This window comes from Cupressus sempervirens, chromosome 1 (genome assembly GCF_028749045.1).
Source record: "Cupressus sempervirens isolate cs-2001-9-10 chromosome 1, ASM2874904v1, whole genome shotgun sequence".
NCBI lineage: Eukaryota > Viridiplantae > Streptophyta > Pinopsida > Cupressales > Cupressaceae > Cupressus > Cupressus sempervirens.
In genome coordinates this window covers 12,159,083-12,303,261 of record NC_143118.1, presented here as the reverse complement: position 1 = coordinate 12,303,261, position 144,179 = coordinate 12,159,083, and the positions used below count along the sequence as shown (strand labels likewise).

General features: G+C 35.8%; 2 protein-coding genes across 2 annotated transcripts; both read left to right on the top strand.

Annotated features, from left to right (window-relative positions):
- Window positions 1–37,102: 37,102 nt before the first annotated feature.
- On the top strand, window positions 37,103–97,325 carry LOC149575913 (uncharacterized). The gene is made up of 5 exons (XM_089815959.1): window positions 37,103–37,252; window positions 60,604–60,625; window positions 96,430–96,507; window positions 96,638–96,742; window positions 96,866–97,325. Exons 1-5 carry the CDS (start codon window positions 37,248–37,250, stop codon window positions 96,980–96,982), a joined length of 327 nt encoding a protein of 108 aa, XP_089672085.1. The 5' UTR covers window positions 37,103–37,247; the 3' UTR covers window positions 96,983–97,325.
- On the top strand, window positions 70,456–72,225 carry LOC149575914 (uncharacterized). Its single transcript, XM_089814709.1, has 4 exons — window positions 70,456–70,736; window positions 70,827–70,923; window positions 71,032–71,731; window positions 71,849–72,225. The coding sequence occupies exons 1-4, from the start codon at window positions 70,456–70,458 to the stop codon at window positions 72,223–72,225; spliced, it is 1,455 nt and encodes a 484-aa protein (XP_089670835.1).
- Window positions 97,326–144,179: the final 46,854 nt, after the last annotated feature.

The window sequence follows — 144,179 nt, the reverse complement described above, 5'->3', positions numbered from 1 at the left end:
AACAACTGAAGAAGGATCATCCTCAATAAAAAGAGAAGATGTATATCATCAATAGGGTCTCCCATATCCTCAGTGTAGGACTCCACAAACAAACCTGCAATGTCTATCAAGAAGTCATCCCAAGGAACTAAATCTGGAAGACAAAGAATATCTTGTTGCAATGAATCATGTGAATCCATGAATGTGTGAATACAAGCATCATCGAGAGCAACAATTGATGTAGTGATCTCAACTAGAGAGGATGTAGATATAATTGGAGGTAAAAGATCTTTTGGGAATGGAGGAACATGTGGATCTCCATACATCTCCCAAAGATAGATCCAAATATCATAAAAATCAATTGACTTCATGTCATCAAGTGAATCCATAACCTTCATATCCATATGTAGAAAGAGTGCATGACAAATGATTGTAACAATGCCACCATTGTATGAAACTCCTTTCACATATGGCAATGCATTATGCTCACTAAGATAAATGAGAAATAATTAACTCCATTGCTTATAGTTTTGTGTTGTCAAGGTAATTAAATCTTCCTCATCCATGATATACTAATCAATGCAACCCCTAAATAGATTTTTGGCACTTTTTACTAAGTGCGTGTACAATTGGCACTTGTCTAAATGAACCAAAGTGGACTTTTGATTTGATGTTTACAAGTGAAAATATGAAGCTATATATGACTCAACAAGATAAGACACATGACCTATCAAGGATCTAATTAATTACAAGTGCCAAAATAGGCCAAAAATGACCAGATGTTGAAAGTACTATGTCTACTTACAATTACTCCAAGTTGATGCCAAATTTGGAAAGTAGACAAGAAATTATGCACTTTCAAAAAAAATGGCACCTAAATATGTGTCCATATGAGCCCAAACAAAGCCTTTGAAGTTGTAAAAATTGAGATCAATAATTTTCAAAAACATTCAGGAATAGAGATCACAAACAACCTGCACCAATGTGTAGATCATGAAATTCTACCCCAAAACAAACAAACAAAATATTGCTCGAAAAAAGGAGTCTATATGAGGGAGATATTATTGTTTGAAAATCACCTCTGTGATTAATTTTCTTGAATCACCGCTATTGCACTTCTAGAAATAAAATGACTCTAGATTTTACCTCAAATGTCCAATTTTGATGAAACAAAAGTCAATTTGGGGGTTTTTTTGACCTTCTGAATGTGATACCAACATCTAATTTGCACCAGCAAGCTCTAATCTTGACTTACAAAAAAAAAAATCTCTCTAATGGCTATGCAATGAAGCTCCTATGGTTCTAATACCGTGTAAGAATTTGGTAGAGCTTTGATACCATGTAAGAATTTTCCTAAGGAAATAATTCAACACCAAGATTAAGAAGCTCGATAGATAGCACAAGAGAGACTAATGATGATCAAATGAGAATGGATAGCAGATGATTGGATATTAGGTAATTGGATGAATACATCAAAGAAGTGCCTTGTATATAAAGGCAATTGATATGACTAGGAGTCAACAAAGAGATAAGAATAACAACTAAGCACATGTCCACCAAGAGTGGATTATCCTCCATTGTGCATGAATGTACATGCAACAATGAGAGGATAAGAATACAAAGGTGTATCTCATAAAAAGATGTAGTAGACAACATGTGCTCAATTGGAGTCCAAACTACTATGTTGTCTAAATGACAACTCATATGAAAATCTAAACTCCTAGGTGTCTACATCACAACGAATATGAATATGCATTATCCTAAGTAAACTTAAGTAAAGTGTAAATAGTAAACACTTATTTACACCAACAAAAGGAAATGTTAATCCAAAATTGCCTCCTGTCAAAAAATCAAATTCAAATAATGATTAGTTTTAATGGTCACCTAGGATGCTTATGAAATGATGTAACATTAAGTCATTTTCTCCATTTCATGTCATGCCTTAATATTTTAAGTTGCGACCATGCAATTCACATGGCCATGGGTGGTTGATCACTGACTAAGGTTAAGGCTGCGAAAATGCACTCACTTTGATTTCACCCAATCACATGGTCATGTTGACATGCTATGGTTTGAGTTGTGACAATGCGACAAAGCAAGATTTTGGGTGTCTGAAAGTATATCCTGCATTGTTAGATCATTCAGATCTATGGCTAGCGCATGTTCACCATGGATTAAGAGGCGAGTAAACCTTGAGTTGCAATTGAGTGATTCCTTTTGTTTCACTTGATCACAAGGTCAGGCAGTAATACTAGTTCAAGGTGGCAAGGCGAAAATGACCAATAAATCGTGGTTTCGCAAGCAAGGATAGTTATTCGGGAAAAGTGGTGGCGAGGATGTGATCATGGATAATTGAACACAAGGCATAAGGATTGAGTGCTAACATGATGGTATAATGATGAGAAATTTCTGGTCTATGCAGTAGGACTTAATGGTTAAATCTCTATTGACCAAAGATCACGATCAAGTTGGATGTTAGTAGCAGGAGGAGCAGTTCCTTGAATGATCTTTTTGATTCCCTGCAACCACTTTCATTGATTCTTAGGCTTGATAAGTGCAAATAAATACTCCACCATCATTTGTTGATCCATTCATTCAGTCAGAGATCAAATAACCATCATTCCTAACCTCTCAGAGATTTGTTTCATAAAGAAATGATCCTTTCAAGCATAGATTTACGTAAAAGTTAGATCTTTCCAATTTTTGCAGTGATTTTTTCTCTGGAGATTTGATTGTAGTAGTTGAGTTTTGTCTTATGAGGGAAGTCATCCAAGTCATACTAGCACTATAAAGGAAAACATTGCACTCTTTCTCAAGGTCGAATTTTCTCTATTTCTTTAGTAATGCTTTGGCATGCTACTGTAAATTCTTTGTTGCCTTTGAGTTATATTACTTTTTGCCTTATCTCTTTCAACTATTGTTGTATAGTGTAAATATGTTTGCCTCACTTTGACATATTGTAAACATCTGTAATCTGCACTCTCTATATCTTTTTGACTCATGAATGATAAAATGTGGAGTATCTTCCTTGTATCGCTCATATGGTTGTCTGATCTGTGTGTAGTTTATAGATTAAAGTAGGGTTTGAATCTGTATATCTTTAGACTGTCATAATAATAGTACTATGCATGTATGGGCAAATACTAATCTAGACACCCTATTTTTGGTGCATCGCCTCTTTAGAATAGATTTGTTAATTGCTTTTATGTATTCCTTCTCCTTTTTCTCTTCAAGAATAGTTTAGGTGCATCCTAATAGTAGAGGAAGCCAACCTTCTCCGAAGACTCAACCTCATAGTTCAAGTCCCACAGATTGGAGGTTGTTTCCATGTTTCATGAGGCTATCCTTAGGTAAGACTTTGGGAAAGGGTGCAAGCTTTTGTGACAACAGTTTTTGGCACGCCTGATGGGATAATGATTTTTTTTAATATTCCAAAGTTTACTAGTGTCAAGAAAGATTCCTTGTTCATGTTGAAGAAATAATAATGCCTTTAGTTTAAAGCCTTAAAGAGGCTCATTGTTCAAAAGTACTTGGCAACTCTAAGCTTTGAAGTGCATCCAGTTTCCAAACCAAATTTGTTGTAATTCATGCCCAAGAGACACACAAGGGAATCTTCCAGAAGTAAGTTCCAGTATCAAGAGCTTTCCTTTTCTAATACAAGAAGAAAACTTAGAGTATCCTTGTCACTAATTAGGAGAAGAATAGTACAACACACCCCTGCGAGATCCATTTCCATTCCTCTGATTATTAGATCTTAGCCTATGACACCATCCTCTCATATCAAGAGAACACCTGCTTATATAACTAGAGCTCATGCTTTCACCACCTTTAATGGTGGGATCTCCCTCCTATTAGCCCAAAGGCATGATATACCAGTATCAACTCTCAAAAATATACCTAAGTCTACTAGTGAAACCTTCACATCTCCTATTGAATATATTCAAGAAGTGTCTAATGTCTGTAATATCCATGACATCTTCAAGGACGATGTAGAGGTCAGACTCTTGGCTTCATCCTTGAAAGGAAAGGCATGACAATGGTATAGAGGCTTGCCTCACAACTCTATTACTAATTAGGACAAGTTAGGGGTAGCCCTATGTAAGCATTTTGAGGACAAAAGTGACCATATATTGCTTTTAGAGCAATTGACAACTGTCAAGAGGGCCCCTCATGAATGTATGATTGATTTCAATTACAAATTTCAGGAAACATGGGATAGAATACCTACCACAGTGAAGTCCTCTCCCAATAATGTATTCTTGTACTACCTCAAAGCCTTTAATAGTGATATCACTACCACCTTGTAATCTATGGGGGCGATACCTTACCAAATGCTTATGAGGTTTCTATGAGAACTAAAAACATTTTGATATAGGGAGGGAAGTTATCTCTAAGACCCCCAATGCCTTTCTTCCTTGACATGCCTAACCATCGGCCCATTGTAGCCCCTATTCATGTCTCCTCTGTAAGTCAGCCTCTTGTCGTGCTTCCAATAGCCACTACATCCTCTAGTGGAGTTGATAGGATTGAGGCTATGATGTAGAAATTAATGTAGAATGTAGATAGAAGAATGTTGGATTGGGAAAGAAAGATGGAAGAGAATACTGCAATAGTGCAAAAAATGGGAAATGATTTGGTGACTATGAAGAGACAACAAGCTCAAAACAATAAGCCTCTCCAACTCTAGAGTCAAGGTCTCATTTATAATAGACCTCCAATCCAAAGTCATACCCCCTACAATCAAAATAGACCTATTGACCATTCTCACAATCAGAATAGACATATCGACCGCCCCTAGTTTTTGAGCACCAACCTGAACAGAGCCTTAGTCCCTCAAAACAACCTAGCCCAAGATCAAGATTTCTACCCCTCTTGTAACTACTCCTATGGATACTGCATGTGCTAGAAGGAAATTTTTTATTTGGCCTTAACTATACCAGAGTGAGCAGTTGCTGATCAACACAATGCTAATAAGCTTGTTGATACCTTTCAATAGGATGATTGTTCTTTTATGAATTGCCTAGTAGAAGACATGGTAATGTAAACCAAGATTCTCGTACTTACAATACCAGGAGCAAGAAAAGAACTATGGAGGAGATGACACCTCAACCTCCTAATCATTCTTTTGCATCAAGTGTAGTGCCATATATACAAGCAATCACCAAGCAACACAATGCAAATCAACCTCTTGATGTTCTCTGTAGTAGAGATAGGATGAAAGTAGAAATGATGTGAACAACCTATAGACTATCCCATCTCATATTTCTACTTCCAAGGCTCTTACTAGAACATCTAATGCTTCTTTTAGTGTGGTGGAGAAAATGACGAAGACCAATGTGAACATCTCTATGTGGGATGTTGTAACTACTATACTATCACAAAGGAGGCTACTGCGACAAGAATTGGAAAGCATTAAACTCAAAGATCAGCCACCTAGCACGGATAATGCTATAAGCTTGGTGCAACCATCATGGGAGGTAGAAGTAAGTAAAAATTTTAAACCTTCTCCATTCTATGTTTCTCTACTCATAGGAGATAAGCTAGTCCATAATTGTAAGATTGACTCAGGGGCCAATAGTTCAGTAATGTCCAAGTGTGTTTGTTGATACCTTAGAAATGAAATATGAACCCACTGTTAAAGATGTGTTGCAACTTGATGGTAGTACCGTCAAGACCATGGGAATTCTTAAGAAAGTTGAAATGGCCCCTTACATGCCTGTCCAGGTTATACTGTAGTTCAGGATATATCAATTATTGAAGTCAAGCTACATTTTACCATTTGTCTGTCAAGGGATTTCACTACTCAAATAGGTGGCTACATATCTTTTGATTGGTCATATATGTTTTTTAGAACTAGATATGGAACCAAGGCTTCAATTAAAGTAGAGCCATCAGTCCTCCGTCATATTGAGCCCTATACTCCTAACCTCATCAATATGAGTTGCACCATCCTAGAAGCAGATGAGAATGATACAACAAATGAGCCTACCACTTCCTTATCTAATACGCCTGATTTCCTCTTGGACGAATGGGATAGTGCTTATCAGTTTGATCTTGTATCGAAGACCTTAGATACCAGCTTGGGCACATATTGTATATTAGAAAAGGATACTCTCATCCCTGACTTAATGAAAGCCAAAGAAGATACAAATGGAATATGGAGCATGTACTTCGATGGATCAAGAAATAAGAATGGGTTAGAGGGTGGTGTAATGTTGGTTTCTTCTGCATTAGAAAAATACTATTTCTCATTTAGGTTGCAATTCAGTTGTACTAATAATGTGGCTGAATATGAGGCTTTGATTCAGGGTCTCTTAATTGCTCAGAAAAAGAGGAATCCAGGCATTGAGTTTGTATGGGGATAGTGAGTTGGTGATTAATCAAGTGAGGAATCAAAATGTCATTAAGAATGATTTTCTCAAGTCTTACAAACATAGGGCATGAGATTTTCTTGAAGATTTTAGTGCATTCAATATTCAAAGCATTCCTAGGAAAGAAAACAAACATGCTGATAGACTTGCAGCAGTGGGTGCATCTCATGATGTCCCAAGAAGCCTCGAAGATGAAAAGAGATAGAGAATTAAGATGGTAATTAGACTCACTATCCCTGATAATGATATCAATTGGCAGGTCTTTGAATCTGATGCACAAATTGTGACTTTCTTACAGAATGAAACAGAATTTTCAAATAGAAATTAGGTGAAGTTGCGTGACCAATATGGAGAGAAAATCATCAAGCTTAGCTCTAACAAATTAGCTAAGGGTCTTATTACATTAGAGAGTATCTTCAACGCTGATGATAAAGCAAGCGAAAGAAGCATGAATCTTGCTACAAACAAAGGAGACCATGATCAATCACAATCACTAATGAAAAATGCTAAACTTGGGAAAGGTATTTTTTGAAACTGAACAAGAAAATTGTGTTCATCTATCTCAAGAATTCAATGATATATTTTCCTAGACATACAATGATTTGAAAGGATTTGATCCTAGCTTGTTTCAACATACTATAGATCTGGTAGATAATGTCAAGCCTATTAGGCAAAAATAGAGGCCAGTAAACCCCAAGATTGAGCCCCTAATGACAAATGAGCTATCCAAATCAATTGAGGCCAATATCATTTTTCCTATCAAGCATTCCTCTTGGGTGGCAAACCTTGTCCTTACTAGGAAAAATAATGGAGAGATTAAACTGTGCATAGATTTTAGGGATCTTAATCAAACCTCCCTTAAAGATCACCATCCCCTCCCTTCTATGGAACAAATATTGTCTAAGGTCAGTGGTTCAGAAAGATTCTCCTTCTTGGATGGATTCTTAGATTATAATCAGGTGTTGGTCAACTAGACTGACAGATATAAAAATGCTTTCACTACTAAATGGGATACCTATGCCTACAGTAAAATGCCATTTGGACTAACAAATATAGGTGCCATAGTTCAAAAACTAATTGAGATGGCCTTCAAAAATATGATTGAAAAATTTGTGTTAGTCTATCTTGACGATATCATAGTATGATCAAGGAATGTAGCATAGCATTTTGGTCACTTTAGGTAGGTATTTGTAAAATGTAGAGAGTACGGGGTGTCCTTGAATCCAAGTAACTCTGTCTTCGCCAGTAATCAAGGAATATTATTAGGGCATATTGTATCTAAAGAGGGTCTAACTATCAATCCAAAAATAATAAAGGCAATACTTGCCCTCACTCTCCCTAGCCACAAGAAGAGTCTACAAACTTTCCTTGGTAGGATTAATTTTGTAAGAAGATTTATTCCTAACCTAGCTACTACGGAGAAACTTCTTACAACTATGCTAAAAAAGAATATGGCCTTCTCATGGACTAGGGAAGGGAAAGTAAGTTTTGAGGAGATCAAGGTAGCCATAGCTACAACTCCCACTCTCATCAATCCAAATTTAGATAAGGATTTCATCATTTATACCTTGGGATGTGAATCGAGTATTTCCACTATCTTGACACAGTTAAATGAAAAAAATGAATAGTAGCCCATTGCTTTTTTAGTGAAGGACTCAAAGAATATGAAAAAAAATGTATCTATTTGGAAAAGTAGGCTCTTGCAGTCATAAGAGCCCTGAAGAAATTTGGACACCTTCTGTCTCATAACAAAATCCACTTATTGGTTCCTCATGCTAGTGTAAAAGATTTCTTATCGAGCAGAGATATTAGTGAAAAGAGAGCTGGCTAGATCACCAAGGTAATGGAATATGACATGGATATTCTGATCACCAAGCTAATAAGGGGAAGGGGATTATGCAAATAAATGATCTCATCTCATGAGATTGAAAAAGAGGTTGTCTTGGCATTAACAGAACAATAGGAGACAAGAAATGACCATCCTAAGGGTTGGATGGATGATATGAAAGCCTTCTTGGTTGGGAATGGGTATCCTCGGGGGTTGGATAAAGCTAGGAGAAGACAATTCAAGCTGCAGTCTATTCCTTACGCTATAATTGATGCTGTTCTTTTTAGGAAAGACTTCAATGGAGCCTTGCTAAGATGTGTTGATACAAATCAAATAAAGAGAATAGTCAAAGAACATCATGATGGTCCTGATGGTGGCCATTTTTCAGCAAGGACTACTACAATGAAAATTATGAGAGCTAGTTACTATTGGCGCTCCCTATTCCATGATTGCTACAAACATGTGAGGAGGTGTGAGAAGTGTGTTTTCTTCTTAGGTAAGCATAGACTAGTAGCTCTTCCACTTCATCCCATCCAAGTAGATCAACCTTTTGCCTAGTCAGGACTAGATTTTATTGGTCCCATCCTCTTTCCATCTCTAGTCATAAATGGATTTTAGCTACTATAGACTATTTTACAAGATGGATAGAGGCAATAGCACTAAGATATGCCGCAAAACCTTCAGTCTTTGAATTCCTTGATGAGATTGTAATCAAGTTTAGCACCCATTCAACTATTTTTTCAAATAATGCTAAACCATTCATAGGAGCTCACATTTGTACATGGGCACTTGATTATGGTATTTACTTGAGCACATCCTCTAACTATTACCCTCAGGGTAATGGCTTGGTCGAGTCATCTAATAAGAATTTGATCAGAATCATTAAGAGGACGGTGGGGGATAACCAAAGGTGCTAGCATTATAAGTTGAGGACTACCCTTTGCGATGACATAATCACACCCAAGAGGGCCATAGAAAATTCTCCCTTCATGTTAGTTTATGGTAGGGAAGCTAGGCTTCTTGTCTCATTGGAGTTTCCTACTCTTGAGTTGGCTCATTAGTTGGAATTGATTGAAGATGATGCTATGTCTATAAGAATGATAGACCTAATGGAGTTAGAGGAGAAAAGAGATCAAGCATTCCAGACCTTAGAGATACATAAGCAACAGATGAAGAGGAGCTTTGATTAAAAGGCTAAAGTTACAAATTTTAGGGATAGTGGCCTTGTGTTGAAATGGGATGCAAACAGAGAAAAGGTTGGGACACACTCAAAGTTTGATGCCTTATGGTTATGTGATTGTCAGTTGTAAACAATCTAATGCCTTTTAGTTGAGCAAGCCTAATGGAAAAGTCTTGCTCATCCTTGTTAATGGGATATACCTTAAACCATGTTTTTGATGGTTGTCATTATCTCATGTACAAAAGTCAGAGTAGTTTCGCTTTCTTGTTCTTTATTGTTTTCAAGAAGTCCATGAGCACATGTTTTGTTTTGTAAAAGAAGGATCTGGTTCTACAAGTTATTTTTCAAGTTGTAGAGGGAGATGATTTGTTATGGCACTAAGTGTAATAGAGGTGGTAAACTAATGAGTTTATGGTTTTAGAGACTCTTTAGCCCAATGGATTTTTTTGAATGGTCATTGGTCATATGCTAAGCACACTTGCATCCCCCCTTAGCCGCTAGAAATGTTAATCCAAAATTGTCTCCTGCCAAAAAATCAAATTCAAATAATGATCAGTTTTACTAGTCACTTAGGATGCTCATGCAATGATGTAACATTAAGTCATTTTCTCTGTTTCATGTTATGCCTTAATATTTTAAGTCACGACTATGTAATTTGCATGGTTGCTAGTGGTTGAGCACTAACTAAGGTGAAGGCTGCAAAAGTGTGCTTACTTTGATTTAACCCAATCGCATGGTCATTTTGACATGCTACAATTTGAGTTGCGACGACATGGCAAAGAAAGATTTCCAATGTCCAAAAATATATCCTACACCATTAGACCATTCAGATCTATGACCAGTGCATGTTAGTCGCAGATTGAGAGGCGATTAAGCCTTGAGTTGTGATCGAGTGATTCCCTTTGTTTTGCTTGATCAAAAAGGGCAGACAATAATACTAGTTCAAGGTGGCGAGGCAACGATGACCACAAAATCATAGTTTCACAAGTAGGGATAATTATTTAGGGAAGGTGGTGGGGAGGATGTGATTGTGGATAATTGAATGTAAGGCATAAGGATTGGGTGCTGACAAGATGGCATAATGATGAGAAATGTTTGGTCCACATAGAAGAACTTAATGGTTAAATCTCTATTGACCAAAGATCATGATCGAGTTGGATGTTAATAACAGTGGGAGTAGTTCCTTGAATGATCTTTCTAATTCCCTGCAACCACTTTCATTGATCGATAGGCTTGATAAGTGCAAAGAAATACTCGACCACCATTTGTTGATCCATTCATCCTGTCAGAGATTAAATAATTGTCATTCTTGACCTCTTAGAGATTTGTTTGGTAAAGAAGTGATCCTTTCATGCATAGATTTATGCAAAAGTCATATCTTTTCGATTTTTACTGTGATTTTTCTCTAGAGATTTGATTGTAGTAGTTGAGTTTTTTCTTATGAGGGAAGTCATCCAAATCATACTAGCACTATAAAGGCAAACATTTTACTCTTTCTCAAGGTCAAATTTTCTCTGTTTCTTTAGTACTGCTTAGGCATACTATTTTAAATTCCCTATTGCCTTTGAGTTATATGACTTCCTGCCTTATCTCTTTCAGCCATCATTGTGCTATGTAAATTTGTTTACATCTCTTTGACATATTGCAAATATCCATAATCTACACTCTCTATATCTTTTTGACCCATGAACGATAAAAAGTGAAGTATCTTCCTTGTGTCGCTCATGTAGTTTTCTGATTTGTGTGTAGTTTATAGATTAAAGCAGGGTTTGAATCTGTATATCTTAGATTGTCGTAATAACAGAACTGTGCATGTATGGATAGAGACTGATTTGGACACCCTATTTTTGGTTTATCACCTCTTTCGAATAGATTAGGTAGTCACTTTTATGGATTCCTTTACCTTTTTTTCTTCAAGAATAGTTTAGATGCATCCTAATAGAAGAGGAAGTCGGCCTTCTCTAGAGATTCAATCTCATAGTTCAAGTTCCACAACTTGGAGGTTGTTTCCATGTTTCATGAGGTTGTCCTTAGGCAAGACTTTGGGAAAAGGTGCAAGCTTTTGTGACAATAGGAAGTATTTGGGAAGGTTTACCAAAGGATCGAGGATAGAGTGTCGGTTGTCTAATGTACAAGGCATTCTCAAACTTATACTCTCCCATTCCTTGATTAGTAAAGGTGATCTCCTTCTTTGTAGTTCTAACCTTGAAATTTTCAACCTTCTCTTTTCCTTTTCTAGAACTTGGATCAACATTAGGTACCTTTGTAATTGTAGTGAAAGGTGTTTCTCTTATTTTGAGAGGTTTAGGCACCACCTTCACAAATTCACTGACTAGGCAAAACTTTGTTTAGAAACTTTCTAAAGGCAAAAGGTAAAGGATCTTTTGGAATCATGACCTCTCTTCCTTGGCGGGGAAACTTCAAGCATTGATAATAAGTAGACGAAACAACTTTGAGTGTATGTATCCAGGGTCTACTGAGCAAGATATTACATGGCAAGTACATGTCAAGGGCATGGCATTCAAAATTGATTACAACATGTCCTACTTGCAATGGTAGCATGATAACCCCCTTTGATTCTTGCTATCACTCATCATATTCTTTTATGGTTATTCTTTTATTGATATCAAGGAGATCATTTGGAAGTCCCAAGAAATGGATCATCTCCAATGTACATAGGTTTAAAATAGATCCATTATCTATACGAACATGTTTTATTTTCTATCACTGTTACAGGACTTTAATATGGAGTGATAAATTATAGTGGGAATTAGGACCTTTGAAATCTTTTTCAGTGAAGACAAGGTGTTGTTTGCGGTGAGAATTCTAATCATGGCGATGAATTGGGATGCATTGATGATTTCAGGAACATGAGACTCTAAGAGAGTAGTCTCAGTATCTCTTTATGGATGGGTGATGGGGTGAGGAGCTCAAGAATGGATATGTGTGAAATAGTCTTCCCTAATTGTGAGAGGGCATCATAGCAAAAAACTGATCTCTGTGAAGTGGATGATGCAGTAGACGCATTTGGAACTAATGGATTAGCGAGACTGGAAGTGGAATCTTGCAAAGTAACTCTTCCCCATTGTGTAGTTGCACCACAATCAACTATTTTTAATGTGAGCATATTTACATGGGTGTCAACTTATTTAATGTAGCCACACATGGAGTCAAAGCCACAATATATTTTGTTTCTATTTTTCCATACAAGGAGTCAAGGCTTGATATGTGGTTAGTAGAATAGTCATTGTGTTGCACATTACATGTGGAGACTTGATTGACATTGTTGGTGTTGTTGTTTCTAGTGTTATGATCGGGAAATGATTTCAAAAAGATCTTTATTTTAGCATTTCTAGAGGATGCTCCTCCTTCAAGTTCAATTTCTTTGTCATCGACAAGATTGTGAATGTAATGTTTAAGCTTGATGTGTTTCCTAGTGCCAAATCCTTTGGTAAAATGATAATTACTGTATTCATTATATTTTACCATGGTGGTTTAGGCTCATTTTCATCAAAGGGTCTCATATTTGGGAAGAACACTAAGTTTTGATCTATTAGCTTCTTGAGTATGACATCTAAAGTATCTTGGAAGCTATTGAGTTTCTTGTTTTAATCATTGTTGCGATTGTAGTAGTTGTTGTTGTTGTTATTGTTTTTGTTGTGAGGAAATAATTGTGTTTGATTATGGGATTTTTTATTGTGATAGTTGTTGTTTTTATTGTTACCACCTTGGAGATTATTCACACTCTTTACATATGTGACACTATCATGCATAACACCCTTGTTTTTAGACCAAAACATAGGCTTTCCATTGTTGTTGGTGTTAATGTTTGGTGATTAATAGGTTTAATGTTTAATGGAAGCTTGTTCTAAGTGTCCATTTTCAATGTTCTTTCCTTTCTAGACCAAGGTTGCAAAATCCTCAGGAGCAACCATTTTCATTTGGAAAGACATCTCAAGAATCATGTTTTTGATGAATACGTCTACTAGGTGTGAGTCTTCAATTTTGTATGGCGTGTGATTCACAAGGTGTTTCCACATCTATAGAAAATGAGCAAATGCCTCATCATTTATTTTTTTAGTGTTGCACAAGTCACTCGAGGATGTATGATGTTCAATGTTATACGTGTATTGTGCCACAAATTTTCCTGTTAAGTCATTAAAGGATGTAATAGGTCCTCATTGTAAGTTCATAAACCATTCAAGTGGAAGACCTCCATGACTTTGTGTAAAAAGTCTCTTAAGGAAATCCTCACTATATGTGACTTCTTGACATAGGACAAAAAACTCTTAGAGATGTGTGATGGGGCACTTTTCACCCATGTATTTGTCAAATTTAGGAATCTCAAAGTTTGGTATAAATGATATCACATTAATAGACTTGTTAAAGGAGAAAGGAAAATTCTCCTCAAAAGAGAAGACCTCTATCCCTTTGTTACTCAAATTGTGGACTAAATTCCAGAGTTCATGTAACTACTGGGCCAAATCTTGATTTTATCATATTTGCAATGAATGCGGATTGATATTGTATCGTTACCCAATCTTGAACATATTTTGAGGTGGAGGTGGAGGGGAGGTGGAGGTGGTGGTGCTCCACCATGACCAATGTATTGATACATTAATGTGACGATTATGACAATTATTTTAAACATGCTTGATGACATGTGTAGATACGAGGAATACATTGGTAGGGCCGTGACTATCACTTGGTGGATAGATACTTTTCGAATGTTAAAGCATCCCACAAGTGGACATGTTGAGGTTGACTACGAGATAGTAGTATGTGTGGTCATGTTGGGCATAACACTAATGATTTGTTGAATATGTTCTACACTTAATTGGAAGATAGGTTGCTTTGGAGCTGATATAAGTGCATAATTTGTTTCTACTGTGGGTTCTTTTCATTTGTTGGACGTTTGTGATTTAGTGAGATTTTGAAACACTTGAGCGACATCTTTGGTGATTTATCTAAACATAATACTCTCATCAAAGTTTGTAGGAACATTAACAACATATTTGACAAGGTTTAGGAAGATATAAGTCTTATTTTCCCTAATAGACTTTTCTAACATCTCCAAGTTATGTGAGTCTACAAGAAACTCTATAACTTCATCACGAGGGTTACCATCTTGAGTGGGCTCTTCCTCTTGATAAGGTTCTTCCTAATTTTGTATGTCAATGCCTATAGTGGTGTTGATCTAGGCATGTTGATGTTTAGACTAGGAGGGGATGGGTCCCTCAATGGTGTTTATCTAGGAGGGAATGGGTTCTCCAACTCCTATTGTCTTTGTCCTGCCAATAATTGAGACATGGGATTAAAAGTGAATTTGTCAGATTGATTGTGAATTTTTTGTTTGTGTGGAAGAAGGGGAAAACGTGAAAGAGCAAATGAACCTTGTGGAAAAAAGGGCAAACACTTCAAGGATTGACTAATTCTAATTAATGACCAAGGACTTGATTGATTGGATCATTTGATTTGATTTGATGTTGAAAAATGACTAAGGTATAAGACAACATATATGTGAACAAGAGACTTAATGGATTTGCAAACCCAATGTGATATAGGATAATGGTATCTTTCTCCTTCTAGAGATGGACAAACCCAATGTGATATAGGATAATGGTATCTTTCTCCTTTTAGAGACGAACAAATGATCTCAAACAAAATAAGAAACCAAATAGAGGATTCGATATTTAGAGATGGACTTGTGAACCCAAATGAGAGAGTGCAACTATGATAAAAGTTTTCTAAGTGTGAAGGTTTAATGTTGTAGGTTTGGAAGTCTTACTGTCTAGGATTGGATTTGAAAATGTTGATTAATGTTTGATTTTAGATAAACAATTGTGATCAAGCCGCTCTTTAAATCAAAGATTAAGATTCAAATGATAATTCTCTCTAGAGGAAAGTTGGAAAATAGAATACTAGAAGGTTTGAAAAGATATTTTAGAAATAGACTATTTTGAAAGTGTGGATGGTATGGCCACTATGTAGGTATCTAATCAACTACCCCTAGAAAGAGAAATATTTGGTTTACTCCTGGGACAAAGGACCATTGTAGGATTTTGGCATTGTACTCAATTTTATCATAACATTATAGTGTGTCGTCTTCAACTTTGGCACCTTTAATAGCGTATCAAAAATTGTTTATTACTATGTGCTAGCTATTTTTTTTCCTTGCACGTAAATGGCTATGATAGTTTCACCTTCTTATGTTTAACCACTTTGGACATGTAAAGAAAAAAACCTCAAATGTTGGACTAAGCACAAGGACTCGAGAAAATGTTATTGATATCAAAAGAACCCACTCACAAACTAGTTTGCTCACTAATGTTCAAGCCACCATTTTACTCACTTTGACTTGTTTGATGTTTGGTTTTGAAAACACAATGTATACAATAGTAAAAAATAATTCTACTAGGGACAAAACAACCTAGATGGAAAATGTGAGGCAAGTGATAGTTATTTTTAGTGCAAGTAATCAAAAGTTAGACACTCATATCCTAGCCTCATTGATTTCAATATGTTATTCACAGGTCTATAATTTGATGTCTCCTAATTCTAGTGTGATATTTCCCTTTCAATCTAAGAGATGAGTTGATACAAGAGTCAATTGACAAATTAGGCATGTCAAGGAACCTTCAAGGCATGGAAAATATAAGCCCCCATTCTATGGGATCGACAACTCTTGGTGATGAAATCCAAGTAGCCTTATACCTCTACTAAGGGAGCATAATGGTGAGTAACTTCAAAGATTTATACCTTATCTTGCACTATTTAAACTAATTTTCAATATGAGTAAGCCCATACTACACTCGTAAAATAACATACAATGAATAAAAGGGTGGCTAGTAGTTGGTTTGTAATAAGATATGTGGCATCCCCCAAGTCATTTTGTACCATTTAAGAGCCTAGTTGACTATACCAAATGTTGGAATTACAAGTGGGAAGAGTAAACTTCTGAGGGGAGTTGGGGGGGGTGGTTGGGGGGTGAATTAGGAGTTTAAATTTGGACCCATAAAACTTTCACCATTCATTCATCGCATGCATTAATATACTAAAATAACATGTAAAGCATATGAAACTAAATTATGTAAACATGTCAATCACACACATAACACCAAATATGATTACCCAAAAACCCTCCAAGTGAGAAGGTAAAATTGAGGTGGGAATGACACCCACAAATCTTCACTATTGCAGCAATAAAGTGTATCCAATGAAGGTTACAATGATTTGACCATGAATCATGATCTACCTTGTGAAAGGCTTGCCCTGTTAAAGGCTTACAAAGACTGTTAAGTCCCACCTTGTTAGAGGATTTCAACACCCTATTAGAAGTGTGCCTGGTTAGAGGACCTCAACTTACAATTAAGTAAGCACCTCATTATTAAAGGATTTCATACAACCTGTTAAGACTACTCTGTTAAAAGATTTAACTGAAATCACCTATTAAAATGTCTCAGCATAGATCCTATGATTGGCACTTGCTTGCCTAATAACAAATCAACTCTACACAATGTCCTTTTTGATCCTTCATGATCTGATGTAACAATGTTGTATCCTTCTCTCTATCCTCTGTTCTTCTCTAACAAATTCTGCAATTCACTCTTACTTCTAAGTCACCTTGAATGCTCTGCAAACTATCTTGTTTGCTCTTCCAATTCAATTGTTCACCCTTCTATCCATTATTAAGAGTTTAGGGCTTTGTCCTCCTTAAGAAGACTCTGGTGGCTTAGGGTTAGGTATGAATCTATGGCTCAAATTCATCCATTTTTTTGCTTAAACCTTCCCATTTTCTGATTGGCTGCATGTAATTGCATAGGGAATCCAAATATAGATTTGTCCTTATCTCCAAAAGATCGTAATCTATCCTTAAGTCAGCTTAAAAATGGTTTACATAGTTGTTTGTGCCATTACAAATAAGTATGTCAAAATTGTGTTACTCGATCTATGAAGTCTTTGATGCTCGGTATGCATTGTATTTTTGCTTCAGACTCAACACCTACATTACTCGGCATCTACTGTTTACCTGACACTTGAATCACTCAACATGGTTTATCTACTCAGAACTTGAGTGACTTGACACTTGAGTGACTCGACACATGAGTGACTCAACATTCATTGCAACTCGGCATGGTCTATTATTTAAACGTCGTGCTCAACATGTATTACTAGTTTGGCATGAACTAAGTAAATGACTTAAGTGTGTTGACACTCGTCAAAACCAATCTAAGATCAACACCAAAATAGTAGGAAAGTTTTCCTACCTTAGGCTACCATCAATACACCTCACTTGAGCTCAGGGGGATGAGCAAAAGTTTACCTTACTGCTCATTTATATATCAATCAAAGGGATTTACTAGTTTGAGCTCGCTCTCCTAAGGAGATGCACATTTCCCAAAGGATAGAACTCTTTAGAAATGAACCCAAAAGCGACTATATCTTTCTCATTCACCCAAGATCTAGGAAGGAAAGGGGAGAGGGTACAAAAAATAGCCACAAAAAATAAAATTATTTCACCTAATTAATGGATTACAACAAAGAAAATGAGCTCAAGGTAGTGTTGAGAAACACTCCTTAAACACACAAGACACTTGTTAATTCCAAATTGAATCTTTTAAGTTCACTGGCTACGCTTGAAGACACTTGTGTTTAACATGTAAGGTTATTTCCAACTAAGAATGCACACATGCTTGAAAATAAATTCCCAACACTTTGAAATAGGAGGGAATAAGAACAAATTCCTTTAGATCATTCAAGATTGAGTGTGCTCGTTTTGAGCACCAAGTCCAAATGTTTTGTTTACAATGTTATTTGTCTCTTGAGCACTCAAGATTTGATGAAATTATTTTAAACCCATCTCAAAATATTTCTAGGATTTTTGTTTGATCTTTAAGCATTCAAGAGTGTGTTTTGATTAAGTCATAAACATACATTCCAAGAAAGTTTGTCATTTCCTCAAGGCATGCAAGATCGGATGAATTTTTTTAACCCTGATTCATTCAAGAGTTTGTTTGGATTACAAGATTATTTGAAACATTCATTCCATGACAACTGTATAAGCATAAATGTTCATTTGTTTTCCTAAGTCTAAGGTCCTCCAAAATTGCTATTTATAAGAAAATTGATCGGTAACCTCTGTAGATAAAATATTAAAATCAAACAAATCAATTGAAAATGTGATTAAATTAGGTCAAATGAAGAAACTGTGTAGGCACCAAAATCCAAACATAGATGCCAAACTTTAGAGACAACAATATGTGAAAAATCACAGATGAAAAAAGGACCAAAATAAACTGGCAATACTTGACACTTAACCTAAGATGTGCATATGACATAATAGATTCACAAACGCCAAACTATGCAGCTAATAGAGAACACACCAAACTTTGAAAATGCCATAGCTCAACATGGGTGGATGGAAGAGTCAGAAATAACACGACAATAATGATTGAAAGCAACAAAAAACCTATATTTTATAGATTTTAATATAAATGTTAATTCTTACTAAAAACCCAAAGGAAAATACCATTGAAAACAATGGAAAAGAAAAGAAAAATAGTAAACCCCTTGTGTTTTGTTATGCCAGTTAGAGACGATAGTTTCAAAGTACATACGACACTTCGAAGATGCCAAACTATGCAGATGATAAAATAGGTTAAATGATCACTCATACAGAGTCAAGGTGTAGACGCCAAACTATACATATGCCAAAATGCACAGACGATAGTGCATATAACAGAGATGATAATGCACAATTTTTCCATAAAGTGATAAGTTTTAAGATCAAATTTTTAATGGGAAAATGGATTTGGGTCCCATCAGGCATACCAAAATGTATACATAAAAAACCTACATGTTGGGAGCATGTGCAAAAAGGTAAACATTAGTAGCACATGTATATTGTTGGTAAATAGATTTGTCTTCACACAAAACTTCCAAAATAACCCTTATTTTCCCAGCAACAAAGACACAAAAAGCTACCAACAGTTGGGTAACTTTACCATTGGATTGTGTAAGTGCTCTCTGAATTTTACAGGTTACAACTCCCCAATTAGATATGTAAAGAATGAGATTTAAGAAATGTTTTAAACCTGAAAGTGAAGGCTACCCTTGTTATTCTTGGATAGGGGGCGAATAACCATTATCTACTTCACATAAACACCTCATAGTCAAGATAAAGACATACAATCCTTTACTCTGTCATGAGTTAAGAGCATAAAAGAGACCACGAATACATAATAATGATACACTTGCAGCTTCTAAACAAAATCAACACACAAGGAAACAAAGATCTTGAAATACTCTATGATTCACACCATAACCATGAAATGAAGAATAGAATACACAGTCTCAATATCCTTCAAGATATCATTTCATTTCAAAAATAAACACATCTTAGAAAATCATGTACAACTTCATTATTTAGAAAAATACAAGCAACAAAGACTACTATTTATCTTTCCATTCCTTTCTCCTTCCAACATACAATCTAGTAAGATAAGAAAAAGAAAAAAAGACTCCCCTTGTCATGCAGCAATCCTGTTTACAGAAAAGTGGAACCCTTGACTATTCGATGCCTTCCCAATATATAATTGATGGGTACATGGCATGGTTAGCATAACTAGTTTTTTCCCTCGTTGATCATTATCTCCTTCGATAAGCTTATTTTTCAGGGCCACCCTTAAACATCACACACTAAGGGAAGAATTAAGCTTGGGAAAAAAAGTCAACTTTGACTATTTAACACTTTTGGTCGAGGAATTAAGCTTAGTGTGTGATGTTTAAGCAGTTCCCTTTTTCAGTTATTAAAACTGAACCTTTAAAATCTCTAATATGAATAATCAAAAAACTTTTCAAGTTTATTTAATATTTAGTTACATGAACTAAATATTAAAACTGTGGTCATGCTTTACAACTTTATATCTCAAATACTAATTAGAGTATTCAAATGCTTTGAGAAGGATATGTTTGGATCTCTGTGTGAAAATTTGAATAAGTTTTAAAAAGATGACACCCCAAAGCCAAATGTCGCTGCTAATGACTTGATGTTATGGATGCTTGCCACAATATTTTTCACACACACGAGGACCCAACTTCACAGTTTGATGGAGGAGTCATTATATTCTATTAAATGATCTTTCGAGGTGTCCAACAGTTGATCCCCATTATCCATGCTTTGAAAATTTATTCTTTGATTATCACAGAGAGGGAATTTGGAGGCTCGATCTGACCATTGTTGACCGCAGATATCCATTGGGATCACTATTCAAATACACCTATGGAGCTCGTGCCTATCTTCCAATTTGCATGTACCCTTTGTGCCATGATGCTAACATTAGTTGTGTCTATTTTTTATTTATGGAGATCTTCACGGAGTGAAGGGGCCCAAAACTTGTCATTTTAATGTCCACACATGAATACCACTTTCTTAAATTATGCATTAGATTCATATCACATCACTGTCGCTACCATAGCAGGAGAAAGAGTAAGAGTCTCCTCTATTCAAGGATAACATATTTTGCATTAGGAAGAGTAGATCTTAAACCAATGAGCTACAAATCACCATCATGGACTTTTCGTGTGTCCATAAGATGTGGGATGATTCTCCATTTGCAACCCAATGGCTATGAATGTGATCTCTACATGTCAAACATGATTTGATCTTTGCATTTGAACTGACACCCATGGACCTTGTCTCTGCAGTAGAGATGACAAATACACGTATCTTACTTGTGATCAACCTCTTTTTCATACTTACGTCTTCTGCAGAGAGGCCCGAGATCACACTTGCCTTTTGTTAAATCTAAAAGATAAATTGCAAACCACAAAATAGAGAAAGAGAGACATGATTTATTGTGGTTCACCACAACTGTGGCTACGTCCACACCGAGAGCAGAGAAAATATATTATTTAGTCATTGCAGCTTACAACTTACATACATAGGGCTTTGCCCTTATATTTATGCAACAGTCTTCAACAGAAGACAAAGAGACAAATAAGAGGAATATGAAATGAACAGTCATGATAGTTGGACTTCACATCCAACAATCTCCCACTTGAAGTTCAACTCATGCGACAACCTCATATTTGAATATCCTCCCATTTAAACTCTTCTTTCCCTTACCAAATCCCATTGTAAGCGATTGCCCAAAGATAATCATCGTAGCCAGAATAGAAACCATAGCTAATCGCTAATCACATCCAATTATCCATACAACATCAGTAGATTTATAACTACATAACCAGCTCATACAATAACTCACCAAATATACCATCTTCCAACAAAACACACCAAAAGGTTATTGATGTGCAAAAAACTAGAAGACCATTATAAGGATATTAAATTGCATGAGCAATGTCAACTATAAGTTGACTCAATCTACCAATCAGCACATAAAAGGCATGGCATTAACTTGATATGATCTACGAACTAAAACCAACATGCTACAAAAATGACATCTTCCAAGTCCTCATGAAAAGACCATGTATTGTTGTTAAAAACCAATGAAGTATAACAACAATAGATGACCTCCAAAACTCTTGGAAGGAACACTAACACAAATCATAACTCATCCTTCTACCAACACCATCAAGTGCCTAGCTGTGTCAAGTATGATCTCCTTTACCTCCCCATATGAGAGCATTTACAACACCTAAACACCATGAATGAAAGCTCCTATAAACAAGAAGATCAAACTCCAAACATTCCAAAATTAGGAACAATATCAACCATCTCCTAAATGCATAAGGAGATAAATCTACCAAATAGACCAAGCAAGGGGAGTGAGAATGCTCCTCTGGGATACACCAAGTCTCAATGACTCTTCTCCAAGAGCAATCTCCACTAGGTCTATAATGAACTCACGTCCATCCATAGGTGTAGGCTATTCGGACTTCATGCTAAAACCTCCAAAGAGAAACCATCTCAACAAATATTCTCTAAACCAAGAGAACTGTAGCCTCACCCAAGCCTCTTAGTTTTCAAGAGCACCTCCATGGTCAATCCACTAAAGTACCCGATACCAAGAGCACTAACCAAGATCAATTGTCAAAACTTCCACTGCATGCCTGCATAACTTGAGAACACAATATGACAACTTGATCTCCACAATTTAGAACCTCATGCTCTAAAGAGCATAACCTACCACAAGAAACTGTATCTTGTCAACGCTCTAATCTAGAATCAAGAGCTCACCATGACAATACATCTCCAATCACGTGCAGGAAAACATCTCATGACAACAATTTTTATTTTTTATTTTTAAAAACTCCCACTGCACTATGACAGTGAATTTTCCATGGTATAAAAAATAAATCTAAAACATGATACTAAACATCACACTAAACAGTAATATTGAAACTGCAATTTCTCCACAATGAGCCAAATCAAACAACATTATCAATATTGCTAACAGTAAAACTTCTACTGACAAAAAAAAACAACACAGACCCAAAAACTAACTCTATGTCCATCATCAGAATCAAAAAAACATGGCTTCAAATCTGAGAGTGCATCTTTATGGTTCAATTTCAAACTCTTCAATGAAGTACACCTTGCAACTAATCTCTCAAGTGCATCAAAGTTGACCTCGTTATTAAGGAATGCAAAGTTTAAAGAAACCAATGATGTGCATGAATTTGGAAAGCAACTTAGCCAATGGCCACCACGTTCTTCAATATCATTCTCCTGTAAATCTAATTCTATAAGGTGCCTGTAGTGAGTGGCAATGGTGGCAAGGTCGTTAGTGCTAAAGCCCTCGCAACTGGTGAACACCAAGACCTTGAAATTGGGGAACGAGTGGGCCAACAGCTCAAGCATCTCATCAATAACAACTATCCTCTTGAGTCGGAGCTCCTGTAGCCATGGGTAAGCCTTGGCCAGGGCATAAGGGCATAGCAATTTCCAATAAAAACACTTTGTCGATTCCACGCCTCCACCCGAAACTATGACTTGCAGATGAGGGACACAGAGTTCCTGTCTCTGTGCGATGACAAGAATGCTAATACATGTTCCATGATTTTGTCAGAGAACATCGTACCCATCATCCTCTTCTCCACCATACTCTTTTACTCTCACTACAAATACATAGATTAAACAGACGGACTCTCAGATTTCCTTGGCCCCGGCTCTGATAGACTGGTCTGCTCTCTATGATCTTACATGCTCTAATACCAATTGTTAATTTAGAAGATAAATTACAAACCTCAAAATAGAGAAAGAGAGACACAATTTATCGTGGTTCGCCACAATTGTGGCTACGTCCACACCGAGAGCAGAGAAAATATATTATTCAGTCATTGCAGCTTACAACTTACATACAAAGGGCTTTGCCCTTATATTTATGCAACAGTCTTCAACAGAAGATGAAGAGACAAATAAGAGGAATATGAAATGAACAGTCATGACAGTTGGAATTCACATCCAACACCTTTTAGGCACTTGTACATTTGTGCTTCTTGAATGCTACAAACTATAATGTGGATTTGTGAGTAATCCGATAATAAAGATCATTCCTGCCTTCATCCATCTGATGTAATCGTAGATGTTGGTTGCCACCATCTGTATCAAGGAGTTCCTGAGGTTACTGATCGAGCTCGGGTCTTAATGAATTATTGCTGCATTTCTTATTCAAGGAGTAGGTAAATCGTGCACATGTATCGGTTGTACACAGAGAATGATGCTCGATTACTTACCTTGGGTTCTGAAAACACTTCACTTTTATCTTTTCTCACCTCATGGTGTTATAAGCCTTGAGACTTTATCATGTGACATAACTTTTGCAAAATCCATCACAAATTCCTAGGCTACTGCTTCTATGGGATCCTCCTTTGAAAGCTCAGGTTGTGACATTGATACTTTCCTCTTGCTCAAACAAATCATCAAGTATGTGGAGGCCCGACTGAAGCAGTGGTGACAAGGCACCCATTTTCTCCTAGCTAATATATGAATGGTCCATTTTGCGATAGTTCATGCCATTCATACATTTTCACAATTATATGCATATCTCTCAAAGGGCATAGACAAATTGGGAAAGTATGTTGTCACTGATTTGCCAATTCTTCTTGCACTCGGGCTCATATTTATTAAGATCTCAAATGAGAACTACTCCTCTATTAGGCCATTAGAATGAGTGAACTAGAGAAAACAAAGGTTCTTTTTTGTATGGGAGATTCATTCGCTACATCGGATCTAAAAATTTTGGTAGTTAGGAACTTTTTCCCTCGAGTTGAGTTGATTTCTCAATTGAGAATGTTGCTATTATGTGGAAAATCAGGCTATGGCGAATGAGCCTTGTACCTTTATTTATAAGTCACTAGAATGGAATGACCTTATGTACAGAGGCTTTCATATTGTATAATAAGAATGATGTATTGACTTCGAAGTTTGGGGTGAAGAGTTGTCACTTCTCTTAGCAACTAAAAGATGTAACATGGAAAATGCTTTGAATCTGAGCCATGGGTTCTTATGCAATTTGAATTGTGAATTTGAATATGAACCTACACTTTTGTATAGTGAACCATGAAACTACACTTCTACACTTTTGAATTATTACACACAGTCTTTCACAATCTAGAAACATTCCTTTGAACACACATGTTGTGTCACATCAAACCAATGAACCCGTCTGAAATGCAAATTAAGCCTCTGTACCTACCGAACCATTTGAACCTTTGAACCTTGTTCCTTGTTCAATTGGTTCCAAATTTACAAAGGTAAGTCTTGAACATGCGTGTTTGAGCATTTTGATTCATTATCATAAAAATTCATCTAAAATCTGCTTTGCACAACATTTTCAACATAGACTAGAGGAGATTTCAAGAGAACCAAGGAAAAGATCATTAGGAGGATGAGATTTTCAAGTTTATAATTGGGGTTCAGAATGCCAACTAACATATATCAAGATTCAAATGAAACTAAAAACTACCAACTAACTTGAGTTTTACAACACAAATTCAACCAAGAGAAAGAGTCCCCACACAACCTCAGAGAAGCTCAATAAGGGTACCCAAATGGAACATTTTGATGTGCTCAAGATTGAGGGACATGAATGGTGCATGAGCACCTAAAGTACAAGAACACAAGGAGGTTAAGAGTCCTTGTATCTGATTTTAAAATTTATTTGAGCCATTTTTTTATGTATTTGTGTCCTTTGAATTAGATGTAAGGGCTAGAGAAGCCATTTGTAATAAGTTGTTAAATTTATGCAAGGAGGTCTCAATGTGTTCAATAAATGTCAAAATGGTCATTTTATATGTGAATGGACCTATTTTTATCCATCTAAAGTCATTTGAGTCATAAGTTTTGTCTAGGTAGGGTTTATGCAAATATTATAATGCAAAAATGCATGAAGTACATAAAACATAGTAAAAAATGCATAATGGTTAAAAGAATGTAAGGAGATGGTTTCAAAGGTGGCTTGGAAGTTATAAACAACCAAAATCACTATAAAAACTAATGTATGGTCAAACGAAAGCAGGAATGGAAGGAAAGAGATAGATTTGAAATCAATTTGGAGTAATTTTAAGTTCTTATTTTTGATTAATTTTTTCAGTTTTTGTGGTGGTTCTAGGTCTTGTATGACCATGTACAGCCTAGAAACCATGTATACTTTGTCTATTTTGATTTTTAGTAAACAACCTTTATTTTGGGTTTATTTCATGGAGAAACGAATAAGTTATGAGCATTTTGGTAAAAGTTATTATTTGCAGATTTGAGGATATCTGACTATAATTAGATTGAAACAGTTGGAACAAACACATTTGGATGAATTAGAACATCTAATTATACTCAATGCAAATATATGTGAACTAAATTTATTCTCCCATTGGTTTGAGTTGTTTTTATGAAAATTTGTGAAAGTTATGATAAGTTTGGTGAAAACTGTCTTTTAAAGATATTCATTGAAGTTACAGTCAGAGATTTATTCTTGTAGAATGCTTTATGCATTAGAAAAATTTATGGCTTATATATTTGGAAACTAGACTCACAAATGGTCAATTTGAAATTAGTTTGGTTTCATTTGGATTTTTTTTGAGAAAACTATCAGATGCCCTGGGTAGGGTTTCATGTTTTCTTTATGATTTATGACAATAGAAATGACTCTTGGTGTGGAGATCATAAATCCTAATTGTATAGCTTTATTGCTATCATCTTTGGATATATTTTTTAAGGACTAATTTTAAACATTTTCACCAAATATTTTTTCAAGAAGATTAGTAAAATAGAATTAATGAATAATGTAATCAGAAATAAAAATTAGACTGTGTGAATGGAGGAATATCAAACTTGTGTTGAAACACATTGTGTTTAACTTGATGAGATGTCTCTATACAATGAAATAGTTTCATGGATATTTAATAGATCTCTCTCTCTCTCTCTCTCTCTCTCTCTATATATATATATATATATATATATATATATATATATATATATATATATATATATATATATATATATATATATATATATATATATATATATATATATATATATATATATATATATATATATATATATATATATATATATATATATATAGTGAATTTGAGTTTGCCTCTATGTTGAATGTTTAATAATGTTAGTGATGTGTAGATTTGGGTTTGTTCTAAATCCTATTTACATCAGTGAATGTTCTCTCCCCAAACACAACTATGTTGAATCTTAAGATTGATTTCAATGCCAAAAAATGTGCAATCTAAGCTAAATGAGTGAGGAACACTTCAAGAAGTGGCCATGGAAGCAACCAATCCTGAGAGCATCCAAAGGAGGTGAATATGGATGCAAGTAAAAAAGCTAGTGATGAAAATTTAGGTCCCAGCAACAAAGCCTGGTGAGGTACCCAAGCACAACTAAATCTCTAAGAAGATAAGAAATAAAGAAAACCACATGGGAAAAACTCTACTCCAAAAAGAGATGGAAATTATGCTAAAAAAACTAGTGAAGGACTCAAGAAGCCTCCAAACTAAGGAATGTCCCAGAAGATAGGAACAAAAGATGATCATGAAGAACACCACTAAATACGAATCTGCAAGAACTGCCAAACTATTGATTTGAAGAACCTCCATTATATAGAACATGACCAGGTAGAGAATATCAAGTCTAAAGAGCCAATCAATTGAAGATGAAAGGTATCTTTATGGCCTCCAAAAATAGGAATGAAAGAATGTTTATATGGTAAATGATCCATCTCACCAAAATTCATAGGTATCCAACCACTGCAATCGCCTAGTACATAGGATCAAATACTAAATACATAGCTCACTCCATCGAACCAAGAAATCAATAGGACCAAAATAACCCCCTATAATGTTGAGAGGTAAGACATGAACACTAAAACTGGATGCAATATCTCATGTAGAAAGAAGAACCAGGAACATTGAGAGTGCAGAATAAGTACAAACACCTATAATGACACATGTCATCAACACATCATGAGGCTAATGTCATGGAAGGAACATTCACTTGAGAAAGGAAGATGATGAACATGACTAACATGAAACCTCCCAAGGCACTTTATAATGTAATGCAAGTACAATAAAACACAAAGATGTGCAAGATCTCAAAATGCAATAGAGTGACACTTTATCTCAATGTGTTTGCAAAAAATATTATAAAAGGATGCCAAAAAACATCAAAAGAGACATAAGGTTGATACAAGAGATAATACAACCCATGAAAAATCATCTGAAGCAACAAAATCAATCCCTAGACCTAAAACAACCAATATATCCACCATAATGCAAAAAAACAAAAAATTGAATCAGATGTGCCTGAAGCAAAATCTAGGAAATAGAATGTATCAAGATATGTCTCTTAGAGTGAAAAATAGAAGCTCTAAACTTGATTGCATAAACTATCAACCAAACAATATCAAGTCCAAATAAATAACACCGTTACAATGAGCTCGAAATTAATTTTTTTACTATATCTTGTTTGTGAAAAACAGAGTCTGGATGAGCAAGTTACAACCAAAAAACCATAGGTAGGTCAACAAAAAACTAGAAGGGCAAAATAATAAATCACCACATTGGGATCTATGCCAAAGTGCATAGGATTCATGCTTGTTAGAACATAAATTACCTTGGGAAGCATGCTAATTTTATACAAAATTACATCGAGAAACATGTCAATTTCATACCAAAAAATGCCTTAATTTTTGTGCAAATGTGCCTTGATTTTTATGCCAACATGCACAAAGTGTCTCGATTTTCGTTCCAAAAATCTCAATTTACACACCAAAAATCACTATTTTGTGCTTAAAAATCTCAATTTTTGTACTGAGAACCTCGATTTTAATGCTGAAAACTTGATCTCCATGAAAAAAATCTTAAAATATTTGCCTAAGAAAACATGCCCAATCTGGGACCAATATTTTTTTGCCTCATATTCAAACTGTGTCCAAATTGAACAAATTTTATATAAAAGTAGTAGTTTTTGGGCGCTTTGAGCTCAACGGTGAGGTTCGTTTGGGCTCAAAGTGCGCAAAAAATTAGTGAGCCCCCTAGATCCAATACAAAAAACCTTTGAAAAATGAAAATCTTCAAAAGAAGAAAATAGAGATTTGAAAGCCAAGCCAAACCTCTCATAAATAGAGTAGGGGCATCAAGATCTAGAGCTCTAATACCATGTTGAAGTTGATGAAAGCTCAACCCCACAACTCCCAATAATCACCTGCATGTAAATACTTGTCATAGAAAGAGAGAAGCAAAAGCTATGTAGGCTGAAATTCCCAGATCCATAGATAAGACATTCTTGATGAGCTAAAAGAGAGATTGCTATTATCAAAAGTGAATCAATAAATTACAAAGAGATCAATCCTTATAAAAAGGAGATCAAAATCCTAACAGGTAGCTAACCTAGGTTGCATGATAATAATTAATAAAGGAATTAATTATTGTATGCCCAAAGCTTAGCTTAAGTAAACTAGAGATAATAAGTGACTTAATAATTAAATCAATATGATTTAATTAATAAGTAAATACTTTATTACTCTAATACAAACTAATGATGTAAAATTGTGACGAACATGTAATAACTATGCAAGGAATGAAATGACTACCAAAGGGTTAGTGCTAAACATGAAAATATCTAAAATCTCTAGAACGATACTAGCATGATAACAATGAAAATTAGTGAGATGAGAAATTCTTGAGACAAGGGTCATATTTATAGGCTCGAGGGAGACCTTGAGGAGGTGGTATCTACATGGTATTCATATAGGTACCACAAGGGATACACATGGGATAAATGACAAGCCATGCAAAAGTCAAAAAAGGCCTTTAAGGTTTGAGTGGCTCAAGGTTTGCTCACACATATGTGAGAAACCTTAGGGAAAGTGTGAACAACTCATGCATGTGTGAACAACTCATTGGGATTAAGAGGTGGCTAAAGTATGATGAGGGGTTTTTAAATCTTGATTACAAGTGGGTAGACGTAGGTGGGTGAAAGTGATGGCTAGTAGACTAGGATTTAGGATTAAATTAAATATGACTTAATTTAATAGTGATTTTAAATCAATTTAATACATTAAAGGGATGTATTTGAATTTAATTTGAATACCTTAGAGAAATGAACATATTTAATTAAATGAGTAGATGAATATGACACAAATAATTAATTAATAAATAATCAATAAAGTTATAAAGGAAATATTAAATAAATTAATATAGTGTTCGGGATGATTTTAAGCGTCTACAATTCTTAAAGCTAAATTTAATTATAACCCTATCCATAGTTCTATATGTAACAAAAAGTATGTATACTTCTACTCTTATCCCGAACCATGACCCATAATTGTGATCCTTTCCATAACTCTTATAACACACCTAACTATAATAATAACTCTATTTCTAATCCTAACCCTAATTGCACTCCTTAAACTAACCCTGATTGTAAGCCTGACTCCTTCCTTATTGTAACTTTGTCACTATCTCTAACTCTGAATCTAACCCTAACTGCAAAGATATACTTAATCGTAATCCTAACTATAACTCTATACCTAACCCTTAAGCTAACCTTGTATATAACCTTAAATCTAACTCTAAAGATAATCATACTCCTATCCCTAACCTTATCCATAATCCTAAGCCTATTGCTAACTCTTATAGCACACCTAACTATAACAATAAATCTAAGACAAAACCCTAACCCTAATTTTACTCGTGACCATAACCCTAATTATAATCCTAACACCTATCTTATTATAAGTGTGCCCCTAACCCTAACTTTATAGCTAACCCTAATTTAATGAATAATCCTATGCCTAGCCCTTCTATTGGTGTAATTAAATATTCACTAATTACACTTACTTAAGCTTACTTAAGATAATGCATTGCATAGTAGTTTGTGATTGAGACACTTAGGAGTTTGCACCTCAATTAAACACATGGTGTAGGAATTCCACTCTAGGTGGTCATAGTTGTTATCTCATTCCACCTTCGGTGTACTTATCACATTATCATCCTCATCATCGCACATACTTCATTGCATAATGGAGGATAATCCACCTTTGGTGGACATGTGATTCCACCTTATGTGGGTGATAGCTTATCTTCTACTTATCATTGTCTCTTATTGCCTCTCCTATAAAAGGAGGCCTATTATGTACATTTCAAATAAATCCATTGGATGTTAATCAAGTCCATCATCAATAATAGCATTCTTGCATCTTCATGCAATTGTCTTGCCAATCTCTTGTGGAAGTTATTTTGGTCTTTCATTTGATCCTGGGGGTGTTGTAGAGTCACCTAAAACTCTAACATGGTATCAAAGCTCTCATGGTGTGAGGACCTCTTCTCAGGAAGTGCAATCTTGGCTTGACTTATTGTTGGTGCAACATTGGCAATTTGGACATCACAATTTGGAGGAGATTTCAGGAGTCCTATTTTGTGACCTTCTATTGCAGGTGAAAATTGGAGCTTGTTGGTGCAAATTAGAGGTTGGCATCAAATAGAGGAGGTCCAAAAACCCCTAAATCAAATTTTATTTCATCCAAATTAGACATCTGAGGCCAAATTTAGAGCCATTTGATTTTTGAAGGTGCGACGACGACAATTCAAAAAAATAAAATTCAGAGGCAATTTTCAAATAATGATATCTCCCTCAAATGGACTCCTTTTTTGGAGCAATTTTTTTTTGTTTTGGGGTAGAATTTCACAATCTACACAGTGGTGTAGGTGATTTTGGATATCTATCTCTGATTTTTTTTTGAAAATTGTAAATCCCCTTTTTTTTGCAACTTTCAAGGCTCTATTTGGGCACATTCAGTAACTTTTTCAACTGTAGTTTTTTAAAAAAGTGTGTGATTTTTCCTCTACTTTCCAGATCTGTAATTAGATTTTAGTGATTTGGAGTGGGCATATCACTTTTAGAAATAGGTCTTTTGGCTATATTTGCACTTGGTGAATACTTGGATTTCAATTTTCTTAATTGAGTTAGTAATTTGAAGGAGTTATCAATTGATTTCAGTCATCATTTGATTTCATTATGGACTTTTCAAAAGTTTCATTACTCACTCCATATAACTATCACGAATGGAAACAAGCAGTTTCTAATCAGTTGATGAGTATTGGATTGCTTAGAATGATTCTTGGATAGGATCTAGAACCAGCTACAGGTGTTGCAGAAAGAAGGAAATGGTTTGATAGAAGAGATAAAGCACTTGAATCTCTTAGATCTACCATCTCTCATGATTTTCTATATCGTATTGCATCTTGCGCACATCCTCATGATGCCTAGACTACATTGGAATGAATCTTTGGTAAACCTGATAGAATAAGAAAATTCAAATTGGAGAATGAGCTTATAGATCTAAGTCCGTGTGATTTTGACAATATTCAAGAGTTTTTCTCCAAGTTTAATTCCATTAGATTGGAGCTTTCTAATTGTGGCATTACTAAAGATGATGAGCAATTGATATTATCTATTATTTCCAAGCTAGGTCTTGAATATTCAATCTTTGTTTCCACATTCTATACTACTATGGATGCTCTTGGTAGTGCATACAAAATGCCTTCTCTTGATGAATTTGTAGCTCATCTCACAAGGGAACAAGCAAAGTTAGCACACATGGGTCAATTGAAGCCTTTAAAGCATCAAGCATTGGTTGCAAATGACTCCACTCCAAAGGCTCCCAAAGGAAAGGGAAACAAACAACACAAGGATCCTAAGCAACATGACAAAGGTGATGACTCTCCTTCACAACATAATATTGAATCCAAGTCCTCTTCAAGAGAGGAAACAAAAGAAAGAGAGATAAATGTGCTTATTGCAAAAAGCTAGGACATGATGAGCATAAATATTTCCATAAGAAGATTGATGAACTCACTCACATTCTTCAAAAGAACAATATCCAATTGCCCTCATCAGTGTCTACTCATTCTTTTCAATATCAGGTAGCTGCTACATCCACATCATCATCTAGAGGCAAAGGACAAACACTCATTGCTTCCACACATCCTGAGCAAGGTAAATGACTTCCTGATTCAGGTGCATCACATCATATGACATCTTCTATGGATATGTTTTCTTCTATTGAGCCTTGTACTTCTCCACCTATATTGATGGGCAATAATAGATACATGAAGGTTGTGGGAAAGGTTCTATTCCTACAGGAGAGGGTACATTTAATGGTGTCCTTTGTGTACCATCCTTGACACTAATCTTCTTTCCATTTACCAAATTATTCATGGGGCACAAGGTAAAATTGTTGAGTTCACTCTTGATTATGTCTATATTAAGGACATGGAGACTAGAGATGTCATAGCTATTGGAGTTGTTGATCATACATCACACTTGTATTCTTTTGCACATATTGTTGATAATGATGATGATATTCATGATGTACCTAACCCTTTATCAAGGGTGAATAATATAAAGGGTGAAAAATTCATGCAAGGAGAACATTGGACACTTGAATCATTTTGTTCTTGAGATAAGTGTTGAACTTCCTACTCCTCCACCTCTTGCTTCTTTAGACATGAGCTCTACTATTCAACAAGATGATCTTTATGCTTCAGATCTTGTAGTGTGGGATGAATTTTTGGATGCTCTTTTAGACGAGTCTCATAATGCATATTTGGTTAATACATTTGAGGAGGTTTCTCTTTGAGATACTTCTTCACCTTCTTTGGAGATTGAATTTCCCAACTTTTCATGTTCTCTTATTTTTTCACATCTCATAGGTCAGCTTGACGGTTTGACATAATCTTTGAGCTTGGAGACACATATTCAGTCTTCAGATGCATACATGGAGACCTTCTTCCTTCTTCCTCACTTTTTACATGGAGTGGCTTATTCATCATTTGATGTATTCATCTACATTGGAGCTTCTTCATTATGGGGGGATATCATATCTCCTTGTTTTATTCCTATGGGGCGATCATTCTTTGTATATACATGATGTATGTAATTTTTGGGGGGTCTTGAGTACTCCATCCATCCATGCATCTTGTTCTCATCTCTCTTTTTGAAGGAGGTTTTTTCCCATCAAGTTTCCTCTCTTTCTCCACTTTATGAGAGATTACATTTCATGTATTACATTGCATATTGTACATGGGTACCAAAAATGGCCTAGTTGCTGAGACCCATCTTGCATTGTGAGTTTAAGTGCATTCCCCTAAGTTGCACTTAAGGGGGGGTATTGGTGTAATTAAATATTCACTAATTACACTTACTTAAGCTTACTTAGGATAATGCATTGCATAGTAGTTTGTGATTGAGACACTTAGGAGTTTGCACATCAATTAAACACATGGTGTAGGAGAATTCCACTCTAGGTGGTCATAGTTGTTATCTCATTCCACCTAGTGTACTTATCACATTATCATCCTCATCACTACACATACTTCATTGTATAATGAAGGATAATCCACCTTTGGTGGACATGTGATTCCACCTTGTATGGGTGATAGCTTATTTTATCCTTATCATTGTCTCTTATCGCCTCTCCTATATCATTTCAAATAAATCCATTGGATATCAATCAAGTCCATTATTAATAATAGCATTCTTGCATCTTCATGCAATTGTCTTGCCAATCTCTTGTGGAAGTTTATCTTGGTCTTCAATTTGATCCTGGGGGTGTTGTAGAGTCACCTAAAACTCTAACACCTTCACTTATCCTAAGTTTGACCCTAACCTTAATCCTAACCCTAACCCTAATCATAAGACGAACTCTAACCCTAACCCTACTGCTAAATGTAACCCTTTCTTTAATCATAATTCCTAAGCCTAAGTCTACTATCAAGTCTAAACCCTAATCACAAGCCTAATGCTTACCTTATCATAACTTTGACTCTAATCATAACTCTATTCATAACTTTATTTGTTGTAACTCTAAATAGAAGCATTACTCTAACCATAACCATAACCTAAACTCTAACACTAATAGTAACCATATCCATAACCCTAATCATAAGCTTAATACTAATCTTGATTGTAAACCTAACCCTAGCCCTAACCATATTCCTAACACTAAGTCTAACTGTAATCCTATTTGTAACTGTAAGCTAAACTTCAAACCTAAATACAAGCATAACTATCACCTTAATATTTACCTTATTGTATGCCTAACTCCAATTCTAACCCTAACCCTATCCCTATCCCTAAACCTAAGTCTAACTATAACCCTGACCATATTTTTAATGTTATGTCTAATTGCAACCCTTTCCCTAACCCTATTCCTTATTGTAACCCTATTTGTGACCCTAACCCTATTCCTAACTATAACCTTCAAATAGTAACAACTCTTAAAGTTACACTTTTTATTCAACTAAATAAAATATAACATATAAAATAAAGATTGAAAAATATAAAATTAAAGAAAATTGATTATGTCTTCATTTATAAAGCACTACATATAAAAAAGAAGAAGAAGAAGTTAAATAACAATTTTATGCTAATCTTAACAAAATATAGAACTAATTTTTTCTTTTTAAATAATAATAATTAGATATTAACCTTAACTAAATAAAATAATAATTTTCTTGTAGCACCACGGAGAGAGAGAGAGAGAGAGAGAGAGAGAGAGAGAGAGAGAGAGAGAGAGAGAGAGAGAGAGAGAGAGAGAGAGAGAGAGAGAGAGAGATCCTTCTCAAGGGGCCAATTTTCATCAATCCTAATCGACAACAAAAAAACTTTAGGATTTGATGAAAATAGGCACCTCAAGAAGAACTACTCTCGATGTATTAAATATATAGGTATATACAAGCTTATTTGATTACACAAGGTATACATTAGACAAGTTAGATTAACTAAATTATTTAAATATTTAGTTAACTTCAAGCAAGGTTGTACGAGAATAGTTTTTTGTGTCTAAACCTAATATGTTGATTTAGTAAATGAAAACTCTACTAAAATATGTGGCCAGGGAGACAATTTTCAGCTATTCCCTCTTTTAGAAAAAAGTTAATCCACATCAACATACCAATATCAACAGGGCTAAATTGATATGTGTAATGACATTAACATTAATGAAATAAAATCATGTAAAATATATATGATGATGAAATTGAATGATGAGGATACAACAAATCAACTAGAGTGGGAGAAAGATTATAAAAGAAGGTAACACCACCATAAATTTATATTTTAGGTCTTTAAAGTGCACTAGTATGACACATACAATCACTAGTCTAAAACATTGTTGTAAGAGTTTTGATATGAAAATTCCTAACAACATTTGACTAGGTGGATACACAACAAAATTGTAAAAGAACATAATACATGCTTAATGGAAATGAGAGAGATGGAATTAGGTTTGGAAATTAGAAAAAATGAAGTAATTTGATGAAGTTATTAAGATAAATAAATAGGAAATGGAGACAAGAGGTGACAACTTCCAAAATAAGAGATGGAGAGGGTGGGTATAGAAAAATGATTTAATTGGTGAGGACATTAACTAAATAGATTAGATGAGTATAAGGGGAGAGGTATGAAGGCGATCCTACAAAAAATAAAATAAAAGAATAAATAAATTGTATAAAAAAATACAAATGAAGATAGCTTGGCCAATGAAACCCTTTTGAAATATATAATATGTTCTTAAAATTTTTGTTGAAAATTTGTTAAATGACCAATTCTAAATTATTTGAAAAATTTGAAATTTTTTTTTCTTCTTATTTTTAATTTTTTAAAAATTGATTATCTATAGATAAAAACAATCACATTTTTAAATTTTACCCTTAATCATGACTAACAAAATTACACCCCTCAAAATAAGAATTTTTGCACAATAACTTAAAAACAAGACCAAAAAAACATAAAAATTTAGAAAAAGGAACAATAGTCATAAAGATCTAATTGTTATGCTTCAACTTATACTTATAATATAGACTTACCACATATTAGAGGCGTCGGCTAACTCCAAACAAAATGCACCAAAGACAAAAAAAAGTCAAACATGATTCTTTTTCAGATTCACGAAAGTACAATGAAAGTTTCTCAAAATTTTTGGAGGCGTTGACTAATCTCCAAACAAAATGCACCAAAGACAAAAAAAAAAGTCAAACACGATTCTTTTTCAGATTCATGAAAACACAATGAAAGTTTCTCAAAATTTTTATTTTTTTGATTACAAAATATACAGATCGTAAAGATCAAATACTGAAAATTTCAAAAAAATGAAACTTCATTGTGTTTTCATTTTTTCGAAATTTAGTCAATCATGCAATTTGTAGGGAGGATAGCCAGGTCACGTTAGAAGCCATACAAAAATAAAATATATTAAAAAAAAAAAAAAGAAGGAAGAAGAAAAAAGGGAAAAAGAAAGGCCTCCTAGGGGTTATAAGCATTTAGTCTTTTTACTACAGTTGTTTTAGAGCAACTGGAGATCAAAGGACTGGAAAGAGCGTTCAATCGAAGACGCTTGTTCAGCCTCCGTTCAAAATGAGGTTAGTTTTTTTCAGTTTCTTCTCAATGCCATCTGTTCTGAAGCGTTTTGTCTGTTAAAATGTCGCTCTTAGCTTGAAATAGAGGAAGAAATCAGAGAATAAGCAAACATTGGCTTGCCATGAGAAAAACCCTAATAACATGTTTTCTATGTGCTTCTCTTCGTCCTTTCTGCATTTAAGTTTCGGTTCCTTTTGATATGCATTGAAAATCTTACTTTGAAGCGGGTTTTCTTCCCAACGCCTTTTTTGTGGAAAACAAGGTAGTTTAAAATCTTAGAGTTTGCTTCCACGGTCGATAATGTTAAAAACATCTGCGTACAAAAGAATTGTTTGGAGTCGCTTAAAGGGGTTGTCTGGAAGCTGTATTCTTAAGAGAACGTATTTTCAACTTCATCTGTTTAAACTCATTGTACTACAAAGATGACGGATATTCTAAGGACGTTCTCCCTGGTTTCTTACTTACCGAGTTAGCTCTTCTTGTCCCGCATACCATTTAGGCTTACGGGTCGAGTGTAGTAGACAAGTTTGGGGTTGGATTTCAGCTTAGCTCGTGTCTCAGTTGGATGCATGAAACAATCCAGTTTTTTTTTTAACTTGTTTTTTTAGTTGGTTGGGCAGGTGCTTCTTCCGGGCTTTTTACGCAGTGGTACAACAGTACAACTGATGTATAAAGGGTCAATTTAGTCAAGTGATTGCTCACATTCAGCTCATTTATTTATTGAGCCGTTATGTTATACCAAAGTTTCGCAGCATTTGGATGCATAGAAGATCCAGTTTCCAGATTTTTTGTTCTTGGGTTGGCTCAGCAGGCTCTTCCTCCTTTCACTTTACTCAGTGGTAGAGCCGACATTCAAAGGGCCAATTTAATTAAACGATGTCACATGCTAATTTCTTATAGAAGAAGAATAAGAAGAAACCATCGGCATTCTGGGTTAATTAATAACAAATATTAGTGAAAACAAAAAAATAATTGAAGCCAATTGGAAAAAGACTAATACAAATACAGATATACCTAGGGAACCCTAGTGTGGGGAAAAACTTGCAAATGTTGGATCTTCTATTTAGTCGAACAACAAGCTTTCTCTTCAAAAATACAAGTTTGTTACAATAATCTTACATATATAGAGCCTAACTGCTTTACTTACCTTGCAAAAAAAAGAACCTTTCCTTGCCTTCTTTGGTTTTAAATTATTTATAAAATTACTCTTGTTTATACTCAACCTCACAAACTTAGAAATATTTTTTTGAAGAAAAATATCCAACTCAAGTTGCTATAGAGCAACTCTACTCTGCCTTTTGAGATAAACAAAAATCAACATTTCCTCTTAGTGCGGAAGGAATTCTACACAATACCTAGCTTATCCCTAAAGAATATAAAGTTATTCTTCATCAAAGCCTTTGTCTGGATGTCCTTTATCTGTTTGTCTGTAGAAATGTGCCAGAGTTTCATTGCCCCCTTCTCTATGCAATCTCTGATGAAAGGGTTTGTGATCTCAATGTACTAACTTTTCACGAAACTCTAGATTCTTATAGAGTTTGATGCAATTCCTATTATCATGGTAAATGATTGTAGGATCTAACTTCTGATCAAAGAGTCCAACTAGAAGTTTTTGAAGCCAAATAGCCTCACACGTAGCCATATTGCTCCCATATACTTAGCCTCTGAGGAACACAGTGCAACTGACTTCTGTTTTGTACTATACCAAGAAACTACTTGTAATCCCAAATTGAAGTTGCACCGTGAAGTGCTCTTCCTAACAGTTGTATTGCCTGCTAAATCAGCATTTGTAATCTTGTTCTATCAGTTTTTTGGGAATGATTGTGTAAGTTTTTTGTCATCAACGTTTCAAATCACACTACATGATCCATCATCAGGATGCAAGAGAGTCATGATCCATTTTTCATTTTCTCCTTGACTCTCTTGCATCCTGATGATGGATCATGTAGTGTGATCCGAAACGTTGATGACCAAAAAACTTACACAATCATTCCCAAAAAATTGATAGAACATTTTACATGGATTGTGGAAATTTGATAGCTTTGATCTATAAACCTTTTAAGCTTCACTCCATCTCGTTGAACATACTTTAGCCCATTATCAATCGTGTCGCAGAGATTTCTGAAAACATGCTTTGCAATGATTTGTGCACATGTTTAGATCTCACAATAAACTGACAGAGAGAGTTTACTGCAAAACAAATGTTTGGCCTATTATTGACCAGATACATAAGAGAGCCTGTCAATTCTTTGTATAAAGTCGGGTTCAATGCTTTTGATTCAGAAGTGTCAATCTTCTTCTAATTGGTCACAAGCGGTGTGGACATTTATAGTTCTCTACCTTGAATTACTTCAAGATATCAATTAAGTATTTCCCTTGTCTAAGTAAATCACTCCCTCTCTCTACCACAACTCTATGTTAGCATGAATGCTGATGGAATTCCTTTGGGGGAGTATCCTAAGCATTGGAGAGATGGTTAACATGTTGCATTCGTGACTGTGTTTGTCATTGATGTCAACGTTTCTGTGAAGACTGACAAAGTAGTAGACAGAAAACAAGGTCGTATGGATTGTGTATTAATGATGAGGTTGAGCGCAATTGAGGATGTGTTCTACATTTGTCCTGATGAAGTGGACAAGTGCACGTACAGAGAGTCAAATACATGCAAGTTATTCAAGAATTATAGAGGACAGTGTGCATAGAGTACCTGATAAGTTGTTTCTAATGTTTGGATTGTATCTCTTAACAAGGATAGAAATGTGATGAGCGAAGTTAGATAGTGACAGTAGACAACTTGATGATGATGTCAGCGAGTGCGCATGGTTAGAGGTTGCATATATGAGAAGTTGTGAAGATTGTGAGCTGACAATGTTGTATAATTGTAAAGGAAAGCCTCAAGGCCAACTCAAGAAATTTTTGATGCTTATTTAAGTTCGAAAAATGGAGCAAGACTAAATAAGATATGGCCCTCGAGGTGCACAAACTCGTCTAATTTTGACTAGCTAAAAGTGCAACCAAACGATAAAATTTGTTAGAATAACTTGCACCATTGCAACAAGCTTGGAACTAGCTTTCTGATGATATCACGTTTTTAGATTTTTGGATTTGATTGTGTATAGTTTTTTTACATCAACGTTTTGGATCATACTACATGATCCATCATCAGGATGCTAGAGAGAACAAAACATAAGATATCATGTTTGCGAAAAACAAAGTCTATATGAGCAAGATATGGCCAAAAAATTGAGAGGTGCTCTAGAAGGGGCTTGAAGGTTGCTAATGTGGTGTACATGTCAGCAGACAACATGCTTGAAATTGACCACCATATGGCTCTCACGACCAATTAAAGGTCTGCCTGAAAATTCTTGTTAGAAAAATAATATGGCGTCCGAAATTTTTTTTGCCACCTGAAAGAGTGGCAACCCGGTGTTGGTTGGTGGGTGACATGGTAGTGCCAAAACACTTAATCATTTGGTTGGTTACATTCTCATCAATTGAGCATGAAGTGTTAACTGAGCAAGAGTAGAATATAGTGTCAACTGAGCATGAAGTGTTAACTGAGCAAGAGCATAAGACAATGTCAACCGAGCTAGCCGCGGTAACCGAGCAGAGGGAATAGTAGTGTTGACCGAGCTTGAATTCTAACCAAGTTGTTGCAGTGTCAATCAAGCTCTTTAATGTTTGGCGAGTCATCAGTGTTAACCGAGTTCACACCTACTCCTGAGTGATCAATGTGGACTGAGCACCAGTGTCAACCGAGTGCCAGAGTTTGCTGAGTTCATTGTGTTGCCGAGTATCAGAAGATCACCCGAGTGGACTTCTGAACCCGAGTGTTAACATTGAGCTGACTAGGTGAAGATTGTTTAATATGGTATTGTAGCCAACTTCAGAAGGTAATTATTTGGATTGGTATAAATAAGAGATATCTTGTCATATCCAAAATAAGTATGAAATATGAAGAATATGCGAGTTTAAAGGCTATAAGCAGTATAAGGAAAAATAGAGTCTCATCCATCACATTAAGGTGATCATTCTACATCAAAGGAATCTCATTCAGCAACCGAGTTGCAAGTAGAGATCAGCTATTGGTTCATCCTAATAGGTGCATCGGTTCCTCTAACAAGGTGGACTTAATAGTCTTATGCAAAATCTCCTAACCAAGTACATACTTTATTGTATTGTATAAATCTTTTGACAAGGTGGACCTAACAGTCCTTATTGCTCCTAACATGACAGATCATCAGAAGTGATCATTTGTAAGCCTTGACAAGCCAACTTTATACTGCAGTACTAAAGCTTGTGGGTATCATCCCCACTCCAGTTTTTCTTTCTATTTGGAAGGTTTCTAGGTTACAAAATATTGTGTCAATTGTTATGAATGTTTTATTACTTTCTGTCTTTCATGCATGCAATTAGATCAGATTAGTTTATGAAGGATTAATTGGTGAATTGAAGTTAAAGTTTTAGTGGTTCTTGATTCACCCCCCCTTTTAGTCACCTAGCCTTCTCTACATTTCCAACAATTGGTATTAGGGTAGTTGGTTCTCATATCAGAAGTTTAGCAACTTGAGAAAAGATTAGAGGCAATGGAAGTGTATATATTAGATAAAGCCATTGAAAATGAAAAGTTAGATCTGCAGATGGCCATGGATCAATTCAAGAAACTAAAGGAGCAATGCTCTAAATCCCTGCAAAGAAGGGACGAACTAGCAACATAGATGAATGACAATCTTTACATAGAAGAAAGAATTGAAGATATTTGTCAAGACAAATTAAGATGAAGCTGATGTAGCAATTAATGATCTACTTGGAAAGAATCTTACTCTACATGAAGAACTTAGAAAGTTGAAAAGAGAACAAGAAATTCAATCAGTTAGAGTGTGTGAAGATATGGAACAAACAGACATAGCAAAAGAAGAGAAAAGATTGCTAACTGAAAAGATAGAAGAAAATGATTATGAAATTCAACACCTATCTCTTCAGCTAGCAGATTTGATAAATCAACTCAATTGTACAAATCATGAGCTTATCAACTTGAGGACATATAATACAAGATTACAGAATGATCTCAACATAGAAAGGCAAACCAATGAAAGAATGATGAAATCTCAAGAAAGCATGAATCAATTGGACAAGCAAACTCAATTCAGACACAAAGGCAAAGCTGGATTAGGCTATATAGATGAAGGTGAATCATCACAACAAGGAGCTCAGAAGAACAAAAGGCCTACATGTAATCATCGTGGGAAGATAGGATACATCAAACAAGTGTTGGAGCAATGTTAAATCAAAATTCAGTGGAAAATGTTATAGTTGTAACAAACAAACAGAGCAAGTGAATGCACAAAGAAAACCAAGTTTGAAGGAAAATGTTTCAATTGCAACAAACAAGGGCACAAATCTTCAGAATGCAAAACCGAGAAATGGAACCCAACAGAACAAATTGTGAAAGCTATCTTTGGTTGGGATAATAACACATGTTGCAGCTGTTACTTATGTGGTGGGCATGGACACATTGGAGCAAATTGCATGAGAAGTCACATGAGGAAGAGAGACCCTGCAATGAGATGTTTTGTATGCAAAGAAACTGGTCATCTAGCCAAGAACTGTATGAACCGAGCTATAGCTGAAGATGAAAAGAAAGCAAAGACTGACAATATCAAAAGTCAAATGAGGCAACAATGGGTAAAGAAATCTTCAGAGAATGCAAGTCAAAGTCATGAGAGTGTTGACACCCAAGTCAATGAATTGGGTGATTCAACCATTTTAAACTAATTATCCATGGAGATCACTAGAACTATGATTTAAAGAAACATGTTATATTAGTTCCAGTCAGCAAGCAAGAAGATCCAAATCAACATTTCATATGCATTGGGGATCATCGAGTTGGTGTCAATATCTTAGACCTTACTGAGCGAAGTTAGTCCTAACCGAGCTTCACTGAGTTTGGAGACCTAATCGAGCACGGATGTAGTTGAAGATCTGAGTTGAAGACAAGGGTAATAGCCAAGCTTCTTACGCATGCCGAGTTAACAGGCTCTCATTGAGCTGTCTATAGTACGATGTATTTATGGCGACCTAAAGACAAATTTTGATAAAAAAGGAGGAATCAAAAGTTTTATTTTTCACTGTGATTTCCATAGCAAATAAAGCAGAGCGATCTTGAGCCACTGAGCGATTTAAAGCAATTCAGAGCGAATTTGTTGAAGATTATTCATTCGTCATCGAGCATAATGGCATCCTCATCGAGCAACAAAGTCAAGAAGATTCGAGATGTAAGGAATGTTGTGCCTGTAGGCTCGAAGTTCAAGCTCAGTCTTGCTAATCCAGAGGAATTGGACCCAGTCGGTGCACACTTGCAGATTCCACTGAAGGTACTGTTAATACATGATATTAGGTCCTTCTATCATTGTTCAATTCAAAAATTGGGAACTTTAGAGATGAATCAAGCATATAAAGCATTGTGTGTGGATGGAAACTTGAAACTCGAGCACAAACACTTGGAAGTGAAGGGTTTGACCCATGTATTGCACATGCCGAGGAATTTTCAAATTAAGTGGATTAGGTTTATCTTGAGTCGTGTTCACGATATGTAATTCCGACTCGATCAACCCATCAAGATCACGAAGAAAATGATTCATAGGGTTACCAAATTTCCCATGCTTGAAAAATCCAAGACAACCAAAACCCTAGGTCGGGTTGAGCTGGCAAAGAAGACTCTCTCCGAGTGGGATGGCAGAGGAATGAAGCTAAATGGAGTCACTGACATGGAAATTAAGTTTGGTATTCATGTGATTGTGCATAAGATATATAGTTCTAGCCGACCAAACAGTGTTGCATGTGAAGTTATGGACTTGGCCTTCATGGTAGTGAATAACAATCTTTGTTTTGATCTCACCGAGTTGTAGCTGAACTAGTTGAGCAAGAACATCGAAAGCATCCAGGCATCAAAGACCAATCCGTGTCAATTTGGTTCACTTTTAGTGTGCTTATTCTTTTATGTTTAGGTTTTTTTTCCTTCCAAGGGTAGTGTAGTATGGAAGAAGGATAGACCCATTGTATATCAGATAAATGAATTCATATCTGAAATGGAAGACAATTTTGAGGGCATCATTGATGCATATTTTGAAACCTTCAAAGAAAAAATGCAAAGTAGATTGAGAATTCCTAAGCAACTAGTGGATGACTATGAACAAGACATGTTTCCTTGTGGACTATGATAAGGTATATATTCAGGCAATCAGGCCTAGAGTTACATGGGTAAGACCTCTTGGATATGAGGTGAACATTTATGATACTAAGGACATCATAGAGGCTCTTGTTAATGAGCCCCTAGACCCCAAAGCACCTTATTTTGGAACCTTTGAAGAAGCAAAAACTAGGATCTCACTTGAGATCAAGATTCCTCAAATTATCAAGAGAGGAAGGAAGATGGTAGAAAAGATTAAGAAGGAGAATGTGAAATGTTGTTCCCCTTTTCTACTCACAAAAGGTAAGCGTGATGGCATTGCAGAGGAAGAAGACGAGGATTATGAGGAGGAAGAAGAAGAACCACCTAAGAAAAAGGGCAAACTTGCATCAAGGAGAGTTACAAGATCAATTCCCGCCTTTACCACCAACAAACACACTAGATCAAGGAAGAAGCTCAGACTTCAAGATGAAGATGAAGAAGAAGAGCAACAAATATCATTCAAAAGGTTTACTCTAACCTTTGAGGAAAGACCAAAGCGATTCAAAGGAGGTATGGCAGATTTTAAATTTCTTAAGTATGAAACTAGAATTAAAGAAGAACATAAGCAAATAGAAGAAGCCTTAGTGGCAAAGATGGCAAAGTGGAAATACTTTCCGAGTGAACTAAGCAGTCAAGTTCCTGATATTCTACTTAAGGCAGTATCACATTATTGGGATAACGCAGTAATGGTTGCCAAGGACATCCATGATCAAACCTTGAGAAAGGTAATGCTAGACCCATCAGACAGAAGTGATGGAGGCATTGAAAAAGCATGAACAAGCATTAACCCCTAAGTTCAATGCACTCCTAATTTTGTCAAATGATATTGAATCTGTTGTGCAATCGCATACAAATGCATGGAAGAACATTTATGGATTGAATGTTCCAAAGCCCATTGAAGAAGTTATTCAGATTGATGATGTGAATGATGATGAAGGGAATAGGGAAGATGAAATAATCAGTGAGGATCTACTTGAAATTCAGAATATTGAAGATTCAGATCCAATAAAGATTGTAGCAAAGGTTATGGCCTCCCTCCCTAACTCTTTGAGTAAAGCATTGGTAACATCAAGCTTAGAGGAGAGAACATCTGAGTCACAGGCTATTGGGTTAAACATTGTTCAACCAAGCACTCAATTGGTTGTTGGATCTGTCTTATTGAGTTCAGAGATGAGTACTGCTATCACTGTTTCATCTACTGAGCTACAAGCTCCACTCATCCTCGAACAAGTCAGACTGAGTTACAACAAGGCACTGTAAGTACTACTACAATTGTTGTTGTTTCTCCAGTCAGTCATAGTACTGCTATTGCAAATAATTCCATAGTAAGTGCAATGACAGTGGAAGTCAAGCCTCAACCGAGTACTAAAGATGTAAGTAAAGGTAAGGAAACCATTCCATTACCTATTCCAAAGGGAAAAGGAAAAGAGACAGAAGTTTCCATTGATGAAGTTGATCTAGAGGAAGACATAGTAATTCCATATTGGGATCTCTCCAATCTTACTCCTGATTAGATGGACACTCTTGGAGAACTTTGGAAGAAAAGGGCTAGATAGCAGAAGCTACGAGCAAAGAAGAAGAAAAGAAATCAAGTGCTTGAAGATATCAAAGGTATATTTATTGATACATTAAGTATTGAAGTTGATGAGAAGAAATCTATCTTGGACCAACTTGTTGACATAGTTCACAAGTTTAATGAAGATTTGAACGGTCAAGAGAAACTACTGTAGAGGGTAGAGAGAAAATTTGAGAATAAAGTTTTGGATAATGTGGCACAAAAGATTGCCATAGACCAAGTGGAACTGTCCACTATTCTTATTTCTTTTGGAAGCACTGTAAATAATGTTGTTTCCTTGTTTATAAAGTTAAGTGATACCACAAATTTTACCAAGGAAATCAGAGACAAGTTGTCAAAGATTGATACTAATCTGAAGGCAAGTGCAAACCAGTTGTCACTTGACCCGAGTACTAGCTCAACACATTTTGTCAAGATCAGGTATCTGGTCGACTTGCAGGCAGAGTTATTAAGAGAAGAAGCAAGAATTAGGGCTATGCTGTTAGAAATTCAGAGTCTGAAAATTCTAAACATGGATGTAATGCAGAAACACATTGTTCATGCAAAGACATTAATCCATGATAACAACTTTTCTATTGTTGATCATATGATGATATTATCAGCTGAAGTTCAGATAGCTTTGCATACTTCAAAAGTTTTACAAGAAATTTGGGACAAAACCATGTCTCTAATTTTGAAGGTACATAGTGATTTCCTCCTACATTTTGGTATTACCTTGTAGATATGGATTTTTTTGGCATTTGTGTCAAAAACAAAGGGGAAATATAGAATATAGCATATACATATGTATATAAGGGAGAATACAGCTTGTAAAGAATAAAAAGGGGGAAATTTAATTATTCAACAAGAATCTATGTATACAACAAAGCTACAAAAACAATTTTTGAAAAATAAAAAATAGAGTCAGTGTCAATTGAGTATCAACACAGTGGTCAAAACCGAGCTACAAACCCAAGTACACTGATAGGGGGAGTTTTGAGTCATCATTTTGAGTATTCAGATTTTTGGTATGATAAGTGTTTTTGTCACTAATGCCAAAGGGGGAGATTGTTGACCTTATGGTCAAGACTATTTTCTAATCAGTGCCAAAACACTTAATCATTTGGTTGGTTACATTGTCATTGAGCACCACTAAGTAAACTTTGCAGATAGTGTCAAGCGAGCATGAAGTGTTAACCGAGCAAGAGTAGAAGACAGTGTCAACCGAGCTAGCCGTGTTAACCAAGCAGAGGAAATAGTAGTGTTGATTGAGCTTTAGTTCCAACCAAGTTGTTGTAGTGTCAACCGAGCTCTTCAGTGTTTGCCGAGTCATCATTGTTAACCAAGTTCACACCTACTCCTGAGTGATCAATGTGGATTGAACACCAGTGTCAACCGAGTGCCAGAGTTTGCCGAGTTCACTGTGTTGCTTAGTATTAGAATATCACCTGAGTGTACTTTTGAACCCGAGTGTCAGCATTGAGCCAATTAGGTGAAGATTGTTTAATATGGTATTCTAGCCGACTTCAGAAGGTAATTATTTGGATTGGTATAAATAAGAGATATCTTGTCATATCGAAATAAGCATGAAATATGAAGAATATGTGAGTTTAAAGGCGACAAGCAATATAAGGAAAAATAGAGTCTCATCCATCATAGTAAGGTGATCATTGTATATCAAATGAATCTCATTCAACAAACTGAGTTGCAGAGTAGAGATCATCTACTGGTTCATCCTAATAGGTGCATTAGTCAAATCCTCTAACCAGGTGGACTTAACAGTCTTATGTAGAATCTCCTAATTGAGTGATCATTCTTCATCAAAGGAATCTCTTTCAACAAACCGAGTTGCAAAGCAAAGGTCAACTATTGGTTCATCCTAACAGGTGCATCAGTCAAATCCTCTAACAAGGTGGACTTAACAGTCTTATGTAGAATCTCCTAATCGAGTACATACTTCATTGTATTGTATAAGTCCTTTTAGAAGGTGGACCTAAAAGTCCTTATTGCTCCTAACAGGGTAGATCATCAAAAGTGATCATTTGTAAGCCTTAACAAGCCAACTTTATACTGCAGTACTAAAGCTTGTGGGTATCATCCCCACCTTGGTTTTACTTTCTATTTGGAAGGTTGCTGGGTTACCAAATATTGTGTCAACTATTATGAATGTTTTATTACTTTCAATCTTTCATGCATGCAATTAGATCAGATTAGTTTATGAAGGATTAATTGGTGAACTAAAGTTAAAGTTTTATTGGTTCCTGATCCCCCCCCCTCCCCCTCAGTCACCTAGCCTTCTCTACATTTCCAACAGGTGGGGCTCCGCACACTAGCAACAGTGGGATGTCCTGCAATTGGCACGCCTTTTATAACACTGATTGTGCTTTTTATTTTTTATTTTTTTGTGATTTTTTAAATTTTTGCCTTGAAAATCATGCCCAATGTTGTATGAGTCATGTTGAGGGGTCATGAGAACCTGCTAGCGACTACATGGCCTGCAACCAACTTAAACTCGGATGACTTAACGCGAGTTATGGAACATTGGTATTCTTTTCTGATCGGTAATCACTTTTGACTAGAGCTTTGAACGAGTGGGGACACATCTGGGGGTGCCCATCCCCTAGGCGAATCATACAATCATCCATTTATTTCAATAACTAGACATTAACACCTATTCATCTCCTAATTTTAGCACATTAATTTACATCCAGAACACACTGCTCTTAATTCACACCTTACCGAGAGACTTTTCCATATCAAGACAAAGACAACCTTTATCTCTCCAAGATCACGTCCTTATCTCTCCAATCCTTATCTCTTCATAACATCTCCTTATCCCTCCGAGGAAATTAATTGCCAACACCTTATATCTCCCAATCGCCAAAGACTATGTACTCTATACCTTGGCAAGGAGCATGTATGCATGTGTATTTGTGAGTTGAGGAGGTGCGAAACTCGGGCAGATGACAATTATGCTGATCATGCACTTGGGCGATCAAATCACAACAGGGTGTGGGGTAGGGTTGGCCGCGGGGGGAACGAACCATCAGTCACATGGGGGCATATTAACCAGCAACACCATTTATTGTGCACGCAGGGGCAGGTAATCAAACACACAGCTTGTATCAACATAGACTTGCAGCACTACCGTTGCACTATGAGGTCAGCCCCTATGGAACGCTAGTATTAACACATGAATAAAAAATGAAATATTAAATACATTATGAGTTCAATTTCCATCAACCATCTTGAGGAGACATTATTTTTTTAAAATTTTGGTAAATAAACTGTACTAAAATAAGAAAGTGGAACCCTAAGATCGAATTAGGGTTTGAGGTAAGAAAAGAGCATTGGAGGCAGCCATTTGAGATTTTAATCAATCATTTTTACAACAGGAAATTAGAGAGAGCTACAAGGAAGAGTTTTTACAGCAAATCAGAAGTTCTAGGAATGAAAACTCCCTAGAGATTGGAAGGTTGGACAAAATCCCAGCAATCTTGAGGGGTGAATTCATATAGGATTGATCATTGAGCAGATTGCTAAAGGAACTGGTGCTTCAAATTTATTGCAGATCAAATTCAAAGGAGTAAATTGTAGATCTGGGCTATTTTGGGCATCGTTTGACCACTTTGCAGGTAGATTTATAAAGGGCTTATGCTGGGATATGGCAGCAAGGGTTTATGTTGAAGAGCAGACCAGAATTTCAGTGTTGTAGGTCCAAATTGAGTAGTTTCTTACCATTGTTGGGAGTGATTGAGCATTCTTTACATTCAGGTCTGAATCAAGATTGTCATCACTTTCATCTGTATTTGCTTTTGAATTCATCAATCAAAACTCCTATAAGTTGACTGTTGGATTTCCGGGTATGCATTTGTCATTAAGTGGTGCTTCCAAGACTTTGATTGAATTTGTTGTTGCCTGCTCTAACTGAACCAGAACTCAGATTTTTATCAGTCCATATTCTTTTCATTTGGGTTCAAAGGTATTATTTCCTTGCATTTTCAGTTGTACTTTTGTCTGTATTTTATTTTATATTGCATATATCAGAAAAAAAGACAAAAAAAAGCCACAAAATACTAAAAAACCCAGAAAAATAAATAAAATCAGGAAAAAATAGATTAGATCACAGGAGCTCTTTCAATACTCTATCCCTTTATATTTTAGAGTAGTCGATTCTGAACCATTTTTTGTCAATTGCATCATTTTGGGGGTTTCCAATTTCTGTCTCCATTATATGTTATGGATTTTGCTGATCCTTGTCACTGGCCTATGTTGTTCCATCTTTAGGAAGAGGAATCCCATCATTATTATTTTTGATTTTTTCCATAGAGTTCTTATTCTTGTTTTTGAATTTACTTCTGCATTTTTTGGTTGGCAGAGCTTATCATCACACTTCTTTGAGTTACACTTAGGGCATAAGGTTATGTGGTCTTCTCTTTCAATCTTCTGTTTCAAGATACCCCATTCAGTGTATTTATCAATCGTCTAAGGAATTGAAGAAGATAAATGAACATTGAGGCACATCCTTGCTTAATTTCCTTGTACTCTATCAATCAAGATTTTTTGTCCATCTGTTGAAGGTTACCAATATTCTGCTCAATTTCTACTAAAATGTCTTCATCCTTTATGCTATTGGTAAATTGTATAAATGGACCCATCATGGCAGCTCCTTGATCTCTCCTGCTTCTGTTGGAGCTCTACTTTTATGGCAAAATTTGGAGTTCCATATGACGAGAAAACCCTAAAAATGGCCTCCTAAATTCTATGCCCGAGAAGTGAGTTCTGCATGTAATTCTATTAGCCATTTAGAAATAGGTGTGTACATTATTTTTTGTTCTCTCAGAGTCAAAATTGACATGTTTGGAGTACTAAACTGTTAGGATCCCTAAACAATCTTACAATGCATCTTGTAAATTCCTCCAAGCAAGTCATTCTCATGACTAGATATTTCGATACATAATAGTGTACTCCCGTGTTCATTTGGAAGGCCCCACGAGCACTCCTATAATATTCAAACAGTTTCATAAATTACACAAATAACAAAACTTACTCCTATTGTGTTGGGGACAAATCGAGGCTTGGCGAGTTGGTGAAAAGTTTTAATCAAGGCAGTTGATGAGATGACAAAGCACATATATAAATAGATGACATGGGATACAACATCGAATTATTCACAATTCAAAGCTTAAGGAGTAAGGAAGGAAGCTCTGTGACAGGAACAATTAGAATTTTGTGAGTGAAGACTTCAGAGAAGTTGGAATTTCGTCCTGCTGTAAAGATTATGTTGACATAGAAGGAAAACAATCAGCAATTTAAAACCCATCTGATTATTTGTTTTTTGAGGCAAGTAATAACTAAATAGTATTGAAGGTTAAAATAGCTGAGAAGGTATCCAAGCAGTAATCTTAAAAATTGTCTCATAGAGTTCTATGTAAAGTCTGGGTGAGTGTGACTCCATATGCCATGGAGAAGAAGGCACTAGTCTATTACCTATAAATTTTATTAGGAGCCTCTCAAAACACAATCAGATCAAGCAGTAGAAGATAAATAAGAGTAGTAATCAACTAGGAAAGGATAATAAACAATAGAAGTAAGAACCAATCAGAAATAGTGAAAGTTGAAAGAAGTAGCAATAAGATATTCAAGTAGTCGGTAAACAATATAATCTATTTTAAAGGTATATGGCACTATGAGATAGATATTAGCAATAAAATACAGCTAATGATACAATCTGCTATAAAAAATCAACAAGAGGAACCTGCTTAGGTCTTGCAGAGCCTGAATTATAGAGGAGTTTAACTACCATTTGGTTAATCCTGTTTGTTGGCCAAGTCAATTGGAAGATTTGAGCATAGAGTTAGGCATACTCTTAGAATTTTCCAATCTATTGATTTGAGAACCAACAGTCTCCAAGGGTCGAATTTGGATATCCACTTCATGTGTATTCTCCTACCCTCAAGAAGGTATGGGCTATGGTCTAAAGCAGTTTGTCACTCCTTATCCAAGGGTAAAACTACCATGACAAAATTGTTGGCAAGATTTGCAACAACATTTGATCTCCCCATTTTGAAACACACCAATCATGCATTTTGATAGGCCCCCCCTCCTCATTTGAGGATCAAACCTACATCCTCATATCTTTCTATTGCTTGTCGAATTCCATCTTTGTGTAAAAAAATGGGAATAATCATATTCAAATTTGAATTTCCTTGTGAGGACTTACCCAACCAATTTTCTGCACTTGTGTGCAATTCATTTGTCTAAGGTGCTGCAACTTTGTATTTCTAGGGATTGCTTGTTTCCCCTCCAAAATTGCTAGGGATTGTTTTTGCCAGAGGGGGGATGTGTCTGCATTATATCTTACTTTCCGAAACTGCACATACCGCTGCCGTCTAATTTTGGATTTGCTTCTTGCAAAACACCATAAACTCTTTAAAAAGGATTCTTCTTCCATCTTCTATGGTTGTTGATTTGATTTTGAAATGCTCTTCCCTTTGGCCTTGTAACTCCCATATTTTGGGAAGGCCACTGATTATGTCTCCATCCTATCGTTGGCATTGGTTGTTTGCATTTGTGCATCCATTTTCCCTTTCCAAACACCTATAGCAATATATGATTAAACCTGATCTCTGCTCAATGATTGGAACACCCCAATTGGCCTGCGATCCTTTGTTGATCTTTACACAAAATTCCTCCATTAATGCTACACAATCCATTTCTTTGTTCCATCTTTCCGCTATTTGTTTTCCTTTCCAAAGTTCTTGCTTGTTCCAAGCATCTTCGTTCCACCACAGGTACCTCTGATCCTTGCCCCTCCACTCCACATTCCTTTGCTCCTTGCGTGCCATTTTTTATCTAATATCTTTCTGCTCCTCATTCCTTTGCTCCTATGATGCAGTGCAAGCCAGGAGAATCTCCAAAGGAGATGTCCCAACCCCCAACAAATATCCACACAGCGGAAACAATACAACAATGCAAGAACTGATACCAATTACAAGACTTTATTCATGAAATAACTGTTTACATGCAATGTTGCCTGGCTGTAAGGCCTTCTGGGTTTTGGCCAAATACAATAGCAATTACCAAAACAATAGTGCAAGATACCTCAATATCCAACCCAAACCCTATCCAGTCCGGGTTCACGCTATGGTAGAAACCTCCAAGGAAGATCTAAACCTGTGCCCGCAAGCCCACCAAGCAATGTCCTTGTTTCCCAAGCCTCAATTACTAACTCTTCTCGAAATTTGCTCTTCTTCTTCATCCTCTTCTCCAAGCTGAATGATTATTGACTAAAGGCTCCACAAGACCCCTACTCATACCCCACTAAGCCACAAGTTGGCCTAGTATTTTACAAATTAAATAAACCCTTGCATTAAATGCACATTTAAGCCACAAATCGACTTACAACTTAAATTAAATACATACAACCAAATAAAAAGCAAAGGTTGACTCAAACTAGAAACTAATCACAGACAACTTGGTCAAAGAAGGAACCAAAACATGATCGAGCATCAAAAACCACTGCTGAGTATCAATAAATATCAGGTTCACTTGGTTAACATTGAACTCGGTTAACATTACTAGAATGAACAAATGAGCAGGATTACAAAGCAACCCAAGATGCTCCTACATCGTTCTTGCATGCAATTTTTTTATTTAATATTTTTTTATATTTTATAAATTAAATTATTGGAGCCATTTGAGAATAAATCTATTAATCCATGAAGAGGTATTTTGTTAGACGTGCAAAATTCCTTTAGCAATATGTTTTGAATTTTGATTAATTTCTTTCAATTAGGAAGGATAGTCAGCCTTTCGAGTTTAGGAGACCCAAGCATGCTACCTTGATTAATGGTATGCTTGTGGGCTAGGGGGCATTTAGTACCCTTGGGCTTGAAGTCCCATCAAGTATGCCACTCTAGGATGGTTGGAGTTATACTCGTGGGTCAAAGGGTTTTGAATTCCCTTGGGCTTGAATAAGTAGGACGACCTTCAAGGTGGACCGAGGGATGGTGGGCATCTTACTATTGCAATAGTCATTGGCCAAGTAGCGTTGAGTACCCTTGAGCTTGAGACTCTCGTCAAGTATATCACCTCGAGATGGAAGGAACTGCAATGTTTCTATGCCAAGGGGTGTTGAGTGTCATTGGGTTTGAGAGTCTTATCAAGTACAGTCCCCTAAGATAGATGGATGGGAGATTTGCCCTTGCTCTCGCAACACAAAGACAATTGTTCATGAGATTTTGTTTGCAAAGCATTCCTAATAAATAACTAATACGATTTGATTATTGGAATCTACTTGCTCAAAATGGTATTGATGTAAATTAGATATAAACAGTGCTCCACTACGAGGCGTCCCCACCCTTTTTATGTTCGTACCCGTATTGGGGACGGGAATTTCCCATCCCCAAATTCATTTCCTTTTTCCCGAAAAAAGGGGATGTTTCCGAAATGATACTTTGAGAGCAGCAGGGATGGGGGGGATGGCTAGAAGTTCCTGGTACCGCTGGGGGACGACTAGAAGTCCCCTACCTGTCCTTGGGATTTCTAGCCGTCCCCTATGGATCAAGCCATTTTTGGACTGTGAATGTTAAAAAATAAGACATTTGTAAATTTGAAAAACAAGGTTGGCTTGTCCCCAAAGACACCCAAACCACATTTAACAATACCAAAACCTAGTCCAAGCATAAAACAACCAAAATTAAAAAAAAAAAAAAAATCATTTTCACATTTGCGAAGGAGAAGAGTACCAAGAGGAGGAGCAACTAGTCAAGGAGTCAACACTGAGCAATAGTTGAAAGAGGAAATTATGGCATCAAATTTACTTGATTAAACTCTTAGACATACCATCTATTGATTATGGACAGCTATATATTATTGTGATCTCCTATGCATATATTGTTAGTAGTCTAGTTATTGTATTTACGTTTTAATATTATTATGAACAGCTGATTATGGGGTTGGACTGCTGTGTTCTTGTTTAGTATTTACTATTAAGTATTTTAGCTATAATAGAATGTCCTTCGTTTGCATTTCAATATTTTATGTCATTTCATTCATGAAACTTGGAGCCTTTGGGCATTTTCACTATATGTCTGTCATGTCCCCATTTTTTTGGAAGCATCAGAGTTTCAAAGATTAGCTTATTATTGTGACCCTCGTAGGCTAATATGGTGGTTAGAGGGTTTTATTGGGGAGTGACACTTTATGATGGTGCATAATTTCATATTATAATATTATAATAAAGTGCAAATATAAGAATATCTTTTATCCCACATTGGGGAGAAAAGTGAGCTCCTACAAGGAAAGAATAAATTAACAGGAGAGGTTCTTTTCTTATCATTTGATTATTGCCGTTTGCATTTGATGAGTTTTGTGGAGCCAAGGGTTCTTGCATATTATCTATTTGGTCTTCAGGGACAAAAACTCCCATAGATTAGCATAACTGAGGTGGTGAAATATCCTCTGAAGGGTTGCAAATTGGATGGGATTCGTCAGTCCTTTCATTTGTCCTTAAATTGGAGAGTACATTTATTGTTGGCTGCTACAGTGCCATGAATAGTGACGTGAACAAAACGCACGCTACAGTACTTGGCTTGATTATGATTGCAATTTCATCTCCTTCATTGGGTGATTTGTATATTAGGTTCTACATTCAATTTGCATCATTTAAATTGGTCATTTGGCATTGTAAAGGTGGCTGTTATAGGGTAGCTGTAAATGCACATTTTAGATCAGATTTATAATGTCATTTGTACTCAGATTTTTGGGGTTGCGAAGCCAAGAGCCTTGGAATATTATGCTAAGCATTGAATTAAAAAATATTTCACTAAAGGAGTGATAAGTTGTAGGTCCATATATATTTGATGTAATGTGCATATTTATATCTTTCATGATTGACATAATAGTATGCATGCCAAGTGTTTGACAAAATACCAATTGGCTGTAAGTGCACATTTTTCATTTAGAATTCATATATATGCATTTGAAAAGCCAAAAGAGAATTGCATATGCATGTAGTTCTTTGCTTAGATATGGTAGTAATCGATTATAGGCTTTTAGATTCTTTTTGAAATCATTTCAAACAAGCATAATTAGTTTGAAACTCAGAAACAACAAGCATAGAGATTGTAGTGGAAGAGTTTGACAATATTCCTTGAGCTATAAATCAGCAAGTTGAGGTCTGAATTGTCAAGGGATATTACAATGTATGCCATATTTTCACAATGAAAGTATTTGGATTTTGTTAATTTGCTATGTATTGAGCTTCTAAATGTATATGGTGAATGATTTATCAATGTTATTAGATGAATATTTGAATTTTCTTTCTATAAGAATTATCCTATTTTTGTAATAGCCGTACCTTTAGGTCTCGTCCCCTCAATTTTGGCTTTGAACTATACTCGTATTTGAAACACGTCCCCCTATGTTACTCGGGGACGCGTTTCTAGCCCTAAGCCTTGAGTTTCGAAAATCATTTTCGTTTCGGAGACCTGGGGACGATTGGAAACGTTTCCAAGCCGTTCGCACCCAAGCAAGAAAATCGAGAACCCGTCCCTGAAACTTCGGAAATGGTCGACGTGTTTCTAGAGGGTGTTGACTTTCACGGGGACTCTGTAGTTGTTTCCCATCCGTCCTGGGGACTGCTTGAAGTTTCCAATTTTAAAATAAAATTCAACTTATAAAAACATTAATTAATGGTGATTTTCTGCCCATTTGCTGGCCCCACATTAAAATAATAAAATATGTTAATATAACCCATGTTGAAAGATTTTTTTTTTGGAAGCCATTACAGACTTAGCATCCAACTATGACTGAAAATTAAAACTTCAACTTTTGTTCAACAAACCAGACCTGAAAATGATTGTAAATCAGACTTCTATTTGATATTCATATTGCAGACCTGGAAATGATTACTGTTGGGTTGAGGAATACTTAGATTGTTTTCACCTTTGATAATGCTTTAATAGCAACAATAATTGCCCAGAAATAAATTGTTGTAGCTGATTACTTCCCAAACAAGATGGTTGCTACCCGTCTAGGAAGATTTGGCACAACAAATTCTGTTTTCCTCCAAAACCCACAAGAAAGGGCTCTAAAGTGTAATCTATGGCAGATTGATTCTCTCATTTGATGTCATCCTATGTTTCAAGTCTTAAACAATGATTCAATTTAATACTATGTTCTATGCTGACTTGATGAATGAAATTGATAGTTTTAAACTATGTTGCAATGATGAATGTGACAATGTTATGTAATTCTGAAATTCATGAAAAAATATATATATATATATAGCCTTTCCCTATTTCAGCTCAAAAAAAAACTGTCTCGGAGACTCGTTTCCTCGTGCCCTCGTTTCGGAAACTCGGGGTAACATAGACGTCCCCGTCCCCTAAAACGTCCCTGCCCCGGAAACTCCGTGGAACATAGGATATAAATGATGGATTTATGGAATTAAATGTAATTATGGATTATTAATCTTTTATATTTATTGTACTCGTGTAAGCTTATAGTGGTTAATGATGCATGGAGATCCTAAAGCAAAAACAATTCCGATAGGGGAGTTTAGAGTTGGCAATTTCAGTACTAGTTTGTGTTACTGAGTATAATACATTCCTCGTCTTGAGTTGGGTATGTTATTTCGGGGCTAAATTCAGGTAAATCCCAAAAGGGGACATTAGAATTGGTATCAGAGCATTTATCCTACCAGCCTGCAGGGAAAAAGATAAATCGAGTTCATAAATAGTATTGTTATGTTTTAAAGTGACACTGGTATCTCACTATAAGATATACTGACATGCGTATCTCACTATACGAGATACTGACATGCTTTCTAATAATCCATTTTTGATCAACATTTGGGCACTATATGTTGTTGATAAGTGGTGCTTCTTTGCTCTCTTATATTGCAAAGTGACAAAACGTAAATGACAACGAAGAGAACAAAGTGATTCATGACATCACACAAATGTTTTTTCTGTGAAGTAATGAAAAGACAATAAAGTGCTGTTCACAGATCTGTTAGGACAGTGACAATGGGTACGCAGAAAAGTATAGGATGTGTTCCCTTATGAATAACTATGGAAAATATGAGATCTGAATACACCTCATAAACCCTATACATGTCAAAGAATAGTGGATAGTATCAAATTGCAGTTACAATTGTATAAAGGTACAGATGAATAAGACGCGATAAGCCTGAGATTCACCATAAATCTGTTAGGACCAATTAAGTGAACCATGACATCACACAAATGTTTTTTCTGTGAAGTAATGAAAAGACAATAGGTGTTGTATATAGATCTGTTAGAACAGTGACAGTGAGTATGCAGAAAAGTATAGGATGTGTTCCATTATGAATAACTGTGGAAATATGAGATTTGAATACACCTCATAAACCCTATACATGTCAACGAATAGTGGATAGTATCATATTGCAGTTACAATTGTATGAAGGTACAGATGAATAACATGCGATAAACCTCAGATTCACCATAAATGACAGTGGCAAGACACTATAAAAGCAATATAAGAGGTTGTTGAACGTGACAATATGAAACATTTTCTGCAGTAGCAAGCACCCTGAAAGGCAGTGAACAGAAATTATTTCTATATGCTCAACAGTTATCATTGTCAAGCTCAATCATCATTGAAAGCACAACTATCACACAAGGACCGTCATGTAGCCTATAAACATTAATTGTATGACAGAAATCATGCATCATAATACAAATTTCCATAGAGAATAGAGGATAAAAACATGACAATGCCATGAAAATCTATAGGGTATATGACAAAGGATATTAAGGAAGAATCTAACACCCAACCCAAAGACTGTTTTAACAATTCAACACCTAAATGGTCTCTTGCCCTGATGATGGTTCACAGTGTGTGACCCGAAACGTTTGCTCTAAAAAGATATACACAATCTGAATCTAGAAGCAAATTAATATTTTGGATTGCAGAAACACATGTGCAATTAATTCAACTCCTTACTCTTCCTCTTTCAAATCCTTCTTGCCAGCACCGTCTACCCACCAAACCAGCAAGCAACCTCCCTACCCCAAACAAAAAGGATTTTCTTGATGTGTTGCTCTGCTGAATAATAGGGGCCCTTGGAACTATTGCCTCCCACTCCCTTGAGGGGTAGTTTCAGTCAGCTTCCACCCATCTACCTCACGAGGAGGAAGTAATGGTGGGGGCCCTGCTACATAATGGGGGTGGAGAGGAAAGGATGACTGGAGGTTGGCTTGTGCACAAAGAGAATATAAAAACTCTCTATTCATCTTTTGGCATTGGCAAAATGCATGATGAACTGTAAAACATATTTATTGGGAGGTCCTCTTTTTTTGTGAGCTGTCATTTAATATTTCTATGTTCCCTTTGTTGATAGAGGCAGTGAGGATGGTCAACCATGTCCCTAGAGAGTCCATACCATTGAGCAATGAAAAGCTCTACTAGTGGAGCAGTATTTAAGCAAGGCTTGAAGAATTCTCTATGTTTCATTTTAGTGTACTGTAGAGTCATAGTCTGCCAATATATGGATGGATTCAAATTTAATCATTCCAATCTTGAATCTTCAGACATGCAAGTCTGAATCTTGCTGGAAATTTAACAGGAGATTTTTCTAGTGTCTTGTATGTTATGTATTTTGAGCATGTAGTTCTTGCCTGGTTGGTCTTCACCCATCAATCATCATCACCTTAATAATATCTACTCTTATGATTTTAAGGAAGAAAATATTGTTGATTGAAGAAGTAAATAAATCCTTTGTCAAGAACCAAGTTACCTTGATTTTAAATCATTATAATTTACTTACAAAAAGTATAATATAGACACATGCTATGCCCTTCTTATGTAACATAATATGAGAACGTGATGTTTCTGATTGGCTACAAGCTAATGCTGTTTTCCAATGCACACGCTTTGCAGAAAGTGTTTTCATCAATTGATATTTGGTGGGGACACCAACATAACTAAAAATTGTATTTCATAAAACTGCATTAAATGATTGTCTGTAGCTTGACTTGGCTCCAAATTTGTTATTATTTATATTTTCTTGAACCATAATTGTATAATAGAGTGGAAGTTTTGAACAAACAATAAATTCAGTTGACAAGAATCTAGAAAGTATCTGGGAATGTTATATTGATGAGAATTGGAGTTCCAAAAGTCATATTTGATGTTGGTATGATAGTAAATTGCATTAGTTGGGGTTCAAATCATTGATATATGTTAAGTTGGAGAAGCACTGGTCACAGTTGTGGCAGTGCTGTCTATATGTTTTGTAGAGATTTTGTACCCATGATTGAGTACAGAGTGCCTTTCTTATCTATCTGGTTATGAGAATAATAATTAAAACTGCTTGTTAGTATTCTATTAGAACCTTGCATCAGTATTTCTAGAATTCAAAATTTTAGTTAATGTTGGAGTAGGTATATAAGCTCATCCTCATACTGAATTAGTTGCAGTAGTCCTAAATTTTTAGAATGATTACAATTGAATTGTTTTATCATTTGTTATTTTGTTGTAGTTTCTAATGAAAACTACCTGTATCTTTCTTGCAGCAAACCCATGGAGGAGGACGTTGTGAGTGTTCTGGAACTGTTCCTGTACATATGCTTTTTGAGTTTTATTGTGCTTATCTTTCAAAACATTACGAATTAACAGTCTGTAACAAAGAAAAAATATCTTCAAGTTTTCTGGGATGCAATCATTATTGTATTTAATCTTCTTTCTTAAATGTTCCTTCCTAAGAATCTTACGAAGAATTCAAGTGTATCATGACTCTTAAAAATATTGAAACTTTGATTACTGTGAGATTATATTGATGCATATTAACTATTGAATTTAGTTTATCATTATGCACGCTGAAATGCTTGTGACACTATCTTGTAGCATATTCTGGGTTTTCATCTCATATTTTAATGATTTTATAGAAACTGTGCATTTTAGAGGTTATCAATTTCAACTTTCTCCTTAAGATGTGTTGGAGAAAACCAAAAAAGTACCCCATACCAAGGTTGGTGCAATGATTTATAGGATGGCTTTCATAGATCTGCATGGACAAATTTAAAGCCTCCTTTACATGCCATGCCTTTTGATGCAGGAGCATAAATAATACTGTATTACCCTGCACCCTCCCCACACCCCCAAATTAAAAAAAATTGTAGTAGCATTTTGACGTCTTCTAGTTTCGTGTATATTTGCAAATATAACACTCTCCTTCCATTTGGTGAACTAAAGCTGGCTACAGTTGTCTAGAAATGATATAATTAATAAAGGTACTAGCAATTACAAATTGACTTTGGCAGAATCCAAATGGTGTAAAGCTGAATAAATTGTTTTGAGTGTTGAATAAATAGGGAATGGATAGTTGGTGTTCATTCATTTCATTGACAACTGTTAAAGCCATTACAACTCAGGTTAGAATGCATTAATGCTAGCCATTGGCAATTCAAAGTGGGTGCAACACTCATATATTAATTGTTAAAGTGTTCGTATGCATGGTGGTACAGTATTAGTGGGAGTAAAGGAACACAAAGCTAGTGGTTACATCTTCCTTTGACTGTTACACCACTTTGAAACCTGGCTGCAGCTGCACTAACTGATTGTGGTAGTTATAAACCATCAAAGAGTCGTTACACCTAAACAGCTTATTTTCACCTGGGCTGCACAGTTGCATACACGCCTCCAGTGAGATTTAACACACAAAACCTATATAGGGATGCCTTATTAAGCAGATAAAAGGACATTAATAAAGTTCATTCACTGATTTTCTGAGTTTTAATAAGATGTAGTAGGTTACCAGGCTGACAAATTCTTAGTTAAAACGGAAGTCTCTGTGCAATTCAACAGCTTTAAGTTAGTGTCTGAGTACAGCCCATTATAAAGTGTAAGTATTTGATTCCCAGTACATGCAATTTGTTACTTTTATGGTGGCTGCAAGACCTTGAATGCCTTTCACTGGGCATCTGGGTCTTTGACTACATTACCTTTCAATAGGATTTCCTATTCTGATGACAATCCAAAGGCCCTGCATATACTTCCTACTATTACGATAATAGATAGCTTCTATTGTTATCTATTATTATTTAATTGTTATCTATTGGTAATCTATTGTAAATATTAGAATGTTTCTAATATTTAGTTTGTTGTTAGTTAACTGATAGCTGGAATAGAATGTTTCAATTCTTTATGATTGTTCCTAAGGAAACATTGTCTATTCATTTGTATATAATATTGATATATTGATCAGTGTTTTTTACAAGAAAGTATTTTACCAATTACTTTGTAATTTGGTATCAAGGCAAATACTCAAAAAGTATTCCTTTTTTTTTTGAAAAAAATTGAATGAAAATTTTCCCCTTTTTTTGAAAAACGATTTTTTTTCTGTGCATCCTTTTTGGGGCTATGATTTGAAAAACCCTAATAGGGTTTTTTTTGGGACTTTTTCTCTTCATAGCTGGGTGTCATTTTTGTTAACATGGATCGTGTTTGCAAATGTAATTATATTGCCATTGTTATCGATATGTCCAAATGCAGATTTGGATCTCATATAAATATGAGAGGAAGAGACATGTCTCTATAGTTAATCATCATTAGTTAGCATATCAATAATATAAATAACTATATGTATGATATATATATATATATATATGTTTATTTATTTATCTAAAGATGATTTATCATCAATAATGAATCTCATGATCATATCAATCTGACTGAACTACAAATTTAACAATTTTTTCCCTGTCTGGTTCTTGTGTCTTTTGTCTTGTTCCAGCATCCTCCATTTTTTTGTGGTCTCTCCTCTGCTAACATGAGTCTATGTCGATGACATTCTTGGGCCACGATTAGTAATTTTTTGGGCGCTTGTTTGCACCTGTGTTTAACAAAACATGGCTGTTTTTTTCTTCTAATTTTCGACCCTCTTCATGGCCCTTTTTTTGCTCTATTATAGACATCTAGGATTTTTTACCAACCCCTACTGTTAAATCAGATCAATTCTTTTTTAAAGACTCGTGGTGGATTTTTTGAGAGCTCAATAGGGTTGTCGTTCACTTTTTCTGGGTGCCTCAATTTTCTTGCCTTGATTTTTAGCCAACAAATTATAAAATTCGACAACATATTCCTTTTGGGTTTCTTGAGCTCTCTTCTGGGTACCCTTCATTTTTTATAGGTCTTTTAAAATTTTGCCTCGAAGTTTGCGCCTTTGGTTTTCCACATTTTCATTGAAAAACATGCCATGGAAAAGAGCATTCAATGCAACTATTGTCATAAGTATGATCAAATGAAGTTTGAATGTCGAAAATGTTTAGCTGCCTAAGTGAAGCAATCTGGTTAGCAATCCAAAGCAAATCGTGTAGAGCACACTGAGCAAACAAAATTTGCCTTTTATGCCTTCATGGCTAAAAGACCTGTCGATCATGTGAAGTTGTTTGCCTGGTACATTGATTCAGGTGCCTCTTGTCATTTCACCCACCACAGAGATTGGTTCACTGACTACCAATCTTGTTTAAATTCCGTTATTTTTGGTGGAGCGAAAGAGTACATTGTTGTCGGCAAAGGCAACATTCAGATTCAATTTGTTGGGAGGAATGTCAATTTTCTCGATGTGTACTATGTTCCAGGGATGGAACTCAATCTATTCTTAGTGAGTTAGATGCTGCAGTACTCTCCACGATTGGATATTCTCTTCAGTTCACATCAGTGCACCATCATTGACAGGGATACTTAGTTTGTTGTTGTAATTGGCCTTGAGGATCATGGTCTTTTCAGACTTGTTGATTCTGGTGATTCTCGGGACCTAGCTATAATTGCTCGGCAATCTTTTGTTAGCTCACTTTGGCATCAATGGTATGGGCACTTAAATGTGTATTATCTCTCTTAGCTTGCGTAGGAAGAGCTTGTCAACTTGGAGTTTGTGTTGCATGTCAGGTTGAGAGGCAACATCTCACATCTTTTCCTGTTGGTGATTCATGGTGTGCTTCTCAGGTACATCAACTTTTTCATACCGATATTTGTGGCCCTATGTCTACTCCTTCTATTCTTGGGTCCAGGTATTTTTTGTTGTTTGTTGATGATTTTAGTAGGAAGATGGGGGTATATTTTCTTAAAAAGAAATTAGATGTGTTTACTATATTTCAGAAGTGTAAACTTCTAGTTGAAAAAAGAGGTTGGGAAGTCTATTATAGCTCTTAGGACAGACAATGGGGGTGGATTTGTTCTACCGAATTCTCTAGCTTTTGTGATATTCATGGCATCAAGCGTTAGTTAACCGCACCTTACACACCATAGCAGAACAATGTAGTTGAATGCCAGAAAAGAACAATCACCAAGATGGCTAGATCCATGTTCGAACACTGACATGTTCTGAAGAAGTTTTGGATTGAAGCAATTAACATTGCAATTTATCTTTTGAATCTGTCACCCACTGTGGCGGTCAAAGGGAAGTCTCTAGAAGAGGCTTGGTCAGGTCGTAAGCCCAAAATCAGTCACCTGAAGGTTTTTGGCTCTCTTGCCTATGTTTGGATCTTTGATGCATCACGCACCAAGTTGGATGCCAAGAGTTAGAAACTCATGCTTGCTGGTATAATAGTCTTCACAAAGCCTATTGCTTGATCGACACTAAGACATCTCGTCTCCTGGACAACCATGACATCTCGTCTCCTGGATAACCATGATGTAGTCTTTAATGAATAATGAGGACCATTCATGCCTGTTTTACTTGTTCTTGATCCAATAGATGAACCTATGAAGGCTCATGATTTGGGAGTTCAGCTTCTATTAGGTTCACCTCCTGGGAGGGCTCCAACAGCTCCTACAACTCCTGCAGCTCCAGTTATACCAATGATGCTGGTAGAGACACCTCCAACTTATCTTGTAGGATCACCTAGATTTGTAGATGCTTCACCTAAGTTTGTTCCAGATTCTTTTGATGAGGAACCTCATCATAGAGCATCTCTTGATGCTAATGCTGGTCCTTCTCTCGTGTAGCTCCAGTGATTCCGATAGAGACACCTCTTACTTCTACTGCAGGATCACCTAGATTTGTAGATGCTTCACCTAAGTTTGCTCCAGATTCTTTTGATGAGGAACCTGATCATAGAGCATCTCCTGATGCTAATGTTGGTCCTCCTCTCTGGCCTAAGTGGTGGGCTAAGATACTTGGTGTCTTCGAGATGATGAGCTCATCGATGTGAGAACTGCTCCGAAAAAGAGCAAACCTACAGAGTCAGTTAATTTTGCTCTTATGGTCAACACTCACAGTGTGTTTTAACCTCAAACCAAAGCCTACTGAAGAATCACACTTGGGTCCTTTCTAATCTTCCACTAGGGAAGAAACCCATTGGTTGCAAATGGGTTTATAAAATTAAATACAAGTTTGCTGGTACTTTGGATAAGTACAAGGCTCGTTTAGTTGCAAAGGGCTTTTTTTAGTATCAGGGTATTGATTATGAGATCTTTGCTCTTGTAACAAATATGAGCGATATCAGATTAGTCCTAGCTATGACAACTTAGTTTGGTTGGCAAGTCCATCAGATTGATGTCAAGAGTGCTTTCCTGAATGGTGACCTACAAGAACAGGTCTATATGATTCAATCTCCAGGTTTTAAGGTTGCTGGTAAAGAACATTAGGTTCTCAAGTTAGTGAAAGCTCTTTATGGCTTGAAGCAGGTCCCTAGGGTATGGTACATGAAAATTGATAAGTACCTCAGTGATCAAGGCTTCCAAAGGACTTCTTCAGACTCAAATTTGTACATCAAGACTACCGACCGTGACATCATCCTTCTGGTCATTTATGTGGACGGTTTGATCATCATTGGCAGTTTGACATCATTGATTCAAGGAATCAAACAGAGTTTATTCCAGTCTTTTGATATGACTGATCTCAGGGTCATGTATTATTGCCTAGGTGTTGAGGTTTGGCAATAGTCTTCTGGTATATTCATTTCTCAGTCCAAATATGCCAGGGCTTTGTTAGAAAAATTTTGTATGTAGGATTGCAAGCCTGCATACACACCCATAGAGAAAGTTTTAAAGTTATCAGCCAGTCTGATTCTCCTCTAGTGAAGTTACTACGTACATGCAACTTGTAGGCAACGTCATCTACCTCTCTGCTATGAGACCTGATATCAGCTTCGTAGTTAGCTCCATCTCATGTTTTATGATAGCTCCTAAGGCTGATCATTAGATGCTAGCTAAGCGTATGCTTCATTATGTAAAGGGCACTACAAATTATGGACTTCTTTACTCTTGGAGTTCTGATCCTAGACTCATTGAGTTCATAGATTTAGATTGGGTAGGTTTCGTTGATGATAAAAAATCAACTTTTGGATAAGTGTTCAGTTTGGGATCCGGTACCATCACATGGACCAGTAAGAAGTAGCATGCAATTTTCCTCTCCTCTACAGAGGTTGAATATAGAGGGACAATTAAGGCAGGTTGTGAAGATGTTTGGCTTCGTCGGATGCTCGAGGATATACAAATGTCACCAACAAGATGGTATATTCATTTCTCAGTCCAAATATGCTAGGGCTTTGTTAGACAAATTCCGTATGCAAGATTGCAAGCTTGCATACACACCCATAGAGAAAGGTTTAAAGTTATCAGCCAAGTTTGATTCTCCTCTAGTGATGTTATTGCATACATGCAACTTGAAGGTAGCCTCATCTACCTCTTTGCTACTAGACTTGATATCAACTTCGTAGTAAGCTACATCTCATCTTTTATGACAGCTCCTAAGGCTAATCATTAGATGGTAGTGAAGTGGGTGCTTCATTATGTAAAGAGCACTACAAATTATGGACTTCTTTACTCTCGGAGTTCTGATCGTAGACTCAGTGGGTTCATAGATTTAGATTAGACAGGTTTTGTTGATGATAAAAAGTCAACTTCTGGATAAGTTTTCAATACGGGATCCGGTGCCATCACATGGACCAATAAGAAGTAGCATGTAGTTTCCCTCTCCTCTACAGAGGCTGAATACAGAGGGACAATCAAGGCAGGCTATGAAGATGTTTGGCTTTGTTGAATGCTTGGGGATATGCAGATGTCACCAGCAGGACTGACCACTTTGTTTCTTGATAACAAAAGCGTCATCAAGTTAGCATGGAATCTAGTCTTCAATGAACGAACCAAGCATGTGGATGTTCACTGCCATTAGATACGACAACTGGTTGAAGATGAGATAATAGACTTGCAATATGTTCCTATAACAAATTAGATTGCCGACATTCTCACCAAGCCTCTTGGTCTTGATAAGTTTGTCAAATTTAGAGGACAACTTGGTGTTGTGGATAGATTTACCATTAAGGGAGGGTATTACGTTAAGAGATAGCTTCTATTATTATCTATTATTATTTTGATGGTTATCTATTTTTAATCTATTGTAAATATCAGAATGTTTTTAATATTTACTTAGTGGTTAGTTAACTGATAGCTTAGTTAGTTGTTACTTAACTGATAGCTAGAATAAAATGTTTCTATTCTTTAAGATTGTTTCCTAAGAAAGCACCGTCTATTCATTTGTATATATTGATCTATTGATCATTGTTAATAACAAGCAAGAATTTTACCATTTACCTTGTAATACCTACTTCTCTTGGATAAATGACAATCTATGAACTATACAAGTTTTGCTCACTCTGGCTAAATAGATGTACATATTTCTGATGCCATCAAAAGCTATTGTTACCCTCCACAACCAATCGATGCAAATTATCTGTGCTAGGATCAACTAGCTTGCGAAAACAACCTTGTCCAGTGTCTAGGGAAAACATTTGGTTTTGCTAGACATTGCAACACTTATTTCACAAGAAATCACAACAATGGTAGGATTTTCTGTAAGCTTACTGATGATGGCTTTTAATTCATATTATGAACAAACTTTAATGGCCTTATTGAATAATGTAATGTTTCTTTAATGGTCATCATAGTTTCTTTACTAAATTTCTAATATTGTCATGTAATCTGGATTGTATATATTGATTTATAATAACACAATATTAGAGCGAGTTAAAAGGGGTTTTTCGAGGTTCAACAATTAAAAAAAAATTCATGTCCTCTTGACTGGATTTTTTTGCGAATTTTTAAAATCATTTTTTAATGAAAAAACCCTCTTTGCAATTTTTTAGGGTTTTATTTTTATCAAAATCACATTTTTATGAAGGGGAGCAGATTCAAGGTTTTTTTTCCTGCAAAGAAATCACGATTTTCTTTTGTTCTACGTGCAAGTATTTTTTGCATCAAATCTCTGCAATGTTTGTGTGCTGTTTTTGAAAAATCCCATGTTTGAATGCGTCTAAACCTAGCACTTTTAGGAGAAAAAAGGCACACTCCAGTAAAACAATTGTTCTACTCAGCAGAGGTTAAAACTCAAGTCTTAGGCGATATCTTTAGAGGAGTAATGGTGTAGCTGCAAGTTAATCATACTAACCATGCAGAACCCCCATCCTTTCGATAGTAAATTCCTAAGTTACCGGATTCGCTCCTGAAGGGCCAAAATCGAAATTCGATTCGCATGAAATCAAATTCGGTCTTGGTTCAATTCAAATTCACAGTTTTCCTGTTAAATTCCCTGTGGGTCCTTCATTTCGCACCTTGGACGAATTTGATCGAATTTCGAGCGAATTTTGGAGTCCAAAAAAGAACTCGGATGGAATGACAGCGAATTTCGAGCGAATCTGGGCATACAGCGAAAAAGTTGAAAAAACGTTTGACTTTTTAATCATTTAAAAACGGGTTTTACTTTATTCTAGTCAATTTTACCATCTAATATTTACACAAAACCCTAAAACGACGCAGTCAACCATATTCAGTGTTCAAACTTCTTTATACCGTGGCTTGTTTTATATGGCGGCGTTCAGACTTCAAATTTTCTTCTCCAACACCAGCAATAAAAAAAGAGGTAGGTCTTTAAAAGAATCTGCACTACTCCAAATCCCTATTAACAACCAATGAATTGTTTTGCACGAATGAAAATAGTAGGATGAGATGAAACCAGGTCAAGCTCTCTTGGCTTTGTTTGATTGTGATTAATTTAGATTTTATTTAATAGGCTGTTACTATTAATATGTCGATTTGTGCCTGTAATTGTTATGTGGTGAGAAGATTAGAGAAAAATATTTTCTAACACAACCTTGTATCAATTTTAACTTTTAAGTACTATATTAATCCTGCAAGCACGTGCTGAGCTGGCCTTGGTATCATTCAATAGCAGGTAGATTTAAAGAAAATGTGTTTAATTGTCTAAAGTTAAATTCAAAATTTAAAATGTGTGGGGTATCACTGAGTGGTGAAGTGATCAAATGTCATTAACAAGGTCTGAGTTCAATTCCCACATGGAAACTGCCAAACCAAGCTCCATACAATAATGGCCCAACAAAATCATGTGCCAAATACAGTAGAATGGGACCCTTTCTAAGCCCCCAAATATGAAATATGAGAACTGCAGTTCCTTAGTGTCCAATTACCCTTGGCAAAGATAAAATTACAACTCTATAGAAAATTTCAAAATTATATTATGACTATTGAATAACTTCTAACTTCTTACAAATTGTTCCTAGTTTTTAAATTTTCATTGTCAACTTACTGATATATATTACAGTTTAGTTTGAGTGGATAAATGAGTTTTTAACTTTTTTCCATATTTAATTTTTTGTTTTATGTATTGACATATGGTGTAATTTTTAAATTTTTGTGTAGATTCTATCATGGCTGGAAGTGATTCGGCTGGCAATAATCCCCACTTCAAAATCGACAGATGTTCCACACTTTGGAAACATGTGCAAATGATTCGATCAATGCCGGGTGGAGGAGGTTACGTGTGGATTTGTAGCCATTGCAAGGAGGAATTTAGCAGCTCTTATAGTAGAGTAAAAGCACATTTGTGCTTTATTCCTCAAAAAGGCATCAAATTTTGCACCAGGATGCCAAGAGTAAACGGGATACTACCTAAAACCTTTCTTCCAAATCACATCATAAACAAATATATTCAAGAGTAGAAGCAAGCAGAGGAAGCTGTTGGGAGGGCAAATGCTTCACATCCGTTGGAAAGTGGTAGGCCTCTAAAGAAAGGGAAAACATCATCTATGTCTTCAACTACCACTCCTAGTGAGCCACCTGCAGAGGGCCATCCATTCATGCGTCCTACTCCTCCTCAACAACAGATTGTAAGTAAACCAATGGCGGGACCCATGGAATCATCATTCCAAAATAAAGCTAGAGACATTGCTGATGAAGCCATAGCCAGATGTGTTTATGCAAATGGATTGTCATTTAATGTTGTTCGCTCACTGTATTGGCAATACATGGTGAGGGCAATTAATGTGGCTCCAAGCGGGTTCAAGGGCCCTGGGTATGAGAAGGTATGCACCACTTAATTGGATAATGAGGTGGCTCGTGTAGAGAATGCCATGCTGCCCATCAAGGATGCATGGGTCGAAACAGGTGTGACAATAGTATTCGATGGATGGAAAGATGCAAGAAACCGTCCTCTGGTGAATGTTCTTGCAGTGTCTACAAGAGGTGCAATGTTTCTAAAAGCAGTGGATTGTGAAGGAGAGGTAAAGGATGGTCCTTTCATTGCAAACATTCTCATCCAAGCTATCAAGCAAGTTGGCCCTCAGAATGTTGTTCAAGTAATAACCGACAATGCGAAGAATTGTAGGGCTGCCGGCTTATTGGTTGAGGAGCGGTATGAACACATTTTTTGGACACCTTGTGCAGTGCACTCACTCAACCTAATGCTGAAAAAAATTGGCACTAAGATTGAGTGCATAAAAAGAATGTATGAAGAGGCACAAGAGATCCAAATATTTGTCACGAACCACCATATGATGCAGGGTATATTCAGACAATTCTCGAAATTGGAGCTCTTGAAGGTAAGTTGAATTGTTTAAAATTTAAACATGTTTTATAAATCTAGCCACTTTAGTAAACTTTCTATGTTTTCAAATTTTTAATCTATTACTGTTTTGATTTTAAAATAGGTTGCTGAGACCCGCTTTGCCTCCAACACCATTGTTTTGAGGCACCTTATCAAGGTTAAAGACGCATTTACTAGAATAGTAACTAGTGTTAATTGGACTGTATGGAGGCAATCTAATAGTGATAGAGCAACTGCCATAAGGGGATTGATACTAAATGAATCTTGGTGGGATCTTGCTGAGTACCTTCTGAAGATCACAGAGCCTATATTGAGCATGATCCGATACACTGACATGGATAGGCCTTGCTTGGGTGAGGTATATGATGGCATTGACTCCATGATTGAGGACATTAGAAATATCGTAAATGAGAAAGAGCAAGATCCTGATGAAAAGTTCTTCAAGGAGCTACAGTTAATCATGATAGAGAGATGGAACAAAATGACTACACCTTTGCATCTACTTGCCTTTGCATTGAGCCGCAGGTTCTATAGCCAATCGGTCCTCAAGGGGAGTACCACTAGAGTTCCCCCATACAGAGATCCTGAAGTTGCTCAAGGGTACAAGGCAGCCCTTCGAAGACTCTTTCCTGAGCACCTACGACCTGCAGTGAGGTCTGAATTTATGAGTTTTGCGAGCACCGATGATTGTGGTATTGAGGCTCTTGAAGACAAGAACAATGCTAATGCTCATAAATGGTGGTACTACCACGGTCAAAAATACCAACACTTGCAGCCCATTGCCATCAAAATTTTATCACAGGGTGGTTTTTAAAATTTTAATCTTAACATTCTAATTACTAGTTTCTTGTTGGTAAATACTAAATATTCAAAACTCTAATTTCTAGTTTATTGTTGGTAAATTTGCAAATCTTGATAAGTTGCTAGTTCATCATCATCTGAGAGGAATTGGAGCACATACTCCATCCACTCGATAAAACGCAACCGACTAAACTCCAAGAAAGCAGATAATTTGGTGTTTGTGCATTCAAACTTGAGGCTCACAACTCACAAAGAGAATATGTACAAAAAGGGGGAGGCAAAACAATGGGATGTCGAACCAGAGGCCGTGGAGTTGGAAGTCCACTTTGATGCACTTGCGATTGAAGATGGCGATCCTGAGATACATAGTAGTACTGATGGAGCTGATCTTGAGGCTACGGTTGAGACTACGGTTGAGACTGCTGATGCTAGTGGCACTAATTGTGCTTTTAATCAGCTACTGCCTAATGATGATGAATTCTTTGATGATTTTTGATGATATATTGATATTTGTCATTTGATCACATATGAGCCTATGACTGATTATTTGATTAAGTGATTAGTAATGTTGATATTGTTGTTTTAAAGACTAAAGTTTTGAATTGAAACATTCATATGGTATTATGGTGGTATATTTTGACATTTTGTCATGCCAATCGAACAAATCATTAATATATGTGGTGGGTGAATTTGCTAAATTGCTTTAGATTAGCATTGTGGTGTATGAACTGGTATGCTGCAACATATTTTTACATATATATTTTTTATTTTATTTTTAAAAATTCTTGTACAGACGAACCCAAAAGAACCCGAACCTATCCCAAAATTTTTTGATCGAATTTCGAACCCGAATGTCGAACCCGCATCCGAACCAGAATCCGAACCGGCAACTTAGGACTAAATTCCAATAATTAGGCAAAATTGGTGCCACAAACCACAACTGGTTTACTAAAACCATTAGTGAAATTCAAAATAGTGACTTGAAATGGTGATAAGGTTGGTCCAAATTCCAATGACAAAGTTGGGTCATGTCCTCTCTGTTAAGAATAGCAAATGCTTTTACAGTTGTCATAACACTTCATAATGTCCAATGTCTATCATACTTGACTTCTTAATTTTGGTGCTCTATTTTGGGATAAGCAAATCCATTCAAAGTTAAAATGTTTTAGGACTTGTCATAATGCTATGAGGATTCCAAGGTATCATTCTTATAATCATTTTTGTACATGTCATAAGAATTTGTCATCCTATCTTACAATCCAATATTGATGTTATCTGTTATTCCAACCTCTTGTACATCTGACAATTATTTGACACAGAGTAAAGATGCAAACATGGGTTGGGATGCTTCCCCACTATGAGGCCAAAACAAAAATAAATACAAATAATTAATAAATTGGAACATTAGGACACAAGTTTGAAGCAACTTTCCCACCATCTTATATCTAATGTGGCCGTTGTTTGTGTGATGGCTTTTTTGACAAGCCAATTGGTAGGAGTTACTAAATTGGGTTTTTTTTTTCTTTTTATAGGTTCAATGAAACTTGTGTATAGGATCTTTTTGGATGGACATTGTAATTTCTTAATTGGGCCACTATTCAAACAATATTATTGTTTCTAGAGAAAATGCTCCTCTTGAGGATTTTTGTAAACTTCCAAAATCCTAAGGCTTCCATATTGCTCATAACATGTGACGGGGTGATTGTAATAGAAACCTTGTTGGCCCCAAAAGTGATATTAATCGATGGTTGTAATAGAAACCTTGTAAATACTCCAAAATATTAAGATTTTATAAGAAATAATTTAGCTATCTTTAGGTGCCATGTAAAGTTGATGGGAAATATCTAAAGAAACGTGTTTATTAATTTTTTAATTAATAAGTCATAAACTTTGAGCTGCATTAGTTGGGTTTTGAATTAGGCTTCAAAGTGCAATGTGATGCTAGCCATGGTTGAAAAACACAGACTTAGAGAAAACTCGGCAATGCTAAAAAATGCAAGTCGACAACTTAAAATATTGCTTAAATTTAATTAGAAATGCATATTTTTGAGCAAAATTCATTTACAAGAGTTATCCAATGAGTACAAAAATATTTTTTTCCCTTTTTATGAAGCCAAATTTCTAGCACAAATTGTCGAGTTCGGCAAGTACAATCTGAGTTTTGCATCAATGATGGTAGTAAATATTTTAATTCTGACTTTTAAAAATATTTGTGTGTTTTAATTTGTTTTTAGTTAATTTTTATTTATTATTATTTCAAAAATTCAAATTCTAATATATATGTATTATTTTAATAGCTAGTCAGCTTGATCCCCAAAATCTGGATTTGTTAACCTCCAGGCAGTTGTTTTGCACCGTTACCAAATCTTTGGATAAACATTGATAATAACTAGATTACGCAACATTTCTCTTCCATTGCCACTTTAGATGGCCCTTAAGTGCAGCACCAAAGAATATGATTAACCACTTATTTTTGGTAGATTGCTGTGTTGAATGACCTTGGTGAGTTGGCTGGCTTCCAAAAGGGGCCAAAAGAAAAATGTTTGACATTGTTTTTATTTTTCTTTCAATATTAAAGTATTAATGGTTGTAGCTTCGATTGGATGATTCCAATTGATGAAATCAACTGTTTGAATGGCTTGTCTATTGTTGGGAAAATGGGTAGTTAGATGTTTGGTTCGTCCGAGGAAGTTATACGGATGCGATGGTTCGCCTTGTATCCCCTCGGACACTATATGTATGCACTTCTCTCTTGGAATGAGACACACTTGTATGTAGCAATGAGATGATGAATACAATGCTGTAATATTATCTTTCTATTCATTGTTGAGTACTTTACTTATGTAAGTAATCTTTGTTAACCGTAGAGGGAGAACATTTGGGGCCGTTGCCCATCTATCTAGGAAATAACAAAATGAGTGGATAAATGGGATTACCATTTGAGGAGAATCAAAGTGTGAGGACCAATGCCGAAGGCATTACAAAACTCTTTGAAGTGAAGCATGCTTTGGCAATTGAATTCCTGGTTTCACTTCACACAACAATCGAAACTTTCGTACGAAGGGGAGCCGTATTAGAAGAAGTCGACAAAAACATTGTGTAGACGTGCTCAATGTCAGCCCTTTGGTGAATAGGTTATTGCATCAACTACTGTGTTTGTTGGCGCAGGCAACCATAAATGTGGCAACAATGCCACATTTAAAAATAGCCTTGTTCAGTAGCTCAATGTTCCAACAAGTACAATGGAATGAACGAAGGTCCTGGCTGCTCCACGGCAGACCCGATGATGTTGGCTATGAATAGTGGACGAAATCCTATAGTAGTGGAGATGGGCATCCTCGACACCATCCTCACCAACACAATTGTGGATGGTGGGTCAGGGGTGGACGTTCTACCTAAGGAGACTTAAGAGTCTCAAAAAGTTGACGTTGTGGCCGCCGATCATCAACTTACTTGGGGCTGATCAACATGGCATCAAACCCCTGGGAACCTTGATGGCGCAATAGGTAACCATCGATACACAACCATTCATTTTGGACTTCGTGGTGATTCCCCTCAAGCGGAAAGGATATGACACCATCCTAGGAAGAGGGTGGTTGGTGATGGGCAAGGCAAACCGTAACTGGAAAAGGAATACTCTGTCATTCGAGAAGGGGGGAAGAAAATTTTTAATGGATCTCAAAATTCAGATGGTTGGCAAAGAAATGGCATCCTCATCAGATTATGAATCTGACAACGGGTGAGATGAAGGGAAGAGGCGCATGGAGCCTAACGACGAAGGGGTACTCGAGTTGGAAGAGGACACAAACTCCATGGATGGCTTATTTCATCGGCAAATGAATGACTATGAACTATTCCCTCTGTCCTGTAATGTGCTTGAAATCGAAGATCCCAATGAGTTCGTTTAGGAATGCGAAGACTACAACGAAGGTGAATCACAAGTCAAGGACAATCTGCCCCACCAATTCCCTAAGGATGAGCGGATCCAATACAAGGAGGCAAAGTTAAAGGAAATAAATCTTGGAGATGAGGAGAATCCAAGGACCATCCTAATGGGCGATGATTGGGACCCAGTGCTAAAAACGACAACATTCAAAATCTTTATGGAGTATAAGGATGTCTTCGACTGGACGTATAAGGACTTGAAGGGTGTACCTCCAGAGCTATGTGTACATCGAATCCCCTTGGTTCCAGGAGCCTAGCCTATATGGAAAAGGCCGTACAAGATGAATAAGAACTATGCCGCAAGAGTAGAAATTGCGATTGAACGAATGTTGGACACGGGTATTATCTTTCGAGTGGACACAAGTGAATGGGTCTAACCCATTGTGATCTCCCTGAAGAAGGAAGCAAACTAGATTTGCATTTGTGTAGATTTTTGATGTCTTAATGTAGTAACCATTAAAGACTCGTTTCCCATTCCGTTCATGGACAACATATTGGAGGAGGTAGCTGGCCACGAAAATTACTCGTTCATGGATGGGTTCTTTGGATATAACCAGATAATAAGATATCCATTGCAGAGGAAGACAAACTAAAAACCACCTTTGTAGTGGAGGACAGTGTATATGCTTACAATTGAATGCCCTTCAGCCTTTGCAATGCACTGGGGACTTTTCAACGGATTATCTTACACATCTTTGATATGATGTCAATAGGAAATTTCAAAGCATTCTTGGACGACCGGTCCATATTCAACGGTGTGGACAAGCACATTGCAACCTTGGCAGAGTGCATGGAAACGTGTCAGTGAGCTTGTCTAGCACTTAAGCCCAAAAAGTGTCGATTTGTGAGGCCTCAAGGGAAGCTACTCCGGCACATAGTGTGCAAAGAAGGATTAAAAACAGATCCTGATAAGGTATGGGTGGTAGTGGAAATGGAGGCTCCTACAGTTGTAATTGGCCTCAAACCTTTCCTCGGCCACATCGGATATTACTGACGGTTCATCAAAAACCTTGCATAGATTTCATATCCGATGGATAGGCTCATGTGGAAGGGGGGACCGTACACTTGGAAGGGAGAATAAGAGGAAGCCTTTGGGGATTTGAAAACAAGGTTGTTGGCAGCCCCTATTCTTGCACTTCCAAATTGGGACAAGGAATTCCATGTACATGTCGACACATCCAATTATTCCATTGGAGCCACCTTTGCTCAGGAAGGGGCACATGGACTCGATCACCCAATATACTTTGCAAGTAGGTTGCTGTCAAATGTCGAGAAGAACTATAGCACTACAAAACAGGAGGGCCTCAGAATGGTTTATTCAGTCCAAAAGTTCAGACACTATTTACTGGTAATGCCATTCACCTTCTATGTGGACCACCAGGCCCTTATGTACTTGGTTAACAAACTGATTATTGAAGGGAGGGTGAGCCGATGGCTTCGCTCACTCCAAGAGTTCACATTCAAGATTGTCGTGCGGCTAGGCCGTAGCCATGTTATTGCAAACCAATTGTCACGGATCAAGTCCGGTGAACCACTGGTTGGGGTAAATGATGACTTTCCAGAATCCCATTTGTTTCATATCACCATACTATCGAAATGGTATACAAGTATAGGGGAGTACCTGTTCACAACTCAGTTCCCTCCGGACATGCCTCCAGGCAAGCAAAGGAAGTTGGTCCTCAAGAGCAGGACCTTCCAACTAATTAATGGATTGTTGTGCGGCGAGGCCATAGCCATGTTATTGCAAACCAATTGTTACGGATCAAGTCCGGTGAACCATCGGTTGGGGTAAATGATGACTTTCCAGACTCCCATCTGTTTCATATCACCATACTTCCAAAATGGTATACAAGTATAGGGGAGTACTTGTCCACAACTCAGTTCCCTCTAAACATGCCTCTAGGTGAGCAAACAAAGTTGGTCTTCAGAAGCAGGACCTTCCAACTAATTAATGAATTGTTGTACAAAATGGGCCCATACCAAGTCCTGACGCAATGTGTGATGGAGGAAGTACCGAGTGTGCTTCGAGAAGCCCACAAAGGACTTGCAGGAGGACACATGGGTCCCGATACGATGGCAAGAAAAGTGCTCTTAGCAGGTCTATGGTGGCCAACTTTGTACAATAATGCCAGAGAGTGGGTGGTCGGATGTGATACATGCCAACGGGCGGGAAAACCCCTCAAATGGGATTTTATGCCTCTCAACCCTCCCCACGCCCAAGACTTATTTGAGAGATGGGGACTCGATTTCATCGGACTTTTAAAGGCTAGTCGTGCTCGACAATGTCGTTATATTGTGGTCGCCACGAAATATTAACGAAATGGGTCTAAGCATGCGCATTGACGAACAACTTAACACTTAGTATTGCAAAGTTCATTTATGAACAGATCATGACAAGATATGGCATCCCAATTCAATTAACAAGCGAAAAAGGTGGTCATTTTGTGAATCATGTCAGTAAGCTATTGACCACAAAATTAAAAAAAACTTCATACACTGTTGAGACCATATGATCCTTGGACGAACGGTCAAGAAAAGGCGACAAAAAAAATCATAGTGGGCGTCATCTATTAGTCTTGTGGGGTCCAAGGTGAAGATTGGGAAGAGAGATTACCTTTGATGATGTGGGCCTACTAGACTTCTTACAAGGTGACCACATGACCGACACCCTTTCAATTTCAATTGATGTACGAACAAGAGGCAGTGGTTCCTACGGAATTCATGGTTCCTAGCCTACAGATAGCCATTGATAACAAGCTTGGCGACATGGATAGTCTGAGAGTTTGAGGGAAGACTTTATAACTTGAATAAGCTAGATGAGAAAAGAGCCATGGTGCAATGGGCGATGGATGTGGCACAGCAATAGAGGAAAGTGTGGCATGACAAGCACCTTCGTTTAATGCAGTTCACACCTGGACAGTTAGTGTTGAAATTGAATAGGTGAAATGAAATCAAGCCTGGGAAATTTAAAGTGAAATGGCTAGGTCCATATAAAGTCTGAGAAGTGGCAGCCAATGGATTGGTAGAGTTGTGGTCACTTGATGGCAAAGAGATTCTAGTTGCTGTCAATGCGTGAAAGGGTTAAAAAAACAAAAAAGCAAAAAAAGCAAAAGAAAATTAAAAAGCATGTGGGCCGCAGATAGATGTCCCAGGGACGTGTTGCAGACAAATGTCCTGCGGACGCATCGTCGACTCTCACAGACATCATAGCAACCCTTGTGGATGAGTGCCCAAGTTATAAAAATGTGTTGAGGGAAAGATTAAACACATTTCGAAAGGCAGAAAGAAGAGAGTCGTGGACGTAGCAGAGGGAAGTCATTAGTTGGCCGTGGAGGAGGTGGAGTCACTAGCAAATGTAGAGCAAGGCCACGGAGGAGGAGAAACCACTACACACCAAAACCAAGTACCAAATAGACTTGCTGCGGATTGAAGCATCATCCATGGAAGTACAGACAACGTGTGAGGGCTTCAACCTCGTCTGTGGAAAGCATGCGTAGGGAAACCCTAACCGTTTTTGTTGCAACATGACAAAACAAGAAAAGGTTAAATACTTTAAAGTATGCAATCAGCAGGAAAGAGACAAGCGTAGAAGGAACCATTGGAAGCAGAGGGTTCTGATATGGATAAAAATGCAAAAGTTTTGGCTTCAGAAGTCTATGTTGTAGGACCAGAACCGGGATCACCGTCTAGTAGCAAGAAACAAAAGGTGCGTCTAGAGGTTCAACAAATTGGTTAGAAGGTGGATATTTCTCACCGTACAGTCCAGTTTGAAGGCTTGAACGATAGAGAGTGTAGACGATGGTGGCAGGAAACGTCGGATATCGACATCATCAATCAGACATTGGTGCGTCCGCAAGTGCATTGGGCTATTCAACTGTTAGTATTTTCCATACAGCTGTATGAACCAGTATTGAGAACTATGAATCATATAACAAACATAGCCGGACGAGCTCATTTGACTATAAAAAGCATCCTATTACGATATCATTCAAAGCACGTGATTTTACTAGTCGTTGGTATGCTCGACCAAGGAGGCCGCAAGGTGGTAACCATGAATCACAAACTTCCACAAGATCAAAAGGAGGTCCGTGTGAAGCTGGTGGGTCGAGACCTCATGGTGGATGAATTCAATTTTGTCATAAAGGGTACCAGGAGTAGACGATTGAGACGCGACTTCATCAAAGAAGGACATTGGCGGTGTATCATGGATGTGATAAAGAGCCAACTAACATGAGCAAGTAGGGCTTCAGATATCGCCTTGCCATAGATTGTTTTCATGAATGGCATGATGAATGGGATGGTATATGATTGGGCATTTTTCCTCATCGATTGAATGGAGGAACTCATGAATCTGCAACACCGTACATTTTATATGCCCTACCATGCCATTGGGCTATTTTTAGAAGACGCACTGCTGAAAGGCAAATTGGCGCAGGGAGCAAACCTCCAGTATTCTATTGGCGACACTTGGACACTGGGGGCACAATAGCTGGCTAGAAGAGAGTGATGCAGGGATTGAGTATGGGTGACACTGATAGTGGCCGCGGAAATACTACGAAAAGTGAGGAGACTACTTTAGAGAGTGACAACTCTCAAGCTGAAGACGAGACAAAGGTGACCTAGATCGTGTCTCCTCCTTAGTCATTGTTCACACTGCCTCTACTACCCACGACAACACATTTGACACCCACCACTGTCACTTCTTCCATTCCACCTTTCGGCCATAGATTGATATGGCACCTACTTCGACGCCAACCACAGAGTTTGAGAAGGTGATGGGGATGACGAAAGTTGAAGTGCCCTCCCAGGTAGCTGAGAGTCAGATAGCCGACGTTGTCCCTGACTAGATCAACCTAGAGGTAGCAGAAGGTGCGACAAAAATACACAAGGCAGAGGCAAATGAGATCGGGTTTCTCGAGCCCTAGGTTAAATTGGAGGTCATTGGCACCGAGGCGGTCGTGACCATTGCTTCTTCCCTATTGGCACAACCAAAGAGTGTGGTGCAGTTGGCCCAACCAGCGATGGCGGGTGAACATGTTCTTGAGATAATAGTTCCGTCTTGCTCTTGTTGCCATAGGTGCCTCTGTTCAACCCCAACGATGGGAAGAGGGTTTGAGGAGAGCAGCAACAATGACACCATAGGAGGAGAGTACACTATCTAAGGATGCGCCCAATAAGGAGGCTGCATTGGAAGTGGAAGTTGATGCCACAGGAGGTATGGAGATTGATTCAGACCAGCAGATTGGGCAAGAGGAGGATGAGGAGATCTTTTCCTATGGGTCGGATGAGGAGAGATCTAGGGCATACATCAGAGCTCTGGAGAATGTGCTGGAAAGAGCTCAGGTGATTGGACAACATGCCTTGACTAGAACATGAGAACTGCAGCTGATCCAGGCATATATAAGGCGAACATGCCTTGAGCGGTTCCACTCTTGCTTTGAGGCAAGAGGGTGGCCAGTAGTAGAGACATTGGAGATGCTGGCAGATTGGGCTACAGAACCCAAGTTAGGACTAGTCACCAATACCATGGAGAGGTTCACACATAAGATAGTAGTGGTGTACAAGGACGCCTACTATGCTTAGCGATTTACGAAGGTAGACAAAGTGGTAGCTGAGAGGTCCACAGAGGTCGAGATTAAGGCTCAGGAGGAGCTAGCTACTCATTTGGCTTGCGAGCAGGTAGCTTGGGCAGTAGAGCAAGTAGTGCTCTTACTGGATAAGGAGCTGGCAGAAAGGGGCTAGAAGAGGCTAAAGCAGCCTGTATGCAAAGGGAAGCTCAGGCCATGGAGGCAACACTCTTGCTGAAGGAAGCCATAGAGGTCAACACAAGGACTCAAAAGGATTTGCGCATCCGCATGGATCAGGTCTACGAGTTGTGCCAATTGCTGAATACTCCAGGGACACAACCTCCCCCTCAATCTTTGTTTTCTTGATATATTTGTATAGTTGTCTCCTATTTTGTCAGCTTTGAGTCACTAGGAGACGACTGATGATGTCGAGAAAACGGGTAGTTAGATGGTTGGTTTGTTCGAGGAAGTTATACGGATGACGGTTCACCTCGCATTCCCTTGGACACTATATGTATGCACTTCTCTCTTGGAATGAGACATTTGTATGGAGAAACTTGTATGTAGCAATGAGTTGATGAATACAATGCTGTTATATTATCTTTCTATCTATTGTTTAGTACTTTACTAATGTGTGCAAGTAATCTTTGTTAACCCTAGAGGGAAAACACTATCGGCTTTAAACATTGGATATCTATCCTTCACTATTATTGTCATGGAGCATTATTATTATTGATAATAAATTATTAAGTATATATATGAGATATATTATACATACATAAATATGTGTGTGCATGTATATTATATATATGAGATATAATATATACATATATAAATTATTATAATATATTGAAATCATGATAATACATTGAGCAAATATCATTTCTGATATATATAACTAATGTAAGTTAAGATATTAACAAGAGACATGTCTCTATGGGAGACATGCCTCTTTATATCAAATATATATTCAATCAAATCAGTAATTTGAAACACACAGAAATCAATAAGTGTTATGACAAGTTACAGCTGAGACATATCATACCATCTCTAGTGTAAAGCATTACATTATGCATCTAAGAAACATTAACAAAAATTAAATTTTTTCCTAAATCAAAATTCTCTGACACTTTAACATGGTATCAGAGCAGGTTCGAATCCAAGGGAAAATACTTTATTTTATTTGCACCTATTGCAATCATTCCTAGATTGGCATCTTATTCCTTCTTGAACTACCGTGTTGTGTCCGGGAATTAGACTAACAGGCATAGAAGACTTATAAATACAAGGTTGGGTTATAAATATAAAAAAGACGTGCGTTCTTTTTGGATAATCAGAAAAACTTGTGGAAGGCTTAGTAATGATGTTGAGCTTGGATATATCTTGGCAATAATCATTGTAACTATTGATTTATCCAAAGTTGTGTAAGCCATATCTCCAGAATAAATAAAGTGCAGTTTGTATGAAGTGTAGTAGTATTATAAGAGAACAAACATCATTCCGCTTAAGAGATATGTTGATATTTGCAGATTGAGTGTTAGTGAAGCAACATACATCCATTACCAATAACCATTGTAGTATTCAGAGCATCAATTATAACCACTATCAAATTAATATCAAATTCTGCTTGCACGTGGGAATCAAATTGGGATTGATCATAAATTTTGGTAAGCCAATAATTGGTGCAAGTTCACAGAGGAAGTGAGAAGATTTCTGTCCCCAAGTCAACATTAAAATAAATAATCATCTGAGGGTTTGTAAATAAGAAAAGGGCTCTCCGACAAATTTAAGAATGAAAGCGAACCTAAGTGATTATGGAGAGCCCGTCGACGCTAGAGAAGTGAGCGGCTGGAAGTATATCAAGCACAAGATCGATAGCAGATGTACAGTGTGTATGCTGATTGTTGGTCTTAGAATGGTCTTGACATTCGAGTGTCAACACACTTAACCAATTCCACCATATATGCGGAGTACACTATGTATTTCGAGTGAGTTATAGTAGCTACCGAGTCAGAATCTTAATAGGTGTCGAGTGACTTCATGTGCCGAGCAAGACAGAGCGTAGTATGTGCCGAGCAATTCAGGAATATTCATTTGTCGAGCAACATAGAGTGTAATAGGTGCCAAGCAATTCAAGATAGTATGTGCCAAGCATCAGTAATATAGTATGTGCTGAGTAACACAGAATCAACATATGAGTTTGTACTCTCACAAACTCAGATGTAAACCGTTTTTGGAAACCGACATAGAGAGATTTCGAAAAAGAAAAAAAACTAAGTTGCCGGTTCGGATTCTGGTTCGGATGTGGGTTCGAAATTCGATCAAAAATTTTTGGGCTGGGTTTGGGTTCTTTTTGGGTTCGTCTGTACAAGAATTTAAAAAAAAAAAAAAAAAAAAATATATGTAAAAATATGTTGCAGCATACTAGTTCATACACCACTATGCTAATCTAAAGCAATTTAGCAAATTCAACCACCACATATATTAATGATTTGTTCGATTGGCATGACAAAATGTCAAAATATACCACCATAATACCATATGAATGTTTCAGTTCAAAACTTTAGTCTTTAAAACAACAATATCAACATTACTAATCAGTTAATCAATAATCAGTCATAGGTTCATATGTGATCAAATGACAAATATCAATGTATCATCAAAAATCATCAAAGAATTCATCATCATTAGGCAGTTGCTGATTAGAAGCACAATTAGTGCCACTAGCATCAGCAGTCTCAACCGTAACCTCAAGATCGGCTCCATCAATACTACTATGTATCTCAAGATTGCCATCTTCAATCGCAAGTGCATCAAAGTGGACTTCCAACTTCGCGGCCTCTGGTTTGACATCCCATTGTTTTGCCTCCCCCTTTTTGTACATATTCTCTTTGTGAGTTGTGAGCCTCAAGTTTGAATGCACAAACACCAAGTTATCTGCTTTCTTGGAGTTTAGTCGGTTGCGTTTTATTGAGTGGATGAAAGAGTATGTGCTCCAATTCCTCTCAGATGATGATGAACTAGCAACCTATCAAGATTTGCAAATTTACCAACAATAAACTAGAAATTAGAGTTTTGAATATTTAGTATTTACCAACAAAAAACTAGCAATTAGAATGTTGAGATTAAAATTTAAAAAACCAACCTGTGATAAAATTTTGATGGCAATGGGCTGCAAGTGTTGGTATTTTTGACCGTGGTAGTACCACCATTTATGAGCATTAGCATTAGCATTGTTCTTGTCTTCAAGAGCCTCAATACCACAATCATCGGTGCTCGCAAAACTCATAAATTCAGACCTCACTGCAGGTCGTAGGTGCTCAGGAAAGAGTCTTCGAAGGGCTGCCTTGTACCCTTGAGCAAATTTAGGATCTCTGTATGGGGGAACTCTAGTGGTACTCCTCTTGAGGACCGATTGGCTATAGAACTTGGGGCTCAATGCAAAGGCAAGTAGATGCAAAGGGGTAGTCATTTTGTTCCATCTCTCTATCATGATTAACTGTAGCTCCTTGAAGAACTTTTCATTAGGATCTTGCTCTTTCTCATTTACGATATTTCTAATGTCCTCAATCATGGAGTCAATGCCATCATATACCTCACTCAAGCAAGGCCTATCCATGTCAGTGTATCGAATCATGCTCAATATAGGCTCTGTGATCTTCAAAAGGTACTCAGCATGATCCCACCAAGATTCATTTAGTATCAATCCCCTTATGGCAGTTGCTCTATCACTATTAGATTGCCTCCATACGGTCCAATTAGCACTAGTTACCATTCTAGTCAATGCGTCTTTAACCTTGATAAGTCGCTTCAAAACAATGGTGTTGGAGGCAAAGTGGGTCTCAGCAACCTATTTTAAAATCAAAACAGTAATAGATTAAAAATTTGAAAACATAGAAAGTTTACTAAAGTGGCTAGATTTATAAAACATGTTTAAATTTTAAACAATTCAACTTACCTTCAAGAGCTCCAATTTCGAGAATTGTTTGAATATACCCTGCATCATATGGTGGTCCGTGACAAATATTTGGATCTCTTGTGCCTCTTCATACATTTTTTTTATGCACTCAATCTTAGTGCCAATTTTTTTCAGCATTAGGTTGAGTGAGTGCACTGCACAAGGTGTCCAAAAAATGTGTTCATACCGCTCAACCAATAAGCCAGCAGCCCTACAATTCTTCGCATTGTCGGTTATTACTTGAACAACATTTTGAGGGCCAACTTGCTCGATAGCTTGGATGAGAATGTTTGCAATGAAAGGACCATCCTTTACCTCTCCTTCACAATCCACTGCTTTTAGAAACATTGCACCTCTTGTAGACATTGCAAGAACATTCACCAAAGGACGTTTCCTTCGATCTTTCCATCCATCTGATACTATTGTTACACTTGTTTCGACCCATGCATCCGTGATGGGCAGCATGGCATTCTCTACACGGGCCACCTCATTATCCAATAAAGTGGTGCATACCTTCTCATACCCAGGGCCCTTGAACTCGCTTGGAGCCACATTAATTGCCCTCACCATGTATTGCCAATACGGTGAGCGAACAACATTAAATGACAATCCATTTGCATAAACACATTTGGCTATGGCTTCATCAACAATGTCTCTAGCTTCATTTTGGAATGATGATTCCAAGGGTCCCACCATTGTTTTACTTACAATCTGTTGTTGAGGAGGAGTAGGACGCATGAATGGATGGCCTTCTGCAGGTGGCTCACTAGGATTGGTAGTTGAAGACATAGATGATGTTTTCCTTTTCTTTAGAGGCCTACCACTTTCCAACATATGTGAAGCATTTGCCCTCCCAGAAACTTCCTCTGCTTGCTTTTGCTCTTGAATATATTTGTTTACAATGTGATTTGGAAGAAAGGTTTTGGCTTCCCGATGCAAAATTTGATGCCTTTTTGAGGAATAAAGCACAATTGTGCTTTTACTCTACTATAAGAGCTGCTAAATTCCTCCTTGCAATGGCTACAAATCCACACGTAACCTCCTCCACCCAGCATTGATCGAATCATTTGCACATGTTTCCAAAGTGGGGAACATTTGTCGATTTTGAAGTGGGGATTATTGCCAACCAAATCACTTCCAGCCATGATAGAATCTACACAAAAATTTAAAAATTACACAATATGTCAATACATAAAACAAAAAATTAAATATGGAAAAAAGTTAAAAACTCATTGATCCATTCAAACTAAACTGTAATAGATATTAGTAAGTTCACAATGAAAATTTAAAAACCCGTAACAATTTGTAAGAAGTTAGAAGTTATTCAATAGTCATAATATAATTTTGAAATTTTCTATAGAGTTGTAATTTTATCTTTGCCAAGGGCAATTGGACACTAAGGAACTGCAGTTCTCATATTTCATATTTGGGGGCTTAGAAAGGGTCCCATCCTATTGTGTTTGGCACATGATTTTGTTGGGCCATTATTGTATGGAGCTTGGTTTGGCAGTTTCCATGTGGGAATTGAACTCAGACCTTGTTAATGACATTTGATCACTTCACCACTTAGTGGTACCCCACACATTTTAAATTTTAAATTTAACTTTAGACGATTAAACACATTTTCTTTAAATCTACCTGCTATTGAATGATACCAAGGCCAGCTCAGCACATACATATTTTTCTCTAATCTTCTCACCACATAACAATTACAGGCACAAATCGACATATTAATAGTAATAGCCTATTAAATAAAATCTAAATTAATCACAATCAAACAAAGCCGAGAGAGCTTGACCTGGTTTCATCTCATACTACTATTTTCATTCGTGCAAAACAATTCATTGGTTGTTAATAGGGATTTGGAGTAGTGCAGATTCTTTTAAAGACCTACCTCTTTTTTTATCGTTGGAGTTGGAGAAGAAAATTTGAAGTCTGGACGCAGCCGTATAAAACAAACCCAAAAACAAGCTGCGGTATAAAGATGTCTGAACGCCGAATATGGTTGATGGCATCGTTTTAGGGTTTTATGTAAATATTAGATGGTAAAATCGACTAGAATAAAGTAAAACGCGTTTTTAAATGATTAAAAAGTCAAACGTTTTTTCAACTTTTTCGTTGTATGCCCAAATTCACCCGAAATTCGCTGTCATTCCATCCGGGTTCTTTTTTGGACTCCAAAATTCGCTCGAAATTCAATCAAATTCGTCCAGGGTGCGAAATGAAGGACCCACAGGGAATTTAACAGGAAAACTGCGAATTTGAATCGAACCAGGACCGAATTTGATTTCATGCGAATCGAATTTCGATTTTGGCCCTTCAGGAGCGAATCCGGTAACTTAGAAAAAAAAGATAAGGACGAATCATTTACATTTCCTATGTGATCTGCATGCAGTCAATCAAAAAAAATGGAAATGGCATGCAACCAATAAGAAAAATGCAAGGAATGAACGGGAATTTGAGATTCAATATGGATCGTAGATCCATACCTAACCCTAAGTCTTCACATTCTTTAAAAGGAGGTCGAAAACCCATTGCATGTGTGGATGAGAACAGTGTATGGGGAGATTATAGCGAAATTTCAGTGTGAAGAGGGAAGGACTTAGAGGAACAGAGCAGCATTTTCATATCCAGTTGATCAGAACAGCACAAGGGACAAGGGACAAGATTAGATATCAGATCTCAGAGGATCAAGATCAGAAGAGAGTAGATCAGGTGCCCGAAGGCAGCAATTAGAGATTGCATACTATCAGGTCAAATGTTGTAATACTTTCTTACCATTGTATTAGATGCTGAAATCCTATATTGATAGGTTAGCTTAACAGCTAGGTGGGAAAACCTTTGGAGAAGTTGATTGAAAATTCTATTTATTAGGTGGGTTTAACAACCTATTGTAAATCCTTTAACAGGGTGACACTTCATGTAAGTGTTTGTAAATCCTCTAACCAGGTCACTATTGACACAGTGTAAAGCCTTTAACAAGGCAGACCATCAGAAGTTGTTGAACATATTGCTGCAGTAATTTTTTGTGGGTGTCATCCCCACCCTAGTTTTACCTTCTTATTCCTGAAGGGTTTCTCGGTTACCAAATCTCTTGTGTCATATGTTGATGCATGCTTTCATTTCATGTTTGCTTGTATGTTTACATTCCAACACTGACATCCTCATATACTGCAATTTGGCATAGCTTTGTACTTCTGTGGCACTATCAACATGTGCCAATACAATATCAAGAATATTGCTAGAGTCTTCAAGCCTCCTTATAGGGTCATTGATAGGAGTCAGACTTTGTAAAGAACAAATCAAATGGCTGCCGTAATAAGGATAGAGATTATTACATATCCATTTTGTAAAGAACACATTGTGAGAAGTATAGAATAATTGTCTAGGAAATTCTATAGATTCCCTAGAAGATTGAGAAATCAAGACACATGCTTATAAGCAAGCAATTCGAATTCAGCCATAAGTACAGATCTAGCATTACTGGAAGATGTTATTATTTAATAAGACATATTTGCTAAACAATCTGATCATTAGACCATTGAGACTTGCTATGGAATATTGCGAATGTGGCTTCTCTGACAAGCCGACTTGTATGAAAGTGACACATAGAAGCTTGGACATTCAAGATAAGTCATGAGAAAGAGTGTTGGATTGTTCGCTGTTATGAGAACAGTGGCAGTGCTGTTGTAGAATGTTCATTCTACGAGTCATTGCATGATTCTGGGAATATCTTCTCTTTAGAACAAAGGATATGAAAACAAATGAGGCAAGTTTATATTATGATAATAGATAAACGTCTATTATTAGTTAATGGTAATCTATTTGTAATCTATTGTAAATATTAGAATGTTTCTGATATTTCGTTAGTTGTAGATAACTGTTAGTTTTCTCTTAGCTAGAATAGAAAGTTTCTATTCTTTATGATCGTTTTCCTAAGGAAACATCATTCTGTTTTTTTGTATATATTGACCTCTTGGTCTCTGTTAATACCAAGCAAGTATTACCAATTACTTCTGTAATAGTTTACAGCAGCTCGTGGCCCTTGGGATTGCATTTATTGCTGTACATAGTTAAACTCTTTGGGTGGTAGAAAGCAAGGGTTATTAACAAGCCACTAAATCTCAGTCTATAAATGAAGTTACAATATGTAACTTCCTTTCCAGCATACTGAAAATAAACAAAAATCAGTTTCAAATAGAAGTCCCTAACCACAACTCAAAGATTGGAGATTGATTAGCTAGAAAGGAATGTGTCTGTAGTTTTTACCTTCAATTAATTAGTGAAACTAATAGCATTCAAGAGTTACATGTCATATGTTTAATTACAGAGGCAAGCCAGATGCTCTTAGAAGTTAATGCGAGAACTTGTACATCAAATAGATGGGAACAAATGGTTGGAAGCAATTGTAGTTTACAGAGACATATAATAGGTGCTTCTCCCAATGCCTTTGTATACTAATGAATTCTACGCAGGGAAATCCTCATATGATAATGATGAGTATCTGCTTAGTCGGGAACTCTTATTTGAACATAATGTGGGGCAACATAGGTTGTAAAGTTTTTTGCTATGTTCCACGGAGTTTCCGGAACGGGGACGTTTTAGGGGACGGGGACGTGTTTCCGGTACGGGTACGGGTCGAAGCCAAAATTTAGGGGACGGGACATCAGGGGACGGTGATTAAAAACATAGGGGATTTTTTTTAATATAGAGACAAAATTCAAATATGTATATCATAACATTGATAAACCATTCACCATAGACATTTTAGAAGATAAATACATGGAATATTATCAAATGGCAAATACTAAGTGCTTCCATTATAACAATATCACATACATATATAGCAAAAATTAAAATGCCTAAAGGCTTCAAGTATCATGCTGAAATCAGAATGAAATAAAGAGAAGTCCAATTAAAATAGTTAGTGAATAGTAAATACCAAACGCAATCTTTCTTCACTAAACACAATCTTTGCTCATTGCTGCTACTGCTCTTATGTTTTTTTCCTTCCTCTTAGCAAGTATGTTAAATCGAAAAATGAGTAGAAGAGTTAGTGTTTTAATGGACCAAATATGGGTTGCATATTGTTATTATGTCTTTAAGATGACTAGGGGCCACACGAACAACAAAAATTAGAAAAAAATGTTTTTTTGGGGATGGTTTGCCTTTACCAGATTGACTGGAAAAAAGGAGACGGCCAGCAGTTTCGGGGACGGATAGGGGACGGCAAAACCGTCCCCGATACTGCTGGCCGTCCCCAAGTTTCCTGCCCAAAAAATTGGCTGTTTCGGGGACGTTTCTGAATTTTTCAAAAAGGGGACGACTCAAGGGACGGCCAAAATCCGTCCCCGCGTCCCCGTTTCGTCCCCGGTACGGGTACTAGGGTACAGAGGCAGGGGACGCGTCCCCGTGGAGCATAGGTTTTTTGCATGGAAATACAAAGCTTTTGTTAAGAACCCAATATGTTTGGATATGTCATTTTGTAGCATATGAATCGCATATGGACATTGCAAAGGAAAGGATCAGTATAAACTTGAAGTGCTTCACAGAATGGTGGTGAGATTGAAGATAGTTGTGACTGCCATGATTGCAGAAGTTAAGAAGAGAATCAATCAATCTACTAGCACAATGAATCTTATTGGAAATTCTTAATTATGTTTGAAATGCATCCATTGTCAGAATACTTGAGAACTTGATTTGAGACCTTTTTTTATGGGCTCTATTGATCCTTAGATGTTTTGTGCTATCCATCTGAAATTAAGGGTTGGTGCAATGGTTTTAATAATTGCACCTTGGTCATGTTTTGGTGTGTTGACAAATTGGCGCAGCTGTTACGATGACCTGTGCAAAGTGCAAAAGCTCACTATTTATGCCTTGTAATTATAGAGACTCTAACTTTTGAAAGATTGGAGTTCTATGAATATCCTTCTAAAGGAACATCCTTCTAGTTTGATATCTTGAACACAAACTATGTTTGTCATTCCCTCTTGATCTACCCACACATGTAGTAATAAGGTTTTAGCTTTCACAAATCCTATCTCAGCTCTTTGTTAGTTGTCAAAATAGAGATCACTGATTTGTTTTTCACTCTATCTTTGGAAGAATTTAAAGTGATTATAGAGAATCTATGATTATTTAAATGATATAGTGGGTAAACTATAGACTCTGGTGAATATAATCATATAGATAACAATCACAATTAAAGACTATTCAATTGCTATGAAGCAGACCACTAGGAAGGATTACTCTCATCGCTTTTGAAGAGTTACATTCAAAGGGGAGATGTCTCTCAAATAATGTGAGTGTGTTAACTTCACAAATGAAGGGTTTTAGAAACCTTTGTAATCACGGATGGGAGTACAGACGATATACTCAAATGCTTAATGGAGATGTTTTCTGATTCGATGCATAAGGAAGCTCTATTGCTTCGCGAATACAGTCTGGAACAACATTTTTGCTTTGAATGGCGGTTGTTAATGACATGTCAGAAGACCTTCATTGGAGCAACTTACATCAAGGATGTCGATGTGCATTTACTCCATAACAATTAGGTTAATATTTCATTAGCCTTGAGTATTACATTTATTTACTCATTGTAGTCTCTCTCTTATATGTATTTTTGTATGTGCAATAAGAGCTATTTGCCTTGATCTTTTCTTTTCTCTCTGAGGATGTTCTTGTAGGGGAAAAAAAATGGTACATTAGGCATGCTACCAAAATATTGTCCTAGACCCAATATTATAACAATAGCTCCAAAGTGGTTTTGGATCTAGGATTCATGAGTCATATGCTGATCATTCTAGATAAGGTGAGGCTATTGGAGTAAGATATCTTCTATGATTAGGATTCTTATTTGTTCTATCACAGGTCACATGACCTTCATTGGAGTAACTTGCATCAAGGATGTTGATGTGCTTTTACTCCATAACAATTAGGTAAGTATTTCATTATCCTTGAGTATTACATTTATTTACTCATTGTAGTCTCTCTCTTGTGCAATAAGAGCTATGTGGCATATTTTCTTTTGTCTTTGGGGATGTTCTTGTAGGAAATAAAAGAATGGTACATTAGGCATGCTACCAAAATATTGTGTAGGACTCAATATTATAACAATAGCTCCAAAGTGGTTTTGGATCTAGAATTCATTAGTCATATGCTAATCATGCTAGATGAGGTGAGGCTATTGGAGCAAGATATCTTCTATGATTAGGATTATGCGTATTCTTCTATAAGAAGAGGGAGCCTAAAATTTCATTAGAAGTAACCTTGGACGAAGAGTTCAGGGGTTTGATTCATGTACTTAAAGCTTCAGAAGGGAACCACGTTATCTTGAATGTCTGGTGTTGCCAAGCCTAAGGATAAATACATAGTTTAGTACATTCATTCATGTTACTATGAATTGAGGTATACTTCCGTGATAGAGGGTGCAGATAGAGGATATGCTTCAGATGACTTTTGAGGATCTTGGTCATATTGATTAAGATGGAGTAGACCATGTTGAGATGGATTCTCTAGTGATCAAGAAATTGTAGCAGTTAGAGGATTATGATTCATGAGATGAAGTCGATATGTGTAGATTGAAAGGCCTTTATGCGAATGCCTAAACCATAGATGGATACTTGGAATGCTATTCATTTAGGGTACATTATCACTGAAGATCTGACAACCAATATTTTCTCCAAGCCTTCTGCCAAAGTGAGGTTTGTACATTATTGAAGACAAGCTTGTAGTTATTGGATTAAAGCCCTTATTGAGAGTGAGCCTCAGCGTCATGATCTTGAGATGTACTTTAATATGTCCTTCTGTTAGAAATAGGGAATACCCGGGGGGGGGGGGGGGGGGGGGGTGAAATAGTATTCTACAAACTTTAGTCCAAAACTGGATATTATTGATTGCCTTATAACTTGAATATGAAAGCAAACTAATTATACTGAACAGTAAACGTAACCATGCAATAAGAGAACTCATAACACCATATTTTGTTAACTAGGGAAACCTTGGCCAAGGGAAAACCCTGGTGGGGATGGTACTCACAAGATGATCCGCTGATAAAAAATATTTGGTTTAAGATATTGACCCTGTTAGGAGTCAATTACATGCATATAGTGTCTCGGTCCTTGTTAGAGAACTTAGGCATTGTTAGAAGCCTCAACCCTGTTAGGAGTTGGTATATATACATATGCAAAATGATGTACAAGCTGAGCCCACTGCCCAAACATGTAACTTACAATCTAATTTCTTGATACAAAAATATAGATACAATAACCTCTTGCTTGCTGCTGATATCTTCAATATTTGATATGTCACTGCTGCTTATCACATAATTCGCAATCCTCTGATCATACATAAGAATTCGCATCACATAAAGTTCACATAGTCTTCACAAGAAGCACTCTAAACTTCGCATATTATAATCTGCCTTGGTGCCTTTGGAATTCACAAAACATTATGCAGCCGGCCTTCAATTTTTCACACGCTTGGCTAAATACAAAATTAATTCTTGCTCTCTCTCATAATTACCCATTTTCTATTATGCCCTGTTCCTGTCTGCATATTGCTGCAACTGGTAAAACTGTCATATCTTCTTCCCTACTGACCGTGCTGACTCATGCACTTACACACTTCATTCCTGACACTATGTACTGTCCGTACCTAACTGTGCACATGCCAATAATGCTTCTATTAACCGCACATACCAAAAATGTCTCAATTATGCCAGATAAACTATCTTGTACTTAGACAATTTTCAAGTCTAAATGTGGAATCTTCATCTGTACACAATGCCTTCTCTATGCAAAGTATATGTTGCCATAAATGACAACTCTAACTCTTCTACAACTTATCCTACTTGGCCAAATTGCCAACACCTTCTCTATAAGAGAAATGTTTGAGGTGAAAACCCTTATTCCAACCTTTGATATGGTTCATGGTGGATGTCACGTGAGTTACTACATGATTTTGTAGAAACAACATGAAAGGTGACAATCTTTCATCGACGTTTGATTGTGGTTCCTATTGTAAGATGACGATCTTAACAATAGTTTAACCTGCTTCATGATGGATGTCATATGGATGATGTCTATGGAGATCATGATAGTGCATATCTCTTATGTAATTAACTAAGTAGTGCTCATACTACTATAAATTTTATTACTGAAGTATGGCATGGTGAATGCTGTGAGATGTAGTATCAATGGAGACCATGAGCATATATATTTTCCGGTAGACATCAGTGCACATACCAAGAAAATATATTAGTGAATATCATATGGTTGATATTCTTGGGACATACGATACTCTTGATGATACTCTCAGGTAACAGGAGTACACTGTGTGTTGTTTATTTGAATAGCAATCATCCTACCTACCTAAGAAGGAGTGGTAATGATTATAGCTTCGTTCCAATGATTCCAATCGATGAAATAAAATGTTCGAATGGCCTATCAGCCTTAAACATTTGATATCTATCCTTCACTATTATTATCATGAAGCATTACTATTATTGATAATAAATTATTAAGTGGATAGGTCTCATATATAGATATATTTTACACACACACACACACACACACACACACATATATTTATATATTATCCATATATAAAAATTATTATCATGCATTATAATCATGATAATACATTGAGCACATATCATTTGTCATATATATAACTAATGTGAGCTAAGATATTAACAAGAGACATGTTGTCTCCTCGTTATATCATATACATATTCATTCAAAGACATATCATATACATATTCATTCAAAGACGCAACTTGGAACACACAGAAATCAGTAAGTGTTATTATAAGTTATTGCAGAGACGTATCATACCATCTCCACTGTAAAGCATTACATTATGCATCTAAGAAACAGAAACTAAAGTTTTAAATTTTGTAAATCTAAATTCTCTGACACTTAAAGATGACGAGATTTGTAATTATAAATTCTTGTAATAGTCCATATTGCATGAAAGATATTTTTGTTGACTTGAAATAATTTTCATTGTATGATTTTCATGAAATTGAAAGGTGGTTGGAGGACAGATTCATATGCAGATTCCGTCTTCCAAACTCCATTGGATAGATATTTTCTGTCAATTTTTGCCTAATGGATAGTAAACTATGAAACCAATTCCGGTAGATACTTTGTGTGCCCATATATATGTATATAAATCTTGTGTCTCTTTGCAATTCCGATATATACTTTGTGTGCCCATATATATGTATATAAATCTTGTGTTTCTTGCGGATCCTTCTAGGCTGTGCCTGTTAATTCTTGAACTCCCTTATTTTTAAAACTGAAAAGTGAAAAGGGTATTATTGACTAATTATTTTTATGAGAATGATAATGATCAAATATTTAGTTTCATAATTATTTTACTGTACATAAGTGTTCCTGACTTTTTTGTTTGACTTTCAATGGTCAATTTGAATGTTCATTGTCATAGATGTTATTTTTAGTTAAATTTCAGCTCTTTAGATTGTTTAATGATGTTTACATTTTTATATATAAACGAAAAGCCGTAAAACATGTTTTTAGTGATATTCTTTTTTTTATACATGTGTGTGCATGTGTATATGTAGTATGTACACACAAAAAAATATTTTGCTGTCCCAGAAATGTGAACCTATGCCTTCCTTAAAATGTGAATTTATTTTTGAATTTCAGAATTTCAGCTCTTCAGAATATTGGTCGCAAGTCACAAAAATATGGGTTTTATAGTATTCTTTTGTGAGTTTTTAATATTCAGGCTCCCTTGGGCAAACAGCATAGTTGTGTCCCGTATTCTTCACCCTTAAATGTTGGATACATAGATATAGAGATATTACCACATATCCAAGCTAGCAGGACACACTTAACATAGATTTGCTACGATCTCTTCCTTTGAGTACAAATTATGCATGAAAGTCGTATAAGTTTTCAGTTTTAGTGACAACGCTACTTTTGTTTGCGATATTTTTTTTTTCTTATTGTAATGTACTGTAGGAAGTTTCTTTTCGTGAGTGATATCTTGCATGGTAATTCATATGAGCCTTGCAATATTTGGAAACTGCGTTGACAGAGCTTCAGAAGCATATTATTATGTATTTTTGGATAGCACCACACCACAAGTACTAGTGATACATTAGATTGTTAGAACCCAAAATGTAATGATGATCGTCAAATTGTTTCTGCTGCAATGAGACTTTGTTGAATGTTTATGTTTCTTGTACACATTCTTTCAGCCAGAAAAGACGGAGGAGGAGGAATTCAATACTGGCCCTCTTTCTGTACTTATGATGAGTGTGAAAAACAACACACAGGTAGGACGTGTGTTTATTGTGGAAATTTTTACAAGACTTTACTCGAAAGTTTTTTTTTCGTTGAAAGTTTCATAACAGTTTTGGTTTACATCTGCAAACTTGAATAAATTGTCTCCTTTTTGTACCACAGGTTCTGATAAACTGTAGAAACAACAAGAAACTCCTTGGACGAGTTAGAGCCTTTGACAGGCATTGCAACATGGTTCTGGAGAATGTTAAAGAAATGTGGACGGAGGTTGGTAAATATGCTTCGTCTTCTTGAACTTGTATACATTGTATTGATGCATGTGTTGACAAAGAAGCCCATTGCTCCTTGCATTTAAAAACACTTATTTTAATTCAATGAATATGCGTACAGGTGCCAAAGACAGGGAAAGGGAAGAAGAAGGCGCAGCCTGTGAACAAGGATAGATTCATTAGCAAAATGTTCCTTCGCGGAGATTCTGTGATTATTGTTCTCAGAAATCCAAAGTGATTGACGGCTTTGCTTTTCAGTTATTTGACTGCAATTAAGTGTGTAGATATGTAAGCAGGGTTCGCAGCGGAAGAGTAATTTTTATGTTTAGAAGTATTAAACTACTTGGAAACATTTTGGTTGAAAACGTAATATTGAGGCAGTCTTCAATCTTTTAGTTCACATCATGATATTGCAGTTGATAGGACTCTTGAGAGCACATATTGTTTGTCAGCTAATATTTGTAAGGAGATACAAGAGGTAGTAAACATGTACACGAGTTATATTTTTGATTGGGTGATGAATATAACCATGATGGTTTTGAGGGTTCCATCGTAAACAGATCATAAGTTGGTTTGATAAATTTATGGATTCAACTGTGCAATCTTTTATCAAGGGTCACAATTCATGACGCTCTTTGAAGACTTGAATAGGTGAAGGCCTTACTAGATATGTGGAAACATGCCGACCACTTATGAGTTTAATTAATTTGAAACGACTTTTTTTTTGCAGCAGTCCAATCGGAATACAATCTGTGAAACCTGTTATGTATTTTTTAACGTTTTTTTAGGACCAGGAAAGTTTAGGTTGACCTTTCTGGTAGAGAATGGATTTCCAACAAATATTGATGTAGAAAAGTGAATATCAATCACTAGGCTGTCATTGGGATGGTAGAGTTATAATTCAAAACTTTAGTTTGAACTCAATTTTGTAAGATCAGCAGCGAACAAATTGCAGTAGAAAGAAATCCTCAAAGCTAAGTCCTGATAGAGAGAGACCGAAGGCAAGACGTGTTCGTTTAATAGATCACGTAGAAAAGAGCATCTGATCTGATTAAAACGTGCAAGCACCAACAGGTAAACATTAAATGCAGTTATTTTACCATGTTAGCCTGTGACTGGACGAAGATATTCTGGGTAAGTTATGCTTCATTATAGGAAGAAGTAACTGAGAATTTTGTGAATGAACGTAATTTAAAAATATGATTTTATGGCCATTGCGAGCCCTAACAATCTTTTCATCGGGATACGGATCTTCCGTTGTAGAAAATGTTTGGAAGGTTTTACACTATAAACCTTTTGTAGTAAAAGGTTGGGGAGCATTATCACGTGACTCAGAAATTCAAAGGAGCGGATTTTACAAATTGTTTTTAGAGAAATTCAAGAAATATGCGTGCAGTAGGAGACTATGCACTAAATTGGTATTTATAAATTATGAAATAGAAACAAAAGAACTGAGTAAAGAGGCGTGCTTTTTAGTGATTATGAAGTTGTTATTAGCGGATTTATTTATAAATTTTGTACAAATTATGTGCAACGGTTATAATTAGATTAATTTCCAAATGCGAATTTGAGAGGTTAATGCAGCTCTCCACACACCTTAGGTGAGCTTCAAGAAATAATAGATATGCTAGTATAAAAGAATGTTTCCTTCTGATGCTTGGTCATTAGTTGAAGTGCAATTTAGTATTTCATTTATTTTTTTAGGCCAAATAGTCAAGATGTGTGTACTATGGACTAAAAGTCATAGGATTGAAGTTGTAAGAGGGAGGGTTGTAAACTTCATTTGATGAATATTGTAAACCTCATTTTATGGACATTGAACTTAAATGGAAAACAATTCCTATATGAAATGCTTGTCATGATTGAGCATCATTGATTACAATAAGCCTCCCATGCTTAGCTTATGTAATGAAATGCTAGCAAAAGTGCAAAGAGTAATGCAACAAGAAAATTGCAAATAATAGCTCAACAATTGAAATAATTTCAAATTTAGCGACCTCTTAAGAATTCCTAGTGCTTCATTTCTATGAGAATCAGTTAGATGTAATGAGTGCTGAATACTCCATTCATTGTTATGAGTGATAGGTGCTTGTGAACCGTACTCATGAAACACAAATCAATGGCTTTATCTTACTACCATGGACTTTTAATGGCTTCTTTTCAAATTGAGGACAAGGCTCAAGTATTGGAAGAAGTATTCACCTTCTCTTAGAGCTTGGTCTTAGATTCTTTTATATAAAGGTCTTGCTTCTCACTTTAGGGAATGCTTTTTACATGTCATTTGCTTGTAGATTGTCGAACATTTCATTATGGTAGTGCTAACTGGTGAAAAATAGCCCTTCATAAACATTTGTATGGGTAATATTGATTAATGTTGCAAGGATGAGGATTTAAATGGTCTTATTGATGCATTGCTTACAAAGTTTATTTTATCGAGTAAGCATATGCTGCTAGTGGCTTGTCCTTGACAAGAAATTGTTATACCATTAACCTCTCTGTCCATTGTTGATAGCTATCGTGGTTTACTAACTTCTAACTTTTGAGTCTATTTTTTCGAGCAAGCATGATAATGTGTTTTTGGTTGCTTTGTCCCAGTCCTTGATAGTTTTCCATTCGTCTCCTTTCTCTTCTTGAGAGAATTATATGTCGCAGATGATTGTGCACATAGGAAGAAGGGTTTTCCAAAATATTTTGACGCCTTTAAATCTTTTGTATGAGGTTTTTGTTGTGATTGAAAGGTGGCAAAATTAGTTTAATTTCCTTAGCTTTAGTTTGGCCTGCACTTGTTTATACAAATTTTGAGTGCCCTTCAAAACACATTTGTGTTATATTGTTGGTTAGCTTTATTTTTGTCTATGTTCTATCTTTAAAAAGCTTTTTATACGAGGGTTTAGATCCTAGCTAAAATTTGATTGTGTTGGGTTTCAAGTCCCATTCAGACCAATTTTTATCTAATAAAAAACATGTGGCTTAGGAATCTAGTTCTATATACAAACTTTCATTGTATATAATATATTTCTAATGTGTCATAATAACATTTATTAAAGGGGTTTTTAATGTTCAACTTTTGGAGTGATTGTAAATCACTTGATTTAGCTAAAAGAAAACTATTAATAAATTTGTCTAATAAGATTTTCCAATATTTAAGTTCTAAATATCAATATAAATTGGTTGCACCCATCTTTTTTCATTTTATACTTTTTGTTGTTTTGTAGACTTTGATTAAGCATAAATAAACCAAGGGTCATGTATATGAAGATTTGGAGAATGAATAATTACTTTGATTTGTTGGTAATTTGGCTAAGGTAAGATGATATGAGTTATCATTTATGACAACATTATGTTAGAGTAAGGCCGTTGAAAGATAGAGTTAAATAGTTGATAACCAAGAAAACTGTCTAATTACTAAGCAAGATTACAATGCATAGTTAGATACATTGATTCAACGAGCTTCACAGGGATCAGATATAAGGCTGCAAATTGGAAGGATGACAATTTAGACAATGTAGAAGACATGTTTAAAGCCGGTTAACTTAGATTGTGTTTTGCATAGGTTTTTGTTGGATACTCTAATGACAAGTGTAACGTCACATAAATAGGGCACTTGGCAAAGTATTGGCAAATTGGTCAAGGAATTGATTTGACTTGTCAAATCAAGAACTTGACAAGGTAGGGACAACATTCTAGATGTTAACACTCAACTAGCAGAATGAGATATTAGGTTTTGGGTAAAATGTGACCAAGTACAAGGTCACTGATCAAAAAACTTAGTATAAAGGAATGAATTTTTGTTTAGCCTTGCAAAAAAACCTTGAAGCAACTCTTGAGGAATTGGATAAGGCTAATGTGTAAGATAATAGATTGAAGACCAAGCTTAGAGATGCACAAGATTTCATTCAAAAGCTGAAAGATCATATTGAGAATTCAAGATTGAAGACAAGTGAGAAAGAAAATGAGATTAAGAGGGATGAAGTTGTAACACTTAAGATGCGTCTGATGCTAGATGAGCGAAAAGTAGAGACAAATCTAAGAAGTGAAAATGTAGATCTAAGATCACAACTTACCAAGGTAACACCTAAACTTGAGAAATATAATTGCATAGTAAGAGGAGAACCCGTACCAACCAAGCAACATCTTAAGTTGTATACAAGCACAAATAAGCTTGATGAGCAGATCATGGCTCCAAAACTTGTAGGAGATATGATAAGGATTTGTTACATTGGAGGGGAATCATCAAAGGAATCAGAAATCACAGAAGAGCATGGAAATGAGCAAGAACCTAATAAATCTTCAGATTAGGGAAATGAAGTAGTTAATCAATTTGAGCAACCTAGAGATCAAAGAAGATAATTCAATGGCAGATGTTTTGCATGCAACAAATTTGGACACATGAAGAAAGATAGCAAAGGTAATCTTAATGCTAGATCTTTTACTAATTATTGTTACAATTGCTCTCTTTACAGACATAAATCTAGTGAATGGAAGAAACCTAATCTAAGATCAAATATGAGGATGAATGAAAGGATTGGCATGGAAGCTAGTAGAGTTGTGGGAATGAACACCATTATCAATAATGGAGTTATGTGTTGTAAATGGAACAACTTTGGACATATTGCTAGAGATTGCAGACTATAGATCAATCAGTTTGCACTGAGGTATGGGAATGGAGTTGTATCATATCATATTTGCAACAATTTAGGACACACAACAAGATTTTGTAGATTTAATGGATTCAACAACATGAGGACACTTAAATAGATGAAGAAAGACTTAGATGTAAATAGTTTTTATGCAACTATCTGCATTTGCATTTTCTAAAGTAGTTGAGCAATCAGGAAAGAAGATTGAGCAACACAGGATGTTACTTCGAAAATCTTTGGATAGACCACAAAAGACTCTTCCCTTACCTATTCAACTACAAAACATTGATATGGGAGACAAATTGGAAAAAAACCATTGAAGAATTCGATAACCACTTTACATCACTTGCATAATCAATGAAACTAAAAGTTCAAACAAAACATGAGGCAAATTTATATCATGTGGCATGCAATATTATCAATAATAACATTCAAGTTATTGATACATGTATAAATGGTATTAGGAAATGCATAGTTGAAGGAAAGAAAATATATACAACATGTACAAGGGCACACTTATTTACATAAGATGTTGGTGAATCTATAAGGAAGAATGAAGCCAAACTAATTTAGATAATTGAAGAAGTGGAACAATATGAATTGAATATCATTGAGGTAGAAATGAGAGTGAGCAACATATTTGACACTCTAGATGTACTGAAGAGAGATAGAAACTAATCAATGAAACTAAAAGTTCAAATAGATCACGAGGAAAAGTTATTTCATGGCGTACATGCAATAATATGAAGAATGATATTCAAGTTATTGATACGTGTATAAAGGATATTGGGAACTGCGTGGTTGAAGGAAAGAAAATCTATACAAATGTACGAGGGCACACTTATTTGCTAAAGATGTTAGTGAATCTATAAGGAAGAATAAAGCCAAACTAATTTAGATAGTTGAAGAAGTGGAACAATCTGAATTGAATATCAAGGTAGACAAGAGAGTGAGCAACATACATACTTCGGAAAAAAAATGAATACATACTTGGATGCAAATAAGTCTTATGAAATCTTTGTACCTATGGACCTAATGGAGCAAAAGTAGCTGCATATGGCATATGTGCAGTAATACATGTTGGAGAACCTTTGAAGACCACATTGGATGTGGAGTTTGCAACTCTAAAGAGAAACTTTGTAGATTGTACGAATCTCTTATCAAGAAGCATAGTTTGAGAATTAAATTTTGACATGTACAAAACAAGTTTAACTCACTTCTATTATTGATGTCAAAGGGGGGAGAAAAAGTTAGTGAAAAATAATGTTTTGAGAAAGAAGATTATTCAAACTACAAGATAAGTATAGAGTAGTAGTTGTATTCTAAGGGAGAGCACATATGCATACAGAGTATAGTCAAAGGGGGAGTACAATATTTGCATTTATAGATGGTATATATGATGATCCACAAATTTTGTATTGCCAGTTTTGCACATTTTTAAGGTTTTGACCATTTGAAGATGTTATAATTAGCCTATTTTTTACAACTTTGCCATCAATGCCAAAGGGAGAGATGTTAGAGTGGGGTTTCCGTTGCACCAAAAGACTGATCTATCAATGCCCGATACAACCACTCAACTTATAGTACATAGGAGGCGGTTAAGCCCTTGTCACAAATCCCAAGAGAAACGCTAAACAAATTTCTAACAATTTTCCCCTCAGCATTACTTGAGGGTATGAGGATTCAAACTTGTGACCAAGCTCTAATACCACTTGTTGGAGCGAGGTTGGCATTGCATCAAAAGACCGATCTGTCAATGCTCAATACAACCACTCAACTTATAGTATATAGGAGGCGACCAAGCCCTTGTCACGAATCCCGATGGAAGCACTGAACAAATTTCTAACAAGAAATTGTTGACAATTTAGCTGAGGTAAGTTGATAGGAGTTGTCATTAATGGAAACATTATGTAAGGACAAGGCTGCTGAAAGAGAAATTAGTTAAGTTAGATATTTGATAATCAAGAAAATTGTCTTAGTACCCAACAAGATTTTGGTGAGCTTCATAGGGATCATATACAAGGATCTAAATTGGAAGGATGATAGTTTATATAGTGTAGAAGACATGTTTAAGGAAGCTATACTTAATATTGTATCTTGCATATGTTTTGGTTGGATACTCTAATGATAGGTTTAACATCACATAAATATGGCACTTGATAGAGTATTGGAAAATTGGTCAAGGAATTGTTTTGACTTGTCTAATCAAGAACTTGACAAGGCAGGGATAACATCTTAGATCTTAATCCTCAACCAACATAATGAGATATTATATTTTGGATAACGTGTGACTAAGTACAAGGTCAAAAAATCAAATAAATCAACATAACAAAAGAAATTTTTGTTTAGCGAAGTTTCCAATTGTATTTTATTGATATGATTGCTATATGCAACCTTTATTTATGTTGGTTAGATGCAAATTTGCTGGTTAGAGAAGAACTGGAGTTTGTATGTATGATTATATGCAAGGAACTACAAAGGACTGATCAAATATTGAAGGTATCATCAGTAATCAAGGTTTTGGTATTTCTTTGGATTACTTGTAAAATTGTATATGATTGTAAAGAGTAGTGAATTCAACCACTTTTGTACTTATAACTCCTAACAGGGTTAAGGATTCTAACAAGGCTTAGTCCTCTAACAAGGACATAAACACTGTACATATTTAATAGATTCCTAACAGGGTCAGTACGTTTTACAAGGTACTTTTGATTAGTGGATCATTTTGTGGGTACCATCCCCATTGGGGTTTCCCCTTGGCCAAGGTTTCTCGGTTTCCCTAGTCAACAAAATATGGTATTATGAGTTTCTTTGTGGTATGCTTGTTATTGCTCTTAAGCTTAATCATTTATGCAAGTTTAAGGTTTATAATTGATATCCATAGTTGGGCAAAAAGTTGTGGAATATTGATTCATTCGTCCACCCCTTTATATTCCCTACTTCTAACATGATTCCCATGGTGCTTAAATATGATCCACAAACATTTTTGTAGCTATTGTATATTTTTATCTAGTTAGCATATCAAAGGCATAATTTTTCATATAATGATACATTAACTTGATTTTCATATCATCACTAAGTTTATAGTGATGTACCCTTGTCCTATGCATTTAATTTAATACTATTTATAAAAAATATCAACCTATCTTTAGTGAACGTAATATTAATTTATTTTTTAAGTAAATCTAAACTGATTTCTCTAGAGCACACACCATTCCAAGGAAAATAATATAGTACAATAGAAATTAGCATCTCAAATCAAAATGATAGAGGCATAAATAGTATTACAATAAGAGATAAGATTATAGTCCAATGAACAAAAGTGCTAGAAATAATTAGATACCTATTCAAACATAGAACAAATTCAAGTAGCTATCAAATGGACAATATGTTTATAGATTAAAGTTTTTGGGACAAGTTAAGTAAAATCTAGACTAATAGCATTGAAAACATAATTTATTGTCACACTTACTCATTACGTAATTACAATTTATTCTATTGATGCAAATATCATTTTGGAGAAAAATTATGTTATTTCAAATTTGTTTTCACGCTCATAAGAATCTTCCAGATGCTACATTTATGCTTAGAAATTTGCTTCTCTATCAACATTATATATGTATGACAATCTACTTAATTCTTTCCTCTTGAATTTTGCAAATTAGTTTCTATTGATTATATATTTGGTCAAGCTCTTTCAATATCATGTTGACTACCACTTTCAATGCCCTTCTAATAACCTATGATACCTAAGAGATATTCTAGCTGACAATATAGTTCTAGAAAAGTAATTCACTTTTTTTTTTTTTGGCAATTGACTTGCCAAATCATTTGCAACCTCTCCTAACTCACATATCTAGATGATACTTCAATAAAGCTTTAGTTACACTAGTAGTTCAACTCTTGACTCCACACTTATATCTAAATTAGACAATTCTTAATTCCACTACGGTATGCTATGTTCTTTCTTCTCCACATTTTGAATGTTCCATATAAGCTATGCATACTTTACTAAAAATTAGTACAATAAAAATAAATATTATAATGATAAATTATATAATCATACATTTTAAACACAAGACAAAACCATTGAATTATCAATATGATCACATAATTTAAATAAATAAAAATTTCTTTATTCAAAATGCATGTAACACACTAATGACATAGCTCTATAGAACTTATAATCACTTTATACACTTTAAAAAAAATACAATACTCATTATATACTATATACATCAAAGATATACAAAAGGCAAGGCATTTCACATTATAGAAATATTTGTAATAAAACAATGAGGCATTAAACTAAAATGAAAGAGAGGGATAGAATTGTAATAGTAATAATACTACCAGTTGCATGCTTTTGTGCTTGCAACAATACGCTGATAGGTGCTCGATAATATTTATTTTTAAAAAAATATAATTTTATGTGAACAAATTAGATTATTAATAATTTTTAATTTAAATAATATAATACTTACTAAAATATTTTAAATAGATTAATAAATATTATTTATTTAAATTCCATTTATCAAATATGAAAAAAAAAACCATTTAAAAAACCTCATCAAAAAATTCTATTATAATAGGAGAAATACACATAAATAATATGAAAAAATAACGTCTTCAACAAATATTCTATTGACTAAATAAATTATAGAAACTAAAAAATAATATTTAAAGAAAAAACTAAACTAATATTCAAAATAAACTTAAATAATTTTAAAACTAAAACCTAAAACAATTTTAAAAATCAAAATAATAGAGATCACAATAATTTAAATAACATAACATTTACTTGAATCTTTTAAATAGATTAATAAATATTATTTATTTAAATTCAATTTATCAAATATGAAAAAAAAATCATTTAAAAAAACTTCGTAAAAAATTCTATTATGAAAAATTAAAAGAGAAAATAAGAATAAATGATAAAATAGCATCTCTAACAAATATTCTATTCACTAAATAAATTATCGAAACTAAAAAATAATATTTAAAGAAAAAACTAAACTAATATTAAAAATAAATTAAAATAATTTAAAAACTAAAATCTAAATCAATTTTAAAAATCAAAAGTTAAATAAATAGAGATCACAACATGAGCTAATGTAGATCACAAGTAATTTAAAAAAAAAAAAAACAAAAAAAGAAAAACAATAGATAAAAGTGGATATAACAACTAATAAATATCAAATCAAGAGTTAAAAGGGGAGTGAGATAAAAAATGATTGGTAAACAATTAATGGAAGTGATTTATAATTTTCCGGCCAAACTGACAACTTTTCCAACCTACTGACAACTTTCCCAACCAACTAACAACTTTTTCGTCAAAAATTCAATTTTTGAAAACAAAGATCCCACAAATAACCTATTAGCTAAATTAGTTTCATTAAAAAAAACTAAAGATGGTGAGTGAGTTCATTCAATTTTTAAATGCATTAATAGTGACACAATTATATAAATTATAAGAGACGTTCTTGGCAGTTAAGGCATAAGTCGCTGATTCTTTGAGAACAGACAATGGCTATTTCAAAGACTTGGCACTGGCTGGTTTTGAAGCAGGCTCTACACTTTATTACATCATATGATGCTCCTTATCTATTTCATCAACGTTGAATTGAAAGGTCCATTATATTCATTTACCACGAGTTAAGTAAAAAGGCTGGCTTGTTCCCTACCTCTACACTTCAGTTTTGCAAACATCTCAAAATGAATTATATATTTTTTCTTTTATCATATGTAGGATTTAAAAATAAGAATTTTAAAAAATGATAGACATCTTTGACGGATTGATAAAGAGGATGTATCTTTGTCTTTGCAAGATGTTTTAGGAGACTTTGGATTGTCATTTCTATTGACGTGGTCTAAAATGTCTAATTAGATGGTAGCAACTTTCAATATCAACACTTGTGCATAGTTCAAGACATCTTATTTCATTCATCTTTCTTTTGTGAATGGAAAGAAATTGTGTATCTCATCTTGCTTTTGTTTTTTCAAAAGGGGAGGAACTATGGTAGTCAATTTTAGACCATCTTCACTATTCAATGTCAAACACCTATCATCATTGTGGGATACCCTACGTAGGTGGGTGGAGGTTTATGTAGATATCTTCTTCTTTCTTATTGATTTTTCTTTGCATGGGACTTCATGCATCTCATTTGTCATCGAGAGCATCTTTCTTTCATCTCTCTTACAGAGAGGAGATTTGTCCTATTAAGTTTTTCAATTTTTATTTTTCATTTGTGAGAGATTGCATTGCATTTGTAAATGGATACATATCATTGTTTGGTAGCTGAAATCCATCTTTACATTAATATTTATTTGTGTACATTCTCCCTAAGTTGCATTTAAAGAGGATGTTGAAGTGAAATGTGTGTTTCCTAACTAGTTCATCGCCTAAGTCCTTGCCATAAAGGTTACTTAATTTTACTTAAGGTACATGTAGTACATAGGAATCTTTATAGAAGTTCTAATTGTCTTGATGAGATCTTATTCATATATTTTACTTCTTGTTTCTTAGGTCATTTAATATTTAGTTAGCTCTTTCAAGTCATAATATTGAGGCACATATCATAATCTTATGGAATCATACATTCAAATTAGCCTATATAACCAAGGAGTTCTCTTTGTAATTTATGATTTCTATCCTTTAATATATTGTTATTATTCTCTTAGTGTTGACTTTTCTTATGCTTTAATGAAGTACCTAGATCTTGGGTGGCTATAATCTGCAACCAACATTGATTGGTATTCATGCAAGAATTTTTGGTGGCTTTTTAAGATTTTATTACTTTTTTTGAATTTCTTTGAAAATTATTTTTGCAATTACTTAAAAATATTATTTTCAATTTCAAAGGCTACTTGGAAATTCATCTAATCTTAGTTAAATAAGTTCCACAAAAAACTCGACTTTTTATGAGTTTTTTTTAAAGTTACCAAAAGTGGAAAAAAACTCATTTTGTGAAAACTACTAAAAATGTAATTTTCATATGTTTTAGTTAAATTATTATTTCCTCTCATTGTAGCAACATAGGAGTTGGAAGAAAAATAAAGAAGTATTTGGAATTCTAAAATTTATGTCTCTTTTCTTTTCTCTTATGTTTCAGTTAATATTCAAGTAAGAATTTTGGTTGCAACATATGGTCTTATAGCGAGAAAATGGTTGAGAGAGGAAGAGGAAGAGGCAATAGACAACATAGATACATGACAATACTCCAAAGGCAAGCTGAAAATCTCATAGAATTGCTTTCAAATCAAGGGCTAAGACAAAGAGAAGATAATTTAGATGACAAAGTAAGCCATGAGAGAAGAGTTGAACAACATACATAGGCCAAAGAAGAGAAGGAGAGAATGAGCAAACTATCTTTGGAGGAAAGGTTTCTCATAGCATTAGAAGGAATAAATGATGACATCAAAGTTTGAGTACCTGATTATGTAGGTAGTCTCAGACTAGAGGAGGTGATAGATTGTCTAAGAAACATGGGGAAGTTAATTGAGTGGAAGCAAATGATAGACCTAAGAAGAAAGTAATATTTACCTGTACACAATTGGAAGGCCACACAATGATCTAGTTAGATTACTTGCATGAGGAAAGAGCCTAAAAGGGAAAGGAGAAAATAAGAACCTCAAAAAAGATGGAGAATAAACCAACAGAGAAATTTCTACCTTTAGATTATGCACAAACCCTCTTTTGCAATTTTCAAAATCTAAAGAAAAATCTATCTTCTATAGATAACTATACAAATGAAGTTTACAAATTACCCATTCATGTGGATCCTCATGAAACTTGTGAACAAGTGGCTGCAAGGTATTTTCATTGGCTGATTTTTTCTATCCAAGATGAGTTGATCATGCATCGAGTCACTAGTATGGAAGAGGCAAACCAACTTTCCTTAAAGGTGGAAGAAAAGAAAAGTTACCCGTATTTGCACAGAAAAATAAAAGTATGAAGGGTTATGTCATCTCCATTGCATGATGGTTCATGTCATAATTAGGGAGATTTATCCTAAGGAATAAAGAGATAAGAAGAAAATAGCTAGATTCCATCAAATAAACCAAGAGGAAGGGGGTTTCAACAAGGTCGAGGTTATGGAAGTCGTAGAGGATGAGAAGCTCAAAGATGTGGCTCAAGCCAAGAATGGATAAGAATAAGAAGTATCATTAGATGCAGGAGAAAATATCACGATGAAGAGGATAATGGCAATTCTAGAAAAGGAGGAGGCAAAGAAGGAGGTATAGGGAAAAGTTCTTGATGATTCATGGCTTTGAACCAACATATTCCACACAAGATGTACCTTTAGGAGGAAAGGAATCTCAAGCAATCATTGCTACAAGAGGTAGTTGTGAAAACATGGTCTCTATACAAATGGTAGAAAAAACTAAATTTGTAGTGTGAAAATCATCCTCACCCTACCATATTGCATGGTTAAAAAAATGTATTGAAGTCATAATAGGTAAGAGGTGTCCTATAAAAATTATCATTGGAAAGATCTATAAGGATGAGGTGTGGTGTAATGACCCTTCTCAAAATATGACCTTAAATCACTTCCAATTCCCTACTGAATGCTTTGAAAAAATATTATTTATATTGTGAATAACTTATATTTCATTGTTAATATTCTTTGATACCTCTTAATTCTCTTAATATTTTTTTTTCAATTCTTAAATTCCCCAAATTCTGATTTGAATGTCCTCTATATCATATATTATAAGACGATATACTACTATTCCTTATCTGTACCTTATAATTCCCTCTCTTATCTTCTGGATTTATTCCCCTTAATTCTTAATATTTTTTTACTTCCTTATATTTTCCCTTTAGTTTCAGTCCTTTTATGCCTTTTGAAATGCTTCTCTTTGCTCCTTTTTAGATGTTCTATATTTATCATTGTCTTAATAAGAATCTCCCACGATTTGGTTATGAAATTAAAGTTAACTCACTTCCCTTTATGTTATACCTTCTCTTTTTTAATTCCCTTATTCTCTTTCCTTCATTATGCACATTATTTTTGTTTTAATTGCTTTAGTTCTATTTGCTTAGTTTCTATGCATGTATCTTACTTATTGATTTTTTCTCACCCCTCTTCTTGACATGTTTCCTACACATAAATAGTGGGCCAATTGAATAGACACCCTTATCTTGTGTGGGTACTTGACCAAAAGGTGGCATTTGTCCAACAAGGTCTTTAATTATATTTGAATGTAAGTAGGATATTTGTAGTAGGATATTATATATGGATAATAAAAAATTATTATAATCTAATAAACATGTAATAATGTTATTTAAATATATTAGTTATGAATATTGATTTAGATTATAGAGTGTTATGATATGGGTGCCTTGCAATAGTTCCATAGCAACATCACAACGATTATCTATCTATTTATTATCGATATTTTCTTTCTTTTAGTTAAGTATATACATGTAATCTTGATGGTATGTATAATTATCTCATATATGTATGAGATAATAGTACTTGATATTACTTAGTTATATTAAAAATATATGGCATTATAAATTTACTTAATCTTTTCTTTCTTTATCGTTCATAATCTTTGGGTCCTCTTTTTAGAGGGGTCATGATATGTGGTGTGACGTCATTTCAATAGAGGCATGCCACATTTTTCTAGGAAGACCTTGGTAGTATGATAGGAACATTATTCATGATGAGGGAAAAACACATACAACTTTTGGAAGGATGAATATAAAGTGGTTTTGTTGGCTCTTAGTGATGATGGAAAGGGTGAGAGTATGTTGTCTAAAATTGGACTTGGCAAAGAACTAAAGTTAATAGAATATTTTTATGTGTTAGTAAAGATAAAGGCTTGTCAATACCACTGAAGGAAGATGATATATTGCAAGAGTTTTTCTAATGCCATTGTAGCATAATTACCAAGTGTCTTACACCAAAAAGACATATCCAATGTCACGCAAAACACCTCCACTAGTCACAAGAAGAAGTAGGGAAAAAGATATGAAAAATTCATACGAGGTACACAACTCAATTTGCGGGATAAAAAAAATTGGTCCAGTTTTTCTTCTTCAAGAAAATAAACAACAATGCTTATGAAAAAATGCCAAGAAAAAAGACAAGATTGTACAGGTTTTAGATAAGAAGACTGTTAATACTCACCAAGGTGAATACAACAAATATTTTCTATAGTGGGAAGTGTAATACCCCAAAATTGGCTCATTGTCATGAACACCAATTTCAGTCTATTTTGATCAATTCTAAAGACCTATTCTAATAGGCAATTCTTATCCTAATTTTCACTATTTGACCTAAGTGTCAAATGCAGAAAACCCTAAATCTACATTAATCAAACTACCTATTTAATTCCTAAGTATTGACAAGAATTAGTCACATTAAACCTATCTGATTAATATTTGATTTAATTTGAAGTGTTTATACTTTAACTAAATTAAATTATATCCTAAGGCTAATGTACTAAGGAATTAAAAATATTTAATTTAAAAATTATGCCCACTTTAATTAATTGAATGAAATTATTCAATCAAATGAAAAAGGTAGTTATGAGGTCATATCTCACTTTATTAAATTAAATAATATCTTCAAAATCTTCTTTTCAGTTCTAAAATGAAAACTCTGAGTGAGCTACCTCTCGAAATTAGAATCAATCCAATTAACTTGCTCTCACACTTATGAAAAGTTCAATTAATTACTCATCACACTTAGATTTGAAACAATCAACTTCACTTGCACAAGGAAGTTTCCATTTTAACTAAATCTTCTATCTAATCTTAACTATTCATCAAGATTGATCTTGACCGTTGATCTATTCCTAGATTCTATTTAAGGGGCTCTCAATCCCTCATTACAGAGGTTGGATTTTGATGCTATTGAATTGTTGTCGAACTGAATACTCATTGTTATAGCTTTATATGTGCTTTTGCTTAATATCTTAATATCATCTAGCCTAATAATGCATACATCTAGCTTAGTTTCTTTTATTGTTTAATAGAATAAGTTGCACATCATATAGATTACTTGCACAATCATACTTTGCATAAATCCTTCATTCTAAAAAGGTCTGGTTGCCTGCATCTCATTCTGAGAGCACAATAGGCAAAATCCTTCTAGTTAGAAGGCAACAAGTTGCATTGTCGGACCTCTTGGATGAACTCTTCCATGTTCATTCTAGGATGAATCCACATACAATCACCATGTTGAAGTGTAGGTGAAAGATCCGAGGCCTCATTTTCACGTATACATTTCTGGCGCCCAACGTGGAGCTCAAAAAAATAAATTTTCTGGCCTCATCTGTCTTATTTTCTATCATTTTCATCCTTCTGTCGTATTTGTCCTTACAATTTTCTAGATTTTCACGTGATAAATTTCATTTTCGTGCAAAGATTTGAGGGTTTCGTACATCTCTGTAAGCTTTCTCACGTGAAAAAGTGCCCTATTGCGCAAGTTCTTACGTGACACATCATTTTCTCGTGCGAGACAATGAAAGACTTCGTGCAGACTTGAACACGATTTCATGCAAAATCTTGAAACAACACAGTTAAGATTCAATTTTTCAAAATGTTGTTTATCATCTTATACTGACGTCTTTTCTATGAAGCATTATTATTTTAGTTTTTCTGGTTTTTTGCAGCCTAACAGTTGTTTGCAGGATGTTTAACGAAAACTCCTTGATACAAACTTTCCTAAAACATGAATTGACTGTGTGTTTGCAGGATGCTGTCAAAGATACGATTGTCGAAGACCAATCTTAAAACCCACTAAAATAATGTGTTTGTTTCTTGCTTTCTAAACATAGTCTAATTAGGGCTTGTGAACTTCATAGGGTGCAAGATAGAATAATAGGGGATTATGCTCTTCACCACTTTGAGGTCATGACCAAGGGTGAATTAGAAACCTAGAAGCTTTTGAAAGATGACATCCGAGGGAGGCAAGCAACTTAGTGGTTCTCTAGTGCTAATCCTTTTCTATGATGAGATGATGGTTTCCTTTCAAGGGGATCAAATTTTTTAGAAAGGATGAATCTAGATTGATTAAGCTAAGTCAGTAATTAATGTGTTTTGCATGTTTGGGTGAGAAACTAAGGTAGAGGAGTATGCTCTTTCCCCTTGAGGGAAATCAAAAACTTTGACCCTTATGTTCGAACCACTAGTCTGAGTCAATCCTTTAGAGGACCTTCTAGAGTGATCTAACCTTCGGGAATGACCCAAGTGAGCACACTCCTTTAGCTAGAGATTCCAACTCACTATAATTAAGAAGCTTTGTCAAGCAAAAGACTCCAAATTTGTATTAATTTCTTTCCCTTGATTCTTGAATATCGCATATCAAGGGGAAGCTCTGTCTGTTGCACTGGCCGGCGCCAACCCCAGTCTTGCTAAGCAAGTGTGTGCACTCTTAGATGCTGGTGTGGACTGCTGGTCTCAAATTTGCTTGTGGAGCCACTAGGGATTAATACAAACATAAGCCAAGTAAAAACCTTTTAGTTAGAAGCTACTCGGTTCACCTCTGAAAGGAGGCATAATCTTTGTGCAAGGAGGGGGAAGAATCTCTCCTATAGAACTCACCATAGGCATGCTATTGGGAATTGGAAGGTGGTATACATGCTTGACCCTTGCCACAAGGGTGTTCACTTAGTGTATATGTTATTGAGCCCTTTGAATACACCAAAAACACGGGCACCCTCTAGGGGGTGACACGACTGTATGAGGTGCACGCATGCATATAAGTTGTGGGACAAAGGTTTTTCCTTCTCTACCAATTTCTATTTCTAGGGATAAAGAGTGCTTGTTATTGAGTCTTAAACATGTTCAAACCTACCTAAACAAACTGAAAGTTTAGACTCCCATGTCCCTTTGAGTTGCTTTGCCCTCAGTTGGATTGTATTCGACTACTTCTTGCTTCCCATGTTTTGTTAAAAACACTTTGTCTTACTTGAAATCCAATGCTATCTCAAATTTGAAAATCAATCCTATAATCTATCTATTATCTATCAAATGAACCAACAATTTGTCCGAAACAATTTGAAATCGTCAAAATCTCTTTGAAATCCAAGTCTGCTGTCTGTCTGGTCTCAAAATTTTGCACACAGTTTTGTAAGATTTCACGCGAGCCCCATTGGTCTTGTCATTTCTTTGCATAGTTCTATCTAGGTTCTTGTGTGAACAGTTGCATATCTCTATGCGAGATCTTGCATTTTGTCTGCCAAAACCCATCACTTCTTCGCGTGGCCTGGAGCACATTCTCGCGCGAGTTTAAATTGCTGATCTGAGTCTTCGTGCTTGCCTGTGAACTTTCTCGCGCACTTCTGAGAGGATCTTCATGCGAGACCTTGAGTTAAAATTGTCAAATCACCTTGTTTGAACAATCTTCTCCTTGCATCTAGTCTGTTTCCTACATCAGGTTACCTCTTCTTTTTCTGTAAACAGTCCTAAACAGTGGCATTTCACTTGACTAATGACTTGTGGTCTATACTTTAACTATTCTTGTCTCTCATTATCTTGTTTCTATCATCACGATAATCATAATCCTTGGCTATTCTAGCCTTCACTCAGACTACTCGTACCTTAGTAGACAACACTCTTCCCTTTGTTTTTTGAGACTACATTTTAGTGTTATCCTTGTCTTACTTTTTGCTTCTTGTCCTTGTCTATGACTGTCACAACAAGAAGTGGAAATGTGTTTTCTCCTCTTAGACTTAGGTGAGGTCATGCTAGGGGTCATAATCATGGCAGAGGTCACCTTCCATTTTATACACCGTTTGCACCTAGTTCATCTAGTGAGGAATCTTCATGATCTCCCTCGCCTGTCAGATCACCTCAAGTCTAGTGAACATTCTCCATAAACTTACAAAAAACTAGGAACCCTTTGTACCAAGAGGATCCTGAGACTACCAAAGGTCTCGTATCTCTGAACAAAACATCTGACTTCCTTTTTAAAGGACCTTTCCAATCACAACATACTGAAACTGAACACATTCCTACAATGGCTGATCATGAACCTGAACATGGTAGTCACAACAAATACCAAGATCCACCTAGGAATGACAGAGAGAAAGATCATGAAACTGATGAGGAACATGAAGAGGTGTAAATACTTCCTGAACACATAGCAAAGTGCCAGAAAGACAAAAAAATTCAAAATGTCATGGAAATCCTACTCAACGAAGAGAAAGAAAAGTACTTTCTCAAACTTACCGAAGAGGGAGCTAAGCTGTCCTCTCATTTCAATGTGGAAACCATCATCATGCCTAAAGAGGAAATTGGGACTTCCAAACTCCAAAAACAACTAAAAATCATGCAAGACCAATTGGCTCAGATGATGCATGAGAAAGACAAACCTGCAAAAACATACACCTTAGACGCTCTTTGTCCATCTCCATTTGACAAGAGCATAAACATGCCTCCTTTCCCAAGAGGAGTAGAACTACCTAAGTATGAAAAATACTTTGGAACCACAATCCCCAAGATCACTTGCGGGAATTTGGTGCCTTTTCTATGGAATTTATGCATAACCAAACATATCTCATTCATTTATTCCCCAGAAGTCTAGGTTGGAAAGGTTGGGAACCCTTCCACAAAATTCAAGATTTATGTAACCTTAAGCAAGATTCAAGATTCAATATTGGTAACCCTGTCAATATTCAAGATTTATGTAACCTTAAGCAGAAGGTTGGGAACCCTTCCTTACATTCCTTCAGAGGTGGAGGCAACTTTACACTAAGTATTCACACAAGATTCAAAAAATGAAAAAGCTTGACATCTTCACTGATAATCTCCTACTCGATTTTGGGTATAGAGTCCAAATTCAAGGTCTGTGTACCTTTGAAGACATGATCACATAGGCCATCCACATAGAGGAATTCATGGTCAAGAAGGGTGAACTCATTCTTCAGAAGGACACAAAACAAGGTTTCACCTCCAACAAGGACAAAACCAAGTATGTCAACAAGAACCAAGGAATTGTACATGATGGGTTTGTTGACAATGTCACTCCTAAACTTGCTAAGGCAACCTTTAATCTCACAGATGGTCTCAATGTGGCCAAAAATGTTGAGAAACCTTCTCCTAACAACAAGACATCCGAGAACTGATCGAGAAACTCCTGGGCCACATGCCTTAAATGAGAGTATACATCTCTGGGTGAACCTTTGGATGTGGTTTACAAAAACTTGTTACAAAACAATCTCATTTCACCATTGGACAACTCTCGCCCTTATGATCTGCAACCATGCCCACCATGGTGGAACGAAATCGCGTTCTGTGAGTACCACCAAAATAAGGGACACAAAACTAGCAACTGCATAAACTTGCATCACAAAGTCCAGGACATGATTGATGCTGGTGACATTGTGGTAGATGGACATAACAAGAACTCAGATCACAAGGCCTTCAAATAGCCCTTCCCGACCTATGAAAAAGGAGAGAGCTCAAAACTAAAACCTAACAACAAGGTCAACTATGCATACCCTAATGATAACAATGTGATAAACATGGTTGAACCTATGGATTTTGAATACTATGACATCATTACCATTAAGGGCAAGCAAGATAACAATAAACCCAAAACACCATTTGTCTTGAGGGGCCCTATTTCTAACACAACGGACAACACATCTTCACAACACTGTGCTAACGTTGTTATACAGTCTTGTGCCAAGTTGGTGCTCAAAGGCCCTGCACCTTCTACTCCTGATCTTGAACAACATAAAGATAAAACCCTTGTTGGTCCATTTGGAAAAGGTGCAAAACTTGTAACAAATTCAGCAATAAATAGCTATAGTATTCTTGATCAATTAAAATGAACTAATGCTCAAAGCACAATTTTTGAACTGCTTAAAATCTCGTCTGCTCATAGGCAGATTCTGGATAAAGCCCTCACTGAGGAAAATGTTCCTCAAGATCTTGATCTTGAGTGATTTCAATCTATGGTAGGTCACCTGAAATCACCTTACTTTATGTCCTTCTCTGAGGATGACGACAACTCATTGAGTCACCCACACAATCAACCTATATACATCGAGGTCATGATACATCATATGCATGTCTGCTGGGTCCTTATCAATAATGGCACTGGGTTGAACATTGTCTCTACTTATTTGCTTACACAATTGAATTATGCTGAGGACTCTATTGATCCTCATTGCATGATCACTATTAAAGAGTATGATAAAGTTGAACAAAAGTCTCTAGGTCTTGTGGTCTTACCCCTTCACGTCAGTCCTGTGGAAAGGGATGTCATTTGTCAAGTCCTCAACATTCCCTTGGCTTATAACATTTTTCTAGGATGGCCATGGATACATGAGATGCATGCTGTGCCATCCACATACTACTAATGTGTCAAATTCTTGTTTCATGGCTCCGAAGTCACTATTCCTTCCACTACTAGCTATACGTGCAATATGCACAAAGCTACTAAAAATTTCATCCCTGCTAACAAGGAATCCATTGATTATTATGATAAGCTAAAACAAATTGAGTAGTCACTCAAGCTGAAGGAAACTAACACGGATGAGTACCATATTGAACCAGTATTGTCATTAACATCTCTTCCTGAGTCTCCTCATCATTATGGGAGACCATATGAGGCAAAGAAGCCATTTGTGCTGACACCTCAAACCAAGTATAAAGGAACTTTTGTCAAGGCTACAATTCCCTTAGAGGATGAAAGCAAAAACAAAGTCATTGCTGTGTGGCTTTACAAAGAAGAGACTCCAGTAGACCTAATGAAGCAAGCTCGAGAGATCACTCCTGAGAAATATGGCCCCATTCTTAACTTATGAAGCATTTTGGCTACAAGGGAACTGACCCTATTGGGTGCAATAACAATGGTCTAGTTGATCCTATCAAGGCAATAGATCGAAGAAACATAGATACATTTGGTCTAGGCTTTAAGAAGGTTCCCTTCCATTTGGGAGCAAACAAATTCATACCAGAGCCTGAGGGTTCATCTAGAAATGACTCACAAGCTAAGTAAGATACTCAAGAAGATAATTCAGACGATGAGGATCCTTTTCCTTATCCCATTCCTCACAATCTTGCTAAATTTGTTGCTGAGCCTGATGACTTTGTGCCACGTGTCAGCACTATGGATGATACTAGTGATTCTTTTGAGGATAATATTGATTCACCCAGTGCTCATTCAGAAAGGGGAGAGTCTAGTCAGGCATTATGTATTGAATACTTGTGTAAAAATCTAGACGATGAAGGTGAGTACGTCCCTATCATTGTTAAGGAATTCTACAGCCTCTCACCATGTAGCACTGATTCTAAGGAATATGAGTTTGACTCTCTTTCAAAAGTGACTACTAATAAAGATATTGACCAAGTTCATGTCTATGAAAAGAAACTTAAAGCAGGTGAAATGTCTAGGATTAGGTCGGATGGGTCTAATCCAACTAGTGTCCTTGAGTCATCAGTTGCTAACATTAGTACTCAAAGGCATTCAAACACACTTGTGGACAAAGTCGCCATAGGTCTCAAATTGCTGGTCCAAGCATTTAATGATTATATTGTGAATGCAATTAAACTTGTCACTACTCTTTCACTCACACATCTTGAGCTTATAGATTGGAACCCTAATGCATCTAGTGAAGTCCCCACATTTCAGAATGACTATGCTCTTGCCTGCTACCTAAACGCTGTCAAACCTGTAACATCTTCCACCAGTGAATAGAGCGTCAACATGATCGAAGTTGACATCAAATATCTCATTCATACAATTAAAAAGAAAAAATGTAGAAGGTACGATGGTGAAAACCACATTGTGGTAGTATCAGAACCCAAAAAAGTAAAAACAAAAGATGTATCCAAGGGCGAAAACCTCTTTGAGGCACCTACAGATGAGATATTTGATGCACTTCTGAGTTACTTTCAAGAGAGACCACCAGTGTTGATAGAGCCGACGTAACCGATCACCCTGGGCACAGAAAAACATCCTCATATGATACATCTGGCACAGTCACTGTCTCCTAAAGAAAAGGAAGAATTTATTTCCTTTTTTCGAGAGAAGAAGATAAATTTTGCTTTGACATATATAGACATGCTAGGAATAGATCCTAATATCATTATGCATCATTTGTCCATCACACCAGGCATTAAACCAATTAAATAGAAACTTCAAAAAATGCATCCTCATGTTGTGTTGCTCGTCAAAGCTGAACTGGCGAAGCTTCTGAAAGCTGGATTCATTTGTGCATTTGATTATGTTGAATGGATATCCAACATTGTTCTAGTCTCCAAGCACGATAAACCTATCAAAGTTTGTACTAACTTCTGTGATTTCAATTTAGCATGTCCTAAGGATGATTTTCCACTTCCCAACATTGATATGATAGTTGATATGATAGCAGGGTATGAGATGTACTCACTCATGGATGGGTTTTCTGGTTATAATTAGATAAAAATTACACCAGAAGATCAGGAAAAGACTGCTTTAACATGTGCATAGGGAACCTTCTGTTGGAATGTAATGTCGTTTGGCTTGAAAAATGCTAGTGCAACCTATCAAAGGGTAGTAACTACAATTTTTCATGACATAATGCATAAGACCATGGAGGACTATGTGGATGATACCTTGGTCAAAAGTGTAAAACACAATACTCACCTACAAGATTTGGGACCCATCCTAGATCGCATGGAAAAATTCAGTCTCAGGCTCAATCCTAAGAAATACGCATTTGGTGTCACATCAAGGAAGTTACTAGGATACATCATGTTTGCAAAAGGAATTGAGGAGATCCAGAGAAAGTTGAAGCAATTATGGATATGCCTCCACCTTGTAACATTTACCAAATGAGAGGCATATAGGGTAGGCTCCAATCTATTTGCAGGTTCATCTCACAGTTGGAAGATAGATCACAACCTTTTATAAAGACTTTTTAGAAGGGCGTGAAATTCAATTGGAGTCAAGATTGCGAGCAAAGCTTAACATAGATAAAATAATATCTTGCTAATCCACCAATCTTGATGCCTCCTATCTGTGGGAAGCCCTTGATTTTGTACATTTCAGCAACTGAAACATCTTTGGGAATCTTATTAGCTCAAGAGGACAATGATAACAAGGAGAGAGCTATTTACTATTTGAGTTGCACACTGATCTCTTATGAGAGGAATTACAACATCATTGAGGAAGCTTGCTTGGCAGTTGTCTTTGCTTCCCAAAAGTTGAGACACTACATGCTTGCCCACACTACGCGGTTGGTGGCTAAAATAGATCCATTGAAGTACTTGCTTAGTAAGGCAGCTCTTACAGGAAGATTGGCTAAGTGGGTCATGATACTCAGCGAGTTAAATGTCTAGTATGTTGAACGAAAGGCTATCAAGGGATAGGCAATTGCGGATCAGCTAGTAGATGCACCTATGCAGAGTCTCCTACCAATGCACATCAATTTCCCTAATGAGTCAATTTGACACTCACACTCCAAACGTCAGTCATGTTCTTCGATGGGTCCTTCACACAACAGGTTTGGTGCTAGATTACTCTTCATACTGCCACAGAGATATTCAATACCCAAAGCATATAAGATTCTATTTTCTTGTACAAACAACATTGCTGAATACGAGGCTTTGATTAATTGCATGAAGATTGTAGCTGAATGGAGAGTAGATTAGTTAGATATCTTTGGGGACTCTCAGCTCATAATCAACCAGGTTAATGATGTGTACCAAACAAAGGATGAGAAATTGATCCCTTACAAGTGCATGGTTGATGACCTGGAGAAGTATTTTGTGCACATCACCTTCTAGCAAATTCCTCAAGTAGATAATAAAGTGGCTGATGCCATGGCCACTCTAGCCTCTCTGTTACAGATGCCCAAAAATGATCTCCGACATGAGTTCCTGGTGGAAGTGTTACACTACCCAGCCTATGATACCCCTAATTCTAGGATGATCTATTCCATTGTAGTACAAGACTCATCTCGCTACCATCACATCCATTCCTATCTTTGTAACCAAACCATTTTGAACGGTCTAACCCGGAATGAGAAACATTACCTTATTTGTAATGCTTCATGGTATGCCATTATTGCTAATGGCTTGTTTAAGAGAGGTCTCAATGGAACACTCCTTAGGTTTTTAGAACTCAAAGAGTCAAAACATGCATTAATTGATTTTCATGAGAGCATTTGTGGATCCCACTAAAATGTCTTGACACTAGCTCGCAAACTCATTAGACTTGGTTACTATTGGCCTAAAATGGAGCAAGAGGCAATCAAGTACACCAAGTCCTACAAACAATGCCAGCTCCATGGGAATTTGATTCACACTCTAGCCAGGGAGTTGATTCCATCTACCACAATGTGGCCATTTCAACAATGGGCCTTCGACTTGGTGGGTCAGATTCACCCAACTTCTTCTAATAGACATAAGTTCATTATCACAGCTATAGACTACTTCACAAAGTGGGTAGAGGCAGTACCTCTCGCAATAGCAAATGACAAAATTGTAGCTCTTTTTATCACAAACTACATCATCTACAGGTATGGTGTACCGTCTTCCATCATTACTGATAATGGAGGATAGTTCAAAAACAAAGACCTCAAGAAACTATGCAAAAGATTCAAAATCACACAACATTGGTCTTCTTTCTATTACCCCTAAGGTAATGGTTAGGCAGAGGCATCCAATAAGGCAATCCTCAAGATCCTCGATCGCATAGTCAAAAAATCTGGGAGGGACTGGCACCTCCAAATTAATCCAACTTTGTGGGCATATAGGACAAGCATTAGGCTCCAACGGGGACAATGCCCTTTGCTTTGGTTTATAGAGAAGATGCTATACTTCCAATAGAGGTTGAGATTCCTACCTTAATAATCTTGATGAAGGGACTTATTACCACTAAAGATTACAGAATAGCTTGGCTTTAAGAGCTAGTGCTACTAGATGAACGTTGAAAAGTGGCATGTGATATCTACAAGCTTATTAGCAATGAATGTCAAGAAGCTACAATAGGAAAGTTAAGCCATGTGACTTCCAACTGGGTGATCTCGTCTTGAGAGAGAATCCTAAGAATCAACAACAACAAGTTCAAAAAGGGAAGTTCGAACCAAACTAGCTTGGTCCTTAGATAATCACTGCAGCATATGGATCTGGTGCTTACTAGCTTTCTACAACCAAGGGAGAAGTGCTCAAGGAACTTGTTAACACTTTCCACCTAAAGCAGTTTTATAGTTGATTTGATCTCAGAAGCTCTCTGTACATATCTATAAGTCCTAAAAAAATTGTTACCCTAGTGAAAACCTAGCAATAGGTGCCTTGGTAATACCAAAAAAATAAAAAAAAGGAGAAAAATACAAAAAGAAAAGAAAAGAGAAAAATACAAAAAAATTGAAAAACAAGAAAAGTGCCATCGATGAAAACTTGGAAACAGGCATCATAGTAGCAAAAAAATGAAAGCCCTACCAAGAATGTGAAAACCTGGCAAATAGGTGCCTCTTCTTCCCAATGCTCCATCTCATAGCGCATCTTATGGCTCCCTATACAGTTGCCTTCCTTTTTGTCCTACTTTTCCACTCATGTATCCATGGATTGAATCTTGTCATAACTCGGGGGCACCGCCCTTTAGTGTCCCAGAATCTCTTGCACAACATTCACTAGCCATTTCGACTATGTCTGCCTACTATCGCTAGTGTCACTACGTTTTCAAGATTCTCCTCACATAATCTCTTACGTGATAGTGACTAGCCATTCCTACTGTGTCTTCCTACTGTTGCTAGTGTCACTCTTTGTCAAGATTCTCCTCATAGAATCTCTTTCACAATAGTCACCAGTTGTTTCAGCTGTGTTTGCCTACTGTTGCTTGTGTCATATTTTGAGATTCTTTTATAGAAGATCTCTCTAGTCACCAACCATTTTGGCTATTTGTCTATTGTCGCTCAGTCCTCTTTAGGTTCTTCATCTTGAAGATTCCTCTCTTGACCTCAATCACTAGTCATTCTAACTGCGTTTTCCTACTGTTTTCACCCTACTAAAGAGATTCCTTTCATCTATATTCTGGACATTGACACTTTACATCAATCCCAAAGACATTGAACTCAAAATGACATACTTGTTTGGATATGTTGAGCATTTTTTTTTTTTTTTTTGCTTTTTCTTTCATCATGCCTCCTTGAGCAACTCAATGATGTCATTTCTAACTAGAGAAGTAATGACTGGGGACATGATCTTTTCTTTGCCTTCTATTTGTGGTTTACTTCCAATAAGTTGACACAACCCATAAAGGGGTGTCCACTACTAGAGTCTCCATCTCATATTGGATGGATGGGTGTACCTCGACTCCTTTTACATAGATACATCAATAACGTTGGTTCTTCTCCTTGCCTATTGGAGTGAAATCTTCATGCTATAGTACATACTGATACTCATCCTGCTAAGTGAACATATGGGTCATTGTGAGTATATCTAGCATACTTCTATCTCAGGTTACGAATGTAAGGATCATTGCAGATAGAATATTTACTGATTACTTAGCATGAGATGGATCTCTTGTGTGTTTGGTGTGTCTACCATGCAAGAAACATTCTAGTCATCCTAATGTTTATGTTTTGATGCTTATGTTAACTTGCTACATTAAAAGGGACAAATGTTCTGGTCATTTTGGCTTCTTGTGCCTCAAATGCTTACATTTCATCTTGACAAAACTAGAACAGATGTGCTATTCATGTTCTCATGATTGTAATGTCAGTGAGAGTTGTATGACATCTAGGGTTTTGGCTATATGCTGAATGATGATAATTGTCGAGGCTTGGTAACCAAACCTAGGGTTGCATCTAGTTTATGGTTGCATATAGCATATGATTGCATTTCTTGGTTCAACAAATGATTCAATTGCAAATTTACTTTCACCTTCTATGATGAGGGATTCTTATTCTCTTCAATGTATCATGATTCTCCACGGCTACACAAGCATTTGATTCTTTGTTTCGTCCTCTCATGCTCCTTGATTAGATACCTGTCACTATCAAGCAAAAACATGAAACAATGCATTAGATGTCAGTCCATTTACTTGCGCATTTCATCCATAAAATCATATATCCATCTCATCTACATAAACAACTCAAATCAAACATGCATTCATACATCAACAGCTTATTTTGCATTCCATACTCACAGCATAAAACATCTCATGTAAATCAAATTTAGAGATAGACACTAACAATGACATGAACACATTGATACTCGGCTCCAAAGTCTCATATATATATCAGTGTCAAAAGAATGTTTCAGTACAAAAATGAGTAGTACTTAACCACTATCGATAAAAAATGGTACAAAGTGGTATTGGCACACCAATTGATACATATCCAGAATCAAAAACTCGGAGGCAAGAACATCAAGATCTAACCCTATCCATCGCCCTCACCTCTTGGAGGAGGAGAAGGAGGTGGCATGTCTGGCCTAGCCGGTGGGCACGCACCTCCAGAATCTTGTGCATACTAAGAAAAATGTGGCACCTGTTGAGCCTCATCAAGCACCACTATGGAGTATGCTACAAAATAGTAGGCTGCTCGGGCTACTTGTAATTTGATCTCATCTTGTAACATCTTTTCCCTCTGCTTAGTTGCCTATACCTACTCTTGTAGCCTCTAGATCTCATGATCTCGCTTGACAATCAACACATCTCTCATCGTCACCTATATCTGCAACTCTCCCAAGTATTGGGAGGCCTATCTAATCTACTCTCTCACCCTCCTGAAGGCATCTTGGGGCCCAGTAGAAGGTTGCTTCTGCATCTCCTCATCTAACATCTCTGGCTAATTCTCCATAGGTGCTTGCTACTCTATGCGCAGTCTTTGTGGCCGATCCTGCTCCACCCTGCCACCGTCGACATCTGCATTTGACCCCATTTGGCATGGGGGAATCTGCACTTGTCACACTTTATGTCTCACCTATGGTGGTTGTTGCTATGCTAGCTACTAGACTGGACCCTGTATGGGTGCTTGCTGTGGTCCCTGCATCGCCATCCCCATGGGATCTGTGAATCATGGAAAGGGGTGACTGATAAAATATGCCTGGTATGCAGGCATCATCCCAACATCTACTATCTCCGAGAGGTAGTCCCACTATGACACAACTAGGTTGCGCATGTCTATCATCGACCTCCCATGATCTAATCTCACAGACCACCCCCGATCCAGATCTCTCGCTAACCTGGCATAGGAGCAATACTCTTGCGAGATGTCCTGTAGCCGCCTATACTATCGCTATACCCTTGTGATAGGAAATCTCTCTATGATATGTGTAGCTTGGCCTAACAATGGCCGCGAGGAGAACATCCAACCAAGCTCTTGGGGAGTGTCATCCCAATCCTCTATCTCTTTCCAAGGCCGCCATACGATGAAGACTAGGTCATCGAGATGCGTCCTCCAATGCTCTGTCTTACCTAGGCCTACCTAGGTAAGATGCCCCCTGTATCTGCATATATAAGGCTCCATCAACTCTCAGGCACACTCAAAAATTCGTCGTGTCATGGGCAGGTGCTCCCATGCCTAGGTCTGTAGTACATATACCCTAGCAACCATACTCTTCCACTCATGGTATACTATCTCGTGCATCTCATAAAACATGTGGGAAAGCATGCACTAGCCCCATCTGAATTGCTCAAGAGAATCGAGCATCCTTTGAAGCACAATAATCCACCTGCACTCCAGCCCATGCTATCCTCTATCGGGTACCAAGAAGTAGCTGATGAAAATGGCTAACGCTGATGCCAATTTATGAGCGGTCCCATATGTGTGGATGAGCTCATCCCATGTGATGGCTTGCCCTATCACTAACTCTTGCTGGAATATGGCCCTCAGTGCCTCTGTGCCAAATTGAGGCAACGTGTTGTACAAAACTCGTGGTCCATGAAAATGTATCCACAGTATCCTATAAATGTCCTCAGGGATGATAGTCATCTCTCCTTGTGGTAGGTGGAAGGTGTTCGTCTCTGAATGTAAACACTCCACCAATGCTGTCAATAGGCCATGATTCACCAGCATTGCTGGGATCTAGCATAGAGAGGCAAGTCCTAATCTGTCAATGTGTGCCAAATTGATATCATATAAGCTCCACAATAAAGCTCCGTAAGGTAGATAGTGTGATATGAACATGATGTCATCGAAGATCATTTGCACACATGAACAAGAACAACACGCAAACAGTCTATACTCACTCGACAAGTCACAAAGATGACAAAACAACTGCAACATTAAGATGAAAAATAAAAAATGCAATTTTTAAAATTCAATCTAACATTAGAATTTCGTGTGATAATTCATGTTCTCACATTAAATCTTGCTTCTTCACACAAGAAAACAAGTCCTCACACGATAAATCAAGTTCTTGCACGAGAAACAACAAGATTTTGAGCGAAATGTGCCCAAAATCTTGCGCATCTCGCACGAAAGGTGGGTATCTCCCGCGTGAGATTCCCCACTGATGCTCACAAAGAAACACCGGGTTGGTGGATCTTTGTGCGAAGAAGGATTGGGCTTGCACGATGAAGAACACCCTTGTGCAAAAACTGATTGACCTTTCCTAAAAACATGCTAAAAAATGTGCAAAAATATGGTGAAATGCATAAAAAATTAAATGCAAAGCAAGTTTGTTGACTAGTCACCAGAGGTCCATAGTTTGCTAGCTAGCTGTGTCGTCTGGAGCACTCGAACCGGTGTGAATGCACTAGAACTGCCATATCCCTCTTAGAGCTCTCTTCTAGACAAAATGCACAAATGATTTGAAACTGACCCCTTAGGCCCTTATATAGGTTTTGACCTAATTTTTCAAAATGCTCTGATTTGTGTGAAAATCACCCCCTGGCTAACTTGATCGTTTTGAATCCATTTTCAGGATCAAATTCAAAATATGACACACTTAAGTAGCTCAAAAATGCATTTTAAAATTTTGGGACCAACGCGATCGAATGCTTGTGTAGTCCAAATTTTTGTTGATACTTGGTGAATCTTCGAATCTTTTCAACTCAAATTTCTTCAAATTTTTGAAATTTATTATGGAAAAAGTCAACTCTGGTCAAATCTAGTCAATTTTTGGTCAATCTTAGTCTTTTGGACCTCAAAATCATGCTGAATCAACTTTGAATTTTCTTCTAATCATTCTAATCTCTTCTATATTCTACAAATTCTCCAATTTCTTCTGCATCTCTCTCTATACTACTTTACATCACATTTCTGGTGTGTCATCTTTCGATTTTGCTCCCGAGGGGGCAGGATGATTACATCATTGAATAAAAAATTAGACTTAATCTAAATCTTCATTGCTCAAGGTATCTTGTTCCCATCTTATGTCCTTATTGCTCAGGGTATCTCATCAATAGGGGCATCTTCTTTCCCTCTATCTGACATCTTTTTCATTTATCTCATCTTTTCATTAAGCTGATTATACCTTATAATAATCTTTATTAGAGTTCGATGGACAGGTATCGGGGCAGTCTAAATCCTGACTCCTAGCGATCAAGCCTCATTTTGGGGATGGTTTTACAGCTCATGATTGGATCGTGTTATCTTTTATGCTAAAGTATATAGGTGTTCTATCTGGATCCTTAAAGGTTAGACTTCATTCTGAAGAAAACCTTTTAAATACTTATCAATTTAGGTATCTAGGTGCTCTATCTAGATCCTTAAAGGTTAGGCTTCGTTTTGAAGAAAACCTTTTAAATACTTATCAATTCAGATATCTAGGTGCTCTATCTGGATCCTTAAAGGTTAGGCTTCGTTATGAAGAAAACTTTTTAAATGCTTATCAATTCAAGTATCTAGGTGCTCTATCTGGATCCTTAAAGGTTAGGCTTTGTTGTGAAGAAAACCTTTTAAATGCTTATCAATTCAGGTATCTAGGTGTTCTACTTGGATTCCTTAAGATTAAGCTCCATTCTGGAGATAACTTTTAAAAGCTTATCAATTGGTCTTTGTGTCATCAATTTCGGAACCAATCTTATTTATCAATCTTCACATTTTGCTTTTTGATTTTCTTTGAATTGAACGTGCTGCTCACACATTCATTCAAAGAGGGGCAAAATGTAATACCCCAAAATTGGCTCATTGCCATGATCACCAATTCTGGTATATTCTAATCAATTCTAAAAACCTATTCTAATAGGCAATTCTTATCCTGATTTTTGGTATTTGACCTAAGTGTCAAATGTAGAAAACCCTAAATCTGCATTAATCAGACTACCTATTTAATTCCTAAGTATTGACTTGAATTAGTCACATTAAACCTTTCTGATTATTATTTGATTTAAGTTGAAGTGTTTATACTTTAATTAAATTAAATTATATCCTAAGGCTAATGTACTAAGGAACTAAAAATATTTAATTTAATAATCATGCCCACTTTAATTAATTGAATGAAATTATTCAATCAAATGAAAAAGGCATTTATGAGGTCATATCTCACTTTATTAAATTAAATAATATCTTCAAAATCCTCTCTTCAATTCTAAAATGGAAACTCTGAGTGAACTACCTCTTGAAATTAGAATCAATCCAGTTAACTTGCTCTCACACTTATGAAAAGTTTAGTTAACTACTCATCACACTCAGATTTGAAACAATCAACTTCACTTGCACAAGGAAGTTTCCATTTTAACTGAATCTTCTATCTAATCTTAACCGTTCATCAAGATTGATCCTAACCGTTGATCCATTCCTGGATTCTATTTAAGGGGCTCTCAATCCCTCATTACAGAGGTTGGATTTTGATGCTATTGAATTTTTGTTGAATTGAATACTCATTTTTATAGCTTTATATGTGCTTTTGCTTAATATCTTAATATCATCTAGCCTAATAATGCATACATCTAGCTTAGTTTCTTTTATTGTTTAATAAAATAAGTTGCACATCATATAGATTACTTGTATAGTCATACTTTGCATAAATCCTTCATTCTAGAAAGGTCTGGTTGCCTGCATCTCATTCTGAGAGCACAATAGGAAAATTCCTTCTAGTTAGAAGGCAACAGGTCGCATTGTCGGACCTCTTGGATGAACTCTTCCATGTTTTTTATAGGATGAATCAACATACAATGACCATGTTGAAGTGTAGGTGAAAGATTCGAGGCCTCATTTTCACGTATATAGGAAGGTTTAGCACTAGCTATAGAGTGGAAACTTAAGAAGTTAGATTAAAAAAATGTAAGAAGTTTGAGGATAGGAACTTGTAGGAGTCACACTCTTTTCAACTAGAGGAGAATGATGTAGGAGCTTGTAGTACCTTTTAAAGATTTTAGTAATTTTTTGAGTATTTAGAAAATTATTATTTTTATTAACTTTGAAATATTATTTCCAATTTCAAAGGTTAGTTGGTAGTTCATCTAATCTTAGTTTCAAGAAGCTTCCCCCAAAAAATCATCTTTTTATGAATTGTTTTAAAAATTAACAAAAAACAAAGTAGTAATTTTGTGGAAAATAACCAAAATGGTGTGTTTTAGATTTTGTAGTTAGATTAGTATTCTCTCATTGTAGAAGCATAGGAGTTTGAAGAAAAAGAAAGAAGTATTTGGGATTCTAAAATTTTTGTAATTTCTTTTCTTCTATTTGTAAGAATGTTGATTGCATTAAATATAAAGCATTCTATGCAAAATCTTATCAAGAATATTAACCATAAGTGTAATTCACTTATTAGTTATTCTGACAAACTTAACCTTCTTCCTCAATCTGTGTCTTATGTTTTATGTCCTTATGGTCCTTGAAAAGTGATAATAAAAGACTACGAGACTGATATAAAATCTATTAAGCTAGCCCTATAGAAACCCAACCATTAAAAATATTAAAATAGAAATTCCAAAAAAATTGATTATAAAATAAAAAGAAAAAGACTCTCAATTTACCCATCCTCCCAAATGTATCTCATCAATAGTTTGAAATGTTTTAGTAAGTAGGTGATATATTTCCTCAAGTCAAATTATGATATTGCTATCAATTGATGAGCTTAAGGGGATTTCCAATAAGGAACAACACTTTGTGAAGATTTTACAAATGAGGTTGCAAGTAGAGTGGGTTTAACCATGGAGGAAATTCTTTAGTTAATTGCGCTCAAGCTGGAGTAGTACTGGGATGGGTTACCTTTTGGGAAGTCCTGATGGTTCACCTATGTGAGCATCACCTAGATCCAATGAATGCTAAGTAAAATGTTTATTGTCATGAGAGATGGATTTGTATGAATCACTACTCATGAAAAATGGGTCAATGAGTTTGACTAAAAAAATTACGCAGTTAAATCATGATAGCAATATCACAATGTTCCTTTAAATTCCATAAACTATTTTGGTCAGCTAAATATTGCTTCTTTAGACCACAACATTATAAATAAGGAAATTTCTATGAAAAGTGACAATAGAAAGATCATGAGAACAATTTAATTAGAATCTATTAGTGAGTTGTACACTAACCCAACTATTAAAAATATTGACAAAGTAATTTCAAAAATAAACTTGGCTATAATTAAAAATAATAAGACACCATGATGAACAACATATTGCCTGAGAATGAGATACAAGTAAAGTTTTATATGCAAACTTTCAATGCATATAGTATAAAGTGTTGTAATACCATTTATTTCTAGAGAAGTCTTATATATTTAACTTTTGGAGTGACTGAAAGTTACTTAATTTTGTGAAAGGATAAGTATTATTTGATTTGTCTAATAATATTTTTCCATATTTTAAGTTTTAAAGACTAATATACATTGGTTATCTCTATCCTTAAAAAAAGAAAAAAACTTTTTGTAGTTTTGTAGACTTTAATGAAGTAAAACATATATTAAGAACAATGCATATGAAGAACTCAAGAAAGATTAATTACTTTGATCTGTATCATGGTGCTTAGATATGTACTAGAAAGACTTTTGAGTTATTGTATATTTCTTTATTGTCAACATATCAAAGGCATGCATTTTTATATTATGGTGAGCTAATTATACATGACATTAACTGTTGAAGTTAAGGAAAGCTCAACCCACAACTCCCAAGAATCACAAGAGAGAGAAGAAAAGATATGGAGGTTCAAATTTAGAGATCCATGATGGAGGATACATTCTTGATGTGTAAAAGATAAATTATTAATCAATCAAAAAGTGTAAATTAAAAAGAGAGATTAATCCTTATAAAAGGAGATCAAAACACTAAAAGGTAACTAACCTAGGTTGCATGATGATAATTAATAAAAGAATTAATTTTTATTTATTATTATATACCTTAAGTATAGCTTAAGTAAAATAGAGATAATAAGTGACTTAATAATTAAATCAAGGTGATTTAATGAATAAGACAATCCCTTCTTACTCTAACACCCCCCTTAAGATAAACTTAGGGAGTAGCTAAAAACCTAGTAAAAGTATTTTTTGGTCTCGACAACAAGGCCTGATGAGATGCCCAATCACAACTAAATCTTTGTAAAGAGGATAAATATAGAAATCCACATGGTAAAAACCTTGCTCCAAGAAGAGATGGAAAGAATGTTTAAAGAACTAGCAAAGGACACCTCCAAACTAGAGAATGTCTCATAAGATGGGAACAAAAGGATGATCATGAAGAACACTACTGAGGCATGATGAAGTTGCAAATATCTATTAAAAAGTAACTACTAAACTGAAGAACCTCCATTGAAATAGAACTTGACCAGGTAGAGAAAACTATAATATGCCCCCATAAGACACTACACAAATTAGGAGACACACAAAGGCAATCAAATGAACTTGAAGATACAAATAACATAAAACATCAAAGCCTGAAGAGTTGATTAATCAAATATGGAAGGCTGCATCCAAAGTAGGAATGAAAAGGTGTTTATGTGGTAAATGATTCATCTCATCAAAATGCATAGGTGCACAACCACTACATCCACATAGTACATAGGAACAAATACTGAATAAATAGCTCACTCCATTGAACCAAGGAAGCATAAGAACCAACCTAATGCAAATGAGGATAAAGTGATATGCAACTAAACAAGTGGTCCAATAAGAACTGCATGTCAAAGAACCACAATCAAGATGCATAGATAGACACATAATAACATACTAAGGTGATCAATCTTAGACATATCATGAGGCTAATGTCATGGAAGGGACACTTACTAGACACATGGCAAACAAAGACAAAACATCAATCCCCATGAAACTTAATAAGAGTAGTGCATGTACAATAAGACACAAGATATGATGAATTCCAAGATTAAAATAATCTATATGAGTTCCCTTAGATGACATTGCTTGAATAAAAATGAAAAACAATCGAAACAAAAAAAAAAATGAAATATGAGACTTTTTCTTAGTGTGTTTTCTTAAATACATGCAATAGATTATAGTTGATACAACATATAGTACAACCCATTCCAAGTCATTCAAAATAACAAAAATTGATCCCTAGACTTGAAACAACCAAGGCATCACCAGAGTGAAAAAATGCAAAAAATTGAACAAGATGTACCTAGATTAGAATCTAAAAGAAAACAAGCATCATTGGAAAGAGAACAGAAAGACCTTTCCAACAGTATAAAGAATTCACAAAATAGAGATTGGATGCTCAAGATATGTCCATGAAGTGTAAAAATGAACCCTTGATGTTGACAGTAAAAAAACCATAAAAAAGACATCAAAACTAACAAATACCTGTACCACTGTGATGGGGATCAGAACCATCTTTTTTGCGATATCTTGTTTGCCAAAAATAGAGTCTATATGCTTGAGATATGAACAACTACCAATAGGTACAAATAGAGCCAAAGGGCTAATAGGTGTGATGATCTAGGCATTGATGTTGGACACAATAAGCCTAAATTAGATGTTCAAGTGGTCGTTAAGGAAAAAAATGCCAAAAAATGTCCAGGTTGGTAGAAAAATCCTCCTTCCCTAGAAAATCATGCCAAATTTTTTTCCCAATGTGCTAGAAAAAATAGAGTGCCAAAATATTCATTGGAATATTCTTTAAAAATGCCATATTGCCCATTAAAAAAGCTTGACTTTTCCAATAGGAAAACTACCAACCAAAATAAAGATACCATGAAGAACCATCCACAAATAAAAATTACCGCATGTTTCCAATAGGGCATGACAGATAGGTGACATGGCCTAAGGCACTGGTAATGAATGTCTATTGGCTGGAGTGAACCCAACAAAATTGGAGTTCACAAGATAAAAATGCCTTTAAAGGTGATGTAAAAGGTACTAATTGAACCATAAAGTCACTATCAAAGGGCCCACAGGGTAAGGACTGCCAAAAATCACAAAAAAAATGCTCAAGAGTTATTAAGAAAAAACATTGCAAGTTTACAACACCAAAAACAAAGGTGCTATCAATGTGAGGCTGACATGCGATGACAATTGATGTCAGAAAGGGAAGAACTTATGTAGGTGTTGTGTAGGGTCCCAAAAAGTGAGCCGAATCCAAGCTTGAGACATAAAAAAAAATGGTGCGGGCGACGCACAGACTTTGGTGGGAAGGATAGAAGATGAAGTTCATGCTGAGGGGGCACTAACTACAGTGCAACTTATTTACATCGTGCCCCTTTTCCCTATGTGTCACTACTTGATAATACACTTTGCTTCCTGACAATAAGTTTAAGTTTTACTTTAGTACTTTAAAAAACAAGTGCATCTCAAAATTCATCCTTATAAAATTAAGAGATAACATTTTTTATTTCACTATTTACCTAAAATAACTATAGAATAAGTTTTTATTTTTCAATCCAAGTTGTCTTGAAATATTAAAAAATATTATAATATTGAGTAAACATTATAATTGTATTTAGAAATTAAAATTCTATAATATCTTTTTAAATTATATTGTAATTTTAAATCTAATTTTTTTTTTTCTAATTTAATAGTTATTGTTAATATTATAATTTATAAATATTTATAAGATTTTTTAATAAAAATTTATGTATGACTAAATTAAAATTTTTATTTATTAAACATATAAATATAACTTTAATTTTTATTATATAAAAATAATTTTAAGTTTTAATATTTAATTTTTTTTTTTTTAATCACTTGAATTTTTTAAGTTCTTATAATAGAATTATAAACAATTATTTTTTAAGTTTGTTTTTTTCTGAGTCCAAAAAATAATGATATAATCAAACTCAATAATAACATGTAACATATTAACTTGTGATGAACAAAATAAAATTCAACAAAATTTAAGTGAGATGGACAAAATATGATGTAAAAATAAGGATAAAGAAAATAGAGCAATCTTTAAAATACAATATGAATAATTAATAAATGTATTAATAGTTAAAATTTTGAAAGCAATAAATTGATAAATATGAAAATATTATCAGTATTAATATTATTATTTTTGTTTTCACCTTTTTCTTCATCATTTCACTTACATTTAAAATTTAGTATCTTTTTGAAATTATTTAAAATATTTTTATTTTTTAATTCAATTAGATCTATAAGTATATATATTTTATATAAATATATATATTTTAATTATTTAATTAAAATTTAAACAATAAGTATTTATCTTTTAATTAAAATGATTTGTGATTCATTAAAAATACTTTTAATACATAATATTTTTAATATATTTTATAACATATATTAAAATATATTTATTCATCTTATTTCTTTAAAAAATATTAATTTATTTTACAAAATGATATATAAATAAATTCAAAGTTTTATCTATTGAATCTATGAATTCAAATAATAATTAATATAAAAAAGATAATTTTAAAAATTAATTTTATTAGAATGAATATTAAAATTTAAAATTAAACTAAATATTTTTAAAAATGTTAAAATAAAAAATTTGTTAACGTTGAGAATGTTTTTTTTTGAAGTTTATAAAAACAAATCTTATCGTGTCATTTAATTTTAGCTAAGAAATTTTAAGATTTATTTTTCCCTGAACGTATGAATTATAGTTGTTGCAAGGAAGCATTTTGTCAGGCAACGATATAGAGAGAGAAGGGGCCCGATACAAATAAGTTGCACTGTAGCCAATGCCTGCTGAGGCACTTGGGCATTGAAGGGCTTGTGACTGACAAACACACGATGTTGATGAAGGACCACCCACAGATAAAAGAACACCTCATGATTTGACCAACACAGAGGCCAAAAAAATAATGTAGGGATCTATGTTCTCCCCTTCCAAACAAAAGTGTGCATGGTACAAGGTAGAGATACTGACATACACGTACTTGAATAAAAATGACACAGGGCCTGTAGGGGCCTTAAACAATTTTTCCTTCACTTTCTTTTTGAAAAAAAGATTTGCATGCACAAATAAATTTGCCCCTTTTCTTGCCAAGAAACAACATGTGTTTTATTTAAATGCTTTTTACATAAAAAGTGGATCTGTTAATTATTTTTGTGATTTATAAAAAATCATCATTTCATTTTTCGTGCATAAAGTCATACAACCTTAGGCCAAAATTATTTTTCCTCAAAAGTCAACGTTGCCCAAATTGGACATATGCTATATAGAAATGGGGATTTTTTTGGATGTAGTGAGCTTAACGGTGATGCCCATCTGGACTCAAAGTGACTAGAATCAAAGGTCCCCCCCAAATCCAATGCAAAATCCTCTTAAAAACATAGATCTGAATAATGTTGTTGAACCTCTCACGAAGAGAATAGGGGCATGAAAACATGGAGCTATTATACCATGTTGAAGTCAAGGAAAGGTCAACTCATAACTCTCAAGAATCACTTACACACAAACACATGTCATAGAAAGAGATAACCAAAGCTATGGATTCTCGAATTTAGAGATCTATGATAGATGATATATTCTTGATATGCAAAAGATAAATTGCTATTCAATCAAAAAGTGTAAATTATAAAGAGAGATCAATACTTATAAAAGGAGATCAAAACCCTAAAAGATAACCAACCTAGGTTGCAAGACAATAATTAATAAAAGAATTATTTATTATATGCCCAAAATTCAAATTAAGTAAAATAGAGCTAATAAGTGACTTAATGATTAAATAAAAAAGATTTGATCAATAAGATAATACCTTATTACTGTAACATTAACATGTTTTTCATATTATTAGTTTTAGAGTGAAGTACCCCTAGCCATGCATTTAATTTTATATTATTTATAGCAATTACCAACTCACTTCTAGCTAATCTAATTTAATTTTTAATTTGGATTAAATGTAAATTTATTTGTGTAGAGTGTACAATAATATTACAACAAAAATATTATATTACAATAGAAAATAATATCCCAAAATAAAGAAGGCAAAGACAATATAACAAAAAGAGATACGATTAGAGTAGTCCAATCAAAAAAATTGCTAGAAATAAGAAGGTAGCTATGTTGAACATAGATGAAATTTAATTAGCTAATCAAATAAAAATATGTTTAGATATGAATTCTTTTACAAAAAATAAGTGGTATCTAGGCTAGTAGTGTTGGAAATACAATTTACAATTACTCACATGCACACCAAATACTTTTAACCTACCCCAATTGATACAACTACAACTTTGTAGAAAACTATGGTTATTCATGATTTATTTTTCATACTTATGGAAAAATTCCAAATGCCTTTTTTTAATAATATTAACAAATCACTTCTCTATCAACATATATATGTTGAGTGATAGGGAGTTTCCAAATTAACCCTATTAGTTACGGTTTGGCAACTCTAGACCTTATTCTTTAGGCCTACTACTAGAACTACCTCTTTATTCCGTAGGGTTCACTTTAGACAACTCTACCACTTAGGAGACTCAATTCTATCTCCTAGCGACAAGAAACACCCCACCAAGTTTAACTCCTTAACCCTCTCTCTTGGTTTTCCAAGTCCAAACACATACCAAGACTCCCAAGCTCCAAGCTTGGCCTCCCCATGGATGGATAGGTGTTAATCAACTTCAATTCAAAAACATTGCATAGTTTTTACTTCCTCTATCATTAGGGTTCTACCCGATCATAGAAAATCCCTAGAAAATAGGGCTACAAGACCTAGTTGAATTAAGCCTCCAAAACTAGGTTTTTGGAAATTTCTTCCAAAATTTCTTAATGACCCCCAAAACTAATAGCCATCTCACATACCCTTTTGGACAAACTATAATATTTTATAGGTCAAGGGTTTCCAACCTGTCTATATAACCCCAGCTCCGATTATCCAAAAATAACAAAGGAAATCAACTACTTTTAGGAATCAATCTGAATCTTTATTCATTGGAACTCCAATATCATTACTCACACTTCCACTAGTTTCTAACACCACTCATGAGTGCATTCAACTTCAATCTTCATGCCACGTATCCATCCAAGCTCTTTAAAAGCAACTATGATGGCTCTTGCTCCTTATTGAGACCTTGTTGTCTCACCTAGAGCAAGAGTTCAAAATTAGAAAACCTTCTTCCCAAACCTCCAAAATGGATATATAGTGTAAATTGAGTGCACTCTCATGTCCCAATAGACTATGATGAATCCATGGTAGGATTTTATGGGAGATGCATTTTACTCTTTCCAGTCATGTTAAGACCAGTGAACTATCCAGGAAGGAAAGATTTTACAAACCTCAAATAAATGAATTCAAGAATTTTTAATCTAGTAAAAAGAGAAAAAAAATACACTAATCTAACTATCCATACTATACATTGTTTCTATTCAATCCATACAAACCAAAGTGCTCATCTTGCAAGATGACTGTGACAAAGTTGCACACCAAAAAGAGTTGCTTTTCTATTCAAATTCATGCAAATGAGCGTCCAACTCCTCAAATAGGTCATGGTAAATCTTATATACACTAACTCCATTAGTTCCATTAGTTTGAATAGTTCCATAACTACTAGGGGTTGTAAAGCAACTTTTCAAGAAATATTGTTATCGCAACTTTTGCAACTTTTTGCATCTCCTTCTCAAACTTGTCTTGGACCTTCCAAATTGATTCCTTTTGGTCACATTAGATATTTTACCACATTTTAACCCTTTTCCAAGGTTTCTCCAACCATGTTGGGCTCCAAGATCAATTTTACACATTTAGAAGCAATTGAGTAACTTTCAATCACAAGTTAACAATTTTCCTCCTAACCACCTAATTGATCACTCTACCACACAAACACACCCGTAGGATCCTAAATGTCCTTTATTCAATAGTGACTTAGCTAGATTCACTACAAGCCAAAATTGAAATAGGAGAACAAGGGTTTTAATTTTCCTACCTTAGGTTCTCCTGCACCATTCTCCCCTAAAAACAAGAAGTCAAGTTAGACCAAAAGATAGGAGATCTTCACTGATGCCCCATTTTTTGAATTCAATTCTAGATACCCAAGTAGCCTCTGATTCTAGTAGGCATTCCCATTTAATGAGGTGTTCAATGTAGATCCCATGTCTGGTCTTTTTCTTGACCATAGAGTCTCAAATTTTCTCTCCCTTTTCTTATTTCTTTTGTGGTATAGCCACTTCAATGAGGTCCTTGTCTACCTCTATACCTTGATCCTTTTATGGTATGCCTAGATCCTTATGCTTTATGAGATCTTGCACATTGAATATAGGAGAAATAGCCAACTTTGAGGGTAACTCCACCTTATAGGTATTTTTCTCATATTTTTCCAAGACCTTGCATGGTCCTATCCTTCTCATCTAGAGCATTCTTGGAACACCTTTTTGTAACCTTATCTTGTTGAGTTGAATCATCACCAGATTCCCTACTTCAAATTTTAGGTCTTTCTTCTTTTCATCCCTCTTAGCCTTAAGTTTTTGGTTTGCATTAGTCAATTCCTTCTTAACTTGGTCATGGAAGTCCTTCATGGACTGAAAAAAGTCCTCAACATGTCTACTCTTCCCAATCAAGTCTCCAAGTTCACCGAGCTCACATACCCCTCTAGGGTGTATCCCATACACTATCTTAAAAGGACTTTTTCTAGTAGTCCTATTTACACTATCATTATAAGAAAATTCAGCTCAAGATAGAACTTGATCCCACATTTGACCATACTCATTAGTCAAGCATCTTAATAGGTTTCCCAACACCCTATTGATGACCTCTTCTTGGCCATCTATTTGTGGGTGGTATGCAAAATCAAAGGATAGGTTTATACCCAAATTTTTCTGTAGGTTCTTTCAAGAAGTGACCCATGAATTTCACATCCTTGTCTAATACAATGCTTAGTGGTAACCCATGCATTCTCAATACCTACTCAAAGGAGAGTTGAGAATTATGGCTAGCATCATGAGTTTTTTGCAAGGTATGAAATGAATCATCTTGCTAAACCTATCTACAACTACAAAAACACTATCAAAACTAGAGTTATTTCTAGGAAAACTAGATATGAAATCCATGCTAATGCATTCCTATGGCCTATTTGGTATAGGCAGTGGTTGATAAAACATAGCATTTGTATCAGTCCCCTTTTCTCTTTGACATACTTCACATTCCTTCACATACTTCTTCACATCCCTTTTCATCTTAGGCCAATAATAGAACCTTCTAACCAACTCCAATGTCTCATTAAGGTTAAAGTGCCCACTAAGATTTACATTATGTTTCTCTTGCAACAGAGTTTCTTTCATGGACCCTCTAGGCACACACAACTAACTTCCTTTGAAAAGAAGTCCATTTTACAAAGTTTAGTCTATGTATTGACTATGAAAATGATTGTTAAATTCTACGCATACCTTATAGGCCATTGAAAAATCTTCATAATCCTTGTATAGATCTTTGAGGCTATCCACTCCAATGCTCTACAAATGAGCCTCATTAACAGTCAAGAACCTTCTACTAAGTGCATCAACAAATTTATTTTCTTTTCCCTTCTCATGCTTAATAGTGAATGTGTATGACCGTATAAATTCTACCTAGTTGACATTATTGTGACTCAATTTATCTAAAGTGTTGATGAAGCTTAGGGCCTAATTGTTTGTGCATACTACCAATTCCTTAGGCAAAAGATAACACCTCCATTTTTTAAGGACTTGTACCAATGCATACAAATCCAAATAATAGGAAGAAGACTTCTTCTTGGCCTCATTCAAATTTTCACTAAAAAATACCATTGGTCTTCCTTCTTGATTGAGTACTACCCCCACTACAACATTACTTGTATTACACTCCACAGTAAATAGTTTGTCAAAATTTGGAAGAACCAAAATGGGTTTGGTTTCCACCTTTTTCTTTAGTACCTCAAGCCCCCTATTAGCCTCGTTAGTACCCTTAAAATTGGTCTTCATCCCACCCTTGATAGTGTACATAATAGGTGCACAAATGTCACTGAATCCCCTAATAAATCTCGTATAAAATTGAGCCAACCCATGGAAGCTTCTTACCTCAATCCTTGATTTTGGATTAGGCCAATTCAAGATAGCTTCTACCTTGCTTGGATCCATATTTAGGCTTCCCTTTAAAACCAAAAATCCTAAGTACACCAATTCTTATTTTATGAATTTACATTTATCTAGATTGATGGATAACTTCTCCTCATGCAACCTTTTCAACACAATTTCTAAGTGCTTCAATGGTTCTTCCTTTTTCTTTCTAAAGATGAGGATATCATCTAGGTATACCACTAAAAATCTACCTATGCAGTCCTTGAGAACTTCATTTAGTAATCTCATGAATGTGGTAGGTGCATTACTAATCCCAAAGGGCATGACCCACCATTCATAAAGACCCTCTGTGGTTTTGAATGTTGTTTTCCACTCATCTCCCTCCTTGACTCTAATTTGGTGGTAACCACTTTTCAAGTCTATCTTAGTTAAGTAACTTTCTTCACCTAAACAATCCAAGAGATTCTCTATTCTAGGAATAGGAAACTATACCTAATAGTCATCCTATTTATTACTCTTGAATTAGTACATAGTCTCCACTTACCTCCCTTTTTAGGGGCTAACACCATTGGTATTGCACATGGGTTGATGCTCTTCCTTATCAACCTTTGATCAAGCAATTCCTATACTTTCCTAGGAATCTCCTTGTTTTGATCTAGAGTCATTTTGAGGAAACTTTGTTTGGTAAAGATTCTCTTGATATGAAGCTAATTTGATGATTGATGGCTCTTTTAGGTGGCAATGTAGTAGGACTTCCATCACTGACTATGTCCTTGAATTGTTCATGCAACTCCACCACTTCTATAGGTATTGGCTCCATCTTAGGTTTCTTTTCCTCCTTAGGCTTGACCATAATGAAAAATGTCACCTTATCATTCTCCTTCTTGAGGTCACTAAAAAACTCCTTCCCACTAATTAACAACACATTAGGGGTTATTGTCTTTGTCTCACATTCCTCCACTAGTGATTGAATATGATAAGTAAACCCCATCCTTTTAAAAAGAATAGGAGTTCTTCTCTCCATGATGTATGGCTTTCTTGTTATACAGTCATGGCCTATCCAAAAGTAAGTGGCAAGCATCTAGGGGTAGTATGTCACATACAATTTTTTCTTTGTAACCTCTTATGGTGAAATCCACCAAAGCTTCTTCATTCACCAAGACATTATGCCCTTTGTTCAACCAAGTTACCCTATAAGGATGGGTATGGGGAATATTTTCTAGTCTCAACTTATTCACTACCTCTTCTGAGATAAAATGTCTATAGAAATTGAGATTATAATCACCTTGCACACTTTTCCAAGTATCTTGCACTTTAATCTGAATAGAACCCTCCTTTGTTTGGGTTCCTCTCTGACTGGTTCTTCAATTAGGATTCTTTTGAACACTAGGTTCTACCCACTCTTTGAGTCCAAGATCACCTCAAGAGACCTTACATACTTGCATCTTCTTATACATAGTTGATCCTTTTCTTTGATTGGGAAGTGGATCCCTTTTTAGGGCATCTATAGGTTGGGTGTCCTAACTAACCACAACTATAGCATTTCATGTTGGTGAAATGGGAACCTCTACCTACTATTCCTCTATTACTCCCAAATCATTTGCATCTATTTGATCCTCCTCTTGAACTAGAGTCACCACTTTTCTATGAAAATTTAGTGTCACCTTGTGACCTATTTCCATTGCCTCTTCCACCATAACCACCTTTATCTCCTCTAGAATCTCTTCCTCTTCCTCTAAATCTAGATTGACTATCCTTCTTCTTCTTACCCTTATCTTCCACCTTAAGGGAAAGTTGAAAGAATTTGTGTACAGTATTAGGACTCAAAAAATTGAGTTCCTCTTGTATATTCCATCTAAGCCCATTAAAATACCTTGAAACTTTAAGACTCTCATCTTCTTTCACCTTAGACCTCAGACACAACTTGTAGAATTCCTTTGTATAGGTAGCCGCACCGAGTTATTTCTGCCTCAAACTTTGTCTCTTCTTGTGCAACTGGACTTCATAATCCTCTAACAAGTAATTCTATCCAACTTTAGCTTCCATGGATTTCCAAGAAGCTATGGGCTTCCTTCCTTCCTTCTCTCTCTTTGATTGTAGGAACTTCCACCAAGTTAGGTATGATACCCTCATTCTAGACTTGGCCACCTTCACCTTTTGTGCTCCTGAGACACCTTCACATTCAAAGTGATTCTCCATCCCTTATATCAATTCCATCGCTAGTTTTGGCTCCATTTTTCTACTAAAAAATGAAACTCCCTCCAATGCCTTCCCTCATAATGTATTGATTGCTTTAAGGAAGGGTTCTTCCTGAAATGGTTGATCAACTTGTGGAATTCCTTTATATAGGTAGCAATATCAAGTTATTTTTTCCTTAGACTTTGTCTCTTCCTATGCAACTGGACTTCATAATCCTCTAGCTAGTAATTCTCTCCAACTTTAGCTTCCATGGATTTCCAAGAAGCTACAAGCTTCTTTCATTCCTTCTCTCTCTCTCTCTCTCTCTCTCTCTCTCTCTCTCTCTCTCTCTCTCTCTCTCTCTCTCTCTCTCTCTCTCTCTCTCTCTCTCTCTCTCTCTCTCTCTCTCTCTCTCTCTCTCTCTCTCTCATTATAGGAACTTCCACCAAGTTAGGGATGATCCCCTCATTCTAGAATTGGTTGCCTTCACCTTTTGTGCTTCTAAGGAACCTTCACATTCAAAGTGATTCTCCATCCCTTATATCCATTCCATCACTAGTTTTGGTTCTATTTTTACACTAAAAAATGAAACTCCCTCCAATGTCTTACCTCCTAATGGCTTGATTTCTTTAAGGGAGGGTTCTTCCTGCAATGGTGGATCTGGTTTAGGTACTTCATCCTTAATGGCTATCAACTTTTCCTTATCATCATCATCTTTCAATCTTTGTTGGCCTTATTAGACTTTTCTGCCACTTCATCGAGTTTTCTCTTCATAGCTTCTTGAGTTTCTTTGAGGATCCTACTCTCCTCCTTTTGTTCTGTCACCTCCTTTTTCAAATCAGCATTAGTCATGATGGTTGTTTCGCCCACTGACTCTATCATGTACAATGTCCTAACCTAAATCTTTTAGTGCTCTAATACCAATTTGATAGGGAGTTTCCAAGATAACCCTATTAGTTAGGGTTTTCCAACTCTAGACCTTATTCTCCAGGCCTACTACCTAGGGGTCACTTCAGACACAAGTACCACTTAGGAGACTCCATTCTATCTCCTAGCCACAAGAAACTGCTGACCAAGTTCAACTCCTTAACCCTCTCTCTTGGTTTTCCAAGTCTAAACACATAGCAAGACTCCCAATCGCCAAGATTGGACTCATCGTGGATGGGTAGATGTTAATAAACTTCAATTCAAAACTCTTTCATAGGTTTTATTTCCTCTATCATTGGGTTTCTACTTGATCTTAGCAAATCCCTAGAAAATAGGGCCACAAGACCTAGTTGCAATTAGGGCATCCAAAACTAGGTTTTTAACAATTTCTTCAAAAATTTCTTAATGACCCCCAAAAATGATCACCATCTCAAATACCCTTTTGGAAAAACCT

Bases quoted from the DNA above. Each gene is read 5' to 3' on its own strand.
- LOC149575914 (XM_089814709.1), top strand. From the start codon at position 70,456: ATGCTGCCCATCAAGGATGCATGGGTCGAAACAGGTGTGACAATAGTA. The intron at 70,737-70,826 runs GTATGAACACAT...GTGCATAAAAAG, and splicing joins GGCTTATTGGTTGAGGAGCG to AATGTATGAAGAGGCACAAG. The intron at 71,732-71,848 runs GTGGTTTTTAAA...AATCTTGATAAG, and splicing joins CATCAAAATTTTATCACAGG to TTGCTAGTTCATCATCATCT.
- LOC149575913 (XM_089815959.1), top strand. The intron at 60,626-96,429 runs GTGAGTGTTCTG...ACATTCTTTCAG, and splicing joins AACCCATGGAGGAGGACGTT to CCAGAAAAGACGGAGGAGGA. The intron at 96,743-96,865 runs GTTGGTAAATAT...ATATGCGTACAG, and splicing joins TTAAAGAAATGTGGACGGAG to GTGCCAAAGACAGGGAAAGG.